Below are 142808 nucleotides of genomic sequence, written 5' to 3' on the forward strand. Positions count from 1 at the left end.
AGCTTTGCTTGACTGTATTCTCAAGCTTGCGGTCATCCCTGTTGCTTGTGCACCTTTTCCTACCCAAATTCTTCCTTCCAGTCAACTTTGCATTTAATATGCTTTGATACAGCACTCTGTAAACAGCCACACCTTTCAGTAATGACCTCTGTGACTTACCCTCTTTGTGGAGGCGTCAATGTTCGTCTTCTGGATCATTGCCAAGTCAGCAGTCTTCCCCATTATTGTGGTTTCAAAGAACAAGAGATACCCAGAATTTGTACTGTAGGGATGGTCATTTATTGAAACTCAAATGTAAATATTCTAATATTTTGAGATACTGATTTTTGACTTTCATGAGCTGTAAGCTCTAATCATCAAAATTAAAAGAAATAAACATTTGAAATATATCAGTCTGTGTGTAATGAATGAATATAACATACAAGTTTCACTTTTTGAATGGAATTAGTGAAATAAATAAACTTTTTGATGATATTCTAATTATATGACCAGCACCTGTATATATATCATGTAGTAAATTGTTAATATGTTGGCACGGTTATGGAAAACCTGGAAATATGAGGGAATTTATAATGTGTTAATTGTGCTTTCCATGCCTGAGAAATTAATTGAAAATAGTCAAACACGGAAACTTTAAAAGTGAAAAGTTAAATGTTTCTAGTTGTGCTCTGATTTAAATTATTTCATCAGCTAGGTACTGAGCTTGTTTTTCAATTAATATTCAAACTTGTTTACAGAATTACCTGAATGATTCATTAGTGAATTTATCTGATGTAAAATATCAGATATAAAATATGTATTTTTAAAAGTGTTAAAAAAAAATCCTTAACCAGTCATCAGAAATGACAAAAAAGCTTATGATCAAATACATTCACAACTCTGTTATTAAGAATGATATCTGGATTCTCTTAAATAAACTCACAACACTTGTTGTTAAACCTTTGACCTTAAGCATGCAAATTAAAACGTAATAAGGAATTTTATTATTCATTTTGTAATTAGTTAGGCTGGAGTCTGCTTCCTTTGAGAGCGTTCAACGACTTTTATTTTGGAAATCTGTTTCGGAAGTATATTTGTTCCAGTCACTGAGGATTATATGGGTCTTAGCAAAACTATTTTAAAATCAAATTGATCCAAAACAGTCTAATGCCCTCAACAATTTAGCACTGAAATGTAAACGCCTTAAGTTTTGTTTGTTAATCATAAGCAATTTCATGGAGAATGTCGAGCATTCAGATACTTTTATTTTAAAATACCACAAAGAGGAAGTACTTACTGTTTAGTGCAACTTTATTGGGAGTTGAACGTTTTGTTTATTTTCTTCTCGCTTTGGCCGTACAAACCGTCAAACACAGGTTGAGTTGATTTTGCTGCATTTCTCTTAACTGTGGTCACTATGGCCCGGTTTGAGCTTTTTCAGAGTCAAACCACTCTGGTCATGTCTTTACTGACGGACTCTGCTAAACACGAGATACGAAAGGCTTTTACATGCAGCTCCGATGAATCCAGTCTCTCCATCAAAACAAACGATGCTCAGATTCAGATGGTGAGAAAGTCTGTTAAGTGATTTTAACGTGGTTGGTTGTAATAAGTTAGTTACTGAAATTGTGAAAGAAACCTCCTTTTGTTTACAGCCTGGATAAGTTCTAGTATTATTCTTATAGTATTATTTTTTGTTCTTAATTAAAGCATCTCTTTTGTCAATGCAGCTTAATTCCATAATGGAGAGGTTTGCCAAAGAAGTGGTGCAGAAGATTTGCAGTCTCTTCAGATACTGTTCATCTGTTGCACCAGTTCCAGCTCAAATATGTTTGAATGAGCTGAGGAAGACTTCATCTCAGATGGGACGCGGTCTCAGTGGAGCAACTCATATCCATAACCAAGAGTTTCAGGGTACTTGACATAGATTCTCCACATGAGTTGCAAGCCTGAAGACTTATTTTTTTACTTTAGTATTTGTGGTGATTTTTGTTTTGTGTTCTTCTCTCACAGGAGATGCTATAAGTCTCCCTGTGAGTCCTCTGAAGGAGCCTGCAACAATGTCTCACCAGCAACCTTCAAACACTGAAGTAAGTTATAATACAATGCAGTTTTAAAGAAGAATATTTTCAAAGATATAACTTGGTGTTATAAATGTTTGTTGAAACCCTTACATGTGTTTCATATTATAGCCTGCACAGAAAAGTAATGCAAGCAGATGTCTTGTGGTGGAGAACAGAGCAGAAGAAACCATCCAGACAATATTCATCAGTGACGGTAAGAGTCTCAACTTTTAGTTTGAAATTTCCCACCCTCTTTACCTTTTACAGTCATTCAGTGGCTATGTGTACATGCACAATTTTTGGTTCACTGTCTCAAATAATATATATAAAATATAGAACATCTAAATCATTATGACTGGTGTTTGTTATATATTACCAAGACATGCATTACTACAGTGTGCACACACTGTATACTTGTCAGTGTTGTTATTGTTAACTAAAGCTGTTAAAATCATTTTTTGATAACTGAAATAAAGCTGAAATAAAACTAAATATAAATATTAGATGAATTGCTTAAAAAACATGAATGGTAACTAATAGAAATAAAATAAGTTCAAGTTGAAGCACTAAAATTACAAAAACTGAAATATAATAAATTAAAACTAAATAAAAATATAAAAAAGTAAAACTATTATTAAAAACAAAAGCACATAATAAAATTACAAAAAAGTCTAATGAAAGCTGAAAATATAAAAATAAAGGCCATTAATAATATATTAATAAATGTATATGAATTAATGCATATAAATAATATTACAATATTGCTGATATATTACATTTAAAAAAAAATTTAAACCATTTACCTGCTTTTTAATCATTTGAACAGATCTTTTAAATAAATTTAAAAAATCATTCAAATTTGGTTATATAAAAATGTATTGTACAACATTTTGTATATATGAGAAAGAGCTGTATTAATTTCTGAAAGCCAACCTGAAATCAAAATTGATTGACTTAATACACATTTTTGCTTAAATTATGTACTATTTTATCAGTGTCAGTTATTGAAAAATAAAACATTTCAGGCTAATTACTTACTCTCATTCCCCAGGTGAAAAAAAGGGCAGTAAAATACACTTTATTTAAGTGCACTTAGTCCTTAATGTACTTAAAGTGCTGTATTTTAGCGCACTGATTTTGTACTTAATATACTAAAAATTATTCTTTAGTACTTCTTAAGGTAATCTTAAGAACATCTAAGTATACTCAACTATGCTATTTTGGGACACCATGAATATGAAATAAATAAAATCTGTTTAATTTAAACTTAGGATAACTCTATAAAAGTGTACTCACATTGAACTAATTTTCAAAGCACACTTTTAAGAAATCCACTAATAAAAGTCCTCTGTATATTTTTTTTTATTTTTTCTATGCACTAAAAAACAATTTAAATCTCAGTGGTATTTAGTATAGTTTTGCAGTTGCGCTGAAGTAGAAATATACTTTTAATTAGTGTATAACTTTTTAAAATGTTTATTGAGCACAAAAAAATGAAAAGAATGTCATACAAATGTACTTTATAGTATTTTTTTAGTGCATTCAAGTATACTTTTTTCACCTGGGTCAGCAGCATGAGTTTTGCCAAACTGTGAATATATGAATAGACTGTGATTAATGTTGATTGACCCTGAAGATTTTTTTTTCCCCCTCCAACAGCTGATGACAGGGGCTGGTCTGTAGATCAGGAAGGAGTGTTACAGATGTCAACCAATCAACCTGAAGTTCCACCATCAAAAGAGTCTTTTGAATGTGAGCAGTGCGGAAAGGCCTTTCCAAAGATGTTTTCTCTCGTGCAGCACAAACGTGTGCATTCAATCGTGAGGCCGCACAGTTGTGAAAAGTGCGGAAAGAAATTCACACTGCTGAGAGCGCTAGAGACTCACCTTCGCAAACACTCGCAGAAGTTCGAGAAGAAGAAATTTCCCTGCGCTACTTGCGGAAAGAGCTTCAGAGATCTCGCAGCGCACAAACTGGTCCATGCGGAAGTCAAACCATTTACCTGTGAAATATGCGGACAAGGATTCACAATTAAAAGAAGTTTATACATGCACCAGAGGGTGCACACGGGCGAAAAACCATACAGATGCGACACCTGTGGAAAGTGTTTCTCCCTGATTGGCACATTGAACTACCACAAGAGAATTCATTCAAACGACAGGCCGATAAAATGCAGCCACTGCAATAAGAGCTTCAAATACCATAAACTTTTGAAACACCACCTCCGTGTGCACACAGGCGAGAGGCCGCATACATGCGACATCTGTGGGAAAAGCTTCGCGCTTTCCGGGACTCTAAAACGCCACATCCTCATTCACACCGGCGACAAGCCGTACGTCTGCGAGGTGTGCGGCAGAAGATTCAACCAGAGAAGCACTCTAAAAGGCCACATGCGAGTTCACGGAGAAAAGCGCTTTATGTGTGAAATGTGTGGGAAAACATTCCAGTATAATTACGTCCTGAGGAACCACATTCTTACACACAATCAGATTGGAAATGCAGGCGATAAAAGTAACGCTCAGCGCTGCGATGTGTGTGGGAAGTTCCTGAGCTCTGCCTACGCATTAAAAGCTCACTTACAACTGCATTCGGACAACAGCAAACCTCATATGTGCACGTTATGCGACAGAAGGTACAGCAGCGTACATTCCCTCCGGATGCACGAGCAGCTTCACACGGGAGAGAAACCTTTCAAGTGCGAGATCTGTGGTAAGGACTTTTCTCTGAGGGCTTCGTATAAAACCCATATGTTTCTGCATTCAGGAGAAAGACCTCACAAATGCGTGTTGTGTGGGAAACGATTCAAGCTGTCGAGCTCTCTGAAGATGCATATACGCACTCATACTGGTGAAAAACCGCACAAGTGTGAAACGTGTGGGAAAGCTTTTCATTTATCGGCCAATTTGAAAAGGCACAGGCTCGTGCACACCGGGGAAAAGCCGTTTACCTGTGACATTTGTTTGAAGAGTTTCACACAGCCCAACAATTTGAAGGCACACATGCACATTCACACTGGTAAAAAGCCATACACATGCACTAAGTGTTGGAAAAGTTTTGCCTATCAGAGAAATTACAAAGATCACAAATGCGCTCCACTTTGAGAGATTTCAGACTGCTGAACTTGTGTCTGCCTGTAGGTCCTTGGATTGTAAATAATTTTGTGAAAGTTACAAGAAATGCTTGACTGTATTAATTTATTTATAAAAAAATAAATAAAATGTTTTCCTTGTAGTTTTGCAAGGAAATAGTTGAACATTACATTTGAATTGTTTTTGTGTATGTGTTCTTTAAATGAAGGATATCAAACTAAAAGCCATTGTATAAATCAAATCAAATGTCTTATAATAAACATAATATCAATGGCTCCACTTAAGGATATCTGAGTCTACTTATTAATATTTTTCAGGTCCTAAAATATATATCCAACCAGAAATATTGATTTTAGATCTAAATAATTTGTGCAAAATGTCTTATATGTATGTGTATATATATATATATATATATATATACATACATACACACACACACACACACACACATTATTAATTAATGAATGAATATATTATAATTACACTATATATTTATATAATTATGTATACATCATTATATATATATATATATATATATATATATATATATATATATATATATGATGCAAGGACGAGAGTTCCAGACAAAGTCATTATAAATGATAACATTTACAGATAATAATCATAATGAAAAATTAAAGAAAAAGATTTTAAAAATTAGTACAAAATCCAATTGTAAAAGAGTAATCTAATCTAAAAATCTTCAGAAGTCAAAAGACAAAATCAAAGATATATCACCAGAAGGTTTATATATGATCGAGTTTTCCATTGTGTCATTACCTACGCTTTACCAAAAGCTTTCCATCGTCTAAATTAGCTTGAAGTCAGGACTGAGTCAAATTGGCATGACAATAAAAAAATGGAATAGATAAAATCACATAAAAATAACGATGGGGGTCGTGGTTTTACATCCTCTGAGCAGAAACAGCTTAGCAATATTAACGAAATTTCCGACGAAAACATCACTTAAGCATAACAAAATGTACCTTCTTGTATGTCAAATATAGAAGAACATATTACGTCAATGACATATGAACCTAAATGGAAATGATATAGAGAATAAATGAATAAAAAAAGAGTAGGCTGTAACATAAGACAGTATTATGAATACAATGAAGAGTAACAATAAAGAATCATAAAAAATAACTAACAATGAATATACCATATAAATAAATATGAAAAATAAGAAATAAGATAAATATAACAAACGTAATGTAGTAATAGCTGTGCCGCAAATAAACTCCAATCCAGTGAGGGGCAGCAGTGAGCACAAGTGCTTCACTACTCAATACAAGAGAGCATATAACGAACACTGGAATAGCTTTATTGAAAATGTTATGATTTCGGTCACCAAAATCAGAAACAGGAGAATAATGTCGTTGCTGGAGTCTGAGGTTGTCTCTGTTCTGGAGACACTCGTAATGACAACGGTCAATGAAATGGCGAAAGTCATGGACTCATCAGGCATACCTCCACAAACTACAGCAGACAAGTCTGTCACCCTGGACTTTACAGTAAGTGTACGAAAAGTGCACGAAATGACCGTTTTTCTTGCTTGCTGCGTTTGTTTTTAAGCTATAATTCATAACCTGCAGGACTTAATTAATATATGATTAAATGTTTTTTAGTAAATAACCTAATACAGTTATCTCTGGGGCTCAGAGTCACAGATAAAGTGATTTATTTAAGCGTAATATTTAGCATTTTGTAACCTTGTTGAAAATTTTAGCATTCCTTAAAATGGTGATACCCTAATAACTTCATTTAGAGTAAATCATTTCAGTATAGCTCAGACATTGGGTAACAATCCTGTTATCAGTTTTTGTTAGAAAAACTGATCATGTCAGGTCCTGTAGATAATCCTTACTGAATGACAGCTTAATGTAGGCTAATTTATAATTGATGTTCCTTTGTTCCTATATTTCAGACGCAGTTGAACTCTGTGCTAGAACGTAATGCAAAGCAAGCTGTGGAGAAAATATGCCAGCTTTTCTCTGCACTTCTGCACAAAGAAATGATTCCAAGTGCACGTGATGATATGAAAACAAGACTGAAGCAAGCTGAGAAACAGCACAAGACTGTACAAGGAGAGACTAATCTAACTGACAGTGGTCTTCAAAGAAGTCAGTCCACTGACCTCACTCTAGGTGAGAATCAATGCTTATACTTCATCCACACCACTGTGCTTCTCTTCAAGATTTATGATCTGCTGTGTCATTGCAGTCTCTGCGGAGAAAATCGCCATTGTTGTGAGCTGGGGACAGAAGGAGATCATAGACACTGACCATGTGAAAACAGTAAGTCATTCATACATAATAGAGTGCAACCGTTCGGTTCTGAAAGTAAAAATCTCTTTTTTGCCATGTCTAATTGATGAAGAACTTACCCAAATGCCCAAATTCTAAAGAGCAGTCAGAAAATCATTCTCACTACACTCTGAAATTATTGAAATATTCATTATAAATTAGTGCTGTCAAACGATTAATCGCATACAAAATAAAAGTTTTTGTTTTGCTTAATATATATGTGTTCTGTGTATATTTGCTATGCATATATAAATACACATACATACAGTATATATTTTGAAAATATTTACTTGTATTTACATGTCTATATTTATATTCATATAATTTACATTATAAATAAATATATTTAATATATAAACATAACATATTTTTCTGAAATATATACATGCATGTGTGTGTATTTATATATGCATGATAAATATACACAGCACACATACATATATTATGTAAACAAAAACTTTTATTTTGGATGCAGTTAATCACGATTAATTGTTTGACAGCACTAATATAAATATTTGAATATTTTGCAGTTATGTTCAAATAAATAGATTTATTCTTGTAATTTGTGACTATGAGGCAGTAGTTTTATATTGTAACACCATTTATCATTATTTGGTTACAATTTACAAAGATGCATCAATTACACTCAAAGTTTATAATGTCTAATTCATCTCAGAGATTGTTGGTTTGGTTCAAAGTCATAAACACTTTATTGAAAAAAAAAAAAAAATCCTTCAGGAGAAGATTTATCAAGAATTATCAGTTTCCACAAAAATATTAAGCACAACTGTTTTTTTGTTTTTTTACATTACCAAAGTACCAAATCAGCATATTAGAATTAATTCTGAAGGAACATGTGACACTAAGTAATGCCTAGTAGTGAAAATTCACCTTTGCCATTAAAGGAATAAATAATTTCATAATATATTCAAACAAAAAAAGTGTAATAATATTTCAAAATATTACAAAACATTTTATTAACCCCAAACATTTCAACTTCAGCATATACCGCAATAATACATTCCTAAATTGTTCTCTTTTTCTGTTTTGAAAAGTCCACTAAAACACAGAAGACGGCAATCATTAGGGCAGAAAAGTCAGCGGATTCTTCGGAAAACAGCAACCATCCTGAGTTTGTGGTGTTGCAGGACAGTGATGCTGAGGACACCAGCTGCTCGAGACTGCAAAATACTAAAAACTCCTCTGTGACTCAGGATGATGCAAAAGCATCTAGAAGTTTGAGTGTGTCAAAAAGCAGAGGTGTGCGGGTGAGCCGTCAGAAGAAAGGTAAAACACTCAGCTGTAAACAATGTAGAAGGAAATTTGACTCGGTTGTTCTGTTGAGAGCTCATCAGGTCGTTCATGTGGCGGCAGAGAAACCCTTTAGCTGCTCGCAGTGTGGTCGGCGTTTTGGAAGTAGAGGCAGTTTAGATGTACACTACCAGCTTCATACTGACAAGAGCCCTTATGTTTGCAATCAGTGCGGCAAGACCTTCACCGAACACAAACAGCTGAAGGGTCACCAGAGGATTCATAACGAAGACAAGACTTTTACATGTCAAGTTTGTGGGAAGTCTTTTCATCAAGCGTACTGTCTCAGGAAGCATCTGGTCGTGCATTCGGGAGAGAAGCTGCATAAATGTGACGTATGTGAGAAGAGCTTCAACTTTCGTAACAACCTACTTCGCCACAAGAGAATCCATACTGGCGAGAAGCCATTCACCTGCCAGACATGCGGGCGAAGTTTCAACCAGCTCGATTCGCTGAAGGCACACCATCTAACTCACACCGGCGAGAAACCACACAAATGCAAAATGTGCAATCAGGGCTTTGTCCAGAAGTTTCTGCTTCGGCTGCATGAGGGAAAGTACGCAGAACAAAATGGACACCACTGTTGTGTATGCGGGATAGTCTTGGGTTGCTTAAACACCCTAAAAATGCATCTGCCGATTCATGAGGGACAGTTGCCGGTCAATTGTACAGTGTGCAACGAGACCCTCAGCTCCATCAACACCTTGAAATCTCACCAGCACAAACACACTGCGACTAACAAACACAGCTGTTGTTTGTGTGGAAAGTCCTTTCAGAGTGTGGCCGGTGTGAAAACTCATGAAAGGGTTCATACGGGAGAAAAGCCCTTTATCTGTTCGGTGTGCGGGAAGACATTTCGGCAGCAGAACTGCCTTAAGGCTCACCAGACCTCACATAGCGGTGAAAAACCTTTTAGTTGTGACGCATGCGGGAAAAGTTTTTCCACCTTGGGAAATCTCCGTCGACATCAGCGCATACACACCGGAGAAAAGCCGTTCAAATGCGCCGAATGTGGGCGGGAATTTAACCAGTCGAATTCACTCAAAGCTCACATGCATATTCATACGGGAGAGAAGCAGTATGTGTGTGACAAGTGTGGGAAGAGTTTTGCTTATCTCAGAAATCTGAGGTGCCATAAATGTGTATAAATTTCAAGGGATCGTTCACCTGAAAAAGAAAATTCTGTCACTCTTGATATGGTAATGCAAACCCCTTTGGAGTGTACTGACTTTTATTGTACACTCTCAGAAATAAAGGTACAAAAGCTGTCACTGGGGCGGTACCTTTTCAAAAGGTACACTTTTGTACCTATTAGGTTCAAATATGTACACTTTAAGTACTAACATGTACCTTTAAGATACCAAAATGGACCCTTTAGGTCCAAACATGTACCTTTGAAAAGGTACCACCCCAGTGACAGCATTTGTACCTTTATTTCTGAGAGTGTATTGACAAAGACATTTCTAAAAAAATATCTTCTTTTGTGTTCCAACAAAAAGTGTGTAAATGAGTAAATGATGGCAGAATTCAAGTTACTAATTTAAGTTACACCGTTGAACTGTTCCAAATAGACCAGACAGGGTTACGTGTGTCTTAATTTCCATATGCTGATTTCTTTATTTAGATATAAATATTTCATTATAAAAAGATCCTTTAAAAAAGTCTGTTTAGTGTACAGTTGATCTTTAAATTTATGTTAAATAATCTGTAAATACTTTGACAAAAGTCAACATATTATCTAGTGATCTAGTCTTTTAATGTCTATTTAAATGGTTTGTCTTTTTTCTTTTGTTACCTTGTAGGGCTGTCTTTTTAAAATGGGAAATTAGTTGTTGTTTTTTTTACTGCACACAAAAAGCAAAATGAAAAAGAACTTTAATAAGATTGTGGATTGTGATCTTGTTTTGATCAAATCAGAACATCCAATTATCAACAAAATGTTTCTTCTTAGGGATTTTTTTCAGTTCACAAGCTATCCCTTTAAGATTGAGGACAATCTTAAAGGGATAGGTTACCCAAATATGAAAATTCTGTCTTCATTTGCTCACTCTCCTGATGTCCCAGATGTGTATGACTTATTTTTTTTTCTGTGGAACACAAACAGCTTTTTCGAAAAAATAATCCATCTCTGTCAGTCCATGTAATATAAGTGTATGTTGACATTTCAAATATCACACAAAATGAACATGACAGTAATCCATTAAAATAATGTCTTATAAGACAAAACCATAAGTTTGTGTGAGAAAAATACTATAAGCCATCACTTCCAGCCAATTGTCATATTCGCATTCATGAGTTCACCTAAAAGTTAGCATGTTGTGAACCTCTTGCGAGAAGTCACGGTCCTCTGCTTCCACATTGTTTCTCGTGTGAGCTTTCGTCATTTTGAGTGGAGTATCCCGAACTGTGAGCAACATGCATATAATGCTATATTTTGATTAAAGGGATAATGATAATATATATATATATATATATATATATATACACATATACATATACACACACACACACACACACAGACATGCATATATATTTATATATATATATATATATATAAGCCTACATTATTTGTCTAGGTTCTAGTTGGTTACATGGTCTGTAATAGTACTGTGTTGATTTGACCCCATTTGTTTTGAATTTACATACTTATATTAATCAAGGCAATACTGTATTACTAATACTGAGCTGGTCCCACAACAGTCAAAACAATATTTGTAGTGGATAGTAGACTTTGTCTACATTCATTTCCTAGACGTTTAATTATTCCACTCTATTTTATACTAATAAGCTGATGATACACAGGGCAACTTTGGTTAATATTGCCGTCAACGGGCAACCAGGTGAAATACAGGGCCCACGACCGTTCTAAAGTATCCAGATAGAAATTTGTTACCCATTCTCAGTGGGAAAGTGCCCAAGCAACATTGCTAAAATAAAAGTTGCCTGGCAAAATTGCTTAAAAATTTGCCCTGTGGATCATCAGCCTTAGTTTCCACATTAATGGAAATTCTTCAACTTTAGAGACAACAAAAACTAGTGAAATATCATTTAGATAGATGTTTCAAGGCATTTCCTCTTCTTCCACTATTCATCTTCCAGTAAAGCCAACCTATACATAAGTAGCATGATTACTTTTAAAAAGTAAATTTGAATGAATATTCTTTTTGTCATTTTCTAGTCATTATTGACAAGCTAGGCCAATAAAATGAAGAAGCACACAGAAAATGTGATTAAGCCTAGTTTTGCAGAAAATTAACCACAATTTGCGTCCGGACGTACATCCTTGTTTAGAGACATACATAAAATTCTTAGAAACACTCAGATGAGTGAATGTAAGTGACTCTTCTCTTGGTTCTGAAATGAGTAAGCGGAAATTACCTCTTGCAGCATCAGCATGTGGCCTTTTCAAAATGCATAATCCTGTCACACAAGTAAAGAGGCTGTAAGTTTTTGGCAAAGCAGTTTATTTTATGGAAAATATTAAATCTCAGATAAATCATATTTCATTGCTCCTCTGATGCCAACAGTTGCATGCATTTCAGAGGTCAAAAGCATAAATCATTTGCACACAAGAAGTGGTGGTTTCAACACTTTACCCACACAGATCTCAGAGTTTAGCACAGCACAGGTAGATAGATCTCAAAAGATAAGAAAACCCAGAGAGAAAGCAAGGAGAACCATTAATTTCTCTGTGTTAAAAGAGATACATGCAGAACTTGCACAATGCTGTGATAATGAATAGGGGAAACGAGCTGGATAGGAAAGATATTGACCAGAGGAGCACATGGGTGTAGGTTTTACTAAGTGAGTATTATTGTTAAACCACTGACTTAGATAGAGAATGAACACACAAGAGCAATCCCATGGATTCCCATTAAGATAGATACGCACTAGATTTGCTAAAGGCATCAGAGTCCCTTTGTCCATATAGCGCAGTTGATTAAATGTTATATCAAGTTCGCGTAACATCACTAAGCCTTCAAACTGTGTTGGATGAATGTGCTGGATCTGGTTTTTGTCCAAATGGAGCTCTTCCAATCTGGATAGAGCAGAAAACACTTTGGTGGGCAAATGTGTGAGCTGGTTGTTTTCCAGGTGGAGCCTTCTGAGATGTATCAAAGATGTGAAGATGTCATCTGGAAGTTTATCGAGAGCATTGAATCTCAGATCCAGCTCTTTCAATGCGGACAGATCTTTGAAGGCATCAGAAGAGATGGAACGCAATTTATTGTTGGACAAATCCAGGAACCTCAGGTTTGTAAGATCTGTGAAAAATCCAATAGGGATGGTTTCTATCTGGTTTTCATTGAGCCATAACTCCCGTAAATTACTAAGACTAGTCAGTAGATCTGCAAAGGGTCTTGTCAGGTTGTTGTTGCTGAGTTTCAGACACTGAAGTTTGACTAAGTGTTTAAAGGACAATTTTGGAATGTAACGGATATGATTTTTCTCCAGGTTAAGGTCCCTCAGATGATGTGTCCTTTTGAAGAGGTGCATGGGAATCTTCACAAGGTCATTGTAGGAAAGATCGAGATGCTTAAGCTTCCTCAGCTGCATAAATGTGTGTGAATGGAGCTCCGAAATGTGATTGTTGTTCAGTTGTAGATCATGCAAAGCTGAAAGTGGGTGAAAGAGGTCCGGTGGAATTACAATAATATTATTGCTGTCCAGCTGAAGCTCTATTACCCTACTTAAGTTATTGAACAAGCCGTTCGGAAGCAACATCAGATCGCTATGATACAAATTAAGGCTCTCAAGCTTTCCCAAGTCTTGAAACACATGTGACGGTAGCATCTGCAACTGGTTGAAACTTAGATCTAATGCGCCCAGCTGGGAAAGACCTCTGAGCGAACCGTCGGACATGGAAGCAAGACCATTATGACTCAAATCCAAATGCTTCAGCATGGGAATCTCAGAGAAAATGTCATCAGGAATTGAAGCTATGTTATTTTTTTGAAGATAGAGGCTAGTAAGGTTCAGAGTGTCCTGAAGGACACTGGTAGGTACGGCGACTAGTCCATTTCGACTAAGATCAAGGTGATTTAGCCCTATGGCACCCTTAAAACTCCCATTACCTACACTTTTTAGGTTGTTCATTGACAGATAAAGTTGATCTAGATGTGTGCAGTTCTCAAACACACCTACCTCGACCATCTCAATCATGTTATTTCTCAGTTGGAGGTCCTTAAGGGCAGAAGCTCCGTCCAGGACCCCGTAGGATAAACTTAATATCTTGTTCATATTCAGATTAAGGATCTGAAGCTTGGTCAGACCATAAAGGAACTTCTGAGGCAGTATTACAATGTAGTTGTCACTGAGATCCAACATTTTGAGGTTCAACAGCCCCTGAAACTGTCTTGGTGTTAATGTGCTCAGTCCATTTCCACTCAGAAATAGCTTTGTAAGATTGCTCATGTTCTGCCAGTTGGTATTGAGTGACAAGTTGAAGATATTCTTGGTGAGATCGAGAATCGACAATCCTTCCAAACCTTCATCTGGGAGAGCTTGAATCATATTATGTGTAGCATATAATTGCTTGGTACTCTGAGGCAGATGAGGGAGCTCCAGAAGTCTCTGGTCCGAACAAATTAGGATGTCATGATCTTCACATTTGCAGGGTTTCGGACAGGCGTCAACCACTGCGATGAGAGCCAAAACCATTGACAAAATCCACAACATTTTGATGTGATCCGCAGGAATCTAGAAACCTGGAAGTTAGATTGTGACACAATGTGAAACCGGGCATATGTGTATATTCAAATATTCTCACTTTCATTTTAAACAACTAACAAAGAGTGCGAGACAGAATGAAAGCAAGCTTTTTTAGCTTCTGGCTAAAGATCCATTCTCAGCAACCATCTTTGCTATTTTTTCATTAATATTAGAAATTATTAATCATGCAGCATATAAAAATCAAATAATGTGCCTATATGTTTATATACACACAATTTATGAATCAGCTACCTTGATATTTCATATCTCTTTGAAATGACTCTTAAAGTGTGTCGACAGGCTTACCTGCGCAAAGATCCAGCCTGCAAAACGGAGTGCTTGTAAAAGTCAAATGTCCTGAATCACAATAGAATAACAAAAAAAAAAAAAAAATGACCTGTCAGCAGAACATCTGAGCTTAATCTGTGATGTCACATGCGATGTGTTCTTGAAAAAAAAAAATCATCTTAACCACAACTGAAATCTCACCACAGCTTGGGTGAACTCAACAAACACGTTACATAACAAAACAATACAAACAGGTGAATGGAACCTGTGAATGACAATTACTGCTAAAGTTTTTAATGAAATACATACATAAATATATTGATATTGAAATAGCATACATATACAGTAAAAACAGTGGTGCTCTAGATTCTCAGCTCACTAACAAGCTTTTCCTCTAAAAATAAAGCATTCAGCATTCAGGGGTGGTGGAGTCCTGTTTACAAGCAGATGTAGTCCTTTTTTAGTCAGTTTCTCTGTTTTTTATACTTGCCTTAAATTATGTGAAAGCTCTTTATTCACAGTCTGACAAAATAGGGAAATAAATTAATCCACTGCCCTTTATTAACCAATAGATGGCGCAATTGAGATGAACGATGGCTTTTCTTTGCTCATTCAAAAGCAAATTACTGACATTGTCAGAAATGGACAGTCACCAGATATAGTGGGAAGTGGTTTTGCTAATGTACAGCATAGTCCAACAAGTCAGTTCAACTCAGCCGTCACGCAGTTGGTTGATGTTTATCAGTTATCCAGAAAATAGTAAGTTCTGGGCTGTTGAGGGATTGGTGGGGGTTTTGTTTGGAGATAGCCTATATGTCACTCCTGAAACTTTGCTGCATGTCCAGGGTACTGTAAGCAGCACTAAAATCAAAACTTTTATTCAAATTCTGAATGGATTATGTAGCCTAATGTGAGCAAATAGTGCTTCCATACAGTATATTCACTAAAAAACTGTCACTCTTCACTTTATCGCAGTCTCAAAATGTTCCGTTATCAGTAAAGCTCTTATTTACTTATTTGACTTACTTATTACTTATCATGTCTACACTTTGTTACAATGAGAGGATTCGCGAGTGTGCAAGAAAAGAATTATGACTAACTTCGTCAATGAAATGGCCAATCACAGATGTTCAAGAAGTCAACAGATAACTGTGGTTGGCTATCATTGCTCAATGCTACAAAAACAGGTTGTAAATAGAAACTTTTGATGCTTTGCACAGTGCAAACACAAATACGCACTGGACCCTTTACATGTGGCGTTAGAGTGTGAAATCAGTGTCAACTGCCTGAATCTGTTGCCTCTATTATGGTAATCCTGTCTGATTTTCAATTTCCAACCTATTTATGGTTCATTTTAAGCGAGCAATACTAATTTTCAGTCAATATTTGAATTAAGTCTTTCAGTTTCAGAATAATAGGTTACCAAAATAAATTACTCAGAGACTTGTTTTAATAAAAGTTTAACGCATCATCATTTGTAATGGTTTCACTTTATTAGTTATAAGTTTATTAGCTTTATTAATAACTCATAAGCAATAAAATGAAAGTAACAGCGAGTAAGTCTTCACCATCGGAGTGCGGCCCCGTCTGAAGCTCTCCCTTGGCTTTTTATAGCCTTGCACACAATTTGCATTAATTTCATAAAATCCTTCCTGCATTCTTCCTTGCTTTTTAACACACACACATAGACAGGACACATGACAGAGTGTCAAAAGTTCAACTGGAAGAAGTGCAGGGGTTCTAAATGCAACATGAATATCTTCATCTCTGTTTAAGCCTGCAAAAATATTTGTAACACCTTTAAAAGCATAGTCTAAGTATACATCGTCTTAGCCACACAAGCAACACCCACACTGCAAAGAAAAAGAAAAAAAGTTAAGCCAACTTAAAATTTTAAGGCAACCAGCTTCAGTTTCAGTTTGCTCAACTTATTTTTGTGGGAGATTCTCACATTTTTGTTGAATAAACTTAAAACGACAAGTTGAGAAAACTCAAAATCTGCTGAAGCTGGTTGCCTTAAAATTTTAATTTGGCTCAAATTTCTTTTTCTTTTTTTTTTACAGTGCATATACAGATAGGATAAAAATTTTACAGTTAGATAGAGATTCCATCTCACATATTTAATGTGAGATGCAGCCCCTTTCTTTACATCGTCGTACAAAGCAAACAAAGCATATAGCAATTAAACCACCAGCCTTCTACACTTATAGTTTTGGGAACAAAGTGTGTGATCAGAAAATACATTTGAAACCTTCTGTCATTTTAGAGATGGAGCTTTAAGTTTCAGTGATTCTATATCACTAGCTAAGGTTTGTAACTCAAGATTAAAATGATTGTATTCAACCATTTCTCTTGAGTTTCATTATTTTCTTATTCAGTGTTTCTTGTTTGCGCATCAATTTTATTATGGTTCTCACCTTAAAATTTATGTTCTTCTGATGTTCCAGGTCTCTTCTTGGTCCGGCGGCGCCGCTCCACTTTCTCTTGTTTTTTACTTTTCCGGCGCTCTTCCAACTGCAATCCTTTAATGATTCAATTGTCAAAATCAATATTTACATTATTTGGATCATGATCCCTGTTTCCAATAGAAAATAAATCAGGAAATTGTGTATTTATAGGCCTATCGATAGGCCTGTCGACATCGGTCAAACATTTAACCAACCATTTTTGTAAAGTGTAGTCAATATTAACCATTATTAATCATTTAAAATAGATGTTACTTAATATGATATAAAATTAGCAAAGCTATCTATCTATCTATCTATCTATCTATCTATCTATCTATCTATCTATCTATCTATCTATCTATCTGTCTACCTACCTGGTTAACAATATGATTAGTATACTGTATGTTAGGAAGTCCATCTGTTATTGAATTATGTTAAGCATCAGTTTGTGCAACACAACAATAGTCGTAATATGACTAAATCTTATATGATTAAATTTTGTGAGATTTACATTATTAAATGATGTCATGACCATTGCTTTAATCTATCACAGGCCAAATGTATTTTTTTTATCTTTGTTTTGTTTTTCCCTGTTTTGTCTGTGTGTGTTTTCCTGTTAATCATATCAGTATCAAACACAATCCTCATTATGTTTTTTTTTTTTTTTTTTGATTTAGTCTGAAATTTATTTAAGAGGGGTTCTCAAACATTTTAATGCAAAGCAAGGACCCCCACATTTGTGACGGATCCCCTTCACAAAGCTATATTTCATAAAGCCCTATTTTTAACCATAAATCAAATTGGTAACACTTTACAATAAGGTTCATTAGTTAACTGCATTAGTTAACATGAACTAATAATAAACTGCACTTATACAGCGTTTATTAATCTTTGTTAATGTTAATTTCAACATTTACTAATACATTATTAAAATCTTGTTAACATTAGTTAATGCACTGTGAACTGACATGAACTAACAATGAACATCTGTATTTTTATTAACTAACGTTAGCGAAGATTAGTAAATACAGTAACAAATGTATTGCTCATGGTTAGTTCATGTTAGTTAATACATTAACTAATGTTTAACTAATGAACCTTATTGTAAAGTGTTACCATCAAATTATTATATATTTATTTTATATTAAATAATTGCACATTTTTCTACTCATATTAAAGCAATTCTAATTTAGCAAATCTTGTATTTGTGTAACATTTTTCATTATAATTAAGGATTCCAAAGTATAGCTTTACAAAAATAGTAGCATACAACCACTGAGCCAAACATGACTGTAGAAATATTATAAACATAATATCTAAAATAAAATAATTTGTTTTATATTTTAATATTGGCATTATTCCAGTCTCTAGTGTCACATGATCCTTTAGAAAACATTCTAATATGCTGATTTGGTGTTCAAAAAAACATTTCGTGTAAAAGGTTGAAAAGTTTGTTTTTGTGATTTTTTTTTAAGATTGATGAACAGAATTTTAGAAAGAACACCGTTTATTTGAAATATAAATCCATTGTGACATTAAAATGTCACTTTTTAATCAATTTAATATGACCATGGTAAATAAAAGTATTAATTTCTTTCAAAACAAATCTTATGGCCCAAACATGTGAATGGCATTATATTACATTATCTGTGGTTAATGACATTTCTCTGTAGTAGCCTACTGTTTGTATGTCCACAAGTCTTAATTTAGCAATGCAGAATATATGTCATCGTTCATAGACAAAATATGGATATCATATGCAGATGCATTTCGAATCACGTTGCAAGGACCAGGTTGTACTAGCGTACAGTGACCAGCTGGAGGAGTGGTAGACATTTATTTTGGCATCCCTTTTAGTCTTGCGATGGGTCTCGCTACATGAATGAATGGAGAGTCGGTGTGTTTAGGACCATGGGGGAAGGGTGTGTGTGTGAGCGTCCGCCGCAGCCCTGCCCAGCCTATTCTTTCTCCTGACGTCCTTCCTTGATGCGAGTGTCACACGCTGCTGGGGATGAACATTTTACAGCCACTGTACAGTTTTTATGTTTGGGAACATTGACATACCCTGCCTCTTCGAAAAGGATATCGTTCACTGGTCTTTGTTGGGCCGGGAGTGCTCGAGATACGCTTAATAGTTTGGATTTCGTATCGTACCCGCTGTTGTTTATTTATTAATATAGTGTTTTCCTGGAAATGTACACAGATGACTCTTTGAAGGGGACACTGCGTCCGTGGGAGTGGTTTATTTTCTCTGGACAACCCAGTCTCATTGAAAAAATGAGTCTGTTTTCCTCTGTTTGATGCTGCGGTAGCTCGTTTTCTTCTTCTTCTTCTGTTCTGCTTTTGTTTTCTGTCTGTCTGTCTCGTGATTTACAGTCGTTGACGGCTGATTCGTAAGGATTCAACATACATTTCTGCAAACCAGACGCTGTATATGGACATGGTATGAGGACAGTTGAGCGAGACGTTTTCGTCTAGCTAAGGACAAAATGATCTATTGTTCCGGCTAGCCAAACTCCCACAGACATGAGCATCATATAGCCTTTTTTTTTTTTTTAATCTTTGTTCTCGTCCCACCAGTATTGCGCGAACCATCCAGCAAACGTAACCGAAAATGAGGATTGTTTAAGGGAAACGCTGTACTGGTGGTCGGAGAGGGCAGCGATAGCCTCGCGATACGGGCTCGGCTGCTGACTGTGTCTCTGTGCTGATTCAATTAGCGACTGTCCGCGGATCGCCGAAATAAACCCAGGGCTGCGGAAGGCTGAAGCTCCGGAGACGATGTCCTCACGCGCCGCGCTGCAGCCGGGGAACGACAGGAATGCAGACCACGTAAGTGAAAGCGTTCTTACGTCATTTAATTCCGCTTGACAAACAGTTGATTTCAACGTTTGTCGCGAAGTGAGACTCGCGAATCGGTTCTTTCGAAACGCTTCGTTTCAAAGGAATGGTTCAAAATAACAGATTCAGCGACTCATTTACGGCATCATTAAGACATTTTACATTTTCTATGTTTACAGTTTCTGTGTAACGTATTTCTGTTTATTAAGGTTTTTCTAATTATTTAATTATTTTGTATTAGTATGATAATTTCACTTGTTCTAGTTCAGTTTGTTGCAGCCACTATTCTGCTCATAAAAAAGCTTAATAGGCCTGTAATTTGTATTGAGGTAAACCAAATAGATTGGCTAAAAAAAAAAAAACTTTAGTAACAATGTTGTTGATAAAACTGCAGTCAGACATACTCAAACTATTTCCATTTGTAACATTGCTTTTATCAGCTATTAAAGTATCTATTGGCCATTGGTCAATTAATTGATTCAATCCAAATGCTCTCATCAGTTCAGTCGGTTCTCAGTTCACTATGAATCAGACATAGCTCAAAAACCGATTCAAAGAGTCAGTTGAACCGATTTTGCGATTATTTGAAAATAATCGAGTCTAAAGAAGGATTCGTTAATAGCTCAGTCAGAATCACTGACATGAGCCAGAAGTGGGGCTGGAGTTGTCAGTAGCGTTTGGGAATGTTATCAAAAATATATCTCTATTAATTCAAGAACTAAAAGGTTACATTGACTAGAACATGGATTTTAAAATGAACAGCATCCTGCCCCTCAAACACTGTCACAAATGACTATTGAGTGTATGTTTCTATGGCTGTCTTTGTTGTCGTTTAGCTCATGGAGTAAGAAACTCTTTTAAAGACTATCTATAGCATTTAATTTGTGGATGATTCGTTTTGCAGTCATTTGAGGTCTTTGATATGCATGTTGTGCAAAATGTTCTTGTAAACCTCTGACCTACGTGATGCGAAGTTAACCCACTTCTTTTCATGGTTTGTATAGTTTGAATTCAGCTTTTAAAGCCAAGCTATGCCTTGTATTCATAGAGAGGGTCATAAGCATCAATATTCATATTAATGGTTGATCAATATAGGCATTTAATGACTTTTTACCATTGACGTCCCCCAGTCTGAGATATTTGGTTACATCATTGTGTGTATGCCAAACTGCAGTTACACTTATTGCATTTTTGTAGTATTCAGTGGCATATTTATGCTTCTGTTTTGTTGTATCTTAATTAAAAACATAAAAGTTGACTTTGTTCATGATGTACACATGTGTAAGTAAACAGATGCCAGACAGCTTGTTGTAACATTTTTAACACAGTGTAAAGTATATCAAAACAATACAAAAACATGTTTGCTTCTCAAGGTTTCAAGGCTTGGCCTTATTTTTGCACGCACAGTAATATAATTGATATTGGGATTTCATTCACTTGCATTTTGCAATTCGTATGTCTGTGTATCTTATTAAAGGCATATTCATGTTTATGATTACCTCGAGATTTATTAATATTAAGTAGTAGCATTAAAGGAATCACTCAAAACTTTTCTCGTCATCTACTCACCCTCATAGAGTTCCAAATTCGTATGACTTTCTGTACTGATTGTTCTTTTCCATTCAAAACCAATGGATGTGGACTAGACTCTAGTCACTAGTCACTAGAGGGTTTAAACTTAAAATCTTACCAAAAAGAGCCATATAAGTAGTCAAAATTACTGTATTGTATTCTTCCTTATTCATGTTATTGCTTTATATGATGAACAGACTGAAATTAAGTAGATAGAAAGGCAAATAGTTTTGGAAGTGAGTAGGTGATGTCAGAATTTTCATTAGTTTTTTTTTGGTTCAGCTGTCCCTTTAAGACAGAAATTGCCAAACTTTTTACTACAAAGGGCCAAGAATGAAACTTGATTGAGGGCCGTGGGCCAAAAGTAAAAATCAAAGGTCATCAGGAGACAACTTTGATCCGCAGGCACTGTTTTGTCCTTTAAGACATGCAAGATATGAAGCTGGAAAATTTTAGAAAAGATTGTAGCAAGATTGTAGTTTTTATTAGACTGTTGCAAATATGGGTTTCACACATTATGTAATTAACAGTTCAAAAGTGCTGTCTCTGTTTCCACTTAAAACCGTCACATAACTTGTGGTCAAATCGTACTTACTGTTACCAAAGCTCTTTATTATGTAAGTGGAATGTCAGGTGTCAGTTTACTTGGTTTAAGTTTTGAATAGTTCATAAGGAGATGTAAAAGACATCTGCTTTCCACATTGTTACGTCATATGTCATAATTCGTTTGCTTGGAAGAAAGTTGATTGCTTGTATTTATTGCTACTGTAATCGGAAATCGGATTATGCGTTATGCAAAAACTATTGACCCACAAAGGGATTCCTAAACTCAGTGACTTAGTGGTGAACGTCATAGATTGAAAAATAAAGAAGAATACATAAAGAAAAAGGAGTGGTTGGTTGGCTATATGTGAATGAAAGATGATGAAAATCTGCATAGTTTGTGCTTAAGTTATCCAGCATGTATGCAAGCACAGACACAGCAATAAGGCATGTCACATAGAGGCACGGCGAGAGCTTCTAGAATAATGAGTGCTGATGAGAAGAGGGATGAGATAGAACACAAAGCAAACACAATAGAAAATGCATCTTACCAATCTGGGAGGTTATGTAAACTCTCTGTCTAGCCATGGAATAAGATTGGAGGATGATGTCAAAACAAAGAGTCTGCAAGTGAAGCCACAGATTCCATGAAGGCCAGAGAAGAAGCATCATGTTGTCTGAAGAGGACTGGGTCAACTGCAGAAAAAAGCCCAGGACATCCATGAAAATAAATTCATGTTCATTTACAAGGTTGAATTTGGTCTAAATGGCAGACATCTTGATAACCATCATATTGTAACAGCTTTACCGAGAAAAATGGTAAAGATGGAAAAAAAAAGGTTGGGATTACATCATCCTCTTTGACTTGACCTAGACTCTATAAACTTTTTAATTATGTATTGAAGCTTGCAACATTTACAGCAGAGCAGACATTTTGAATGATGTCTAAATCAGCTAAAAATCTCTGGTGTGGAATGATAAATAAATATATATGTGTTGGCTACTGTGGGCATTTAGCTTATGCTGAAGTGTCAAAACATTAAAAGAGGAAATTGATTGGCAAAGTAAGTCTGTAAGTGTCCACACATTTGACTTCCTCTTGTACTTCCTCATTGCTGATCTTTTACATGTTTTTACTTGCCATTTACAATATAAATAACATCTACCTGTGTTTAGAAATTTGACCCTCTACAGTGAGGTAATGAGGAAAAGGGATATATAGCATTATTCTTCTTTGCGTAAGAGCTAGTAATAAGAAGATCTGGCTGATTCAAATGAGCCAGTAAAGGAAATTGACATTGCACTTTTTTGCAATTTATAATGAAACACTAAAAACTAAAATCAATTGTTTAAAATGCTAAAAGTGAATTTGCATCACAGCTTTATAATGTACAATATGAATGTTTATTCATTTTGAAATTTCCTGAATATTACATTTAACAATGTTAATAAATTATTAGTGATTGTAAATCTTAACTTTAATAAATGTTAGATGATTGCAAAGGTCATCTAAATTTAAAAACAGTGATATGCGCGCCATTAAAAATCCACTATTGACTGATATCGATAAATTAAAAATCTCTAATGCCAGCCGATGACTAAGTAGTGATATATTGTGCATCCTTAGTAAAACATTTACCGTTACTCAGGAAAAATCCTGCTATTTCAGTAGGAATCTAAAAGAATCTGGAATTTAGTGTGAGAAAGAAAGATTTTTCCAGTTTGTCACATGAATCTGAGGCACGGATCAACAAAACTGCTTGATTAGAAGGTGACTTTGTGTGCAGTGCTTCATGTATCACTTAACTGTTCACAATAGACTTTTTTGCCTGCAAAATTTTGCTAATTCGACCTTTGCACCTTAAGATGTATAAGAAGTCTGCCGTTCTTGGCTGTGTGTAGCACCTACAGCTCGGCGTTTCCTTCTGAAGGACCCCAGCATTTGGAGAGAGTGGCAGGAGTTTTCAACAAGGTCGCATTGTTTTAGTCTGATCGTAACATTTTGATTGTTTTCTTAATTTAATGCAGAATTTGCAAAAAAGTTTCTATTGAAGATGTGGCAACACAAACTATTGCACCCAATAACAAACTGGCTGCTTGCATGTGAGCACCATGTCTTGTTTCACACGCATAGAAATCTCAAGGCACAAAAGCAACAAATAGCGTTTTTTAAAATGATTTCCTTCAAGAGAAACACAGTATCACCCTCAGTCTAAACGATAGTTGTGACTGGACATTACGCCTCCACTTTCAGCCAAAAGAAATTCACTAAGAGGATTGTTTTTTATTGTTCCTAAGTAAAGCAGGAAAGCTGATCCAATGTGGAGGTCAGATAGGCCTGGTGGCTTGTTTCTGAGGAACTAGTGAAACCTAGGCCTAGACGCTCATGTTCTGGATAAAAGAGGTTATTGTGTCTGTTGCATGTGAGGAAAGCAATCGAAGGGGTGTTTTTTACAAAGAGAAAACCTTTAGCATGCCTTCATAGCGGCACTAGTTTCTTGTGGTGATGTTGTTGCGGCAACATCAGTGATGTTAGCTGCTGTCTATGAGTCAGCGTAAATTCACACTTTTTTTTTTTTTTTGTCCAGCACAAGGAAATTATCTTTCGGTTTGGCTGGTCACTACAAGTAAACATGTTTATCTAGTCTAACCTTTAACTCTGAGCATGTTTTTTTAAATCAAAAGGGTGTGTTAGACCATGAGCAACTATCGCACAATCAGCATGTTTTTGTTCTTGTCATTGTGGAAGTATAGCACCACCCCCTGTTTCGTTGCCACACCGATTGTTGCTCTTGACAACTGATATTGATGTTGTCTCCTTGTGTATTTGGCTAATGTGTGTGCGCATGAGGGGGTTATGTTACTTGTTGGTGGGGAGGGGGGTTGCGGAGTACGGTTAGCAGATGGGCCTCAGCTGGGGCTTTTCTGTTTGGCCTTCTCATCTGATGCCAAGGTGAGACTTTTGCTCTGTAGTCATGAGGATTGCTGCCTGTCTGTGACTGCTGCGCCATTAGTTATTCAGATGGGTTCGTTCATGACAGAGACAGTTATTAAAGGGTAACAAGCAGCAGAGAGGTCATGGCATTTCAGTCATAAGGCATGAGCTAGTATTACAGCAGTGACTTAGAATTGGGAGGAGTCACAGAGGAAGATTACATGTTCATTTCTCACAGTCTCACAATAACTGTGTGAATTATTCATGTTTAAATGAATCTGTCAAGGTGGGGCTGTCATTCATTTGAAAATGTTATTGGATGAATTGCATGATATTAATAATTAATCACAGTTAATTACCAGTGCAGGGTATTATTGATATACATTTACAGATTGATTCAGTTAACTCACAATGTGAATTATACGTTAAAACTAGTCTGTCAAAGTAGGACTGTCATTCAGTTCAAATATAATTGAATTAATTGCTTGATATGCTAAATAATGAATCACATTTGTTTGCCATGACTGGGTATTGATACAGGTTTTTGGATTCATTTTGATTCTGATTCATAAGCTCTTAATTTGATTCTGATTCAATTGGATATAATTCAGATATATTGTCCATTTTTGCATGCTGTAAATCATGCAGGGTAATGATTCAAACTATTTGTTAAAAAAACTGGTTAATGAGAGTCATTCGTTTTGGGAACGGGGCTACACTGGTCACATTGTATGTTTGTTTTTGCATGCAGATTATTATTATTGTGGCTGAGAAGACATTAACCATGAAATAGACATTACACAAAGTAGCTTTAAGAGTCAATATATTGTTTGTTTTATTTCCTTTGAGTGATCATAAGCCTATAAAGAGTGACCAAACCAATAAATCCTTTTACACTGAACCTGTTTAAGAAGCCTGTAGCTTTGCTGCAAGCATTTACTCTGCAAGCCACACCAGAGAACCGTTACGAGGAGAATGCACAACATCTATTCAAGACAGGAAACCATGCAAGTTTGAGTTTTGGCAGGGCTCTTTACACCTGGCTCGGGCGTACACCTGTTTCCCACACTTTTATCTCACATCAGCACAGTATAGCATAGTGATATTGTGAACGACCCAAGCTCATTGTCGTGCATTCATTTCAAGGAAACGCTGTGGAAGAAATCAGCACAGAGGAAACTGGTGCAGCAGCAGTGCCAAATGCAAAGCTTCACAGAACAGGACAGGATAGGACAGGACATAGATCCCTGTAAATGGATTTGGGAGTAAGTCATAAGATGCAATAGCAGGATGTGTGGCTGGATGGACTGACCCTGACCCATCTCTACCCCCTTCACATGTGCTCCTATCCTACCCTGAGCAGGACACCACCCAGATAGGCGGTCGGTTGTCTCAGTCTGGGATGGGTCTCTAGAAATATGTTGTGTAGAACTATGTCTTGGGATCTTTATTAACTGCATATTCCTACCAATAAGTATGTTTAAATGTGCAGTCATAATTAAGCTTCACTCACAGTTAGCTACACTCTTAAAGATTCTTTTTTTGGCATCTGTGGTTCCATGAAGGGCCTTTAACGTCACAAAAAATTTCACAAAAGGTTCTTTATAGATTATTAAAATGCACTAAAAAAGGATTATTTTAGGAACTGTTCACTAAAAGGTTCTTAGGGGAACCCAGAATGCGTTGTTACACAATTGACAATGGACCTTTACAAATGTGACTGCAGAAGTCAGACTGGTATGATTTGAGCTTGTAATAATATATTTACATGACATAAAAAATATATATTGCTTTATTCAGACTGAAATTGAACTTTTAAAGTGCATGTACTAAATGGGAGGAAACTGAATATCTAAATGCATCATCTTTTATTGTTTTGTGGTCATTATGTCCTGGAGCTTTCTTCCGCCATCTAAACCATCTATTTCAGTGGCATATTGGCTTTGCTGAGAAACCCCCATACCCCTGCCCCCACCTTTCTCATATAAATTGCAAGGGCAATCAGATAGAGAGCAGCAGTGGAATAATCAATGTGTGTGGTTTGGACAGGGTGGGGCAGTGGGTGGTGGAGGAAGATGGGTGGGTGACAGGCGATGAGGTCTATGTCAGCAAATGGTCAAAACTGTTGGGAATATCGGGTGTGGGGATGTGGAGACATTAAAATGGGCTTATTGGTGTGAAGAAATATGCTCCCATCCTCTGTCATTTCAAATTTGTGAGTCAATATATGAATATAGAAAATGATATGCTGTGTATCTATATAGATATAGCATGTACGAGCAATGAATCAAAAGTTTTTATTGAAATGTTGTATTAAGATCCATTCTACATTTGCTTGACGATTATATGGGGTTCAGTTTTCACACAGAATGATACAGTTAGCATCCAACTAAGAATGCCACATGCGTCATGTCGCGCCAAGGTGTGAGTGGCGTTTAGTGTCGCAGTGCATTCCTGGATAGATTAGATTTAAGATCTTGGAACAGCCAGACATGAAACATGTCAGAAATGTATAGCAAAGCAGAGATTAGCTTTCCTTGGAGAAATCACAAAAACAGTCCTTCAAAATATCTTTTGTATTTTCCATAGAAAGTGAGTCATGCAGGTTGGGTGAGGGTGACTAAATATTGACAAAATATTCATTTTTGGGAGAGCTAAGCCTTTAATTACACAATATGAACCTGAATTGAATTTTGCAAGATTATGAATTCATGTGCTGAATATTCTACACTATGTCTGAATGTGTCAAATCATAAATATGTGTAAAATCTAAGAAAATAAATCTTGGTCATGTTTTGATTTAATTATGTATTAACGATGCATATTTTTGCTTCAACCCGCAGCATGCCTCGCTCTCAGCCAGTCGCTCAGAGAAGGGCTCGGGATGGTCGAGTCGCTCACTCGGAGCCCGTTGCCGGAATTCCATCGCCTCCTGCTCGGACGAACAGCCTCACATCGGCAACTATCGGCTGCTCAAGACCATCGGCAAAGGCAATTTCGCCAAAGTGAAGTTGGCACGCCATATATTGACCGGCAGGGAGGTAAGATGTACAAAGAGATGACTATATTATGTTAGAAACTTAAATAATTAAAGATTGACAAGGCTGTTCTAATTGCCAGTTAGGTAAACCTTCTCAATCAAGTTCTTAGTCACAGTATGGCTTTGCACAAAATTTCTACATATGCTCTTCCAGCTTTTTCACACTTTGACCGAAAGCAATTATGTCATCAACCTACTGAGGTGTGCACAGTTAGCATAATTTTCCATGTGATTGCTTCTTTTATATGCAATTTAGATGTCAAGTCAATGTGTCAGCTACATTTTGATGATTTTTTTAACTTTGTGCCTTTTCAGGTTGCAATAAAAATCATTGACAAAACCCAACTCAACCCTACAAGCCTACAGAAGGTAGGAACTAGGTCATAACCGCTTCACTGTTGTAAGCTTGTGATCCTTATTATGTCTTTGCGCGCTAATGTCTATCTGAACTCAATGCCCGAGACATAAGGTCATATTGAGGAGCTTGTTTTGGTCAAATAGTATTTGATTAGACACTGTTAAGCAGCGGTCAGTGAAAATTTGAACTTTGACCCAATGGTTTTGATTTGCCACCACTTTGCTTTTAGACGGACTGCGGTCTGATGCTGTTGTAATATATCTGGAGCTGTCTGAGCACTTTATCTGTGTGAAATCTGGAAAATAAAACAGTGAGCTGTTATTGTCCTTGGTTTAATTCTCAGCTAAATATATTAATTCCCTGGAAAATGGCAGGAAAGATTAGATAAGCAATTTGAATAAGAGAAAGCTGTTGAAAATGAGGAAACTATGTCGTTGTTGTTGTTATATTATAGGCACGTTTTCATACTTTGCACTTTTTGTTTTTAGCTTGTTTGGCTATGTGGAGATAATGTAATCCATAAATCTAAATACTACTCTATTTTTGTATATTTTTCCATGAAATGTAACTTTAAAAGACAATTTTTTAAGAATATATATATATATATATATATATATATATATATATATATATATATATATATATATTAGCTTAGCTAATGATAAGTTATAGCTGCCTCAGTTTGTGTTTTTAAAGTGCACTTACCAAGCTTAAATGTTGAAAAAATACTATAGAAAGAAAAAGTATTATGATTGGAAACACATGCTTATAACCTCATCTCATATTTGTTTTCATGTTTAGTGTTGTCTGAGGTATATCGCATGAATTGAATCTTATTCATCTTAAGTGCAAAGTAAAAAAAAAAAAAAATGCATTTATGAAGTGCTAAATATTCCTAGCTGATGACTGGGGAATATTGTCTTTCTGTGTGATAATCACACCTCTAATGTGAGAAGTATGGTGTGCTGCTTCATTCAGAGGTTTTGTGATTGCTAACACAGCATTTCAAAGTAAAAGATTATTATTAGCTCTAAATGTTCTTCCAGGATATCCAAGTGTAATGCATTATGAAGCTAAATAAGTATGTAACAGCAGGTTTTAGTTAGATGATGTAATGATACACTTGTAGAAAGATTTATATTTGTTGATAACAGTTTATCTCGTGTCTTGGTGTAAAGAGGTGTGGTCGAAACCAAATGCAAATGATGGGTCAGATGCTTTGTGGAGTGTAGTATATTGTGCTAGGTGAGGCCGAAGGTGCTTGTGGTCTCTGCAGGGGTGTATTAGACGCTGCAGTAGAAATGCAGGCCTCTCCTGTCAGTATTATTAAAACACACCAGGTGACCTTTCCCAGTACAATATTTTTGTACCTCTTTCTCCTTACTTTGTTTGTTCTCTCCCTCACTCACATGCAGATAGTATCATTCCCAACCTTTGCTCAGCCTAACTGTCGACTGCAGTTTTCATCTGGCCTACAAATTCCCATCATTAACAATGACAGATGTGAATGAAGTATCTCACGGTCACCAAGGTTGCTTTTATTTGATCGAAAATACAGTAATATTGTGAAATATTATTACAGTTTAAAATAACTTTTCTATTTTAATATATTTTAAAATGTAATTTATTCATGTGATGGCAAATCCTTCAGAAATTATTCTAATATGCTGATTTGCTGCTTAAGAAGAAGCATTACTTATTATTACCAATGCTGAAAACAGTTGTTTCTGTAAACCTTGAAACATATTTTTACAGGATTCTGTGATGGATAGAAGTTCAAAAGAAGAGCACTTATTTGCACAGCAAACATTATAAATGTCTGTACTGTCGCTTTTGATCAATTTAATGTGTCCTTGTTGAATAGAAGCATTAATTCATTTATAAAAAAGAGCAAAATCTTACTTTTGAACAGTAGTGTCTAATAAATAATTCATGATCTTAAGCCTTCATTGATTCATGACGTCACAAACTATAACACAAAGTGATGATCGACAAGTTCTAAGGAAGGAATCATATACTCAATAGGGACCAAATCAAAAAATTGGCCTCCTCCTAACTTGCAGTGTCGTGTTTACTAGAGACGATCGAGAAGTTTTGTTAGTCTGATGTGCCTTGTTTCTGGAGATCTGCCAGCAGCCTCTTTCTCTTCTTCTTCTCCGATCTCCTCTCTGTTTAATCCTGTTCAGAGATGGAGGGGGGCAGAGCACAATCAGCTGACCATGAACTTTCCCAGCAGCTGGATTTAGAAGGGTTGGGAAAGACATGGAATTTGCCTTTAACGACATGTGTGTGTGTGTGAGGGTCGGGGGCGTGATCATGGAGGTGCGGGGCCCCATCATAAGAGCACGGTGCTACTTTAATGAAAAAAAAACAAAAAACCTTCAGGCAGGGTGACAGAGTTGGACCGTGGGTGAAGAAGGGTAGAGGGGGTTGGGTGTCCCTCATTCAAGTCTCTTGCAGCCAGGAGCACCGTTCCAGACAGACGAACAATGGGGGCAACTGAACCCGGAGGGGTGGGGGACTCCAGGGGGGCCATAGCACAGGAACAGAGATCCTGAGAAAGCGAGCTAGTGTACAAGAGAAGTGAGGAGTGTCTAAAGCATGATATCAGAAACCGAAATCCCTGATTTAAAATGGTTTGGTTGGCAACTTTGATTGTGTGAATTTAAGAGCATTGAACAGTTTTAAAGTGGTAGAAATGTATTGATATATGACTATTATTATTACAATACCACTGCTGATATGACATTTCCATTTTAAAGGGATAGTTGACTCAAAAATGAAAATGCTGTTATCATTTACTCGCCCTCATGTCATCCCAAACCTGTATGACATTAATTTTGTGGAAATTAAAGATAATTTGAAAAATGTTTTGTCCATATTTTGAAATATGACATCTTCTTCTATGACAGAATTCTCATTTTTTGGGTGAACTACCCCTTTAGGGCAAGTTGGTTTACATGTTTCTGGATCATAAAAAAGATGGAAATATAGGTAACCTGAATGTTTTATAAGTTCAAAACCTTTTCAGTTTAGTTCAGATTATGCTTGTATAACTGTTAAAGCACTGATCAGAGCAATTTCTGGAAGAGCACTAACAGGCAGAGCTAGATAAACTCCAAAGAGAAAAGAAGCTGAAGTGAACTTGACATTTATGAGTCACACTGGAGATGCATCACTGCCTAACGCTTCAAGATTATTTCTGATCAACTCCAAATACTCATGGATTACTTATGTAAGCGCCATCAATTATGAGATTATCACTATTTCTGGCACTGTAGGGCATTGTGTGTTGAATGTATAGGAGACAGATTGTGTGGAGTAAGCCCAGGGGCATCATGCACCTGTTTTGTTTTTTGAGGGGACACCAGTGGCAGTCCTGACTCACTTGATGACGAAATGAAGGCAAAGCCAACTTTTAAGTAGTTATTCTCTTATAATATTGAGCAAATTAATCCGGGTTCAAATACCAGCCTTGGAATTTGGGGACAGGTTTGTGGATAGTAATTTTTTTTTTTTTTTTTTGAAAGAAAGAAAGAAAGAATATAATACTTTTATTCATCAAGGATGTATTAAATTGATCTAAAGTGACATTAAATATATTTATAATGTTACAAAATATTTCAAATAAATGCAGTTATTTTGAACCCTCCATTCATCAAAGAATCCTGCATTTTTTTTATTTAGTTGCCACAAAAATATTAAGCACAACCTTTTTCATTGTTGATAATAGAAAGAAATATTTATCTGAGTACCAAATCAGCATATATGAATTATTTCTGAAGGATCATGTGACACTGAAGACTGAACTAATGGCTGCTAAAAATTCAGCTTCGTCATCACAGGAAGAAATTATATTAATATTAAAATAGAGAACAGTCATTTTAAATTGTAATAATATTTCACAATATTACCACTTTTACTGTAAATGCAGTAAATGCAGCTTGCTTATTTTTTATTTACAATAATTGTGCAACTTTTCATAAAATACATATGTGTGTGTGTGTATTAATATGTAATACAAAAAATTCATATTATTTTCATTTATTTTCATATTCATTATATTAATTTAAAGTAACCTATTTTATACAAATCCATCTTGTCTAAAAAACTAAGGGAGCATCCCATAGGACATAAAAGACACAAAAGAGATCTCTTTATTATCAGATTCTCAGATGAGAATCCAACAATGTCATAAAAGATCCCAGTGTCTTCAACATCTTTCTTATCAAATTTCTTATCAAAAATGATCAAACGCCAAATGATCAGCCTGTTTTAATTTCCTTAATAAATTCAGACCAACAACCTGCATAAAAACCACAAATGAGATCCCCAATAAATCTCCAGAGCTTTAAAAGAGCACTGAGCAATAAAATGTTCCTCTGGGATGTGCTCCCTCACTTTGAGCGACCACAAGGCTTCTGGGTAAGCCAAAGGTTTTCTCTTCGGCACTTCCTGTCCTGATGTTCGGCCCCCCAGAGGCAGCTTTGACCTGAGCTGTTGCTGTGCCCTGATGAGACCATCTGCTTTGCTCTCTGTGGTGATCCAGCTCCCTTTCTCTCTCCGTCACTCACTGGGCTCCAGATCAATGCTAGGGAAATGGCGTGGGCATGGACTAATGCCTGCCAGCGACAGAAGTACTTTGAAATCCCACAGTGTCTCCTTTGGTAACAACACTCATATATATGAACAATTCACATTAAATGGTCAACTAACATGATGTTAGTTTGCACTGTTTCTCAGTACACTCACTGTTTTGTTTTCACATCTGAATAGTACGTTCTTTCAGGGCTCAGCTGGCTTTGCATGTGCATTGTGCACGTTAGACCTCTTTAGGTGCAAATGAGATGGAGTACAGAGAAAGACAGCGACTGCGGTCATATGAGGACGCCATTAGCTTCCTGACAATCATACTGAAAAACCTTCCCTTTGGGAACAGAACGAGCCAATGATGTAGACGCAGGGATTACCAGTATGACATAGAGCCACTGCTGGGAGATTATTATAACAATCGTCAGTCAGACTAACAGTCTTGCTGATTTTTAGTAGAATATGCAGGGATGCAGAACCGCTCTTACAATGTCTTCGGATAGATTTTGATATAATGTGGCAACCATGTAAGCTCCTTGTCGACGCCTCCCATAATGTGATATAGTTTGAAGAATTTGAATCGCCTCATTTGAATGAATGGAAGATTCAATTAACTGTAGTGTTGCGTCTTTCCATAATGTTAAAAGGATTTTTCACCCAAAAATTAGAGTTCTGTCATCTTGCATCCTTCCAAACCAAATTTGAACTTCTTTGATATAGTATTCTTTTGTTAATATTTTGAATTAGATTTTATTTTTCTGTTTTGACTTTAAGTTTATTGATAGTTTTAGTACTTTTGTTGTGTTTTGTCAATTTTATTATTATTTATGTATGTGTTCATATAGTCTTTTATCAATTTTTATTGATTTGTTTTAGTTTATTTAGTTATTTTAGTACTTCAATTTAAACTAAATGAAAATGAGAAATGTTCTTTTGGCAACTAGCTGAAATAAAATATGTTACGTTTTTTCTTATATTGTATTTCATTTCAGTTAACGTTTATTTTGATTCAAGTAACAAGTTTGTTGTGGTTGTTTACAAAAAATCATATTATTATTGCATATTATTGCTTTTTTGTTGAATATTATTGTTTTGATTGCTTCTGTTTTCCTCATTTGTAAGTCGCTTTGGATAAAAAGCATCTGCTAAATGACTAAATGTAAATGTAAATGCTAGTTTTAGTTAACAATAATAACCATGTTCAAAACCTGTAGGGTTGTAATAATTTAGTTTGGACCCCAACGTTCATCAAAATGTAAATGGTGACACAATTTTCATTTTTGGGTGAATTATCCCTTTAATTGTGGAATTATGTAACGTGATTAGAGGCAAAATATAATTCACATGTTAATATTCGTTGTCATAGCTATTATTTGATGTCAGAAGTGTTGCGTGGGTGTTTTTGTTCTCTTGTTCAGACATGCAAAAATGTCAAGCCTCTGATTTGCATATTTCACCCCCTCTCCATGGAGCAGTCGGAGACGGTGTGGAAAGAGGAAGGCCTGGACAGAACCAGACGCAGATGAAAAATGATTCCCAGTGGGATGTGGACGGCTGTGATATGCTGATGTCTGAATGATGAGTTTGATAAGGGGCGAACAGAGGTTATTAGACACTTTTAGTGATCCGGCGAAGGAAGAAATATGCCTAAAGCTGAAGGATTGCATCAGTGTAAAGTGTCACACCTAAGCTTAACACCAGATACGATGCGATGAACACTCTCTTCCGTGTAAATTTGGGTTTTTGTACGTGATAAGCAATGGTTATGTCAGTTGTTGGTTTCTATTTCTGAAGTATTATTGGTCCAAAATCCTGCTCCACATCTGATCTGCCTCTATTCTGCTACCAATGCATAGAATGATGATCCATTGTTTTTTTCTTTCTTGTTTTATAGTCATTTCGCTCGAAAATATGTCACAATACAGAAGTAGGCAGCTTCCATTTAATGCTGACTTTAAAACTCAATTATATTAATAAACGATATATATATATATATATATATATATATATATATATATATATATATATATATGTATAAATTAAATTATATATAAACTCAATTATACCTTTTTGTTTTTAATACCGATTTTATATATTGTGACGGGAGGAGCCAACGACAGACACAGTGGGTGTGGCGTCAGGCCTCGGAGAGGCTTTTATTAAACAAAAAAATGATAAAATAACGTGTCCAGGGGAAGAAGTGTCCAACAAAACGGGGAGGATCTGGTGTCCTCGTTGTGCTGCGGGGCTCGTGAAGGAGGGCAGTGTTCAGAAGGGGAAGGGTCCAGGGAAGGGGCGGAGTCCGGTGGCCGCACGCGCTCCCGCTCTGGTCCGGTTACGAGGGGCGGCGGCTTCTTCTGAGCGGCGGCTCTTCCTCTTCTTCCTCGGCCTTTGGCGGGACTTGAACGGCCCGGCATCCTGGCCCGACGGCCGTGTCTGGTGCGGCTTTCTCCCGGACCGCGGGTTCTGCAGCTCACATCTCCGGTGGCGCAACGTCCCTCTACGCACCCTTCCTGGACCCACGAGGACACCAGCGTGCATGCACGGGGGAAGAGACCGGTCTCTCGAGGAGAGGCGCGCTGGGCATTTAACAGCGGCTGTGATGAGGCTTCATTCAGTCCAGCTGTGCCTCATCACACGCCGCCAGCCCACGTTGATCCCACGCCCCTCCTCTCATCCACCCACTCCAGTCGGGAGCCTGGTGAAGGGCGGCGAATAAGGGACGGGGTGGTGATGATGATGAGGGGGAGGGCCACCGATCCGTCACAATATATATAGTTAGATTTAGTTAATTAAAATAAAAATGAAATGAATCGATTAAAATTTAATATAAAATGAACAACTTGTAGCTAAGTGAAATAAATACTAAATACTAAAGCTGAAATAAAAATAAAAATAAAGCTAAATAGAAATATAGAAAAAATACAAAAAGTGACAAAACACATAAAATTACTAAATAACTTTAATTGAATTTAAAATGAAAACTGAAAATATAAAAACAAAACAAATTCTAAATATTAATAAATACTATAATATATAAATAATACTAAAATAAAAACAACTCACAGTTGAGACTATTTCTCATCATGTTAACTTTGTATCTTGTAATAGCTACTTTAGAGATTAAAACACACTTTGTATATGAATTTTTACTTGAATTTTAGTTTTTTGCACTCACTGTAAACTCTCCCAGATCAGTTTGATCTGTAGTTCGATTTTAATGTCTAAGTATTTTTTCGTAAGCATAATAACTGAATGGCAAATGTACAGCTATGGTTTTCACACTTTGCATCTGTAAATGCTGCTAAATCGGGCCTCAGCACAAGGCCTGGATTAACCGGTGGGAGGCCTGCAGAGGGGGTCAAGGTGAGGAGGTCCTGCGCAAACATCGTTCTGGGCTCAACAAATGTTTGTGTCTAGCAACACCAACACAACCTCATTCACCTACAACACCATCCTGAGAGGAAAGAAAGAAACCATTCTAAGCATATTTTGTTGGCAAATTCTAAAAAAAAGTCAACAACATGAAAAATTGACATTAGAAACAGGAGAGAAGGGGAGAAACGAAGCAGTAATGCTACCTATAGCGAGTCGTGCAGGCAGAGGCAGGTTTTCCATCAGGTGCTGAGGGAGCAGCACAGTGTTGCCTGACTGAGGGGGTGAGATAAGTCCCTGCTTTAATACCAGGTCGCCATAGCAACGGTGACGTGAGGCCAAAGCCTGGGAAATTAACCAGGAAGTCTCGTCTTTGAGGAAAAGCAGGAGAGATGCATGAGGAAAGAGAGCGAGGGAGGGGCTGGATTATCTGATGGTTATCTTTAAGGCTCAGGTGAACAGCTGATGTGCAAATCAATTAGAGCCGCTCTCAAGGGGCCGTCATATATGTATGTGCCAGGTGACGTTTGATGTTGTCTCAGGATACCCCTGATGTCATGTGATCGTTCAGGTTGTATGACTGCTCATAAAAGCAAAAGAAATACACTTCCACATTTCAGATTGTAAAGATCAGGTCTTTGTCTTTTTTACAGAATAAAAAAAACAAACAAAAAAAAACAATATAAATGTACCTGTTAAATCTACAATATGGGATCAGTAAGATTTTTTTTTTTTTTTTTTAAAGAAACTACTACTTTTATTCAGTAAAAATGCATTAAATTGATCAAAACTGACAGTAAAGATTTTTGCATTGTTACAGAGGATTTCTATTTCAAATAAATTCTGTTCTTTTGAACTTTCTATTCATCAAATAATCTTGAAAAACTGTGTTTACAAAAAATATTAAGATGAATTATTACAATAACTGAATGAGCAGCAAAAATGTTCGTTATTTTACAATATTACTGTATTTTTGCTGTATTTTCAGTCAAATAAATGGAGGCTTGGTGAGCATAAGAGACTTCTTTCATAGCATAATATAGAAACCGATTCCAAACCTGTTTGTGTGGGTGTGTGTAAATGAAAATGAAAATAATTAATACATTAACTAAATAAACATTTAAATGGACCATATTTTAACTTCCTTTGCACATTCCCAGTCTTATTGTGCTCAATGTATCAATTGGACATGGTTATTTGACATTGATTGTTGATATTTTTACTATAATTTTTTTTTTTTTATCAGCTGGTACATGGGATATATTGAAGATTTAATACATTTGTGAAAACAGAAGCACACTGGAGTTGATTTGAGTCAAATTACCTGTGTGAACTAGTGATATAACAGCTCTGTCTAGTTTCAGCTCTTGGTCTCTGTAACAGAAGGGATGAGAAAGTGGATTCGATTTCCTTTCTGTGTACAGTGATTGTTTTGCTGGCTCAGAGACTTTCGCATTAGCGGGGTCATTATATAACCTGTCTGCCTTGATCAGTTCAATTCACATTTGTGAGCATCTGTGTTTGTGTGTGGCAGCCGTACATGCGTAAAACAAACAGATTAGTGACCTCAAACAGATGCCTTCTGTTGGTGTGTCCCACCAGAACCGTGTTAGCTACTACATTTTTCCGTTGAAGTGTTTGATGTGAAGTGCACTTGCAATTTATGTTGTCAATCCTTAAAAATGTGTTTTTAGAGCCGCATCTTCTAAAACTAGTCCTGCTTGCTTAAGACACCATGTCGAGATCTCTTATCTCTTTGACTTACTGAAAAGGTCTCATGTTTCTCAAAATACATGCGATGGCAATTCGATCATAATGTTATCTGCAACGTGTCTGATGTAAATAAGTGCAAACCTGCTCCTGTACCGGTTTTGTTAGAACAAATTATGCCCAAAGGAAGATGTATGTGCATTGAGAAGCGAAACAAAACTCCTCTGGGGGCCGTCAGCATGCAGACAGTATAAATCTTGTGAGAACTGCACTGGAATTCCTTCCTGCTCTTTAAAGCAGCCAAATATAAAGCCGTATGAGGTCATTCGTCTTCAAATGGCCTTGCAGGAGAGACAGAAACTCAAACGTTTTCGAAATGAAGTCAGCTAAAAAGGCCTTCCTCATTCTCATGCTCTACTAGCAATCAGGAAATTTAGTTAATCTTTAGCTAAATTATAAATAAATTAATTAATTTAATTAATTATAAATCTTTGCTTCAAAACCTACTGAGCTGCCTACTGCCTGTATAGACAGCTGCCTTCTAAGGGAGCATCTTGTACTTTACTGAGCTTTATGCATGGCATAGGCAACTAGTCAAACTGCATGACTCATAACTAACTCGATTCACAATTGATTTCAGTGAAGAATGTTAGCATGTTGCTAAGCTAACAACGTGATGCTGTATATGATCATAAAAATACATAGCACAATGTTTTTTCTTTCTGTTTTTAACCAATATCTTGTGTATTAAATAAAAGTTTGGTACTAACAGAGTGGTACTGTATCTAAAAAAAAAAAACGAAATAAACTTTGTATCTGTAAAACTAAATAAACATAAAACTATTAGTTAATTAAATGTATTAAACAAAAGTTTGACATTAGCATGTTGCTAAGCTAACAGCGTGATACTGTATCAGGATTATTATATTAAAACTAAAACAGTTTTTATGGCTTTACCTGAATTAAAATAAACATTATCTGAAATCAAATATAAAACCAAACATTTTCATTTTTTTTAATTTTTTTTATAAAGTTAGTTTAACTTTATAAAAAATACTAAAACTGAACACATACAGACATTTAAAACATACAAACATTAAAAACTCAAACAAACTCAACAAAAATACTAAAACTTAAAACTAAATTAAAATGTAAACAGAAAAAAAAATGTAAATTAAAAACAAATTAACATATTAACATATTATACATACTGGATAGAAAAATTATATATGATTTAATTTTATGTATTTTATGTATGATGGATTTTGTGAATATATATATATACATTTTATTATTATAATTATGTATTATTTTATATTATATATTTCAAGCTTAACTGTTTTAACCTGAACTTTTTGACATTATCATGCTGCTAAGCTAACAACATGATACTGTATTTAATTATAAAGATACCACAAATATTGGGTGAAAAAACATTTTAATTTGGCTGAATATATTGTGTATATTTGAATTCAACATTTCTCTCTTACATTAGTTTTTTTCACACACAACAAAAACACTGAAAAAAAATGATTCATTGAATTTACAAAAAAAAAAATAATTTTAAATTGTAATTTTAAGTGGTTGCAATCAATTCATTTTAGCTACATTTAAATAAACACATTTAGTTGACTAACTTTCAACATTTTTTTTTATTTAAATGTAGCTAAAATAAAATAAAAAATCACTTACCTTAAAAAAATGTAGCATCATTTTTTTCAATGCAGAGTATTCAGGAATTGTCTTCTCCACAGGATTCTGTCTTAAAATGTGGCCAAAACAAATTATACGACAGCATAATTAAGTTGCCTTTGTGTTGATGCCTTAAAATGCTGCCTTTCTAGGCAGCACACTAGGGTTTGGAACAGAGCCACTGCAGTCATAATCATTATGTTTATACTGTGTTCAAAAAGTAAACTTGGCCCTCATTCCCTATCAGTTTGTTAAGCTTTGTGTTGTGACGCTTTTTGTCAACCTATGATTTTGGCCCAGGGGTGGGAAAGTGAAGCTGCACAGGCTCCTGAAATGAAAACGAATGGTAAATGGAAACTAACTGATGGGACACATAGAGGGCAGTGAGTGAGGATAGGACAAATGAAAACATGGCCTCGCTCTCTCTCTCTTTCGTTCAGACGTTCTCCCAGGGTGACTGAGTGCGTTTGGGAAGAATTAGCTCAAACGGTGTTGTCAGCCGTCGACACATTCCACTTATTATGCGTTTTCACTCTCTCCTCTGTCCTTTACCTTTCCTTTCTATTTCTCCGACACGTACACGTTCAGTCTTCATGACTCTTTGTCTTTCAGTCACGCTCTCTCTTTTTCTTGGTCCGTCACTTCTCTCTTTGACTCTTTCTCTCCGCCCCTCTCCTTTTGTCAAACAAGGTCCTTGCAGCAATCAAGTTCTGCTTTCAAACAGCAGACGGTTGGTTCTCACACACCTTGTTTGTTGTTTCGTCGTGGCCATTAGGTTGAATTTCCTAAACTTAAAAAAAGAAATACTGTCATTATTTTCCCTCATACAAGCCCACACACAAGCCTACATTTTTGCCCATTTTTATTTTTGAAAATATATTTTAAAAATTTTAAATTATATTTTGCCCTTCATATATTTTAATCCAAGCAAATAAATTGATGTATGTTACATTTGAGAAAAGCTTTATTTGTTGTCTGTAACTCATGGGAACATGTAACACGTTTGAATAAATATCAGCAAGGAAAATACTTTAGAAAATTCCAAAGAAACAATTATTTAAATAATTATAAATCTAGTTTTGATCTCTAGTAGGCTGTTCCATCCACATTTGCATTTAGCCTAAATGTAGGCTACTCTATGATTGGAAATGTATTTTCATGTCCGCTGAAATACATTTTAAAATACATTTTGGTATATGAAGGTTATTTCAAAATGTATTGAGCTTCACTGTTTACACCTTCTTTTTTTTTAGCATATATTTAAAATATGTTTTGGCCAGAAATGTTATAAATTGGAAGAATTCTTTGTGTGTAACAGCGATTCAGCTTCGTACCACAAGACCATGATTCTCAGCGGCAGACATGCTGCAGCAGAGCTCTGATGTCCTAGACAACAGAAAGAAAGATTGGTCACAAGATGGGTCTTTTTTTGGCTTTATCCCTTTTCCGTTCAATTTAACTGCCGTTAGAAAGGACAGGCTGGTCTCCAAGCAGGCGGCACCATGGGTTGTGTCAGAGAGTGTGGGCTGTTTTGTATTTATCATGGGCTATTTATGGATTTGCACAAACTGATGAATCCCCATCCATCAGTTCTTGCTGGGTCATTGTGGCTTCTGATGTTTTATTGATGTAATCATTGAAACGTTTCTGACAGAGATGAGTTTATCAACCACTAAACACGACCGAATAGAGGATCTGAAAGTCTGAGACCACTAGTGAAAATGCTTTGATTAATTACATTTATTTTAAAATGATATTAAGATTGAATTATGTATGTGACCCTGGACCACAAAACCAGTCTTAAGTCGCTGGGGTATATTTGTAGCAATAGCCATTGTATGGGTCAAAATGATTGATTTTTCTTTTATGCCAAAAATCATTAGAACATTAAGTAAAGATAATGTTCCATGAAGATATTTTGTAAATTTCCTACTGCAAAACTTAACTTAATTTTTGATTAGTAATATGCATTGCTAAGAACTTCATTTGGACAAATTTAAAGGCGATTTTCTCAATATTTAGATTTTTTTGCACCCTCAGATTCCAGATTTTCAAATAGTTGTATCTCAGCCAAATATTATCATATTCTAACAAACCATACATCAAAGGAAAGCTTATTTATTCAGTTTATTCAGATAACCTACAAAACTGACCCTTATGACGGGTTTCGTGGTCTTGGGTCACATATACATAATTGTATTCATTATGTTTATTTTTAATTATATGTTATGAATTATAATGCTCTCTATATTTCAATGTTGAAGTTTTTAGTTAATTTGACTTTATTTTTCCTCAGCTCTTTCGAGAGGTACGGATAATGAAGGGTCTCAACCACCCAAACATAGGTGAGTATTTTAGTGAACGTTTACTACATTAAAATGTCAGAGTAGAGTCAAAATATTGACATTTGAGGCCTCTCAAAACACATCTCTGAAGTACATTCAGTTTATATCTGCATCTGTAGCAGTGTTATATTAGTATTATTTATATACTGTTACATACAGTTTATAAAAAAAATTTAAATTTGGCTTTTATTTTTATATTTTCCATTTTTATTAAGTTTTACCTTATTTTTATTTAAGTTTTAGTAATTTTAGTACTTCAACTTATTTTATTACAGTCAGTTGCCAACAGAAGATTTCTAAGTTTAGGTTTTTCATCTAATATTTATATTGTATTTTATGTCAGCTTTGTTTCAATAAATGTTGAACTTCATGTTGGATGGTTGAACTGTTGAAAAAAAAGTCAAATCTGGGTGCCATATTTGAATATATGTAAGTGCAAATGAGATTGGAGGTCTATGCTGAGGAGAACATTTTCAGTGAAAAATGTTTTTGAATTATTTTGGGTGAAGTTGAAGGAGTCAAAAACCAGCACATATTCTCTATTGTTCAGCTTAATTATGAATTTTTTGCACATGGTAAAATGATCTTCTCATTGTGAATTTTTTCTTATATATACAGTTCAGCTCTTTGAAGTGATTGAGACAGAGAAGACGCTTTACCTTGTGATGGAATACGCCAGTGGTGGTACGATTCCTCCCTGCTTCAACATACACACATGCATCCTACATGTACACACACTCTAATGCACTGTGTTAGAAAAATTAATTCAATGTAGCAAATTACATTATTGTTAAAAAATGAACTAATTATATTTTTGCTGTCTCTCATTAATACAATATGAATAGTCTAGCTTTGATAAGTTTCTACATGAATAATCACACACGTCTCCTGTCTTCATACGCGTTCACACATAAACATGCATGTGTGTGACTGTCGCATCAATCAGACTCTGCACTGAGCGCAGCTGCACGGGCTTCATCTTTTATCTCTCTTGTCGTCTTTCCCTTCCTTCCCTCTTCTATAGGTTTCATGTGCATTCACTGAAGCCAGGCCCACACAGCTCAGCAATTAGAGCGATTTGAGTCTAGTAAAGATGCTCATAGTCAAATCAGGCTTATTTTAACTTTAGCCTGTCCTATTCATGGAGCTTGGATCGGCTGCTCTCTTAATGAATCACACGTTTCCATTCCTAATCTATCCGATGAGGCTGATGCACGTGTGAGAATACGGACAAGCACGCGTACAGCGCTAGCTTATACTACACATTGGCAATCTGCCTTCTCTATTTCCTTCCCCTGTTTTACATCTCATTGGAAGCTTATTCATTATCCATCCCTTCCTCTAAAGACTCTCACTCTGTAATTAATTCATTTTGATTGACAAAATGATTCATTTTAATTTTACAAAAATATTTTTTCATTTTCTTTTTTTTATTATTTTAGACTGTATAATGTGAAATTTCTATATCAGCTTTCAATTTTAATGCAAGGAAAATTTGTGTAGCACTTTTCACAATGCACTTATTGTTTAAAAGCAGTGTACGATAGGTCAATATTCACCGTTAACCAAACGCTTTTCACCTGCCTCAACATCTCTCACTGTTTACACTCGGATTGATGCACATAAGCAAACAGACAGTGCTATTCTACACTTATTTACTACCTTACCTTATATTTTATTACTCTTTTATTTTTAATCTGTAAAATAGCGCGTTCCGTGGCACCTGAACAGGAACGTGCAGAGAGTTCCTCAGGGGCAGGGGCTCAAATGTAAAAAAAAAAAAATAAGGGGCAATGCGAAAAAATTAAAAAATATAGGTCAAAAGTTTGGATACATTACTATTTTATATTTTTGCAATAAGTCACTTATGGTCATCAAGCCTGCTTGATTTGATTTGATCAAAATTTTAATATACTTTAAAATACATTTTATGCAATGCTGATTTATTATCAATGTTGGAAACCAGTCATACTTTTTTCTTTGCTGTTCTTTTTAACTTTTTATTTATCAATGAACCCCCAAAAAGTATCACAGGTTCCAAAATAAATAAATAAAATTAAAATAAAAAGCACGAACTTTTCCAACATTGATAATAAATCAGCATATTACAATGATTTCTGAAGGACCATCCATTGAAGACTGGAGTAATGATGCTGAAAATTCAGCTTTGAATCGCAGAAATAAATTATATTTTAAAGTATATAAAAATAGAAAAACATTCTTTTAAATTGTAATATTTCACAATATTACACTTTTTTTCTGTATTTTTGATCAAATAAATGCAGGCTTGATGAGCATAAGACACTTTCATAATGCTGCATAATTATCAAAAATGGTAATATAATAAAGTGCTTTCACGTCACCATTTAGCCAGCCTACACTTCACATAAAATAACTATGATAGTTTCATCAAATAGTAAACGGTGTAGGATATCATAAATATAAGTGAATTGAATAGCCTACTGATTACCATTATTGCGACTTTTGTTTTGTGCAGTGCTTTTGTAGTCATTCAGCATCTATTTTCTCAGCGATGTAGGCTAATTTGATTTATAAAATGAGACAAACCGCAGATCCAGATCGCTCCACAAATCCCATGTCATTTTCTACTGATTTATGAATAAGAACGGAAAATGACTGCACCACTTCACATTATTGTCCAATGAAATTTTACGGGCATTGATGAATTATGTAGCCTAATATTCTATAATATATAGATTTTTAATTAAATCGACACACTAGATTTGATTATCTATGAAAAAAATATTTTTTGGTTTATTTTTTTCCTTCCGTCGACCCACTCACTGAAAGAACCATATATGGCTCGAGAGTTTCGGAACAGACTGTGGAATATCAGTCAGTCGAGCAAAACGTATGCAACACATAGCAACGCCTCAGATTGACAGATATGTAAAAATAAACAGGAATTTTCCGACTTTTGAGCGCTTAGTTACCGTTTTGTACACATTGTCATGTTAATTATAATTCAAATGCATTTTGTTTTATTGACCACAATATCATTGATATTTGTCTGAGAGGGGCACTTTTGAGTAATTTTGAAAATAGCCCCCAAAGCCCCTGCCCCTGAGGAAATCTCTGCACGTCCCTGTTCAGATGCCACGGAAGAAATATAAATATAAGATAAGGTAATAAATAAGTGTAGAATAGCACTGTCTGTTTGCTTATGTGCATCAATCCGAGTGTAAACAGTGAGAGATGTTGAGGCAGGTGAAAAGCGTTTGGTTAACGGTGAATATTGACCTATCGTGTGTCCTGTTGCCGAGCCCCGCCTTGATGTAATGATTGACAGGTAGGGGGCGTGCTCGGCTCGGAATGCATTTTCAAATCCACAATGACTTAAACTATATTCATCGCGGGGTATTTAATGAAAATGCAATTGAAACGTCATATATGTAAGTGTTAATGCATTTAAGAAAAATAAAAGACATTTAAATCACCATTTTGCTATCCTTTTGCTGCACCTTTGGCTCAGAATGCATTTTGAAACTCTCATTGAATTTTGCTACAATTATCACGCGGTATCACAATGAAAACGCAATCCCAAGTGTCCTACCCCTAAATATAAATGCATTTAGGAAAAACAGCATTTAAACATATCTAATCAATTTGGGTAATACATTTTCATTTTCATTTTGCAACTTATAAAGCTTTAAAATATGTTTTTAATTTGTATATTAAAACTAGTGTAGAAAATGGCAAATTTAAATGATATAATTGAATTTTCATTTTGCACTAAATGTTGCACATATGAATGGGAAAATGTCAATATAAATACAGAAATACATTGCCATTTTACATATTGCATATTGCATCAAATTGAATTTAGCTACACATATGCTTCCATACTTTCCAGGATTTCATAATGTTGGGTGATAATATAATGCACTACATTTTGTAGTGGTACAGCAAATCAAGCAGCTAAGATATTCTATATAGTATATATCTTGCCCTATGCAATATCAGTTATCGGCCAAAATAAATAATTATTGGTTTCATGTTGTTTCAAGATTTGTTTCAACAATTTTTAAATGAATTGTTTTTAAAATACAATATTATTATCATTTTAAAGTTTTATTCCAATTTTTTTTCTATGATAGGTGAAGTGTTTGACTACCTCGTATCCCACGGGAGAATGAAGGAGAAGGAGGCGCGTGCTAAATTCCGACAGGTAAGACATATATGCATAATCTATGCATCTTGAAACTTGTTCACCTTTGATAGTATGAAAATCTGAAAGGAGCAAAAACCAAGCTGTATTTCCCGTTTTTAATGTGTTGAAGATGATACCATTTTTTTATTAATTGCTATAAAATCTTTCCTGTTTCAGAGATGTCAATGTCAGTGTTTCCCTTTCAGATCGTGTCTGCGGTTCATTACTGTCATCAGAAGAATATTGTTCACAGGGACCTGAAGGTTATTGTTTTTTCTCATGACTTTTATGTTCTTTTATTGCCCCTGGAGCTTTCATAAAACAGTGAAGGCTTTACCATTACACACTTTGCTCCCTTTCAAAATAACCCCAAAGTGCAAAACTATTAAATTCCTGCTCATGGTCGTATACCCCATCTTATACCTCACTCAGGCGGAAAACCTCCTGCTTGATGCAGATTCCAACATCAAGATTGCTGACTTTGGCTTCAGTAATGAATTTACGCTGGGTAGTAAACTGGACACGTTCTGCGGCAGCCCCCCATACGCCGCCCCAGAGCTCTTTCAGGGGAAGAAGTATGATGGGCCAGAGGTGGACATCTGGAGTCTGGGGGTTATACTGTACACACTGGTCAGCGGATCACTGCCCTTTGATGGACAAAACCTCAAGGTAAATTACTCAACTCAGTATAAGCAACAAAAGAAAGAAAGGCCTTGTAAAAGAGTGCAGGGATGTATGAGTATGTCAAAAAGTCATCCAACAACCATATTTATATAGATACATGTTTTGGTTTTATATTTTTAGCAGTGGTAGGTTTGTTTGCAATGATATAAAAATTCTCCCTAATATAGATAAATGGCCGTCATTAACAGTCTGCACTGTTTTGTGTAAATAAATTAAAGGACAAAAATCTAAAATCAAACATTTTCAATGCTACAAGTGAATTTAATATTATAGCATTATAGTGCTCAGCATGAAAAATAGATTTTCACTTTGCAATTTTCACAAAACCAGTCTTGTAGCAATAGTCAACAATACATTGTATGGGTCAAAATGATCTTATTTTTCTTTTATGCTAAAAATCATTAGGATATTAAGTAAAGATCATGTTCCATGAAGATATTTTGTACATTTCTTACCGTAAATATATCAAAACTTTATTTTTGATTAATAATATGCATTGCTAAGGACTTCATTTGGACAACTTTAAAGGCGATTTTCTCAATATTTAGATTTTTTTTGCACCCTCAGATTCTAGATTTTCAAATAATTGTATCTCGACCAAATATTGTCCTATCCTAACAAACCATACATAAATGCAAATGGCTTTCAGATGATGTATAAATCTAAAAAATGTATACATTTCAAAATAATTGACCCTTATGACTGGTTTTGTGGTCCAGGGTCACATTTAATAGTGTTATTACATTTTTTTTACTTTTATAATTAAGTGATTATTAAATGATGGGGGAAAAAAACAAATAATGGAAATGCACACAGTTATATATAATATTGGCCAGTATAAATACAATATCAGCAAATACAATAAATACAAATCTGTAATGTCCTGTAATTATTCAATGTGTATATATTTCCATTGTTCGTGAGCACTATGATAGTTCTGGTCAATAAAATTATTTATTTATTTGTTGTATATCAGTCAGTTACTCTATTTAAGGGCTGTATGTATTGTATATATTTCAGTAAAAAAAAAACATATCTGATCAGTAGATACTATGATATTTTTCTCATTATCAAAAACTGCGAAATTCAACTATTGAAGATAATGGAAATTACATCTACATTAAATAAGTGCCACTGTGTGTTTATTGGTTTAAACATTCAACTTTAATTTTAAGGACATTTTGTTTACTTTTGTAACAAACTTGAATATGTTGTTGAGCCACAACTAATATTACATGTAAGATCTCTCTTGTCTCATTCTGAACAATCTGAGACAAAATTTGAGACATTTTCGAAGGCACCACAACACGTGCAGCAGTTGCTCTTATGAAATGCTTTGCTCTCTCAAGTAATGTAGGTCAAGTGAGCTGTGATTGTTTCTTTGTGCCGTGGGGGCGATTCGGTGGCTGACTGGTTCAGAATTAGATTAGGTGTTGAATAGAAGTCTGTGTTTTTCCCTCAGGAGCTGCGTGAGCGTGTGTTGAGGGGGAAATACCGTGTGCCATTCTACATGTCTACTGACTGTGAGGGCATCCTGCGCCGGTTCCTCGTGCTCAACCCCACCAAGCGCTGCACCCTGGAGGTGAGGAGGAGCAACTGCGACCCGCAATCCACCATCTCAATTGATAACACATCTTATTGAGTTTGCATGGATCTTGGGATCTTGCGGGCTTTTGCTCACTCAATCTGACTTACTGTTCTTCCCTTTCAGCAAATCATGAAAGATAAGTGGATCAATGTCGGGTACGAAAACGACGAGCTGAAGCCTCATGTAGAGCCTGTGGAGGATTATACTGACAGCAGCCGTATAGGTAAGAAATACTGCCACAACCTCCCCTTTTGGCCCTTTTGCATGACTTTTTAGAAAATAATATTCTTAATTGTTATTTTTTTTTTTTTTTTGGTTTTCCAGTATATAAACATACTCATAACAAGATGCATCTTGCACATTTATGCTTGTGATGTGAATACTTTTTTCTTACATATTTTTATAATATTTAAGTAATAAATCTACATAGTTTTTTACCCCATTGCCTAAATGTTATTTCCTTAGATATATGCTTAAAACAATTTGCAAATGAAGTAAGAAAAATAAACATAATTTTAAAAACCATTCAAAACTTATGGGGTCAGTACAATTTTTCAGTCTTTTTAAAAGTAGTCTCTTATGCTCACCAAATCTGCTTTCTTTTGATTAAAAATACAGTAAAACAGTAATATTGTGAAATATTATTACAGTTTAAAATAACTGTTTTATATTTTAATGCCTGTGATGGCAAAGCTGAATTTTCAGCAGCCATTACTACAGTCTTTAATGTCACATGATCCTTCAGAAATCATTCTAGGAAATCTTTTGTAACAATGTAAAAGCTTTTTGATCAATTTAATGCATCCTTGCTGAATAAAAGTATTAATTTCTTTCATAAAATTGGTACTGTGTAGTCTGTGAAGAAATCACAATTCTACTTCTCAAACAAAAATGTCTTGTTTTTAAAGGGGTCATATGACGTTGTTAAAAAGAACATTATTTTGTGTATTTGGTTTAATGCAACGTGTTTATGCAGTTTAAGGTTCAAAAGACACTATTTTCCATATACCGTACTTTATTGCTGCTCCTCTATACCCCGCCTTTCTAAAATGCGTTGATTTTTACAAAGCTCATCGTTCTGAAAAGCGAGGTTTGCTCTGATTGGTCAGCTAGCCAGTGCGTTGTGATTGTCCGAATACCTCAAGTGTATCGGTGGTGGCAACAATACTACAGCGAGAATAAAAGTTACGCCTTCTTTCTTTGCGTAAATATGTGGGCGGTGTTATGCAAATCATCCAACATGTTTAAATGAAGCGTTTTATTATATGACCCCTTTAAGATGTATAATTATTTTTCTTATATGTAACAAGACAGATTACTGGGGAAAAAAAAAAAAGTTTTTCTACATTGTAGTAACCAGAAGGTAGCTTTAAACGTCCTAGCAAGGCACTTCAAACCAGGTTGCTCAAGTTTGGTTAAAATTGTATGCTAAATGACTACTTGTTTATTTGCTTTAATTATTTTTGCTCTCTCTGTTCATACAGATGTGATGGTAGGAATGGGTTACACCCGTGATGAAATCAAAGATGCCCTGAGCACACAGAAGTACAATGAGATATTTGCCACGTATCTGCTGCTAGGCCGCAAGAATGAGGTGAGATTGGTATTGCTGCTGACCTGAGAACAGCCTGTGTGCTATCCTATAAGTTTGTAATATCTTATATGCTTCCCATATAGGATGGCATGGAGTCCCGGTCGACCAGCAGTCTGTCTCTTGTACGGGTGCGGCCCAGTCCCATCACGAATGGCACCAGCAAACACTCCTCCACCTCCTCCTCCAGCTCCACCTCTGCCTCCAGCCACACTAAACCCCAGCGCAGTGCCTCCACCTACCACCGCCAGAGGAGGCACAGCGACTTCTGTGAGTCCCTACACCCCTCATGGATCATTTCATTTTTATAAATAGCCTAGATCAGAGGTCTTCACAGGAGATCCATGGTAGTGCTGCTGGGGTCTGTCAATTATAGTTTGATTTTATTTATAGCCTTAAATTATGTATTTAAAAAGTATCACCTGAGTGTATTTTAGAATTGTTGTCTAAGAAAGTGTTATATAGCTTTTTGTAAAAAAAAATTCGAATCATATTAATATCAGTTGATATTAACAACAATAATAATTAGTAGTAGTATTTATTCAGAATGGAACATATTATTAGTTGTATAATTATTAATAGAATTAGTTCATAATTATTCATATTAGTAAGAATATTTATTATTAACATATTAATAACAACATCTTTATTATCGTTATTATGTTATTAGCATTGTTATTATTAACATTACTTATAATTGTCTTTAATTGATAATGTTTGTCAGGTGGGCCATCGGTGCCAGTAACCCATCCCAAGCGAAGCCCCACCAGTACAGGAGAGGGGGATCTAAAAGAGGAACGTCTGCCCTCGAGGAAGGCCAGCTGCAGTGTGGTGGGCAGTCGCAGCATCCCCCCGTCGAGCCCCATGGTCAGCACAGCCAACAACCCCAACAAAGCTGAGATCCCTGACCGCCGCAAAGACATCAATGCAACAACGGTAAGCAAGCACAGGAAATCATGTACATCCTGTTACGGGAAATATTAATTACAGTATTAATTGTTAAGGAGTTTATTAATGATTGTTCACAAATTCTTTCTTAGGGCTTTTACACTTCTTTTGAAGCCATATGATAGATTTATGCAAGGAACCGCCTGAAATTTAAGCTGTTAACTTTGCTTACAGCCGTGGCCACAGTTTACTTTCATTCTGTGGAAAAGGGAAGCTGGACTTTCTGCTATAAATAACTTCTTTTGTGTTCCACAGAAGGAAAAAAAACATGCAAGTTTCAAAAGATATAAGTAAATGATGATGGATTTTCATTTTTATATGCACTATTGCTTTAATAGAGTAGAAAACATAAATCATGCTGATGACAGTTCAAGTACCATCAATTAAAATGTTACATAACTTCCTGTTCACCAAATACATCAATAACAACAATTTTTCCCTTGGGATATAATGGCACATGTTCACATTCGTTATCGGCATTCTCTGATCATAAAGTGATGTTCCCCTTAGTTTGCAAACAGTTTGTCCCTAATAGAAAATGCATGAATTTCTGAGGACAGCTGTGCCAGAAAAGCTGGTTATATTAGGATGGTATGTCTGTGTTTAAATCCAATGTTTTTGGTTTTTAATACCTGCTTCCTGTTTCATGCTTTAGAACAACATCCCTGCCAGTGCCATGACCCGTAGAAACACTTATGTGTGTACGGACCGTACGAGCACCGACAGACACTCCTTACTACAGAATGGGAAAGAGAACAGGTAAAACGTGTCTCTGTGTTTTATATTTGTATATGTGCATCGAAGTTTCATAATTGATGTACATGCTGAAGCCGAAAGTAGTTTTCCTGTGTGCTTGTTTATTGAGATGGATTTGGTCTGTTATGCTTCAGCAGTGACAGATGGTGACTGCTTAGCTGTCCTTCTATCACCCTCCTCTCTCTTTTTCCCCCTCCTCGGGGAAGGCCCAAAGACTGGGTATCATGTGACTTAAAGAGAACGAGAGGTGGCACGTGGATTGTCTGGGTCACAAGGCTGCTTGACAGGTTGACCTAAAGAAGCCTCCCTCCCCCGAGCCCAGCTAGTACAGTACACGTGTCCACACACGTAGAATCACCATAACCAGAATGTGACGAATACAGTGTTTTTATTGCAAATAGTATTATCACAGTAATGATTTGAGAGAAAACTGAATTGATATTAACATTTTAAAATTAATATTAGTCACAAATTTGCATATTTGATTTTTGACTTTAATGTAGAATATTTCAATAGAATTTGTTCATTTTAAAATCCTCAAACATTAATTCTGAGATTTTAAATCCCAGACTAGTCTCAAATTTCTTGGACCCCATATACACACTGAATACACTCAGCCCAGCCAAGCTGTTTCAAACCCCTTCATCACATAAATTTTCCGCCCAGAACTGCTATTAATGACTGCAGTGTTTCCGACCAATGGAAGCTAATATGTGAAACTCTGTTATAGGAAATCCTGTGTGTGTGCGTGTGTGTGTATGTGTAAGGTCCATCAGCGCAGGGTTATGTAGAGCGTTAAGTGAAGTGGCCCGGGGCCAGTGTGCAGACTGAGGCAGCATGTGAGATCTGTTAGATTTATGCCAAAACTGAGTCAGACGGAGGGGACAGAGGCAGTCCGGTGCCAAGAGTGGCACGTCTGCGTTGTGAACCCTTCTGAACTGAGACATTAGTAGTGCTGGTTGCTATGGAAAGCATCCCTATTCCTATTGCTCATCAAAAGGAGAGTTGTGCTACTGCTTGTCTAAGGGATTCCAAAAGTGTTCAAGGGGTCCTTGGTAGGGATGATTCAGTCAACTCAGTATGCGATTCAAGTCCAATACTAATTTTGCAATACAATTTTCTCACAATTTAAAAAAAAAAAAAGAAATATAAGACAAATTATAAATGAAAAGGTGTTCTTTTATTATTGCCTGGACAAAATGCTGCACATTTATTTGTGAAAATGAATTTTGTCAAATATCAAAACTAAATTGAAATTTTAAAACAAAACCCAAATCAAATATATAAATGACACAAATAAAAGAAATCTCTTCATATAAACAGGCTTTGCCTGTGCTCTTTCCATTTAAAATTAGAGGCAACCACTGTATTTTAATCACGATCCAAATAAAGATGCTGCATACATGCAGCATGAGCAATTTTTAGTCTAAATTAGATTGTATAATTTCGAAATTTAAAACAAAAACAGAATGGTCTGACTTTAGTTTTGTAAAACTATACTACATAAAACATATCTGCACGAAACAACAACAGTAGACGGGCTGAATGAGATGCAAATTCACTCTCTGACAGCAGGTGGCGCTTGTGGAACAGCAGCTATACAGCGTTTCCTTGGTTGCTGCTGTAAACAAAGCAACGCTGCTCTTATGAACTCTACTTTAATATGCATTATATACAGAGGCAAGATGAAAAGAAAATACCATCTAAACTTTTCTAAAGACAGTCAGTTCCCTTAGAGATACACTCCTATAAACTCCTACCCCCAAATTGTATCGCAATTCGTTTAACATCTCAACCAATTTGAATTGTCACATATATGTATCAATTTTCAACCAGCTCTGGGTCCATCGTTACATCCCTAGTCCTTGGTAACAACACCCTGGTAACCACCCAAAGCTGCTAACCACCACTATGAACACCTTAGTAATCAGTAGCGTTGTGGGTCTGAGTTGTGGATCATCATTTTTCTTTGACTTTCTCTCCTGTTTCCCTGGTTCGGATTAGTTTAATAAACAGAAAATGAAGAGATTAACCTTCTCCATTCTCTGCGTATCTCTGTCTCCAGCATTCAGATGTGCAGTCGTGTGCAAGCTTTTTTCTGCTAAGGGTTCAGTTTTAATTTGCCTTAAGTGGCTGTTTCTGAGATGGGAATAAGAACACAAGAGAGCTCATGCCTCAGTGACTCAGCATCCTGCCTCACATTTACGCTCAACTAAACTCAACCAGAAGCTGCCTCTCTGAGCCTCGAGACCTGATATTGGTCTAATCGTGTGTTTACTGTGTTTCGTTTTGGACTTTGTTTTATGGATTAAGTTCTGCTACCAAAGTAACCTCCAGTTAGAGCCACGATAGTCTCGCATAGCCAGACCTTCAGACTGACGGCTGAAGGTCTGGAATCCATGGCAGCTTTTATTGGCCAAGGCCCGCCCATGAGGCCGTTTGACCAACATGTCAAACAACCAATCACAGTTCGTTTCGTTCAGCGTCACGTTTCGAGGCGTGGAAATGTCGCCACCGGTGTAAAACTCTCAGACATATTTTAAAGATTTTATGCTGCGAACTTTGAATATTTCACATACTTTTGAAAATCCAGCGTTTAGTTGATCTTGATAAGCGCTCGTCGTCACAGTTGTAAACACAACGGCTTTCTTCTTTCGTGGAGGGGTTTGACGTCACGGCATCTTTGTTTCCAGGTGGAACGTTAAAGAACAATCAACGTTAAACGTTAACAATAACGTTAAAGAACGTGGCACACACGTCTCCTGGAAATCCTGTATAATTCAACCAATACGATGAAGACTTCGAAACTCCTGAAGTGTTTCCAATTTTGTGTGCCATATGCATCAGACGTTCAGCCAGCGGACCATGGGCGTGATGTCTGAGGCTGACACTAGAGCCATGATGACTGTTAATAAGCAGGATTAATGACATACTGTATCACTGCACTGTCAGCTTTCTAGATTTTTGCATTTTCACATGCAAGCCTGAGGCTGAGACTAGAGCCACGATGACTGTTAATAAGCAGGATTAATGACATACTGTATCACTGCACTGTCAGCTTTCTATATTTTTGCACTTTCACATGGGTGGGTATCATTCATGTCCATAGCAAAAGTAATGGCGAACGAGTCACACCCAGTTTCAGTTCAAGGGGAATTTAATTTCCATCCATATTTTCTTGTCTCTTTCCTAAGCTCCTTGTCACATCGATTACCTCCAGCATCCCCGTCCACCCACAGTATCTCTGGGGCCGGGGCCTCCAGCTCTGCATCTTCCGAGCGTTCTCGGTTGACGAGGGGCTCCACTATCCGCAGCACGTTCCATGGGGGCCAGCTCCGGGACCACCGGCCTCCCACCCATGCACCCCCCACCTCACCCACCCTCTCCCATGAAGCCAGCCCTCTGCCTCACTCCCGTAGCCGTGCAACCACAAACCTGTTCACTAAGCTGACCTCAAAACTTACCCGCAGGTAAGAAGAGAGCGACGGTTTCATCTTGTAAACCAGAATAACTTTAAGAATATTATAGATCTAAAAAAATCAAGTTCCACATCATCAGTTCGTTCTTTCCAAATATTCCACCTATTAGAGTTAGCATTGTGCTGTCTTGAGGATGTTTAAGGCCTGTTCACGCTGGAGAACGATGACTATAAACATAACTATAATGATAAATGCAAAGGTCTGTCATGAAACTCTAGATGGTGCAGGTGCAGGTTCTAACTCAGTCTTATATAATCACATTGTGCAGCTGATTGGTTTCTTTTCACATCAGCAATCAATCAGCTTGCTGCACAACATTTAAATACTTGGCTAGTGCTTGGTGTAGCAGTTGCAGCGCGCTTCAGAAACCCTCCACCTTCCCCAGCTCCACCTGTATAGATCTACTATGGGGTAATTTCATGTATGTTATATATGGGGGTTATTTTATGTTTTTTAATGCATGTATTGGCAGTTGCAAGTCTCGGTACTTAATCTGCTGCAGCAGCAGCGTAGCAGATCTATTCTGCCAAGACCAAACACATTAACATTGCCATGCTCTCAGAGAGTTGTCATGACAGAACTGTATTAATGTCCATACCAATGGACGATAACTGTAAATACAATAACAATAACTATATTAGCATCCATCCCAAGAATCATAAATATAAAGATAACTATAAAAATAACTATATTAACATCCACACCAATGAACAATATATTAATGTCCACAGCAATGGACGGTGACTATAATGATAACTACACTAACGTCCGCATCCAAACAGACAATAACTTTAACGATCATAATATTAGTGTATACACCAACGGAAGATAACTATAATGAGAATTACATTAGCGTCCATACCAATAACGTTCACTGCAGGGGAAAAATTTGAATTTCATGTCATTACATTGTTTAGAGCACAAGAAAAAATGTAAGAAATGACATTTTTTAAAAATGATTTTAATGTTAAGACACCAGGAATCAGTCTTTAAAAAAAGAAAAAGTCATGAATAGACATGAAAAGGCTAAGACAACAGCATCCACACCAACAGAAGTATATTAACTAAATTAGCGTGTCCATACAAACAGACAATAACATTTTGTTTATCTTTAAGTCAGGTGGATTCTGATTGGCTGTGTGAAGTTTTATCGTTCGTCAGCTAGAAAAAACGTTCTGAAAGTGTTTCCAATGATACCATTCCTCTATGTCTCTATTCTCTCTGAATTAAAGCTTATAACTTTATAGTTATCATTATAGTTAACGTCTTTGACGTGACCGGCCCATTAACTGCATAATATCAAAATGACAGAGGCTCCACTGCTGGAGCCAATCAGTTTACAAAGTCATCTTTCATTTGGTTTGGTGCCCATTGTCCTGTGGAATCTGAGGAGGTAATGGAGTTAGATATGGGAGCTTTTGGAGTCCGTAATGTAATTGAGATGTTCAGTAGCGTGTAGGAATGCTGATGGGGCGCTTTGCTCTCTTCAGCATCCTCAGTGAAATTGTTTATGTGCCTCTCTGGGCTGAAAGCCAGAAAGAAGGACTTTTTTGCAGGGATACGCACCTAGAAGCTCTTTATTAGATTAGAGCAACACTTCCATCTCTTAAAAGAAACTTCCTGATTAGATTAACCTATCTAGAGTGACATTCAATGGATAAAGTCCTTTTTCCGCATAAGTTTGCATATGTACTCTCTGCATTAACTCTTCCTCAAGCCTCCTGTTATTAACCGACAGCTTCAGGCACCTGCTCCCCCTCGTGTCCCTCTATCTTTTGGTCTTGGCTATTGTTGGGTGCTCAGTGTTTCTATTTTGTTTATTTGTTTCTTTGCTTTTTTTCCTTGCTGCAATCTTATTTCTCTCTTGATCTTCCTGTTCCCCTCCTTCTTTCTGTCTACCAAACTGTCCCTCTCTTCACTGTCCTTTTTCCTTCCCTTCATCAACTCTTAGGGTCAATCTTGACCCCTCTAAGCGCCAGAGCTCAAACAAGTCAGTCTCGGGCTGCACTCTGCCACAGGGATCAAAAACAGTTAGTAAGTTTTCTTCCTGTTTGTGGCCTTTTTCCATCTCTCAAGTCTGTCAAAATACTCACAGTCTCACTGCTCTCTTTGGCACATGTGTTGGAGATGGGTGTCAGAGCGCCCCCTTGAGCTTGTACACATATTATTTAGTTGCATTTTAAAGGGATGATTTGCTCAAAAATGTACATTTTGAATAATCATCATACTCACCCTCATGTCATTTCAAACATGTATGATTTTCTTTCTTCTGGAATATGTGTGAGATGTCAAGCTCCAAAAAAAATGTCATATGACTTGTATACTATGTAGAGTGCAAAAGTGTGGTTTCAGAAGTTAAATTCCCATTCATTTTCACCATAGAGAAATTGCTTTGAAGCATAACTTCTAAACCTTTCAAGACAGACCTACTGTGAGATACAAGGTTGTTAATCGATATTATGCTTCTGCCGATGCCATCATTCTGCATTATTTAAATTATTTTTTAAATAATCAGGTTTATCAGCAGAATTCCTGATTTTAAAAAACTGCATTACCCATGATTCTGCAAAGAAATCTCCACTGAGAATCTCTGCAAATTGCACCAAAAGAACTCTTTAGCATCCACACACTCCCATGAAGTACTGCGAATGACTTCCTCAATCCTCAATCTTCCTAAGTACACATTCTTCTACCTTTGTCTTTTTGTGCACTTTTTAAAATATTTTTTTACTTTAAATAAATGTTTGTAACATTATGATTCTCCTCGTAGCTGGTTCATTTAAAGGGTTAGTTCACCCAAAAATGAAAATTCTGTCATTAATTACTCACCCTCATGTCGTTCCAAACCTGTAAGAGATTTGTTCATCTTCAGAACACAAATTAAGATATTTTTGATGAAATCCAAGAGCTTTCTGACCCTGCATAGACAGCAACGCAACTGAAACATTCAAGGCCACAGTTAATCATCTCTATATTCTGGTTTAAATAAGTAAGGCTGGGCAAAAAAATTGCAAGCCATCTTCTCTGTCAAAATCTCCAAACATGTTACGTAGGCTGTTTTATGTACAGCGTGAGTCTTCCTCTGCTTGTAAACAAGGCGCAGTGTATCCATGTCAGAACGCCAGCTGCTCCACACGCATGTGTCGTGGTGCTCTGACCTGAATGCATGTCAAAGACTGAAACAGAGAGAGAAGAAATTGATGAGTAAAGATCATTTTGTTTTCTTTGCACACAAAAAGTATTCTCGTAGCTCTATAAAATCACGGCTGAAACACTGATGTCACATGGACTATTTTAATGATGTCCTTACTACCTTTTTGGGTCTTGAACGTGTCAGTTGCATTGTTGTCTATGCAGGGTCAGAAAGCTCTCAGATTTCCTCAAACATTTGTGTGCCGAAGATGAATGAAGGTCTTACAGGTTTGAAACGACATGAGGGTGAGTAATTAATGACAGAATTTTCATTTTTGGGTGAACTATCCCTTTAATTCATGTTGTGTATTTTTTTATAATGAAGACTTTAAAAGTCCCTATGGGAAAAAGTAAATGGAAAAACATTTTCAGAATCAAGGACACTGGAAAAAGTGCACAGGAACAGCTACGCTCTATTTTAAGTCTTCTGAAATCATACAATTGCTTAAGGTGTTATTCGCTGAAAATATTTCTCTTTGCTGTGACTCTTAAATTGCGTTTATTTTGAGTATGGTATATCAAGACGTGTCATGCAAGGTCTTGCTACAACATACATGAATCAAATAAGATTTTAGAGTGACAGCGAAGAGGAAGACTTGCATACAAGTCATATTAACTGATTTTACAGGTCTTTATTTATCATTTCCACAATATGACAGTCCCAATTTACATATTATGCAAAATATTTTGCTTGTGATAAGACGAAAAGAATTATGTTTGAAACAACATGAGGGTGACAGAAAATGAATTTTTTTGGGGGGTAACAAACACTATTTTGATTATTGTTCATATATTTTGTGAAACTAAATCTTTGCGGATATTTTAATATTTGAAAAAGTCTTGTATTTTTATTTGCTCAAGGGGTCTTTTACACCAGCACCATCCATGTACTACATTTTTCATGCACTCATTTATGCATTATTCTCACTTTTTCAAAAAAAAAAAAAACTGTGTGCCTATATCAGGTTTCTAGTGATTACAGTGACTTAATACAATAAAAAAAAAAAATGCAGAAGCAGCCATTTAAATTTGCCATTTTCATCTGGACTGTTCTTTCACAAAAGCCTAATTTTGGACAAGGCCAGCAGAACAGGGGTTTCCTCTCTCCTCTTTAAACCCAGATTAGTTATGTAACATGTATTTCATCCTCTTGTGCCAAATCCCATTCACCGTTGGCCAAGCTCATTTGCCTCCCCTGCTTACCACGTAATTTTTCTGTCCAGATATGGATTATTTACACCCAACAGAGCCCTCCATTTTCACTGTAATGTTTGAGGAAGAAGCCCCTGTACTGTCCCTTTAAGAGGGAATCCACTGGCCACCTCATTTGCTTCATCATGTGAATGGAAAGTTTCACAAGCGCTCATAAAAGCAGCTTTGACCCATAGCGCCCTCATGTGGACATCAGTCAACTAGCACTTTCTTTGTTTAAAGCTATATTAATAACTACTAATATTGTTCTAACGTCTCGTGTAGAATAGATTAATAGACTTAAAAGCATATTACCAGACACACAAGAGCTTTTAAGGATACAATTGTGAATGTTTCTTTAATTTGTGTTACACAAACATAAAGCAATATGTGGTGACATCTGAAAAATGTAATTAATATATTTAATACATAGTCCTACCCTGTAAATCCATCACTGTCGTCATTTTCTTTTGTTGTCAGTGGTGATTATTGTGGATTGCTGAAGGTGACGTCAGTGTAACAGTGCAAGTCTGTGGTGTTAGATGTAAAATCTTGCGATTGGTTGTTTGTGGAGGGTGGGATGAAGAATAATTGTCAGTCTATTGGCTGGTTGATTCCTAACATGAACCTTTGTCTTCCTCTTGAGGGTCACAGACGAACCTGAGAGAGTCTGCAGATCTCCGGTCACAAGGTGAGTGTTTCCATATTCTTTTTAATGCACAAAAATGACTGAGGAAGTCAAATAAGCCATCCATCCTCCAATTCTGCACCATGTTCTTCATTGCAGAAAACAAACAAACAGCTCAAACAGAAGACAGACAGAAAATAGGTAGAGGAAAATGAACAATAGTAGTATGAAACGATCATCCAGATAGATGATATAATGTTATTTGCTCAGAAAAACAAACAAACAAACAAACAAAAAAACTTCCTCATACGAATTTAACTCTCTGTTACTTCTCCTTAGCTACAGATACAACTACAAAAAATCAGGCTAGAAAATACAGGTAATTTCTAGCATGTGATCCGTGCCGTGGCAGATCAGACTGATCAGAATGTGACTGCATTTTGTTAATTATATAGAACTGTGTACTGTGTGCATCAAAACTAGCTTAGATGTATGTAGATTTTGTTTAGATCCGTATTTGTCCTTCCCTTTACCTTTTCCATATGCACTGACAGTGGTTGGCTGTTGCATTTAGAAAGTCACATTTCAGTTGTTTAACATGGATGTTTGAATGACATTTTTAATTCTTAATCTCAAAATATTTTTGTTAAAAGTTGCTAAGTGTATGTACTTTGAATGCAGTTTACATTCAGTTGAGATTTACATTTAGGAATAATGTGTGTTGTGCATGACAGGCTGCACAGGAATCTGTTCTGAGTTTTGTTCATTTCAGCATAAACATACAGTAGTGCTCTACCCAATATTTTTGCTTGATTATTATTATATTTTATCCCTATATTTGTATGCGCCCATTAATTTAAGTATGAATGTTTTTATACACTACTGCTCAAAGGTTTGGGGTCAGTAAGATTTTTATTTTAAAAAAAAAAATGAAAGTAATAGCCTACTTTTATTCAGCAAGGATGCATAAATTGATTAGAAGTGACTGTAAAAACATTTCTAATGTCTTAAAATGAAATAAATGCTGTCCCTTGAATTTTATATTCAATATGAATTTATATTATATTCTTTGGTTTACTTAAGCAGCAAATCAGCATATTACTCAAAAAATCATGTGACACTGAAGCCTGAAGTAATGGCTGCTGAAAATTCAGCTTTACCATCACAGGAATAAATTACATTTTTAAATATATTTTAAAAAGAAAAACAATGTCAAAAACATTACAAATGCATATATAACAGACCCAAAACTTTTAAATGGCAGTGTATGTCTTGACATTTTTTTTAAATTAATGGCATTCACATTTTATTCAGGCCTTCCAAAATGTTCTCCAGGTTTTTCTGATAGTCACACTGAATTTAAATAATGCTCAGATTGCAACTGTTTTTGAAAATGGTTTTATTATCCTGAAGAACTCCAGTGTCTCCTGACAGGTAACAGGTTTTAGTGTTTATCTGAACATTTCCTCTCTTTTTGATTGTAGAAGGGTTTCAGACTTTTTTAGGATGTTTATTTCAAGCTATTTAGTTATGATTTTGTTGGTAACACTTTACCACAGGGTTCAGTTAACATTAGTTAACACATTACATATCATAAACTAACAATAAACAATATGTTTAAAGCAGTTATTAATCTAAATTGTTCTCATGCAGTTTTAGTTTAAAACAATTATTTCAATGTAACGTGAACTGACATGAATTATCAATTAACAATAGTGTATATTGAAAATTAACATTAATCTAGATTATTAAATGTAAAAGAAGAAAAGTTGGTTCTTGTTAGTTGATGTTGCCCAATGCTCTACCTAATGTAAACAAATAGAAATGTACTATAAAGTGTTACCTTTTAAAATAATATCACAGACTAGTAGTCCACACAGTTTAGTAGTCAGTCTTTATGAAGTTAAATTTTTTTTACTCTTACATATTTCTAATATATTTCTCTCTTGTCTCCCCGCCCCCATCCGCACTTTCATGTCACCACCCACCCCCCATTTCACCTCCTCTTCCCTCCACAGTCGCTATCTATCTGGGTATCAAAAAGCGACAGAGCCCCGGACCCCCCGATGCGGCTGGGATGTGAAGGTGCGGAGCCCGCGGGACCCGGCCGAGGTGGTTCTGGCTCTGCGGGAGGCGGCGCAGGGCTGCGGTTGCCAGGTCCACCAGGCCGGGCCCTTCCTCCTCTCCTGCACTCACGGAGCCGCCGGCTCCCGCGTTGCCTTTGAAGCAGAGGTGTGCCAGCTGCCCAACGGCCCCGCCGAGACAAGCGGTGTTCGATTTAAGCGCCTGTGGGGGGCACCGCTTGCCTTTCGGGACATCGCCACCAAAGTGTCCAAAGAACTCGAACTCTGAGGGCAAGAGGGGGTGGAGGGCAGGGACAAAAGCATGGGACAGAAAGATGGGATGAGTAGACGTAGCCCCGCCCACACCCCCGCCCCCTCTAAGCCTACAAAGACTGGCACACATACATTGAAAACTGGGCACCTGCTCACACAAAAGCCCTGCTGAAGGAACTCCCTTTACCAGGCCTGTTTTACCGCTGATTTGACCTGGTATCTTAGCCATGTTGTTTTATAACACCCATTTTTTGTCACGTGTTCACTCTATACATTGTCATTCCTTTTTAACTGCTGCTATTTAACTCATTTTTTGATTTCTAATCTTCCGCTGTGCCAGTGAGAAGAGTATGTTTAATTTTATCCTCGTTTAAATAACCATATTCACAAAAAACACGTGTGAAAGCCACACCATTTCGAACCGTAGACAACATGCGGAAGTGCTAAAAGTGATAGCGTTTTCTCCTCATTTTTTAATGATCTTGTTGGTTGTCAAACTTGCTAGTGATGCAGGTTGAGTAGGTGATGTCTGCTTTCCTGAGCCTCCTTGTTTTTAGATTTGTCATATTACATGGTCACACCGTAGCACTTTAGGGTTGAGTGAGCAACATCACCTGTTTAAAAGCAGTTCTCCCTTCAAATGGTGCAATTTATCCTGTTGAGCCAAGTCGAGACACAATGCTCTTTGCGTTGCTCTTGTATGTGTTACGCTGATGAGAAACCTCTGTTATCTTGCCGGAAGTGCACTCTGCTGAATGGCCACAAACAGACTGTTGACTTTGTTTATCTCTGATTTGACATTGTAAGTCCTCGTCAAGATTGGAATATGTCTGAGCTGTGCAATGTGAGAAAATGCAAGAATGATTAATACAGCATTTGTCTGAAATCCAGTGATTTGTCTGTCTGTTTATTTTGTTCAGATATTTGCTTAATGCAAGTTTTAAGGAAATATATTGGGAATATATAAGGAATACATAACAATAGAGATCTTATTATCTAGAGTAATTAATTATCTTTTTGGAAGCCAAATCATACTCATTTGGTAACTCTGAACCAGACATCCAGAGATACAGGTATGAATCTGTTTGGATTGGTGTATGTGTGCTTTTCAAATCAAACTTTACAATTTCCTCTTTGGTCTTTTTCAAGTAGTCATTCGAGTAATCATCTAAAAAAACATATTTGCCTTTGTACCAGCAATTTCTAATAATTTATTGCATTACAGGTTAAATATATATTGAGTAAGATTTGCAAATATACTAACTTGTTATAATTCAAACAAATGTGATCTGGCTTCATAATAACTGAAAGAAATGACAAACCATGCTTGAACTATTGTTGACAGTCATTGTGCTATTCTGCACAAATTACTCATATTTTAGTGTTCACAATGACTTTCGGGTCAGCTTAGCTGACTGTATTCATGAAAGTGTGCATAAAGTTCTAATTATGTTTTGATGTTCAGCTTTGAAAATTCTGAATGGATCCCCCACAATTATGTTATACATTACATATATATATGTGACCCTGGACCACAAAACCAGTCTTAAGTCGCTTTTTTGGCTATTTGTAGCAATAGCCAAAAATACATTGTATGTGTCAAAATGATAAATTTTTCTTTTATGCCAAAAATCATTAGGACATTAAGTAAAGATCATGTTCCATGAAGATATTTAGAGAATTTCCTACCGTAAATATAGCAAAACTTAATATGCATTGCTAAGAACTTCATTTAGACAATTTTAAAGGCGATTTTCTCAGTATTTAGATTTTTTTGCAAACTCAGATTCTAGATTTTCAAATAGTTTTATCTCGGCCAAATATTGTCCTATTCTACCAAGCCAAACATCAATGGAAAGCTTATTTATTATCAGCTTTCAGGTGATGTAGAAATCTCAATTTCGAAAAAAATTGACACTTATGACTGGTTTTGTGGTCCAGAGTATATATATATATATATATATATATATATATATATATACACTTTAAGTTCACAGCTGTATCTGGAAGTACAAATCAAGACTTGTCAAGAATGTAAAGACTTAAAACACAGGTTGATTGTTACATGGGGCCGTTTATTAACTTTGTACAACCAAAAAAAAGGTTTAGGTGAATACAACATAGCTAGGGGTTTTCTAGCTATGTGGAGGTTTGATCCCAGGATGTTACAGGAGGAACAGGAAGATAAGAAGAAAAAGTGCAGGAAAAAGAAGACAACAGGAAAGAAAGGAAAGAAAAAAAAAGTAGGAAAAAAGGGAGCAGGGTGGACTGTCTCTTGGAAAAGTCAAGATGGCATGACTGCTTGAAAGAACAAATAAAAAAGAAAACCACTTTTGCCATTTTACTTCTGGGCAGGGATCATGGCATCGATGGACTCGCCCTTCTCCAGTTTCTTTTCCATTTCAACCATGAGCTTCACACCATCAACCACCAGCTGCACCTGCTGCACCTCAGAGGAGCCCAGACGGTCAGCGTTGGAGATGTCAAACACACCACCGACAGAGGCAGTGTCCACGCCACCTGCATAATAGAAGCACAAAGAGTCTCTCAAAATGATGATCACCGTGTAAATCTCTGCCATTTTATAAGTTCAGCGATTTCAAGCCCACCTGTGCCACGCTTCTGAAGACGCAGTCTGGTAAGGATCTCCTCAAATTTGGCATGTGTGCTGAGTTTGGGCAGCTTGACGTGGACACCACCACGCAGGCCAGTACCCAAGTTAGAGGGGCAGGTCAGGACGAATCCAAGATGCTCGTTCCACATGAAACCGTGGTTGTGCTTCTTGAAGACGTCCTCAATCTGCAATATACAACAAGGAGTCAGGCCTTTGGTTGCTTATCTTAAGGATTAAAAGTACAGGATGATTAGGTAGTAAATAATGGGGTTTACCTTCTGCAGGCCAACGCAGAACCTCTTGAAGACCTCCTTCATGTTGCCGCCCTTCTGCATGGAGATGACACGCAGGTGATCCTCCTCGTTCACCCACACCAAGAAGGTCTTGTTGTCATTATGCCAGATGCCTCTTGCGTCAGGCCAATCGCGAGCCATGCCAGCAGCCAACAGCAGGGGGGACACAGGCTTGTCAAACAGGAAGTGGTCAGCAATGAGCTGCTCCTGTTCCTTATCAGTCATGTCCTTCAGAGGGTAGTACTTGCCCTTGAACTCGCCATCCAGGCTGTTCAGAGCTGTGAGAGGAACAATGTGAACATCAGTAAGACCAGGCATGTTGTTTTGTGGATGTCAGGACATAAAGTCAATGAGACTCACCCTCAATGGACAGCTTCTCCACAGCTCTACGCTCACCACGGCTGTTGGTGGGAGGCAGGGTGAATCCCTTGATGCTGCGGCCGGTACGCACACGGCTACTCAGAACGTAGTTGGGGTCAAGGTCATCACCACCCTGTGCACAGGTAAACATCAGCCACAGTAGAGTAAAGAACATCAGCCATGATCATGTAAAGAACTTTAGCGTACCTTCAGGTTCTCAAAGTTCAGATCAGTCTTGTGCTTGTCGGTGGGCTTGTAGCCACCGTGACGGTCAGAAATGATGGGGTCGAACAACTCCTTGAAGACTTCGTAGGACTCCTCATCACCAGCCACACAGCCGACGGTCATGATGAAGGGATGGCCTTGAATTGGGATCAAAATGTAGTGCTTTATATATCTTCGAGAACAACTAAAACATTGCTTGTGGTATCTCGAAAGATTGGCTGTTATGGGGGAATGTATTCTGCTTACCAGGGTTATCCACACCAGTCTGGATGCAGTCATCCAGGGTGAATCCACTGGGGGTTTCCTTGCTCCTCAGTTTGTTGTAGATGTCCTTAGTCAGAACCTTGGCCATGTGGTTGTTGTGCTGGGAGAGGTCAGGGTACTCCTCCTCCACAGCAAACTTCAACTTGTAAGCGTTGTTGCAGTTCTTAGTCATGATTGCACTTTTCCGGCGATCTGTCGAAAGACAAGTAGAAAGGTAAGTTGGCAAAGTACTTACAGTGTGCTTTGGAGACTCAAATTAGTCTGCAAATCTTGTCTGCAGAACTGTTGTCAGGGTGGACAACCAGGAACACTGTCCCAGGCCTACTAAGGTATGGCTTACTCATTGGACCCAAGAAATAAGGGAACCAGCGTCCCTCATCGCTGACATTGAAGCAGAGAATTTTGAGCGAATACCCATCTGCGTTTGGTCAAGGATAAGCAGCGCTAGTTTCCAGAATAAGATGCCAGCAGCTGCAGATAAGGTTAATGCATACTAAATTTTGTGTCCCAAGTAAGCTTCACTCTCCTAGTAACAAAATATGGTGCTATGTCTAACCAGCACCTCATATTTCTACATGGAGTGGAGGTTGAATAGCTTGCATGCTTATATGCATCAGACAGCAGGTTATATTTTTAGCATGGGTGTCAAACTTACTCCCATCACTCAAAGCAGATAGTACATTCACCTCTCTTATTTCTGCTGGGGGTGGAGCATGTACACTCGCCCCATAATTGGTATTACGCCCACATCAATTTAGCTTTTGCAAAATGTAATTAACAAAGTTTTAGAAAAATCAAAAGCTAAACTATTTGTCCACACATTCACAGCTTTTGCATGCAGTTGCATTCATACAAAAAGAATGCAATATCTGAAGTATTATAAATAGACTTAAGTAAAATACATCAGCTATAAATTCCCTCAGATGACATGACCTTGCACCGAATTACAGCAGGTGTCAAGCGCACACACAGATCATTCCTGCCATAGACCGCAAATCTACTCCAGACTGCCTACTTAATAGCTTTCCAATGCGTTATGACTCTTTGAAGCTTATCAGGCAAGGACAAGCTTTCTACAGGTCTGCCATGAGCAAAGCAACTTTAAAAACATGAAACTGAGCATTTCTAATACTCCAACAATCAAGAGAGTAATTCCAGAAGAATCCAGATATTGTGCATCAGGGATCTGGTCATTAACCCCAATGAGGTTTCATTAATTTTTATTAGGAAATATTTTGCTGCACATAAAGCTGCAATGTATTACGTCCTTTTTGCTGAAGTTTTTCATGTTTCATCAAGTACCCCTTATTCCCACCCTTGTAAAATCTCTGAACCGTAGCTGAGTTTACCTGTATGGGAGAAAAGGTAACAGTCCTTGGGATCAGATCCTGTTCACCAAGCCAATGTAGGGGTTGCCCAACTTTGCAAGATGTCAGACCTTGGTTTATATACCTCGATGTTTGCTGCCCATTGGTTGCTCGGCTCATGTATGCTTGAGCCTCATTGGACAGCTGCGGCCCTTGATAGGGGTTTCAGGTTCTAAAAGGAAAGAAGCTACATCACAACACCCGAGACGAGGAGACAGCTGTCCCCACCCCCTCACAGTGGCCCATTCTCTCTTGCTCAGTTATGAAATAACTCGAAGACACTGCAGAAGCACAAAAATGGTTTATTTCCTCATTTTAAGAACTATAATGCATTCAGTTATTACTTGTATAGTGCTATTGTGTTGAGGCCTAAAACTGTTTTTGTTACTTTCTCCTTTTTAGAGAAATTGTGAAAAAGGACTAAAATTTAAACCCACATAATATTCATTGTTGTGAATGTATGAGTTAAAATTGCCTTTATATGATATATGCAATTTTTATGATAAAACATATTGTTTACTTATGAAATAGCATAAATTAATGACTATTCTCACTAAGGCAGTATGTCTTGTAAGATATTCTTTGCGTAAGAGAAGGCATCATGTGTCCCTTGAGGTAAAGACAGTCCGTACTGTACCCAGTAGTATTCTCAGTGTCCAGTTAGTGATCTGTACTGCCTAAAACTATTGCATGCACTATACAAATTGCAACTGTGACATATTTTTGTTAATTATACCTAAGAGAATGTGTGTATATGACACGCTGCATAATCATCTGATTGGTTTTCAAAGGCAGTGTCTAACATCACACAATCCTGTGCGTATAGTTTGGTAGTTGGTTAAATGGAATAATCACAGAAGGTTTTTTATTTCACTTGAGTCATTCAGTTTAGTTCTCTCTAAAGATCACTTGAATTTGTTCTTATGTGTCATTTGACATGATGCAGTCAATCTGAAATCAGTAAAACTAATTCCTCATTGCAGAGAGACCAGAAAACAGCTGCCTTTGGACATATCCACGGCTTGACAGTCTTGGAACTATACCAAAAATGTGGACATCTATGATCAGGAATAATTATTTCTTGCCTATTTCATTCAACCCTACAATCCCAAGGAAACACACTGGAGTTTACTTTTGAATAAGTAAAACACAAGTGTGCATCCATTGGTTCATTTGTGGTTCCCTCCAAGGGAAAGCTTCAAGAGCACATGACTGAGCATGTGACAGGTGGGTGGAATATATTCAGGAACCCTGCTCAGAAGAAGAAAAAAAATCCCATAACATCAGTGAAGGAACAGGTTTGTGAAAGTGTGTGTACAGTACAAAAAGAAGGAAGAGGACAACTCAACCATCCCCCTTACTCTATATTAATACTCAGGGTCCAATTTCACAGTTACACCCTGTCTGTGCGTCCCAATGTGACAAACTTCGTTAACTATTATCCCTTTCTTGTGCCAGAAACTGCCAGATCCAATTTGTATCTAGACACTGATGTGATCTAAACTTCTATTTTTCTTACCTCAGGATTACTTGATATGAAAATAAGTACAAAGACAGATCAAAATGTCCTATTTTGCTGATGACCAAATGCAGTTTAAAAAACATTGAGTTTTGTCTGCTATATTGCAGGAGAGCCTTTGGATTTGGTGGAGAAGTCAAGGGCTAAAAGAGGAAAGGAAAAAACTCAAGCTCACAGTCTGTTCCAAAATTAGCAGCCATGCATCCAACACCATAGCATGCCTAGCAGTGAGAGAGGACAGTCACATAACAGAGTTACCAGCAGAGAGTGGGCATAACGGGGTGTGTGGGGGTCCCCATGAACAGAGAAAACCCCCTTATCTTATACCAGCACACACATATGTCTTTTAGGAAATAATAAGGGGTAGGGGGCCGCTGCAGAGTCTACATGCAGAGTATTACATCCACATGCAAGGTAATCTGATGTAGAGAACCTTCTAAACATTAGACCTAGGGTTGTCTACAGCTGTTTGGACAGAGGGTTTATAATGGCACCTTCTTTGGACCCCATGCGTAGGGCATGACCTCTGAAAGCTCTGTGTCAAAAATACAGCCACAGTCTTCAGTCTTCGAATTGGTTCTGAGAGCAATTATTCTTTTTTTTTTATCTCTGATTGTAAAAGATAATGTACCACTCAAATAATAAATGCCTTGCAAATTGTATAACTCAACAGTCAGCTGAGTACCTTGAGATATATTTAGCTGAATGTGTACAACGGTCTCCTGCTATCCGATAGCTGTTGTATTTCAGGATTGTACAATGCACATGCTTTCAAACAAATTTACATGTGACATAAGTACTCAGATTGTGTTTGGTCTCCACTTCAGGTTTTAAAAGTTAACAGTATAACCCAGCCAACTCACCATTCAAATTAGAAGTCAGCAAGTCAAGTTGCTGAGGCCCAGGTCAATGAAACAAGAGACGTAATTGAGCTACAGACAGCCAGTTTATTCCATTTGATCTTACATAAGAAGCAGAGGTGGGACGTGTCCTGCGACCCCATGACAAAAGTGTGGGACTGATGTTGTTGTGTGATATTTATATATTTAACTTCCTAAAAATAGGGTAAAAATTGGTGTCTGATTACTTTTTATTTTAGCGTACATAACATGAATCTAGCATAAAAAAATCTGCTCGTTTTAAACACATCTGTACCTTAAAATGGTCTGTCTTTTCTCAGAGAGCTTGGCTTTCTCGACTGTATCCAACAATTAAAATCATGCAACAATTTCTGATATAATTTATTGAAATATTAATTATATTATATTATTAATATAATGATATGTATTATCATTATTATATAAATTTAGGCTAAATATGTATCCCTGCTACCATTCCAGTTTTTTCCCTCTAGTTTAGTTTCTTATTGTATAAAAAACTGATCGTATTCAAAATCATTTATGCACATGAAATGCAAATATGATACCCCACATGTGGTGTGTTTTCTAGTTCAGCAGTATGTGTCTGTAAATCTTAGTGAAAATAAACATTGCTGTATAACCTGTCATTTAGTCACATGGTTTAGTGCTAATGTGCCAGATATGTTCTCCCTTTGCTTTTACTGTAGGTCATAGTTTTTTTTTTTTATAAAAAGCTTAAATTTACTTGAGATTCTGATATGCCTATATGCACATCTGCTGCAGTCTCTTCCGTTGAAATCAGAGTTGGTCAGCTGGCTTACTCTACAGGTACTATGTTTAGTGCTAGGTTGCAAAGTTGTCTCTCTCCCCATGCCATCTCGCCAGATTGAATTGCACTGACTCAGTTATGAGTCCCTCGTTTGTCCATCCCTCCCTCTGCCTGTCCATTGACCTCTGCCCTCAGAATTTATAGTGACCATAATCAAAATGCATTTATGCATTTATGCATGCATAATACCTCACATGTAGTGTGTTTGTCCAGTGCAGCAGTATGGGTCTGTACATCTCTGTGAAAAAAACATTGCTGGATAACTTGTAATTGACGCATATGGTTTAGCGCTAAGGTGCCATATATGTTCTCACTTTGCTTTTACTGTCAGTGGAAAGGTCATTAAGCATTTGATTCACATGCTGACACTGTACTGGCTCTGTTTTGTGTTACATATCCCACTTCTACACAGTCAGTCCATACGCTTTCTAACAGACACCCATCGACTCTACTCTGTACATGTGCTTTTACAGAACTCCTCCTTGAAAGCACAGCTATAACAGCTAGATTTAACAGCTGTGCTGTGAGCGTCACCTGGGGTGTTGGAGGGGCTTCACGCAGACATGTTCATTGCATTCTCTGTGCTTAGTACTGCTCTCCCATCACCTGTCTGCTTAGACTAAAGCCTCTCTGCCTTTGGCCATCAGTTATTTATGCTTTAACGAATGGTGCTTGTCTAAAACAAAAACATTGTGCCTCATTCTTAGGAAAAACACAATTGTTTCCCTCATGATTGACTATTGGCATCATTTTTTTTTTTTTTTTTTTAAATGTGCTATTAGTCACATTAATTGATATATTAAACTCTGTTAAGTGTTTATTTTTCATTGGAATATCAGCTAATTTGCACATCTGCATTTTTTTTAACACCCTGAATATATTATATATTGTTATATGTTATTAAAATGATATTTTATTAATATAGTATGCAATAATATGTTGTATATATTATAATATTATTTATTATTAATATTAATAATATTATATTTACAGAAATAATGTGAATATGTAAAATCATTCCATTTTGTATAAAGGCCGTTATTAGCTATTTTTTGCAGCCACAAAAATGTTTCGACAGAGAAATGTTATAAATTGTTATTTTTTCCCCAAGAATGTGTCGTTTATAAGACAAAGTGAAACTAAGTGATATTATCACAATTAGTGGAATTATCTATTCAAATTACATAATTGATTAATAACAGTACATCCTTACTGCTAATTTGCAAGTCTATAACCACACTGTAAAAAAAAAAAAGTTGAGCCAACTTAAAAATTTTAATGCAACCAGCTTCAGCAGATTTTTAATTTATACAACAAAAATTTGAGAATCTCCCACAAAAATAAGTTGAGAAAACTCAAAAATCTGCTGAAGCTGGTAAAAATAATTTTTTAAGTTCGCTCAACCTTTTTTTTTTTTTTTTACAGTGCATGTATTTATGATGGGTAAAACTGTAATTGTTCAATTATTTTCTTTGAGAGTTATAATTGGAAAGGCATTGCAACTAACAACTCGCTGAATTTGTTAGATATCTTGAATTTGCATCTTACTGACAGTTTCAGACAGGAGTGTCCTGATATACAAACAGAATTCAGTAGTGCCACATAAACTGTTAAGTGTGGTTGAGCAGAGACAACAGAGAGGGAGAGAGATCAAAAGGGGGTTTTAGTGGTTCTATTGACTTTGGCCTCATCACGTTTAGAGATATAGATTAGCTCTCTCACTGTTTGAGAACATTGCCCTGCACTGGCCCAGCCGAGCTGCCCTTATTGGGAGTAGATCTGCCCCTGGCACTTCTAGCAGCTGAACCATTAATCACTCCAGTCTCATATATCTGCCCACAGTTGCTCCATTGCTATCACGCTCCTTCCACTTTATATCCCTGCACTCATTTTTCTTCCTAAATCACAGACTGGTTTTACTCTTTCCATGCAGCAAAGTGTGCCAGAGTCACCATTATTCCTTTTTCAGTTGCACTCTGCAACACAACCCTCTCTTTCCTCACGCTCAGTTCTGCATGCTCTATGTTAAACCAAAGACGATTCCTAGATGCATCCTGATCTGCATGGTTCCTATCGTTAAGTTAAGCCTGTCTGATGGATCCGAAGCTAATGCTGCTTATTTTACACACCCAGACAACAACCCTCCCTCTCACCCCAACTCACCCTAAGCAGCTTTATTGAAAATATGCCAATGTGGCGTCACAGAGAGACTCCTCCCTATGCATGTCCAACATAGAGGCCATCTAGAATGATTTGTGACTGTCTGATATAACAGATTTACATTTACTTTGCATTTGCAGCAATTAATGTGTAATGTTTTTGTTGCAAAGCATTGATAAAAGCAGCAGCTTATCATCATTACATATGCAACTATAATGTCCTAAAATGCTGTCTAGGTAGGCAACTCTTATTTTTTATTGTATATTTTCACAATAATAGTGGGCTGCCTCATAATGCTGAAGCAGTCAAGTCGTTCTAATTAAACATTACTTGATATGTGAGGCTTTGGAATCATAACTGAAATATTTACATACACTGACTTATTAATTAATCACTATAGTATATTCACTGTAGTATATTCACTGTAAAAGTCTTTGAAATAAATTAACTGTAAATGAAATACATTTATGGTAATATATATATATATATATATATATATATATATATATATATATATATATATATTTAATTAATTACTTAATTAATAAGAAATCACAATAAAAATACTGTGCCAATGTTTCCACCAGGCTATTATGGGATGGTATATTGGTGTCTGTATTTTTTATTTATTATAACTGTTAATGATACAATGTCAATATAACAGTCTACTTGAACTAAAATCTGCTTTTCACCATAAAATGTACTCCTATCCATGATGATAATACTGGTGATGAAATAAAAAGGCACTCAAGGAGTTCATGGTAATTCCAAGAATTCCATAAAACATGGGCAGAAAACAGCACACATAACAGTAAAATAATCAACTAAATAACATAAAATGAAACATGCTAATGTAGGCTACATTATTGATAACAATATTAACTGTCCAATTAAAATATATTCGTGTCCTTTTCCTGTTTTTCAGCATAATCATATGGTAATTCTGAGTTTATAATTACAAAATATGAATTTGACAGTATTTTACTGTAAAATGACATGTAATGCTTTGTCAAACCGTTTACAGTCTTTTTTACGGAGCTGCATTATATGGATAGGCCTACTTTTCTAAATTTGAGCCAATAGAAATGTTTAAAAATAAACTACATTTTAATTGAATAGATGCAAAAGCCTCCAAGTGCCTCTGACATTTTCTTCTAAGAAATTTTGTCATTAATCACTTATCCCCATGTCGTTCCAAACCCCTAAAAGCTTCGTTCGTCTTCATAACACAATTTAAGATATTTTAGATGAAAACCGGGAGGCTTGTGACTGTAAAAAGTATGAAAGACATCATCAGAATACTCCATCTGCCATCAGTGGTTTAACCGTAACATTATGAAGCGACAAGAATACTATTTGTATGGAAATAAAACAAAAATAACGACTTTATTCAACAATTCGACACCGTAATGTCACCGTAGCGCCATTTTGGAGAGTATCGCTGCACGCAAAATGCGTACGCTCTTCCGTGTCAGCCGCGACATAGGGATGCGCTGTTTACGTTCAAATCAAAGCGTAAATCCACGTAGAAAACGTATCCTTGTGTCGCGGCTGACACGGAAGAGCGTACGCATTTTGCGTGCAGCGATACTCTCCAAAATGGCGCTACGGTGACATTACGGTGTCGAATTGTTGAATAAAGTCATTATTTTTGTTTCATTTCCATACAAATAGTATTCTTGTCGCTTTATAACGTTACGGTTGAACCACTGATGGCAGATGGAGTATTCTGATGATGTCTTTCATACTTTTCTGGACCTTGACAGTGAAATTTACTTGACAGTCAATGGGACAGTCACAAGCCTCCCGGTTTTCATCTAAAATATCTTAAATTGTGTTACGAAGACGAACAAAGCTTTTACGGGTTTGGAACGACATGAGGGGTAAGTGATTAATGACAAAATTTTCATTTTGGGGTGGAGTATCCCTTTAATGGCAATGAAAAGGACCTATTCATTGCCATTAAAGTGAAATTACTGAATTTTCAAAAAATTGAAAAAAAATCATTTTAGGAGAAAATTTCAAAGGGCACTTAGAGGATTTTGCATCTGAACTCTTTAATTACATGTCTGATTCATGTATAAGTACTCATGACAACCTCCAAAAATCATTAGTGTGCACGCCTCATGTATTTGTTGATGTGGTAATGCTCCATTAGGCGCAGTTCAGGGCTTTGGAAGATAGGTGGCCTGTGGTCGCTCGCAGCTCACGGCGCAGTCGCGGTAAATGAACTGACGGATCAGGTAAGCCCCGTCTGCGACGCAACAACAGGTGAATGAATGACCGCGACCGAGGCTCTGCTTGGCTGTTACATCCTTTAATCGCGACTACATCAAGGAAATAAAGATGTAATGTGGACTATTTTAGTCGGTATTGTCTGGCTGTAAGTTGGGACGCGTCGTGGCCACTTGTCCGAGTTACTGCAGGTAAATAAACATCAGCTGTTGACACTCACTGGCCAGCAGACTCTTTATATGACCTGGGAGAATAAACAGCTTTACAGTGCGGTTTAATAGACTATTACACTCTCCTTTGTTGTCACTGTTTGTTTTCCTGAATTAGCCTTCGTTACAACTGTTAATATGGTGAAAGTCAGCATGTTTAACAATTATCATCACTAAAATCACTTTTAAACAGGTCTACCCACCATAGAGTGTTATTGTTTATTTATTATAGGAGATATTCAATCAATTCGTTCATTTTAGGTTGGGCAGACACAATGTCTATTTTATTCAAACGGGTTTGTTTATTTTCGTGATATCTAATATTTTCCCTATATATAGCTCTTCATATATTTATCTCTTACATTTATCTGTAAATATATCTCTGTACTTAAAACAATTCTTTGTTTACACATCACGTGTCTGGAAATAGACGATTCAGCATCATGAGAGAATTAACACTTTACTATTCAATTGACAGATCAAATAGATGACATTTTTGTCATTATTTACTCGCCCTCCTGTCACCCCAAACTTCCAAATTTGTATGACCTTCTTTCCTCTATGAAGTTTGTGGATTTTAGGTGCCATTCTTTTCAATATACTGACAGTAAATAATGATTGACAGCTGTCAAGCTCCAAGCAGAATGTGACTCCTGCTGTTCTGTATTCCAAGTCTTCTAAAGTCATACAATCACTTTTGTAACAAACAGACTTAAGTTTAGGTTGTTATTCGGTGAAATTTTGAATTAAAAGACTTATATACCACACTACTCATATGAACACATTTATGACACTTTTATGGTGAATCCTTCAAGTGTTGAACTGTATTCATTAAGCAGTAATTTTATACAGATCAGAACTGAGAAGCTTTTTCAACAGCAACAGCCAAAATGGATAAATAAAATTTGACACAAGTAAAAAAAACAAAACATGGAAGTTAGCTGTTGGTCCACTCCACCCTTTTAATCATGCCAAACTGGTACCTAATGCATGTATCATTGTTTTTTTATTTTTCATATATCTGTGTTGATGACCTCATTGGTCTGGCGTAAACATAAGCTCAGTCCTTTACCTCCCCAGAGACCTCTCTGTTCCTACCTGTAAACTGATTCTTACCTAGCAACCCTTCTGCTTGTTTTCATGTGTTGGGGTGGCAGGCAAGCTTCACTTCACTTTTCTCTCTTAAGGCTAACAGGAGTCTATGCTCTTGTTATCTATCAATTGCCAGTTCATTTTTTTTTAAAACAGTGTATAATTGTTGTATTCTGTGTTGTATTCTCTGGTGCTTCCTAAAAAACATATATCCCATCTTTATTATGAAGATTTTTCTTTCTTTGCAGCCAAAGGAGATCTTGATTTTAGTGTGAATTAAGGTTAGTTTCTGATATTCTATACTGCGTGTGCTATCATTTTACCTGTGATCCTTTTCTGTTTGTTTAGTAGTTGTTTGTGTGGAGTTTGTCTACACATTTTCTAGACAGTTTTCTTCCTGGAATATCACCTATGATGTTTCTTGACAGTGTGTGTTTATTATGCCACCCACATTAACAACAATGACTGTGTAGGTTTATGTAGCCGAAGTCTAGCAGAAGTTGCTCTGCAAGTATAATTTGAATTCGGAGACTTTTTTTGTGCTGCACATAGCATTTTAAAAACTATAAAGTGTGGAGATAAAATGGAATTATAGAAATACACTATAAAACTTTAAACTTTTGTGACACAGAAGCAACATATATAATACACCCATACACCAAAAAAGATGTCAAGCACTCAAACCACTTTCTATTTAGTCAATCTGAACTATTTAGCCTACAGTAGCTGAACTTTGGGGTTTACGTTCTGATCTGTGTTTTAATTACCTTGAGATAATGGAATATTTTTGGAGAAAGTCACCAAGCTTGCATTTATTTGATCAAAAACAGTAATATTGTGAAATATCATTACAATTTAAAATGAGTGATTTGAATATAATTTAAAAAGTTGTTTATTTCTGTGATGGCAAAACTGAATTATCAGCAGCCAATAGTTTTCAGTGTCACAGGATCCTTCAGAAATCATTCTAAAATGTTGATTTGGTGCTAAAGAAACATTTCTTATTATCAATGTTAAAAACAGTTGTGCTGCTTTATATATTTATAGTGAAAGATGTGATGCATTGTTTCATGATACTGTATGAGAACAGCATTTATTTGAAATTTTATAACATTATAAATGTCTCTCACTTTTGATCAATTTATTGCATGCATGCTCAAAAAACCCTTTCGTCATGAACTACAGGTGCTGGTCACATAATTAGAATATCATCAAAAAGTTGATTTATTTCACTAATTCCATTCAAAAAGTGAAACTTGTATATTATATTCATTCATTACACACAGACTGATATATTTCAAATGTTTATTTCTTTTAATTTTGATGATTAGAGCTTACAGCTCATGAAAGTCAAAAATCAGTATCTCAAAATATTAGAATATTTACATTTGAGTTTGAATAAATGACCATCCCTACAGTATAAATTCTGGGTATCTCTTGTTCTTTGAAACCACAATAATGGAGAAGACTGCTGACTTGGCAATGATCCAGAAGACGAACATTGACACCCTCCACAAAGAGGGTAAGTCACAGAAGGTCATTACTGAAAGGTGTGGCTGTTTACAGAGTGCTGTATCAAAGCATATTAAATGCAAAGTTGACTGGAAGGAAGAATTTGGGTAGGAAAAGGTGCACAAGCAACAGGGATGACCGCAAGCTTGAGAATACAGTCAAGCAAAGCCGATTCAAACACTTGTGAGAGCTTCACAAGGAGAGAACTGAAGCTGGAGTCAGTGCATCAAGAGTCACCACGCTCAGACGCCTTCAGGAAAAGGGCTACCAAGCCACTTCTGAACCAGAGACAACGTCAGAAGCATCTTACCTGGGCTGTGGAGAAAAGAACTGGACTGTTGCTCAGTGGTCCAAAGTCCTCTTTTCAGATGAAAGTAAATTTTACATTTCATTTGGAAATCAAGGTCCCAGAGTCTGAAGGAAGAGTGGAGGCACAGAATCCATGTTGCTTGAAGTCCAGTGTGAAGTTTCCACAGTCAGTGATGATTTGGGCTGCCATGTCATCTGCTGGTGTTGGTCCACTGTGTTTTCTGAAGTCCACAGTCAACGCAGCCATCTACCAGGAAATTTTAGAGCACTTCATGCTTCCTTCTGTTGACAAGCTTTATGGAGATGCTGATTTCATTTTCCAGCAGGACTTGGCACCTGCCCACACTGCCAAAGGTACCAAAAGCTGGTTCAATGACCATAGTGTTACTGTGCTTGATTGGCCAGCAAACTCGCTGACCTGAACCCCATAGAGAATCTATGGGGTATTGTCAAGAGGAAGATGAGAGACACCAGACCCAACAATGCAGATGAGCTGAAGGCCACTATCAGAGCAACCTGGGCTTCCATAACACCTGAGCAGTGCCACAGACTGATCGACTCCATGCCACGCCGCATTGCTGCAGTAATTCAGGCAAAAGGAGCCCCAACTAAGTATTGAGTGCTGTACATGCTCATACTTTTCATTTTCATACTTTTCAGTTGGCCAAGATTTCTAAAAATCCTTTCTTTGTATTGGTCTTAAGTAATATTCTAATATTTTGAGATACTGATTTTTGACTTTCATGAGCTGTAAGCTCTAATCATCAAAATGAAAAGAAATAAACATTTGAAATATATCAGTCTGTGTGTAATGAATGAATATAATATACAAGTTTCACTTTTTGAATGGAACTAGTGAAATAAATCAACTTTTTGATGATCTTCTAATTATATGACCAGCACCTGTATATGTCAGTTTACCACTTTGAATAATCATTTGCATCATCAAAACAGATACTCAGTATAGTAACCCAGAAAACGTGTGAATGTTATAATGAACTCCTGCCTGCTATGTGAAAATTTCCCTAGAGTCGCGGTCACTAAATGCATGTTAATACCAAATGCATATTTTCCTCTCCAGGGTCCGAGTGTCAGACATGTTGTCAGGGGAGGAAATCTTATGCAGCACCCAGCAGGTGATCGCAGGGCTGGAGGCTCTGCGTGGAGAGAACCGCACGCTGCTGGACAGTCTGCAGGAAACACTCCAGAGCCAGACCTCCAGCGAGAGCGGCAGCCTGGAGCAGGAGAAGACCAACATCATTTTACAGTCTCTGGAGAGGATTGAACTGGGGCTAGGAGAGGCGCAAGTGAGCGGTGCAGTCAACTTCATTCACTTTCTGTCTCATTAAGAGCCTTTCCACTCACACAGCTGTCTGTTTCCCGCTCATCCAGGTGATGATGGCGCTGTCAGCACACCTGGGCTCTTTGGAGGCAGAGAAGCAGAAGTTGCGTGCTCAGGTGCGGAGGCTGTGCCAGGAAAACCAGTGGCTGAGAGACGAGCTGGCCAGGGCCCAGCAGCAGTTACAGGAGCGGGAACAGGAAGTGGTTACTTTAGAGGAGCAGAACAGACACCTGCAGTTCATGAGCAGCATCCGCAAGTACGACCACGAAGAGCCACCTATGGTAAGGGTTCATCTTGAAAACATTCATGTGGTTAATACATTTAGGTTTATAGGCTAAACGTTTATTCTAGACTAGCTTTGTGGATATGGGTTTTTGTTTGTTTGTTTGTTTTTAATAGGAAAATGGCAAGCAATTAAATGCACGCAAAAAATATTTGACAATTTCATATTGATTGGAAACAACATACTTGATTTTTTTTCTTTATTTTCTTTAATTTATTTTATCTCATATTTCATCTCAGGCATATTTTTTGCTGCGGTTATTTCTGATAAACAAATTTTTAAATACTTTTTTTTTTTTTTTTGCAGTGGGACAATCACAATTTGTGTAAGATCTATATAAATAATATTTATTTGTATAGTTATGCTTTAATTTAATTTTCTGTTTGGATTATCATGTAATTCATATTTTCATGATGGATTTTCATTTTATTTAATGTCTGTGCTTGGCACAAGGCTAAAACAATGCCATCCATACAAAATGGCATTTAATAAGAAGGAAAAATAAATGCATGGCATGACATAAAGTCAGTCTGACCTTTAATATAACAAGAAAAAAAAGCTGAGATCTGAAAAATCAACACTTGGAACATAAAAGTACCAAAAGGTTTTAAAAACACTTACCTTTTTGACTTGAAGGCCCCCCACTGACCCCAATATAAACAAAGATATTTCCTTATTTCTACTGTAATTATGACAAAGATGCTTGATTTCAAACTTTTTTTTTTTATTAAGAAAATCTAGGTGTACTGATATATTAAATAACCATGATTTATTAGATTAACCATGATTCATTTTGTGATTTCAAAAACTATGATTGGGCACCACTGGTCTAAAGGCTATTCAAAATATTAAATCGTAATCTCATGACATGTTCATGTTGTTTGTTTCTTATAGGAGGATAAAGATTATAATATTGTGAAATATCATTACAATTAAAAATGAGTGTTTTCTATTTGAATATAACTTAAATAGTAATTTATTTCTGTGATGGCAAAGCTGAATTTCAGTGTCACAAGATCCTTCAGAAATTTTCAGTCTGATTTTTCAGTCTGACCTTCATATAACAAGAAAAAATGGTTGAGATCTGAAAAATCAACACATAAAAAGGACACAAAAGTACAAAATGTAAAAAAAAACACCCACCTTTTTGACTTGAAAGCCCTGCACTGACCCCAATATAAACAAAGATATTTCTGTATTTCTACTGTAATTATGACAAAGATGATTGCTTTCAAACTGTATGTTCTTCAATAAAAACAAATAAGAAAAAAGAAACATGATTGCATTTACATTTTAATTTAGTTCAGAATAATAATTTTAATATATTAATAATACTTTACTAATTTAAATAAGTCATCCTGCCCTCTTGGAAGTGTTCTGTAGCCCCCTTGTGGGCCCCAAACTGATGACTGGGTGCCACTGGTCTAAAGGCTATTCAAAATATTAAATCATAAACTCGTGACATGTTCATGCTGTTTGTTTCTTCCAGGAGGATAAAGATTCTACTTCAGGGAAGGAGTCCCTTGATGACCTCTTTCCTTCTGAAGAAGAGGAGCAATCACACAGTATGACACTCCTCACAGACCACAGCGGTTCCTTTACACATTTGTTTACTGAGTTTTTTCCATGTCAGCTGTTAGAGCAAGCAAGGGTTTGGTTGACTCAAGGTTTACTACAGTGTTAAGTTTCAACCACAGTTAGGATTTACTATAACACAACTAGAATTTGAACTTCTTAAAGATCATTTTTTCATATGTTTTTATTGAGAGAAGAGTAGAGGTCAGGAAATTGAGAAATGTCACAAGATCACTGATGATCACTGAGCTCAATCTATCGGAGCATGTGCACATGTGTCTCAGCTCTTCTCTTGTATTTGCAGTGTCTCAGCCACACAGTAGTGCCGCCGCTGCTGCCCAGCAGGGAGGATATGAGATCCCTGCCCGCCTCCGAACTCTCCACAACCTGGTGATCCAGTACGCCTCTCAGGGCCGCTATGAGGTAGCTGTGCCGCTCTGCAAGCAAGCTCTGGAAGACCTGGAGAAATCCTCAGGCCACAGCCATCCGGATGTTGCTACCATGCTCAATATCCTGGCTTTAGTGTACAGGTCACTTCAATAGATCATCACACATTCATTTAACATTAAGTGTAAATATAATTATTAATCTGTATTACATTCTAATCTTATTAAATAACATTAATATTATGCTTTACAGGGATCAAAACAAATACAAGGAAGCGGCCAATCTCCTGAATGATGCATTGGCTATTCGTGAGAAGACACTAGGCTTGGACCATCCAGCAGTATGTACTGATTGAAGATGGAACGTGTTACTGTTATAGTTTGCTTGGCACTTTTTTTTTCGTATTTCACTGAAAGGTCAATAGTTACATATGCAGTCTATATACATTAGGTCCCTTTCCATGACTTTATGTTTGTGTTTGTAGGTGGCAGCTACTCTGAATAATCTGGCTGTGTTGTATGGAAAAAGAGGGAAGTATAAAGAGGCAGAGCCACTGTGTAAAAGAGCTCTGGAGATCAGAGAAAAGGTACTGACACAAAAGAGTGAATGGTTTTCCCACAGCTGTCAGATCAGATCAACTTACCTGTACAAGTTTTGGGTCCTGGGTCAGTAAGATTTCCTTTTGAAAGAAAATCATTTCATTTAGCAAGGATGCATTAAATTGATCAGAAGTGACATGATGCCTTTACATTAAATATGTAAAAAAAGAAAGACAAAAAAGTCAATTTCAAATAAATGCTGTTCTTCAAACGTTCTATTCATCGTAGAATCCTGAGAAATGATCCTGGTTTGCACAAAAATATTAAGTAGCACAACTGTTTTCAACATTGAGTAGCAAATTATCATATTATAATGATTTTATCCTTATCCAGTAAATCAAGAACAACTGGAAAAGTCATGGAGCCTTTAAATATTGTTGTGGCCTTGGAGTTAAAAAGGTTGAGAACCACTGGTCTAGATGAAATATCTTGCCTATCTTTGTCTATTGACAGGTGCTTGGGACAGATCACCCTGATGTAGCCAAGCAGCTGAATAACTTGGCCCTCCTATGCCAGAACCAGGGCAAATACCAGGAGGTGGAGCAGTACTATGAACGTGCGCTGCACATTTACCAGAGCCAGCTGGGTCCAGACGATGCTAACGTGGCCAAGACCAAGAACAACCTGGTCAGGATAGGAAATGAGTATCTTGTCAAATGCTAGTGTTTTAATAATGGTAGCAGTAGTGTATTATGCATGTTATATAATATACCATTCATTTGCCCTTCAGGCCTCCTGTTACCTCAAGCAGGGGAAATACAGGCAAGCTGAGGCTCTTTATAAAGAGATTCTGACTCGTGCTCATGAGAAGGAGTTTGGCTCAGTGGAGGGTAAAATCAATTTTACTTCTGCCTTCAGAGGAATTTTTATACACCATAGTTTGACCTACTAAGCATATTTGTCCAATAGTAAATTCATATTTCACATGTGTATATATAGGGGACGGCCGGCCGGTTTGGATACATACAGAGGAGGGAAGCTCAAGACAGGTATGTTTTCAATCCAAATATGCATGTTCTATTAGGAGAAATAGCCTTTTAATGTACTTGTGTGTGTGTGTGTGTGTGTGTGTACTGTAGGATGGTCTGGGAAGTCTGAAGCGCAGTGGATCGTTTACCAAGCTTCGGGAATCCATAAGACGAAGCAGCGAGAAACTTGTTCGGAAACTGAAAGGAGTTGGAACACAGGAAACAGCCCCTCGAGCTGCTGGGTAATGATATTCTACTTACTGTTCAGCTCTCGTCACTTTACGTAGAAGAGAGCAGTATTTTTAACTACTCATTTATTTTTAAACAGGATGAAGAGAGCCAATTCTCTAAATGTGCTTAATGTGGGTCTCAAAGAAAGTCAAGAGGCTGCTATGGTAAGCGTTGAGCCTTTGCTTTCAAATTTGCTCAAGTATCTTATATTCACCAAGGCTGCATTTATTTGATCATTTATAGTAAAATTATCCGTATTATATTATATTATATTGTGAGATAATATGATTTAAAATGTTTTCTATTTGAACATATTTTAAAATGTAATCTATTCATGTGATTGCAAAGCTTAATTTTCAGCATCATTACTCCAGTCTTCAGTGTCACATGATCCTTCAGATATCATTCTGATATGCTGATTTGGTGCTTAATAAACATTTCTTATCATTATCATTGTTGAAAACAGTTGTGCTGCTATATATTTCTTGTGGAAACTGTGATACATTTTTTTCAGGATTCTTTGATCAAAAGTGACAAAGACATTTGTAATTTTACAAAAGATTACTATATCAAATAAATGCTGTTCCTTTGAACTTTATATGAATCAATTTCATGTATAATTGCTGAATAAAAGTATTTTCTTTGGAAAAAAAAAAAAAAAACTTTTGAAGGGTGCTGCATAATTACAGTAATCAGGAATTAGTTATCGGATTATGAAAGTCTATTTTGTGTTTTCAGAAGCCCAATAGGCTGACAGATGCACGGGGTCTGAGTTCCAGCACGCAGAGTTTAGCACGCCGTGCATCTCTGAGCGGTGACAGCTAACTTTCAGACACGCCATATGACATCAGGACTGATGCAGAGATATCAGCCTCACATCTGACTGGTCTGTAATGACTGCAAAGGTCATATGTGACAATAATATGAGGAACAGTATGTGACGATGAATGCACACACTTCAAAGCAGTCTGTCAAAGTGCTTCTGGAAAAGGAGAGCACACTTTGGCTTTACAAAAATATTTTTTACACTGTAAAAAATCTGTTCAGTCTATTCATTTTTTAAAAGCCTGTTGCAATATAAAATGTCACAGAAATGTATCATTTATTGCATTTCAAAGATAGGACCATTACCACAGCCTTAGGCAGGGTGCAGTTTTTTTAATAAAAGTGTGGTCACATTTTTTTGCTCAGCAGAATTTTGCAGGCAAAATCCAGTCATTTCAATAGGAATCCATGCACTCAAAAAAATTCCCCACTTAGGTTTCACTCATGTTCAGGTTAGTCTCGCAATTTTGCCACATTGACCAACAGAAAGCTTTTGTTGTGAAAGTCTCTATTTTGTAAGCCTAATTCATTGCTGCATTATAGACAATGGACATTTTTTTGCCTGCTTAATTTCTCCAAAATTTTACTAATGTGACTGCACTTTACCACTGTTTACTTAGAAAATTGTAGCAATATGTGACATACATTCCATGTCCTCACACTACCATGCAATAGAATTATAGTATTGGAATTGAACAATTTGCACTTAAGGGATAGTTCACTCAAATTCTGTCATTAATTACTCACCCCCGTAAGACCTTCGTTCATCTTCAGAACACAAATTAAGATATTTTTGATGAACACTGCATAGACAGCAATGCAACTGAAACGTTCCCAGGCCCAGAAAGTTAGTTGTTAAAATGGTACATGTGACATCAGGGGTCTCATTTATAAAGCTTGCGTACGCTCAGATTTGATCTTATAGTGTGCGTACGCTTAAATCCACGTTAAGAACTGTCTTTGGCGTGGAAAAGTGCTTAGCGTCATGTCAGGGTCTGAGCAGATGTACTGCAGGTTTTTGGAAATGTAAGCTGTTCTTGCAGCTCGCTGTTCTAAGTTAAAGAATTTGGAAGATGACTGGTGATCTTTTACATGTTAATGACATTAATTAGGAGTCGTTTACAAGGCAGAGAACTGAAACCATTCAGTTATGTGCAAGTTCAAGATCATTTGCGATTCATACATTTCACATCTGACAGAGACGCATACGTGTGTTTTCTGTACGTACGTTCATTTTATGCATCACACGTACGCATATTTGAGAAATGATCGTAAGATCAATTTTAGTATGGTTTCGCACAACATTTTATAAATGAGGCCCCAGTTGCTCAAAGTACTTTGAGAATACTTTTTGTGTGCAGAACGACATTAGGGTGAGTAATTAATGACAGAATTTTCATTTTTGGGTGAACTATCCCTTTAATTCTTCTTATCGCTTCTAAATGCTCTTAACTCAAAAATTCCTAATGAATGGTCATCCATGATGTTACATTCCAAGATGAATGTAAGACATACTATTGTACATACTAATTTGTATGTTTCTATGAGTTAATATCAACCAGTTGTGGTACATACTTGTGCCTATAATATAAGGGACTTTTGATTTTTCAATTTCAAGCACATGTACTTTATATTTATGCATGCTGTGCTTTTGCTTTAGTTTAAGCACTTCTCAACACAATAAGAAGGATTTTACATGTGCAGAATTTCAGGGTACAAGGCTAATATACAGTATATAACTTGAATCTTGCTAGTGGATGTAGTTACTGAGAGGTTAGGCATCAAAGGAGCTGCTACATAATCTAAACAGTTGTACATTCTATATTGTTGAATCATGTTACATATTCCGTGGGCTTAGGGAGTATATTTATATACTGAATGTTGCTGATGAACCAAATAAAATTGTTCTACCTCTGTTAAAATCAACATGTGTGAATAGTGTTTTCAGATAATTAGGTGGTTGACAGCTGATACGGCCCAATCAATAGCTGGTATGCAACTCCTGGTGACCTCCAGTAGTTTAAATTAGTGTGCTTGTGTGCCCACTGCAGCTGGTTTTGAGAGTATGTTTCTCTTCAAACAGTAAAGAATGACACTGGCTAAATAACAGCATTTATTAATGCTTCTTGTTGTAGAAAACACCATATTAAAGAATCATAAAAAAAAAAAAGAATACATATATACACATCTCTTTGTTCCTTTTGAGACCTCAGGCTTGTTGAGCGATCTGAGCAATTTTCTGAAGCATGTCCTCAGACTGCAGTTGTTCCAGGGTCAGCAGGGACAGACCCAACTGATCCTCCTGCCACACAAACATGACACAAAGGCTCTTAATACAACATAAATAAGAACATGTACCTCACAATCTCATCCCTGCAAACTTATCATTGTGCTTTTGCTTTTTGTGTTTATATATGATTTCAACTGGTTTCAATTTATGTAGACTTTAACTCAACTTATTGATTGAGGTTTAGAATCATTGAACAGGCTGAGGAAGGTTATTGTGGTTACCCGTCTGAAGGGCTGGGCCATCTGTCGTAGAAAGTGCTTGCCTAACTGCACAGTCTCATCAATGGTCAGATTTAGGCTTCCATCTGTAAGGTGTTCCTGGATCCAGCGGGGCAGCTTTCCTCGCTTATCTGCTCGTGCGTAACGCTGAGGGAAACGCAAGAATTAAACAACTTAGACAAAAAAAAAAAAACATGCTACCTTCTCATCAGTTTACTTACCTTATCGGCAAAGATCATCAGGCCGTAGTCTGTTTTGCCTCGGATGGCTCTGCCCACACACTGAGCCGCATGGCGCATTGCATCAAACGTCAGAAAGTCATTTTCCCGGATTTGAAACTGATCTCTGAGGTATTCCAACCGTGCCTGATTCAATCAAACAGGTCAGGGTATTTTGATTCATTACAGAATGTATTGGAAATCTTGTAAATTGGAAATGTATTCGAGATCTGGGAGAAAAAGCTCTACAAACCTTGAGGATTCGACTCTGGGTGTAAACGTATGGTACTCCAAACATGATAACGGCACGGCCAAAATGATGAACTGGGGGTTGAAAAGAAAAACTGATGAACAAATGATTACACTTAATTGTTTTAAAGAATTTGCTAATTATAACAAGTTTTCTGCAGGTTTTATGAAAGTAATTTTAAGACCAAGTCAAGAAAATTTTAGGAATTAATGGAAGTCAAAATCAGAAAGATAAACTTCCTCTTCATTTTGTACCTCAAGTAAAATTATCTTTATTTAAGAATGTTTATATATTTGTACTGGGAAAAAAGGACAAAAATACTGAGGAAGATATTACATTTTTTTCTAGATGCAACATTTAATGCCATGACTTTATGAATGTAAGACTTTCTGCTCCAATTTAAAACCTTTCTAAGGCCTTAATTTATGGCAGGGTGAATTAAGACTTAAGACCAGCAGAAGACCTGTATAAAGAAAGCTCAAAATTGAAAGAAGTAGTATCCACCAAAGTCAATCCCCTCTGACACTTTCCCTCTTGCCACTGAGAGCAGAATTGCTCCTCTGCCGTTCTCACAGGCCTGAAAGTAAAAGACAACAAAAGTGATTACTTTAACACAGGGAACCTAAAATAAATTCAACATTACACAACACGATTACAGAAAATTGGATTAGGGAGCATTAAAACCCCAATGTTTATTGACCTCTTGATACTTCTCCAGGGCCATGCTGGTCTCAGCTGCATCCTGGGTTTCTATGAAAATGAGCTTGTTTCTTTGGATGTTTTCAAGGATGCCCTACAAATCCAGCAAGAGAATGAGTTATGATTATCATAACGGCACTTTCAATGATTGGAGAAGGAATCAAGTTGTCTCTTCATACCTGTTCATACCACGAGGCCACAATGTTCTCCATGTACATGTAACTCGTGAAGAATGCAACGATCCCATCGGGAACGATGGCAGACATCTCCAGCAGCAGGTTTCCATAATTCCGGATCACAGCTGTGGGATGTATTTTAAATAAAGAGGTTATCTTTTAACTGCACTGGCAAAATAAAATGAATAATACAAAAAAAAAAAAAACAACTCACCAAAATCTTCTCTGGTCTCAAACTTGGAGGTCATCGCTACTTGATCATTCCCTCTGCCAACAATCTGAAAGTTGGAAAAATATAATAGTTTAAAATGGATAAAAATACACACACACACACACACACACACACACACACATACATAATATATATATATATATATATACATACATACATACATATATACATACATACAGTGGGGCAAAAAAGTATTTAGTCAGCCACCAATTGTGCAAGTTCTCCCACTTAAAAAGATGAGACAGGCCTGTAATTTTCATCATAGGTATACCTCAACTATGAGAGACAAAATGAGAGAAAAAAAATCCAGAAAATCACATTGTAGGATTTTTAAAGAATTTATTTGCAAATTATGGTGGAAAATAAGTATTTGGTCAATAACAAAATTTCATCTCAATACTTTGTTATATACCCTTTGTTGGCAAAGACAGAGGTCAAACGTTTTCTGTAAGTCTTCACAAGGTTTTCACACACTGTTGCTGGTATTTTGGCCCATTCCTCCATGCAGATCTCCTCTAGAGCAGTAATGTTTTGGGGCTGTTGCTGGGCAACACGGACTTTCAACTCCCTCCAAAGATTTTCGATGGGGTTGAGATCTGGAGACTGGCGAGGCCACTCCGGGACCTTGAAATGCTTCTTACGAAGCCACCCTTCGCTGTTCGGGCGGTGTGTTTGGGATCATTGTCATGCTGAAAGACCCAGCCACGCTTTCATCTTCAATGCCCTTGCTGATGGAAGGAGGTTTTCACCAAAATCTCACGATACATGGCCCCATTCATTTTTTCGCTTACATGGATCAGTCGTCCTGGTCCCTTTGCAGAAAAACAGCCCCAAAGCATGATGTTTCCACCCCATGCTTCACAGTAGGTATGGTGTTCTTTGGATGCAACTCAGCATTCTTTCTCCTCCAAACACGACAAGTTGAGTTTTTACCAAAAGTTCTATTTTGGTTTCATCTGACCATATGACATTCTCCCAATCCTCTTCTGGATCATCCAAATGCTCTCTAGCAAACTTCAGACGGGCCGGACATGTACTGGCTTAAGCAGGGGACACGCCTGGCACTGCAGGATTTGAGGCCTTTGTTACTTTGGTCCCAGCTCTCTGCAGGTCATTCACTAGGTCCCCGTGTGGTTCTGGGATTTTGCTCACAGTTCTTGTGATCATTTTGACCTCACGGGTGAGATCTTGCGTGGAGCCCCAGATCGAGGGAGATTATCAGTGGTCTTGTATGTCTTCCATTTTCTAATAATTGCTCCCACAGTTGATTTCTTCACACCAAGCTGCTTACCTATTGCAGATTCAGTCTTCCCAGCCTGGTGCAGGTCTACAATTTTGTTTCTGGTGTCCTTTGACAGCTCTTGGTCTTGGCCATGGTGGAGTTTGGAGTTGGACTGTTTGAGGTTGTGGACAGGTGTCTTTTATACTGATAACGAGTTCAAACAGATGCCATTAATACAGGTAACGAGTGGAGGACAGAGGAGCCTCTTAAAGAAGAAGTTACAGGTCTGTGAGAGCCAGAAATCTTGCTTGTTTGTAGGTGACCAAATACTTATTTTACCGAGGAATTTACCAATTAATTCTTTAAAAATCCTACAATGTGATTTTCTGGATTTTTTTTTCTCATTTTGTCTCTCATAGTTGAGGTATACCTATGATGAAAATCACAGGCCTCTCTCATCTTTTTAAGTGGGAGAACTTGCACAATTGGTGGCTGACTAAATACTTTTTTGCCCCATTGTACATACATACATATATATATATATATATATATATACACACACACACACATATACATATAACATACACAGTCGTGGCCAAAAATATCGGCACCCTTGGTAAATATGATCAAAGGAGGCTGTGAAAATTAATCTGCATTGTTAATCCTTTTGATCTTTTATTTCAAAAATTCACAAAAATCTAACCTTTCATCAGATAATAAGAATTTAAAATGGGGGGAAATATCATTATGAAATAAATGTTTTTCTCTAATACACATTGTCCACAATTAACGAAACCCTTTTATTCAATACATTTTGAAACCTCCATTTGCCAGTTTAACAGCTCTAAATTTTCTCCTATAACGCCTGATGAGGTTAGAGAACACCTGACAAGAGATCAGAGACCATTCCTTCATCCAGAATCACTCCAGACCCTTTAGATTCACAGCTCCATGTTGGTGCTTCTTCTCTTCAGTTCACCCACTCATTTTCTATAGGGTTCAGGTCAGAGGACTGGAATGGCCAGCAGAAGCTTGGTTTTGTGCTCAGTGACCCATTTTTGTGTTGTTTTTGAGGTTTGTGTTTGGATTATTGTACGGTTGGAAGATCCAAACATGGCCCATTATAAGATTTCTAACAGAGTCATGATGCCATGCATCTAAACAAGATGTCCAGGACCTCCAGCAGAAATATAGGCCCACGACATCAAAAATTCAGCAGTATATTTCATTGTACACATGGGGTACTTTTTATCCCTGTGTTCACCAAACCCATCTTGAGTGTTTGCTGCTAAAAAGCTAATTTTTTTAGTTTCATCTGACCATAGAAGCCAGTCCCATTTGGAAGTTCCAGTCGTGTCTGATAACTGAATATGCTGGAGTTTGTTTTTGGATGAGCGAGGAGAATTTTTCTTGAAACCCTGCCAAACAACTTGTGGTGATGTAGGGGCTGTTTGACAACTTGTTTTTAAGGTTTTCTGACCCGAGACTCAACCATTTTCTGCAATTCTCCAGCTGTGGTCCTTGGAGAGTCTTTAGCCACTCAAACGCTCCTTCTCACCGTGCATTAGGACGATATAGACACACGTCCTCTTCCAGGCAGATTCGTAACATTTTATGTTGACTGGAAATTCTTAATTATTGGCCTGATGGTGGAAATGGGAATTTTTACTGCTCCAGCTCTATTCTTAAAGCCACTTCACTAATTTGTGAAGCTCAATTATCTTTTGCTGCACACCAGAAATATATTCTTTGGTTTTTCTCATTGTGATGGATGATTAAGGGAATTTGGGCTTTGTTTTCCCTCCTATTTATATTTCTGTGAAACAGGAAGCCATGGCTGGATAATTTCATGTTCATAATCACCCTGGAGTGCTCAAAATTGTGAATATGAATGGGAATATACTTATATTTTACTAATAAGAATTTCTAGGGGTACCAATAATTGTGTATTAGAGAAAAACATTTATTTCATAATGATATTTCCCCCCATTTTAAATTCTTATTATCCAATGAAAGGTTAGATTTGTGTGATTTTATTAAATAAAAGATCAAAAGGATTAATAATGCAGATTAATTTTCACAGCCTTCTTTGATCGTATTTACCTAGGGTGCCAATATTTTTGGCCATGACTGTGTATATATATATATATATATATATATTATTCTTATTCTAGATTCTTAAAACTTCTAGAATCACATAATAAAACAGTTACTAAATTTAATATATAAATACTCAGTTTCTCTTAAGCAGCTTTGTCAGCAGAAATATCAAACATATGGGGGGCTCCCAATATTGTGTAGGGCAACAGGGGGCCTTCTGTGTCAAAAAGACTGAAAACCACTGATTTAATGTGTTTTTAAAAGATGCCAGCCCAGTATATCTTAATTCGAAATTCTATTAAATATGCAAATACTTGCATAATTGCTTTCTTCAAATGGTAAACTACACACAGTTGGGTGGCATTACAAGTCACAACTCACAAGAGGGCACAGGCAGGTTCGTGCCAGTGTCATGGTGAAGGATGCCATAGTGACTGGGTGGAAATCAAGGATGCGTGGATAGATGTCCAGCGGAGAGAGAGTCTATTTAGAGAGAGAATCAAAAATGATCTAAATCAAACAAGTGTGACGTTTCTAAAACAAATAACTGCAGAAGATTTCGTAAATAGCATTTGTGTTTTACAGTAACAGCAGAAGTATAGGCTACAGATGTATAAAAGGTTCCCTGTTTTAAACCAATTGGCAAGCTAAAGCAAACCCATTTTAAATGCGGCCTGCAAGCTTTAAGGTGAAAGTTAGGTGTCTCACACAGATGGCATGAGTGTTACAGTGGGATTACAATGAAGAGATTAGTGAGCAGTGTGTGTAATCTAATATTCATGGAAAGATGGGGCATATGGATTGAGGAGCACAGCTTACCCCTGATGTGATAATGACTGATTGAAAGCGCCCAAACACCGGCTTTATGGCGATAGAGGGGTCCATGCAACTGCATAGAAAGAATTCAAAGTTAGTGACAAAGCTAATAAACTGAATTAAAAAGACATTTAATAGAAAATGCGTGAAAAATTGTATGAGAGCAGAATTAATGCACCTGAAGTGAAGGACAGGATTTGCTATTGTTGGCGTTTTATCTTCAAAGGGCTCAATGATGATGGTGAAGCCTAAAAGAGAGCGATTACACATAAGAAAACATTATTAAATTGAGGGGAGTTTGAGATATTAGCAGTGCAAAGGTGTGGTCACATCATGAGTGAAATTTCAGACTAATTTCACAGGCCAAAAAAAAACTTTAACTTTAACCCATTGCAAAATCTGCATAGGGAAACTGTTTGCTCATATGCAAAATTCCTAATCATATGGATTTCCTTTGGAATTGCTGGATTTCTCCTACGCAAATTCACAGAATGAAATTATGTGTGACCACAGCTTTATGATGGGAGGAGTCCAGGACAAGGCTTTGTTACCTTTGCTGTAGGTGCTGACAAGTGTGGCAAAGTGTGAGATCAAGGTAATGGCTGAGAAGTCAGCAATGTCTGCGATCTCCAGTGTCCTCAGCAGTGAGCGCAGCCGCTCTGCACAAAATCTGGAAGTGGATTAAATACACAATTTAAAATGGGGTGAATATATTGCTTTATTAATAATGACCATCAGTACTTCCAGTATGGGACAGCAGAAGAAACAGACTGATTCTTCTTTTACTCACCTCAGGGGTTTGCGATCAATGCAGACCTTCTCAAAGATGTCTTTGAGGAACTGAGGGGCACTCTCTTGAACCACGTGATGGATTCGCAAACGTGCCTTCAGGTACTCCAGGAAGCGCTTCATAAAGCCCACAAAGTGCTCTGCAGTGCGGATGCTGCCAGGTACAGCCTCTGTAGTGAGTGTCACATTTGCCAAATATATTTAGATACTTAAGCCACACTTAATGAACCAGTACCAAACAAGTGGTATTTAAAGAAATGTACAAAGCAAAATTCTCACAAAAAAAGTATGTTAGGTTTCATATTATAGAACAGACATTGTATGTGTATTGATTAAATCAACACTAAAAATATCTGGACATTTCTGGATGTCAAACAGGGAGGATGACTTCATATATCAGCTAAAAATGACCTTGGGACCGGTTGGTTGAAAGCCATCACCAAAATGCTCAGTTAAAAGTTAGTTTTGTGAAATATGACATTTGTTTGCAGATGTCACTTGGTTTGATATCTTTTATCTAGTGCAAAGTCAGACATTTTTGTGTGACTCAAATATTTTAGGGGTTGTTGTAGATAATAAAACTGACCTTGGAGGATTTCATCTGGCAGAACTGGGTTGGACAGATAGATGTCAGTTTCTCTGGCAACATTTGCTTCTTTAAGACCTTCAACTAATCTCCTGTATTCTTCTCTGAGTTTGGCAGCATCGGTTTCCTTAATTCTTTGAAAGATCACAAACAGATGGCAGGAAATTAAAGGCATTACTCATGTAGTAATAAATGAAATACTAATGAATTCACTCTTTCAGTATTTTGTCACACTTGCTAATGGTGTTTTGCAGGGTTTCCACATTAGTCTGACAGCGATCCAGAGTCCTCCTGGTAATGTTGACGCTCATGGAATCAATACACACATTATCTAGAAGGAACAATATCAGCTTAAATAACCAAGATCTGTCCACATGATATGGGTGATCATGAAAAGTACTGCAAATTTCTACTCACCGATGTTGTGAGCCTCGTCGAACACAACTACAGATTTCTTTGCGAGCTCTTTCGAGACCAGGTCTGCAATTTTTGGATCAAGTAAGTAATGGTAGCTGTACACTACAATGTTTGCGTGAAGAATCTAAAAGAAGAAACGTATGAAAGCAACAACAATCAATTGTGTGCAATCATCAATCAAATTGCAGCAATCCTCCACCATATTAAATCTAGCAAGTACTCACTGCGTAACGTGCCAGGAAGTACGGACACCAGCCTTTTCTACGCCCAAAGTCCTTCAGATCATCCAAGTTATATATACCAGGAGGAATGGGCACCTGTCTGCCTACTGCATTAAATTCCTGTGTACAGGAAATTATTATTTTAACATTTTATTTTAAATAGATTTTTATTTAAATTAAATGTTTTTAATTTTTAATATTGTGATCAAAGACTATGCAATGCAAATTAAAATTTGACAAAATATATAACAATAAATGTTTATTATTTTAAAACATAAATATTTGAAAAATTTAACATTTTCTTCTAATGAACATGATTATTTCATATTCCAGAATACAATAAAATACACACGGGAATTCAGGCCTTACACAAATTTTAACCAGGATTAGAAAAAAGGCCAAATCCTACAGCAAATGCTTGAGAAATGCTTCACACCTCATAGAACTGGCAGAGAGGTTGACTTGGGTTACTGTGATGCTGCGCGCGGATATATGATGCTGTCAGACTGTGACACTTTCCATCTACTTCTTTTCCAAAACGCAGAGAGCTCACCTGTAATCACACATTCAATTCCACTAAATGAATTCACCGGCACAAAAATTTACTGAAACCACATGCAAATCTGCTCATTTAGGAGCTTCTACCTCAGGATGAATGCACAGGTTTTTCCGTGAAGAAAGTGCCAGTGCAAGGAAGTCATTTTTCACTCCTGTTTGCTTTGCATAGTAATCCATTAGTTTCCTTAGCTCCTCCACAACCTGACGGGAGAACAGAGAGGTTACAGAAAATAAATAGATGAAATGCATATTTGAAAAGAAATGTAAAAATAAGTATGCAATGGGTTATAAAAATGTATATAATGTTGAATACCTTCTCTATTTCAGGCACTGTGCGAGAACAGTAGACAAGCTTGGTGACTTCTAAAGGGTAAGCCTGCAAGTTGTCAAAATATAAATCAAATTATTTCCAGTTATCAGTCTCTCATTATAGTGAAGTTTCAAGTTATATAACACAGTCATTCAGAAATCCCTCACCTTCTGGTAAGCAACAATGAGGGAAAGAAGAGAAATAGTTTTTCCTGTTCCTGAAGGCATCTCGAGAACTCCATGACCCTTTGCAAGATAATAAAAGTGGGGGAACAGATAGATAGATGTCTCTCAGTTAATATAAGACTACAAAAGCAGCATGCATGATTGATTGACTGATTGATTTAACATTATTATCCACCAATGTGGAATTTTTCCTTCGGCTTCTCATTAATAATAACACACACATACACAAGTTATACACGCATAATTAAGACACCAACAACAACTATTCAACATTAAAAAAAAAAAAAAAAGCATAAGTAGGCTACTAATTATCACGAGTTTAAGTTTAAAGTTGCAGTTTAAACCCGTTTTAGATTAATTAAGTGTTGCACATAACATTGCATGGTACATTTGGCACGGCGTGAAATGTCATGTTAACTATCCATAATGTTAACATATTACATATAATACGACGATATTGGCTTAATAAAAGGATTATAACACACCTTTGCGTCCAGCGTCCTCTTCAGCTCAAGCATGTACGAGTATTGTTCAGGATAAATGTAGTCATACGGAAAGTAGACTAATAACCCCTCGATATTCAGCCTAAATGGATGAAAGAGACATTAGAGCAGAAAACCTCTGTTTAATAAAAAGCGGTTTGGAGAATAGCCAGTCTGCACATTGGCAATGCTACTAGTCGATGTATTGAAATCTGACAATTTCACTCACTTCATGTTGGCTTGATAGCAATTTGCAGCACTGGGGTGTTTCTGGTGGTCAGTTTTCTATAATTTCACACATTTATATAGCAGTAATTGTAACTGTCATGTGTATTTTACACAACAGACTTCTATCGAGTTACACAGGCGTTTTTAGTATCACGAAAAGCTGTCGCAGCTAAAACGCGTAAGGTATTTTGCTTCTGTGATTGGTTGTTCGCTTGGAAACCCTCCCCAGTCTGTTATCTTATTGGATGATACGTATGTCAATTAAAATTTTCAGCGGAAGTACATTTAGCACCTTCGGGATTAGACCTAAATAATCGAAAAGAAGTCCGGACTAAACTTTCACTAAAACATTTCTGCCATTCTGCCCGACTGGTTGTGCTTTTCTACCATCAGTTATTTTAAAGCAATAATAAATAAATGTTAATAATAATAATACGTTTAATTTTAGGAAATACTTTTTAAAAATTAATACATGTACGTGTTTTTTATTAAATACTTATTTTTTAAATCCTAGAGTATATAATAAACATTCCATTTTAAATAATACAAGAAAGAAAGAAAGAAAGAAAGAAAGAAAGAAAGAAAATATTTTATTATTAAAACAGCAGAGGCATATATTTTTATAATATTTTATTTACATGATCATTTTATTTCATATATTACAATGCAATAAAATACTGTAATATAACACCCCATCAAAGATAAACCTTTACAAAGTGATTTCCTTTGTACTCATAGGCAGGGAAAATAATTATCTTAGATCACTTAATAGCATAATAGGTATACTCCAGTGGAAATAAATTCCATTTTGATTCATTACTTGGTCATATTCACCTACATTGACTAAAAATGATACTTTTTGAACTTTATGCAAAATGTTTGACATTTTCCAGGAAAATTTACTACATAGCCAAAATGTATTCTTTTCCTGCAAAGCATAGCTTCATAAGCAATAGAAAATATAAAAATGAACAAATTGTTAGTGCTTAAATATTTTACATCTCCAGTTGACCAAACCCAGCAAAACACTGCTCTTGTTATGTTATCCATTAACACTGTTGTGCTATGACTGGATCACCCTATGGAAATTGATAGATTGATGGATTGTATTTTTCAGAGTTAAAGCTGTAAAGACGATTGCCTATTTGTTATTACTACGTGTGGATAAAAATGTGCCATAACTCTGCAGCATCTGTGGCACAGCCAGCTATTGCTCATCCATCCCAATTCCTTCACTGTCCTCTGAAACAGGCATAATAAGATGGCATGGGTGAGCTGACGCCAATATTACAGTATCTAAAAGAGTCCCTTTATATCTCATATCTCTCTTCCACACTCTTATAACGGTCCATGATCCTTAGAACATCCTCCAAAATGGATGGTCCCAGGTCCAGGTCCAAACCCATTAGAGACTCAGAGCGTGACATGCTGGGTGAGATAGCTGGAGATTCACAGTGTTCGCTCCGCAGGTCCTCATTACTGAGCCCTGCATCAGAGTCCAGACTCAAGCCTCGTTTTGGGTCCAGCGGAGCGCAGCCTTCCGACATGGAGTCATCCGAGGAAGCCTCGGATAAGGAGCCCGTGGAAGGCACCAGGTGCGGCAGGACTGCGATGGAGGCGGAGAGAGTGAGGTCACGACAGGGATCCCTGCACTTCCCAATCCCTTCCTCACACACAGACATGGAGCGCTGCTGCATTGGACTGTGATGGTGATTCTGCTGCTTATGAACAAGGGACGGCTGCTCGTCTAAATGCAGACGTGGGGGTTTAGGAGGAGGTTGCACAGGCGCGATGAACACCGGCATGGAGATGGTGGTTTTGAGGAGAGAATTGTGATGAGAATTATGACTGCGATGGTAAGTGTGGCTCTTGCTGTTTATATCGAAGATCTCATCCATTCTTCTGTCAATGCTGTGAGAACGAGATCCGGGCATTTGATTGAGGGCTGGAAGCATATCGAGTTTGCCATGCAAGAATCCCACATCGCCAAACATGTCCCCTTCTCCCTCAGGCCCGACGTGGGCACTGTGACGTACATCACCCAGCGGCGGGCTTATCATGTCTCCTGAAAGAACGTCCCGTATTTTCTGCTTCTTGCCTCGCTTTGGTGTGGATGTCTTTAAGTACATGGGTGTCTTGGCTGGCATTCTGTTTCCCAGTATTTTGTGTCAAACGTGTGATGATGTTTGTCGCAGAAATGAAGAGGAACCTAGTCCTCAGTCTGATATTAACTCTTTCATACGTTTGGGTTGGTTTGTCTCCTTTATTTCACTTCTAAATTTCCCGCCGGCAGCTGGAAGCAACGTCCTTTATGTCTGAAACTCTTCAGAAGCTCCTGGAATGTTTCATCACAACTGCAGATCTGAGGAACAAACAAAGAGAAGAAAGATTTACAACCTGTGAAACTCAAGAGTGGGGTTGTAGAAAAAAAAAACACACACACACACACAGAGAAAAGCACATATATTTACTGTGCAATTTCAACAACAATGAAAGCAACTCTGTTTTTCTTCTCCCCAGAGCAGAGATTAAGATTTTTTTTTTCTCTCTCTAGTCTTTGCAGCTGCTTACCTATAAATTACAAACCCTCAGAAATTTCAGTCTTTCCACAACATGTTGCAGGAATTTGTTGGATTTTCAAAAGATATAATAGCAAGGATGTTATTTGGGTGCATGCCTTTATGAGAATATTATGAAACTGCCCCAGAACATTATTGGCAGTAGAGAACGAGCTTACAAATCCCCACTTCTGTTCTCCTCTGAACTCCAGCCATTAAATTACATCCACACTGACGTATGTTATTGTATTCAACATTTTAATGTAGTGTGAAGATTGCACAACATTTGGAAACCTTCCCTTCACTGAACAAAACAGAATAACATGCAGCAAAGATGCATTATTTACATCAAGTGTCCCTGAAATGTTTAAACATTTATCACTTTTGAATAATGAGATCTTATTTTCTCAGTATTACAACACAGCACAACTGTGAAACCTTACTTTTTATACATCAGAATAATGATAGATAGATAGATCAATTTAACCCTTTTTAAAATGTCATGTACATTTAAAAAGAAAATATACACACACATACAACCATGATTTGCTAAGAAAACAAGGGAGAGGGCAGCATGGATCATCAAAGTGGTTATTTTTACTTCACCCAGATGTAAGTTAATTATGCTGTCACTGTCACAGCATGCATTAAAACGAGCACATTTCTGTTATTGTTTCTCTATGAGAGCCATATGTTTTTACCATTTTGACTGTTCACAGCTTGTTGCTGAGATTTATTGGCCTGTGACGCAATTGTAAAAACATGTTGTTAAAAAATATATATCGAATGTTTAAAAGCTGTGTTCTGTAAATGGAGAAAAAAAGTGACTTACATGTCTTATATGACATCTGTCCTCATGACCTTCAGAAAATCACTTGGACTTGTTACACTAACACACTCCTATTATGTAATGGTTAAACACAGTTAGTCCTTGAGATCAGCCAATTCCCGGATTTCCCTAGTAAACCACATGGTGTCATTGCTTTAACATAACTGAGACTTTAGTCTACACCCACCATGGTGTTTAGAAAGTGAGAGGCTTGGTTATTTATTATTGCTTTTTAATGTGTTTATTTGAAATTGTATAGTTTTTTGTGTAACCAAATGAGAGAACAATATGGATGACTAAAACCTTGATTAAGTATAATAATTAAGGGCTTTCACAGTCACCAAAACCCTGATTTGTGCAATGAAAAAGACAGTTTTATATATATATATATACATACTGAAATTTCCTTAAGGACACTGTAAACAATGTTCTTATCATTATGTAATAATATTTTTGTTACATCCATCTAACTTACAATAATGTCTGTTATTTCTATTAGATTTTAAGAGTTCTGAGTTCAGTTTATTAAAAGTTGTAAAAAAAAAAAAAAAATGTAATGAATGCTATATACTGAAACATTCAAGCAGCAAAGTTTTCCATTTTATTTTTTCTATCGTACAAATGACAATAATTTGATTGAACAAGTAGCCTAATCACTACATGGCTCATCACGACACAATAAATCTCAGCACTGGCGAGTTTAGTAAATTGAGATTTAAATTCTAATATTCAAAACTAGAGGTGAAAGTATCTGTACTTGCCTTTGATATCTGCGTTGAAATCAGTCGTTTGTTCTGGTAGGTTATTCCGAGGTGTTAGTGGATAAGCTGTTCTCGGTAGGGTAGCTATAAACCTCTTATGCGCGCTGAAGCTGAGGGCGACGAGCTGCAGAAGGGCAGGGACGATGCTCGTGAATGAGGAAATCTTTGGCAGGAGGAGGGCAGGAGGACGCCTAAAGTGAGTGTGTGCGCGCGCACTCACACACTCACTCACACACACACACACACACACACACACACACTGTACGACGTCTATCCGTTTTAAGTGTTAAAGTGCGCACTTATAATAGACAGATGCTTCCTCCCTCAGTTATTTCTTTGTAATTAAAGGGACAGTTCATCCAAAAAAAAGTGTATTTAAAAAAAAAAACACTTTCAATCATGTACTCATCAATCATGTACTTGGCTTTTTGTCATCTGTTTAACACACACACAGGCACACACACAAAAACATTATTTAAAATATAATGTCAACTCTTTTTCATGAATGAAATTAGCCTGTGGTGACCAAGTTTTAGTCAACAACTTCAGTTTCAGTCTGTTCCTTACAGAAAAGACTTTGAATACAGCGTACATGCAGTACACCATTTTTATGATATTTTATAGTGTTTTGTTGTCCGTTTTGAAGCTTGACAGCCCAGTTCCAATCCATATCCATTATATGACAGAAAGCAGCTCAAACATTCAGATAAATTTCTCCTTTGGTGTTGTATGGAAAAAACAAAGTTGGATAGATTGGAATGACATGACAATGACTAAATGATGACAGCATTTTAATTTAATGGTGAACTGTTCCTCTACCTTCAGGCCACTCAGCATAGCAAGTGCTTAACAATGTCTTTTCCCATGCTGATGCTGCATTGACTCATGGGATAGACAAGCCCTACCCTGTTGTAGGTCTGTCTCAACAATAGTCTAAAAACAAAGCAAATCATGTTGCATGAGCACAGAAACAATGTTGTAATATCCCTTTACTGGTAACAAAATACCACTAATCATTTTCAATAATAAGTAGTCTAACAACTAATACAAGACATATACATATTGTAACCATTAAATGTTTGTCAAAGACGTATTACTGTAAGTTAAAATGTTTTGCAAAAAATACTTTGTGGCTATAATTGGTTTTATGTATTTTTAATTTAAATGTATTATTTAATGTGGCTGATAATAGTTTTGAAAGATTAAAAAAAAAGGTGTATCATAATTGTGTATCATCTTTCCAAAGAAGCAGATGAATGAATGTGATGTGATGAGTCTCTGTGACGGACAGCCAGATCATCAGTACACTTGAAGATAAAAATGCAGACATGAGCACCTAAAGATGTTGAAAACAGCAAAGAGAACCTACTTTTATTAAATTAATTTTCTCCAAATTAGAAACATTTGTTTGACATAGTCACTATAGGACTATGAGCCAAGTTGATCTCAGACTACAAATATGCATACAAGGCCCTTTCCAACCATCCTTTAAAACAGGTCTCTGTTTTATGGCTCTGTGGGTTTAAGCTCTAGTTAATGTTAAAATCAACGACTACCTCTGGAATTATTATCAGACTTCCAACATTCACAGACCTGACATTTATAACTTTAACACACACTCAACACACCGCAGTCTAACCCATTTTTTAGGTTCAGTATTCAGTGTTTTGGATTAAGCCTTTTGAGCTTTTCCTGTAAATTTCAACATGATTTCACTTGATGCATCATAGTAATGACCCAGCTGACTGAATACTATTCCATAATGTCTAATTTTCTGTGTGAAAAAGATGTTTAGACTATGATTCAGTGACCTAGAAATTCCCCTTACTCTGCTGACAGACAAAACTATAATGGCATAAAACTTCTGTGACATTTTGTGCAACTGGGGAGTCTTCAATAAGGTCACATACATTTGTTATAACACCCAATTCACAGATTACTGCAGAAACCATGTGAGGATTAAAGACTGTCCTCCTCCACATATCATTTCTTGGAAGATCTAATGTCTGCTCTGGTTGAATTAATAAGTGGTTTAGCACTGGAGGGTTCAGTTGCTGGTCAGCTCTGACGCAAAGGGCCAGAATGACCCCTCGGGTCAACCAGCACCCCCTTCTGAGAAGCCCTCTCAAGTCGTCAATCCATCAAAGATGTTACTGTGTATATTGTATGAATGGGCAGTAAATGGGGAATGCTGAACCAGAGTCCAATTTTGCAGGACAATTGACAAGCTAAGTGACCTTCCTAGCGGGAATTCTGGGAATTCTGGGATATGACATGTGGTTTGCATTAGTGCTCTGGAGTGTTTTCACAGTGTTCAGAGCACAGGCCTGTCAGAAGGCATTCTGGGAGGATGACACACTAAGCTGAGATGGAAAAAGAGCTGTAATTCCACCATGAAATCACACTGGACTCAGACAATTGTGACTTTTACTGATGTGTGGCATATTTAGGACATTCTTATTGGACTTTTTAGCCCTCATCTTTCTATAGAATAAATAACCTATAACACTGTTGTATAGATCGAGCTTAAAGTCTATTTATCACCGTACAGACAGATTAAAGTGACTGGAGTTCAAAAGTTGGAAGGATGTTGTTAAAGCCTGCATGCCATAAACATAAATGGACAGCATTTTTAACAGTTTTACACACTACGTTTCCATTCATGGTCTATTTAGTCTGCTCCTCACAAGGACACACTGCTGCCAGTGTGTGCAGTGATTACTACATAAGATAAGAAAACAATACAAATGACTGAAATAGAACAAAGAGTGACGAATAAAATGTTTATATATTTATCTTTAGCCCAGTCTGAAATAGCTTACTTAAATTTCATTGACATGTCACAAAATCGGTGTGATTTACTACAGCAATTTAATGAGGGCAGACTTGGGAAAAGGCACAGCTCAGCAGGAAAAGAAATAAACAGACCGTATGACCCATTTAGTGCAGATAGTTCCCAGAGGGCCGAGGGGCTGCTGTGGGAACTCTGTATACTATGTTTGAATTGACTGCAGTAATTATCATTAAGCAGCTTTTTCACACACGTAACGCACGCATGTTGAGTTGAAATTAAAAGTTGCTTAGGTATACATAAATGTATGATTTTATGCTAGAGAGTGCAACTATATGAAAATACATAAATAAATAAATAATTATAACAAAATTATTGGCATAAGATGCTGGCCATTTTTAAAAAGCAGTGCAATTTTAGCAATTTTATTATGACTATTTGCAAACATTTTGCCCACCCATTCAAAGTGTGGTGTTTTTGAATTTCAAACTTTAAAGCAAAGGACTCTGAATATTCCAGGCTATTTTTGTCACAAACCAGATAAATATTTTACATAACAATCTATTTTAATATGTTATTTCCCCTTTATCCACAGCAGTGGAATAGGAAGAAAGTGTTTTGAGTGAAAAGGAAGGCTCCACTCGTTGACTCAATGAATTTCCCTGTCTGTTTTTTCCAAAGGAAGCCAGTTTTGTTTTTGAGGTCTCTTAAGCAGACATCTCATTCCCGTTCCAGTGCCTGGCTCAGATCTGTCTTCCCAAGAAAAATGAGTACTGGGTGGAATTCCTCAAAGAGGGCAGGAAATAGGGTGGAGGGACCAAAGAGAAGGTTGTAGTTGTGTCCACATGGGAATCACAAACATGATGGCTGTAGAAATTTGGCATGACGTTTAGCACGACTTAATCTCCTAAACAGTTCTAGATTGAGAGCAAGGCTTCCAGTTAAAGTAAAACTAAAAATAGGCCAACAGTAAAATCTTTTTATTGGTAGTAGTCTCCGACCTTTTGTTTTCCACATAAAAAATAATTGTATAAGCTGTAAATTAAATGTCACTTTATTTTATTTAATTCCATATAAAGTACACAAAAATACATTTTTATATAAAAAATTAAAACTGCAGTTATAAAAGTTTTAGGTTAATATCATGTTTACTCGAGCCTCAAAATTTTGTTGAAAAGGTTTAGTGACAAAATATATGCCAATGCATCATTCTTATGAAGTTTCAACTATTCTATTTTCAATTAGTGTTGACGGTAGATATCCATGACAGGCAGCTGTAGTTTTGTTCTGAGAAAAGCTTTGCATACAGTTTAAAACAAAGAATCTGGGCTAAAATAAGCTACTTTATAAGAACATTACGCAAATTTAGCCTCTGTTTAATCAAGGTCAGTTTCCCCTGCCAAAGAAAATCACCCCAGCCACTCCAGTTATAAAAACAGCAGGGTGTGGTGGTACCCTGTATAGAAACGTGTTTACAACAGACTAAATGTAAAACAAAGTCAAATAAGACCTTTTCCTGTGGTTTCTCATTTTAGGGAGGTTGTACTGTGATAAATGGACACAGTTTTAACTTAACTGAGATTTCTGCTCAGTTGACATTGGGGATGAGTCAACTGCCAAAAACGTAACCTACATTTGCACTTAAAGGGGTAGTTCACCCAAAAGTATCGTCATTATGCCTTTCCGAAACCTGTATGACTTAATTCTGTGGAAATGCAAAGAAGATAATTTGAGAAATGCTTTTTTTTTTTCTTCTCTATATTCAATGGAGGTCAAAGGTCACCAAAACTTTGGTTAACAACATTGTTCTTTTTTGTTCTTCAGATGAAATGAATTCAGGTTTGAAACACCAATGACACAATCTCCATCCTTCTTGCCATACCTTTTTAAAAGCATACCAACAGTAAAGAGTAAGGAATGTCGTAGACCTGGAATCTAGAGGAAATGACTCATATCATGATCGCACAGATGGACGAAAGAACCATGATACAACCAACACCACTGATTCACTCAATGTTTGAGGTCCTGCTCGTTTTCAATCTGGTATTGCCTTTATTAAATACTTCACAACATCACCTACAATGAATGGTTACAAAATGATACCTTTTGTCAAATATGGACACTTTTCAATTTACAAAGCCGTCATTTTGCAGAGGCAACCCAAAAACAAACAAAAAAACCCAAGATACTTCAGAGCAGTCATTGAGACATACCACCTGTTCCAAGGAAAGCGTGACAGAGCTGTGAGAAAACAAAAAAATTACATGATATATATTCCATCAACATTAGCTGTTGCACAATTCAAGTTAATTTACAAACCAGATGGGAAGAATATGTACTATACACATGTATATATATTTATATTTATATATATATATACACATTCATAAAACTGTTCAATCTGACAGCCACGTTACAAAGAAAAAAAAAAAAAAAGGAGCAGACCGCTTAAGTATAAAAAATAAATTAAAATGATTTCACATGTGACACAAACACATACAACGGTAGGTCTCATCTGTGGAGTGGCATCAACAGACTAAATGAATTTGAAGCAATAGGAATATACGGGGCATCCATACAGACATGAAAAATGAGCTAACTAGTCTAAGCAGAGAGGAAACGGAGCTAAAACTTCTTAAAAAGATCTAAATCACTGGTGGGAAGCAAATGAAAAGTACCGGAGAACAACGTGAACTAGTTCAGCTCCACCGCAGCAGGCAAAGGGAGTGGCAGTAAATAAAGTCTCCCTGAAGCCAGGTGGAACGAAAAAGTCAGCCGGCAAACTCGAGCAGGATGATATGGTGAGGATAATGGGTCATAATCCAATGAACCCATTTAATATAGGCTGATGAAAGTGTTTATCTTTCGTAACGCCAAAATTAATGTAATTCAGTGTTTCTTGATGTACACACCCATAGAGGTCCTTAAAATGAACATTTTATTTAAACATTTCTCATTTGGTTTTAAAATAGACATTTACTTTTTATCTTTCTCTCACTAGTACAGATATAGTCCCTCCCAATCCCAACCGTCCAATAGAAATCTATATGTGAATACTGTGGTGTGTAACCTGCCAAGAGTGAATATCTTTATATATCGGGTATCTGTGAAGCCGCACACCTAAAAGTCCTAAAGCGGCTCAGTAGAGTTCACTGGCAAAACGGTGACGCTGTGGGGTCAAAGCCTTTGAAAACGTCTTTTAGAGAGGCATTGTCCTGTTCAGCTACGTCAGGCTGTGCTGGGCTATTGCCGCCAAACGGGCTGCCAGTGCCGCTCGGTTTGTTGACCTGCTTTACCATGGTGAACAGTGTGGATACAGGAAGATTGTGGACTCCTGCAGGCTGCTCTGCAGAACCAGCAGGGCCTTGACCAGTTGCGGATGGACCACCTGTGGCAGGGGCCCCTGCAACAGTCCCTGCATTGGGCGAAGGTGAAGGTTTGGGTCGAGGGCGGTTGTAGCTGTTGTAACGATCCGTAGTCTGCTCCGTCGAGCTCTTCTCTGGTTCTGGTTGGTCCAGTGCAGACTTGCGCACAAACAGGGGCTCTTTAGACTTGGGTTTAGTTGAAGCCGCTGTACTTTCGCTTGACTTGGGCTCAGGGGGAGGACTAGTGTTTCTAGAGGCCCCTGAACCCTCGGCTTTGTCTGAGCCCTGAGTCCGAGGATCGTATAGACTGATACCGCTCAGCACGCTACTGCTGCTGCTGCTGCTACCTACGCCACCAGCTCCCACACTTCGAACTGACCCTCCTGCTGATAGCAGCCGAGGGTCGTAGGGTGCGATGGTGGGGCTGGAGGAAGGTGGAGATAAGGAGGCAGCTGGGGGAGACCCTTGAGGAGCAGATGCCTCCAAAGTGGACTTCAGGGCAGATTTTTGGGGCTGGAGTCGAGGGTCGGCAGGGGCTTTTCGTGCCATGCGAGGGTCAACAGGCTTCTCGGCAGAGACGGACGGAGGTGATGAGATTCCTGTAGAAGCGCCTTGAGAAGGACTGGATGAAGAGGCGTTGACAGTTTTGAGGATGCGGGAGAGCAGTTCAAAGTCTGGTAGGGAAGAGGAGGACTGATTCGACTGCTCAGCAGGAGGAGCAGTAGGAGGGAGAGAAACAGATTGGTGCTGGGGCTGTGTGCGGGACAAACGAGGATCTATGGCCGTAACTGGAGGGATGCCAGGGGGCAGTGGGAGCAAGTCTTGTTTAGGAATGGGAATAGGGATGAGGTCTTCAGGACTCCACAGCACTGCCTTAGAAAATGAAGGCTTGTTCAGTACTACATCCTTTTTGATGTGGCTGAACTGCTGTAGTTGGGAGCGGGGATCACGCAAAGCCATGCCCATTAAAGGGTCAAGGGGGATGGGCACGGGCTTGTCCCTCAGCATCCTCTCACCTTCCTCTTCTTCATTACTGGCTGGGGCGGTCAACGGCGGGGGTTTGTACACAAGTGGGGGCTCGGGTTTAGGAGCATGGGCGGCTGCATGCCGGGCAAGACGGGGGTCTGAAGGGGTAGGAGATAGAGAGGATGAAGCACTGGCTTCGGGTGCCTGAGAGGAGTCGGTGTTGCGGGATAGTCGTGGGTCTCGTGCTAGCCGGGGGTCTGCTGGCCGGCTGGGTGCCTGTGCCGGCTGAGATTTTTGTAGACGGGGGTCACTGGGAGCTCCGTCCGGCTTGGCAGGGCCTTGGGTCTGTGTTTGTTGCCGCAAGGTTTTAAGAATGGAAGTGACACTGCCACCACCATCCTCATCTTCACTGGAATACCAGTTTGCTGAATCTCCTGTAAGTAAATGGAAGTGCATAGATTCAGAGATCAATGGGACTTTCTTTTAACTGGCAGTCTCATCTGAAAACATCACAGTTTCACTCAGTGCAAGAAAGCACCACCTAGTGGAGGGACAAGATTTTTTTGTGGCAAGATTGCACAACCCCAGGCCAGAGGATGTTTACAGTATTATGAGGTCCTGGGCAGGGTCAAGCTTTGAGCAGAGCCCTTGAGATGTTTCCTTCCCAGAAATAGCCTTGGCAACATATACATTTGAAGTTAGCGCTTAGAAAACCTCAGCTATCTGTATGACAAAAATGTAAATCTAAAAATCAAGCTTCCTTGTAAAGTACTTTGGTAAAGAGTAAACATTCTTGTATAAAAGCAATGGGAGTTGATACTGCAAAAAATATATGTCATATGATATTGTATTAAATGCTGCAAGCAAAGGCAATGTTTTTCATTAGTACCTTCATTCTCCCTCTCAGTTCCTCCTCCTTCAGCCAACCTCCTGGCTCTCTCCTCATCCTCCTGTTGTTTCTGCTGGAGTCTCATAAACAGCACACGCTGCGCTGGGGGCAGGAAATCTGGCACTGTTATCCCAGGCTGATTAGATGGGCCTACATTAGCTACACCCTCTATGCTTCCAGAGTTCTGGTTCCCAGGTGACTGATCATTGAAGTTTCCACCACCCACACCTTGAAAGTTGTCACCTGTACAGGGAGGTGAAGAATGGGGCTGAATACTAATATCTTGTTTCAGAAGTAGAACAGAGTAGGACAATAAAGCAGCTCACATCAGCTCAAACAATACAGCATGGTGCAAGCAACAAGGACACGAGTCCGACTCTCAGGCAATGCATGTACTGATAAAAGTTAATTTGGATAAAAGAACTGAAGTTAAAATACAAAATGAACTCACCATCTCTTCCACTTCCATCTATCGACATGGCTTGCTGTTGCTGGTAGAAGTTATCATAAAAGTTGTTACCAGGTGCTCCACCACCTGGAGGCATCATGCCCGGGTTTGGTGGTCCTTCTCCCGGGCCAAAGTTCTGCATCATTGGCAGTCCTGTGCCCATTGATGGAGGGCCTTGATTCATGTTAGGTGGGCCCATCGGAGGCATATCATGAGGACCACCCGGACCCATGTGTCCTGGTGGTGGGACCCCAGGAAAGCGAGGTGGAGGTGCACCTGGGGGACCTGCAGGAGGTCCCTGAGGTCCTGCAGCACCTGCAGCAGCATTGCCAGGACCTGGTCCTCTGTAAAGAGTGCATCTGTGTCAGTATATTCTGTATTCATCTAGTAAGTAAACCAAGATCACTTGACAGAAAGATAAAGATAGCTAACCTGACACCAAGTTTTTGTGCAAGCTGTCCTGTGGGCTTGACCACAATCTCAAACAAGGATGGAATCTTCTTTCCAGCATTTCCTCCACAAGCAGGTGGTGGACCCATAGGTGGCGGAGGACCGCCGTTGGGGTTTGGTGGCCCTTGGAAGGTGCTTCCATCTGGGCAGGGAGGAGGAGGGCCTATGCATGGCCCAACTCCAGGACCAGGAACAGGGCCAACACCAGGGCCTGGAGCTGTTGGACCACTTGGAGGAATATTACCATGTGGGGCACCAGGTATTCCGAAGTCTGCGGGTGCAGAGGAATCCCCCGGAGTAGGTCTTGGTGGAGTTGGGAGAAGACCAACACCAGGGGGTGGTTTTGGAAGAGGGTTAATGCCTTGCTTTTTAAGTTCCTCAACCTCTTTCTCATCTTCTGCACCAGCTTCTGCATCCTCTGCCAGCATCTTCAATGAAAAAAAGAGGAGCAGTGTTACTCTAGGTGCACAGACACAACAATAAGAGAACAACATCTGAATTTAAAATATCTGTGAAGATCACCTTATCCAGCAGCTCCTGAGTATCTTCTGTTAGGGCCTCATGGGAGAACATACACTCCTCACCATTCACACAGTTCCCTGTGGTATGGAATAGCTTGCAAGGGAAATCACGTGCAGTGGAGTCAAGGAGATATTTCGAGTGCATGAATGTACCATTACAATGTCCTTATTTAGATAAGTACTAATGTTCTCATTAGTTCTCATACAAGCAAGCAAAATGACCAAAGGATATCATGCATGTAGGGACAGTTTTCTGCTCGCGCACAGAAGCCAGTGATGTAGAACTTGCAGAGTTCTTTCTTCTTAGGCAGCTCAATGTCATGACTGAAGTTACAGTGGTCACCCTGATGATACATTGACAGCATTTAATACACAAATAACTCATGTTGTCCGCAAAGTCGTATGTGATTTTGCATTATCTTATTAGTCAAACATGACCAATTTAAACATACAAAACTTTATTTTAATGCTCTCAAAGACAGTGACTTCTAGATTGTGTTACAATCAATTCTATATGTAACATCCGCCAAAGTTAGCTTACCCATGTACAGCGCCCCTCAATATAGTATTTACAGATGGCTTTCCCCTTCTTGTCTGGCCCGTGTTTCTCCTGATCATTCCTCCTGGGGCCTCCAGATCCATCCTAAAGCAGTCAGAGAAGAAATAATTCAGTTGCTAATTTATGTTTTGCTGATTAATTATGAACCAAGTGGGCAATCTGAAGAACTGTCTTACCCCCATGTCCATATCTCCGCTGTTATCTTCATCGGGACCTTGGTCTCCTCCACGGCCCCTCCCTCGATTTCTCCCTCTACCCCGGTTCATTCCTCGACCTCCTTTGCCTCTCCCACGACCTCGCCCACCTTTTCCACCTGAAGAAAACAAAAATAAGGTTAGAAATTACAAACACTCAAAAAAATAATACTTTACCTTCAATGCTTATCTGAGATTTAGGTGTGTTCTTACATCTTTTATTCAAGCAGAACTCACCCCGCCCTCTGTCCTTTGATTTCCTGTATTGATTTAGCTCTTTTGAGTAGTCATCATAGTCATCGTCTCCCATGTTGTCAAAGTCATCATCTACATACTATTCAAAAAACAACAACAACATGTCTTAAGGTTAAGTCAAAGACAAAATGCCTGATTTAATTTGTACAACTTGCCAAGTAGTAATGACAGATAGGATAATCCCAGGTATGTGATAGAATCCTGGATGAATCCTGTCTTTTTCAGTCACGTATGATTTTTAGAAAATAACTACTCGCAAAATGCAATTTTATCTATTTTGTAGTAGATCTATATCCCCTATAGAATTTTCTATGGTGTTTTCTTAGGATTTTGGTCATTTCCTTTTCTAGATTTGGAAATCACAAAATTCCCTGATAATAACCTGATAAAGTTAATAACTTGTGAATCATGACCCACCTCCATCTCATCGTACATGCCATCACCATCGTCATTCTCTCCTCCCATTTTGCCCCGTCCTCTCCCTCTGCCTCCTCCTCTCCCACCACGTCCCCTCATTGCTCCTCTGCCTCGACCTCTGTGGTTTTTCATGCGGTTTTTGCCACCTGTGTGACAGTAATAAAGGTCACCAGATGTAATCACACAAATGCTGACACGCTGGTGTGAGTTCACACACTTCTTTGAGTCAGATGAAGTATGCAGACAGTGAACATGTGACAAACTCCAAACATCTAGCCTACCTGAATATTATTAGAAATGAAGTATGCCACTTTTGTTAATATGCATCAAAACATTCAGCCATGACCATGAAATTAACATTCACCTCTGCCACGTGGACCACCGCCAACCTCTTTGGCCTTGCGGTATTGGTTCAGTTCCTTGGTGAAATCATCATAGTCATCATCACCCATTTCCTCATCCTCTTCACCTTCATATGTTTCCTCCTCGTAGTCATCATAGCCTCCATACCCCTGCTTGTCCATCTTCATATAGCCACCTTTCTTTGGCATGGGACCTCCATGACCAGAGGGAGCAGGAGGGTAACCTCCTTGAGACTAAAAATAGTGACCAAAATACAGGCTGGGATTAAAACCTAATCTGGGGTGTTTCCCAGAAGCAACTATGGTCTCAAGTTCCATCGTTACCAATAGAGTTCAATGGAACTAACAACCATAGTTAGCTAACGATGCTTTTGGGAAACACGCCCCTGATTGACTGACCTAAACAAAAATAATGTATTACTTACAGTGGGAGGATACTGAGGGCTGTATTCCCTGTATTTCCTCTTTTCACTGGGACTGTAATCTGATTCATCACTGAAGTCCGAGTGGTCATCGCTGGAGGATGCGTGACGCTGCATTACAAAAAAATATATTTGAGAAGATGATATACACTGCCATTCAAAGGTTTGTGGATCAGTAGGATTTTTTCAAAAGAAATTAATACTTTTATTCAGCTAGGACACATTAAATTGATCAAATGTGACATTTATAGTGTTACAAAATATTTCAATTTTAAATAAACGCTATTCTTTTGAACATTTTTATAAATAAAAAAATCCTGATGAAAAAATTAATCTCAGTTTCCACAAACATTAATCAGCAACTGTTTTCCACATTAATAATAAGAAATGTTTCTTGAGCAGCAAATCATATCACAATGATTTCTAAAGGATCATGTGACACTGAAAATGGAGGAATTGTTGCTTAAATTCAGCTTTGCCATCACAGAAATAAATTACATTTTAAAATATATTAAAATAGAAAGTGTTATTATAGTAAAATTACACAATATTAACTGTTTTTACTGCAGGGTTTCTGCTGGATTTTTAAGCTCAAATTTAAGACTTTTTAAGACCTGCACAAATAATATTAATACCATATGAGCGGGGTAGGACAATGTCTATAGTACCATATTAAACTGCAAAATGACTGTAAAAAGCATAATTTACAATTCAGATACAAGTTTTCACAAAAACAAAAAGTTTTATAAAATGATAAACTTTACATTTCAGCCTTTAAACCATAATTTAAGAAAATGGATAAGTCAAAAGTATTAATTATATTGATTTAAACAATTATCATCAATAAATTATTATACAGATTAAATAACATGAATTAGGGGTGTGCAATATTGACAAAAAATTATATCGTGATATTTTCCAGGATTTATCGAAAATGATAATTAGACGATATTTTGATGAGTGTGTTATTGTGCTGGTATCTTAAAGATTACCTTGGACAGCTGACTCCTGAATTTTTTTGATATTCTTCATATTCTGTGTGGTCAGTTCACAGCAGTGATAGAAATTAATCTTTTCCATTAAGTTTTATGGGCATTTATACCTTTAAGCCATTTTTTATAAAAGTGTGCATCATCTTTTGAGTCAAACTGAACCGAATCATTTAAACAGTTGATTCATTCAAGAACGAAACCCTGTCGTGTTGCTCAGAGACGCAAAACTGTGCTGTGGCTGTGTTTGTGATCATTCTAAATGCATTTTAATAGAATCGTGCAGTGAAAGAAGGCACTTGTACGCGCACTAGTTTAACCTATGTTAACTGATTCATTCTCTGCCAGCAGGTGTCACGTTTGGCAGAAATATAACGATTTTCCCAGTAAAGGCAGTACACAAAGCAGCGCAGCACCGGACTTTAAACTTACAGCGCTCATGTTTATTTAATGAAATCATAGCCTTTTGAAGTTTAATTGTCACATTCAGCCATATCGCAATTCTGGTCTTTCCATTTCCAAAATCTTGAAATCATAATTAAGACTTTCTTGTACAATTTAAAACTTTTTAAGGTCTTAAATTTGATACAACTAAATTTAAGACTTTTTAAGACCCCACGGAAACCCTGTACTATATTTTGATTAAATAAAAGCAGCCCTGGTGAGCATAAGAGACTTTTAAAAAACATATTAACAAAAAGACGTACTTTATGCTTAGATTTACGCTTTTTCTTGGCCCTCCTTTTTTCTTTTTCACGCTCTCTCTCCCTCTTTCTCTTTCTCCTCCGCCGATGTGACTTTTCATCATCTGATTCACTGGCATGGCGCTCCTTGCTTCGGCGAGGTTTATCCTGGGGATCAGCTCCCTCACCACTGGGCATCTCTGCCTCTCCACCGTCATCCTCCAGCTCCCCTTCTTCCAGTTCCCCATCTTCTTGCCTGTTTGACAAAATACAAAAAGGATGTCACAACTCAGAACAGGATTACACAGGAAATTCCGTATTAATTTATTTTGACTCACTGCCTTTGGAGAACTCTTACTTGCTTCTAGTCTATGATAACTGGTTAATTTCTAAAAGGATACTGTTGTCATATACTGTGCAGAACAGAACATTCAATCTATTAACTGCTTTTTAAGTGGGCCTTCATTCTTAATTCTGACAAGACAATTTCCACTGGTTGGGCTATTAACAATTCACTTGTCATTACATTGTAGATAACTAAGGAAAATTGAGATGTCTTAACTGATCTTCAAACTATAGACAGTGAGGGTAGAGATGAAGGGCAAGAGAGATCTCTTTATAAACAGGGCTGCCAATCTACAGACGCAATACTTTAATTTAGTTGCTTCAGTCGTCATACTAAGGGTGTCAAATGTTCACTGCTCATTTGTGCCCTACTGAGAACAACTCAAAGCCACTCTGTTTATAGGAGATCTAAAATGTATATAAGTATATACAGAATAAACACATTACATTCAGGCAGGACAGCCCTTTAAAACTCCTATCCAGCGATAAGGAGTTGCCACATAAGACAAAGCAGCACTGACAAAACATTATCACCTAACCCCTCAACTTTGGCCTATAAAAACAACAGGTCTGTGCAATGCAGCTTCTGACAAGAGCACATGTGCAACCAGATGAACTGCAATGCAAAGCCGTGGGTGAGATATAATTTAAAAAAGAAAGAGAAATTATTACCACAGAAGGTAAATCAGCTGACACATTCGCATAATTCTTATAATGTATCCCAGTCTCTTTAACTAGTACAAAAAAAGCAATCATCAAGTGATGACAATTTAATACACCCAGACATGTTACAAACAGTCTAAAGTCTGCACGAGGGTCTTAATCAACTAATTTCTATGAACTTTACTGGAAGACAAAACTCATTTTACTTAAATCTTCACCTTATGTGGATATTTTAAGATGATTCCAAAGCTTTTTACAATTACAATAAATATACAAACTTCTGTTTCAACTGACTTTGTGAATCAGATCTTTCATTTAATGAAGCTAAACTCTTGTCATCTGCTTCTCTGAACAGTTAGTTAAGTCCTAAACGTACTACAGAGGGAATCTATTCATGAATTATAACTGCATCAACTACAAATCCCTTCGTCTCTATTTGCCAAAAAGACTCTACTACAAGAATTGTGAATAAAAATCTACAAGCTTTAGCAGTTATCTAAGAGAAGGTGAAGAGACCTAAAGGTTTTTAACAACCACAACTTCACTTGCATGCATAGTCTTTCACTCCTGCAAGTTATGGTACATACTGAAGTGTAAAAAAATATGGTTAGACACGGACCAGACAATACATTATAAGGGCCACACTTGTGTTATTTACTAATATTATTAATGCACCTTGGGAAAACTGACAACTGCATATAAAGACATATAAAGTGTTGGCAGTCAGACAGTTTAACAACTACCTCTAATTTAAAAAAAAGTTAACAAATTTACTGTAAGTATCCAAGTAATAAGGCACATTTCATGCAAAGACAAAATGTTGGCCTTTAAATTTCTGTTAACAAACTGAAAATACTTACTGTGAAATACTAATTTATGCATAAATGACTTTCAAGGGAGGTGAGAGGTTGCATTTTTGGGCATTTGCAGACAATGGTGGTATGATTAAGCACCTTTGTGTTTTGCTTCATGTTTTGGAAAGACCTTGAATGCTTTTGAGACATTGGAGAAAGCACTGGTTCATGAGGGATGTATGTGCACCCAAAACTAACTAGATCACCACAAAATTAGAATATGAAAAAACAGGGGAACCTATTGTGGAACATGTAACAAATTATTAACAAGCTATATTATTTTTGTTACTGTCAACAAATGAATTGACGCGGATGACTTGAGGAACAGTATTAAATAAGCCAAAACGGCTTTAAAATAAGGGAACAAATAATTTCCATTATTGGTTCGCATCATTAAAATGTCGTACAGTTAATACAATTTCTCAAGTTAAATGATCGAGACGTTAAAAATTGGATTTCCTAAATAGCTTTACGAAAAATGTATATTTTTAAAAAATAAACTCCAAGAACTTACTATTTGGAAATATAGCAGTGACATTATAGAGTTTACGTTAAAGTCATTAACTTTAAAATACAAACGCAAAACTCAAACATGCAAAACCCTAAAGAAATAAGCATATATAACTTGTTTAAGTTAATTTAGTAAGGTCCCCAATAATTCTATGTGCGTAGCTCGTGACACTTACCATACATGCTAAGTGCTAAACTGTTACAAATTAACATCGCCTAGTGTAAATAATGCTATTCCGTAAAGATAAACTGATTATTCGACGACTAATTAAGTAAAATAAAAGAATGATTAATCAAGCGGACAAGTTTTAAACCATGCTAGTCCGTCGCTTCTCATTAGCTTCCGTTAGCCGTGTTATTGTTGTATTTCAATTGTAAGCCGTCTGCTAACTGTTAGCGCTGCTAGCTTTAGCGTTGTCCAGGCCTCGCGATGGTTAAACATACAAATTCCTTAATGCGCTGCCGGGGATGTATTTTACCAGTTATCCGCCACATTACATACAGTGCGTTTTAAGTCGAATTTTAATTTTGTGTTAATACCCAAAAACGTGTTTTTCTTTTGTCCGTCTGTTCTGTATCTGTGATGAAAACACTGAATTACTGGACCAATGTTTTGGCGTAGTGGTGGCCCCTTGGTCTTCGATCGCTTAAAAAGCTTCGAAAAGTGGCTGAAAACGTAAATTTGATCATATTCTGAATGTTTTCCTGATTCGCTTATGACCTTCCAGATTGCGCTGTGTAACGTTTCAAGATGGCGTTTCGTTACCTCTGTACGTTCCCAGAAAAGGCGACTTTAATCCCTTTGAAAGAAAAAAAGCAAATGCCCGTGCTTTTTGTTTTTGGAAAAAAAAGCAAAGGACAAATCAATAGTTGGATAGAAATATGATGATATTACTCGACCTTTCGTCAGTGAGAAGACTGTTGTGTTCGTGGTTGGCTGTTGGGGAGTTTGGATGGACAGTCATGCTTTCCACAGCCATTTCCTCTAACGTACTACATTCAGTGCAAAAAATCAACTGTCTTATGCGTTACTTGACTTTGATCTACTTGTTGATTGGCTTTAGGAAGAGATTCAGTTCATAGTAGTCAATTCCCAACTAACAGTTTAAAAGAGAAACAGGTTGAAAACGTTCCTGAGGTTCTCCGTCCTACAGTTGCGATGTGAAATGAAACTCATTCACTTAAAATGGCGACGCTTCTTCTCCGAGGAGAAGGGGCGGGCTTATGCGACGTGACGTCCTCTGTCACGGAAATGACCGATCGGGTCACGAAGAACAAATACGTTTTTTTTTGTTTTTTTTTAATCGAAGGCCCTTGTATAATACATTTTATTAATTATCCACAATTCATATTGTGATTCCAGAAGTTTCAATATCTGTATGATCTTCAATTAAAAAAAATAAAAATAAATCAGTCTCCTGATTAATTTTTTTTTTTTTAGCAAAGTTAGATTGTTTTAACATATTAATAATATTATTAATGTAAATTATAAAAAAATAATCATTTAAACAATTTTAAGACCCCTTTGGAAGTTTGCTCAGGCCCCCTGGCTGAGAAGTTGGACGTAAACAGCAGCAACACTGCAATTCTGCTTTAGTAATTATTTAGTTATTCTCTTCCTGAAATAGTTTTGTATAGACAATTTAATATTGTATTTAGTGAGCATGCACCAAGTAAACAATAATTTAATGATGTAAACTGTGGTGTACATTTCAATAAACATATTTGTGTCATATTTTACCTCCCTGTAAGACTATTAATAGGCTATTTTGCAGATTACACTGCTAAATTATGTTTTAAATGAAAGTAAAGTCAAGTATTATGATCTTATGATACTGAATAGGTTCGTTGGCAATGTTTAAAAATAAAGAAGATTCTTTGAATTTTTATTTATGTTCAGTTTATTAATTATACTATAACAGAATGACAAAGGACAGCATTTCCAATTATGGTACCTAAACATAATTGGCTTATAACGGAGGAAACCACGCTCTTTTCTAGTTTTTAGTTATAATGTAGTTAGCTGTTAGAAACAAGGGTGAGCAATATCTTTGGCTATACACAGTACACCATCATTCAATTACACAAATATACATTATTATTATTATTATTCAAAAATATCATATAGACTACGAGTTGATGAAATAGAAAGAGTATCCGGACTGGAATGTGTTTATTGTTGCTCTGAATCTGGCGCTTTCTCACCACTCATACGTCATCATTGCGCGCCTGAACGAGGATCACTGAGCGGCACTTCTTTCCTATTGAATGGGAAGTAGAAAAAAAACACAGCGTAGAATAGTCAAACTAACCTCTCAGCTAATTCGTTACAGGATATTATTAAAAACGGAAATATTTCGAGATGATTGATACCATCGAAAAAGAAGACAATATTATCAGCGAGGAGGAGGCTGCACAATATGATCGACAGATTCGCCTTTGGGGTCTCGATGCTCAAAAGAGGTTTGTTGATAACCGTTTCGTACACAAAGAACAACTGTACTCGTATTAATTCAAGGATTTTTTTGGCTCATTGTTTAAGAATAATGCATAAACATTTTACGTATGTTTTCAAATGTATTATTTGATGCATGCATGCTTTTTGTCTGAAATAAAAATGGTGTAAAAGAGCCACTCCACGAATAAATTTTTGGACTAGATGTGCATAAATAGTAAGAAATATAATGTAACACAATTTAACGACATGCATATGCATTTGACATTTTCAGACTTAGGGGATCACGGGTACTTCTTGTTGGTCTCCGGGGTCTTGGTGCAGAAGTAGCAAAGAACCTTATTTTGGCTGGGGTCAAAGGACTGACTCTCCTGGACCATGAGCAGGTATTATATATATATATATAAAGACTGACTTAAAGTAGTTCACCTCAATCTTTCTTCATTTGTTAATGTCCTTCATGTTCTTCCAAACCTGACTTTTTTCTGTGGAAAGTCAAAGGAGGTGTAAGGTTGACCGTTGAGTCAGCCTGCATTTTAATTGGATGGTAAAGCAATTAAATTGAATGGTGACAGAGGCTGTCAGACCCTAGGCCTAGACATTTAACATGTGTTCCACTGAAGACCATTACAGGTTTGGAATGACACAAGGTTGTATAGATTTTTGGGTGAGTTATTCCTTTAAATTTACCACTCATAACAGCACCTTAACAGGTACATAACTAAGTGTTATTTGGCTTCAGGTGACAGAGGAGTCCAGACGTGCTCAGTTCCTGATCCCTGTGGATGCAGATGGTCAGAACCAGGCCCAGGCCTCTCTGGAGAGAGCTCAGTTACTCAACCCAATGGTGGAAGTGAAGGCAGACACCGATGCGGTGGAGAGCAAGCCGGATGACTTTTTCTTCCAGTTTGATGCGGTGAGCCCTGGAACAAGCAGTTTTATGGGGTAATCTGTAGATTTGCAACAACTAAATCATACACAAGACCAACAGGCAATCTTATGTTGTGAGCTACTATCTGATTGTTCATCAACTAAAAAAGGACACAAGAATATTTTAGGGACACATGAGTATTGTAAATACAGTAGATGAGAATCTTTATTTCCAAAACGGCATGAGCCAAATTTGTTGTGCCACTTTATAGCGTATATTACAAATCCAATGTAAAATCTTATTGTACAGAAATCCCATAAGAAATTTAATATCTCTGTGGAAAGTCTGATGGACAGGAACTGTCAGTTTGACATCAGGTGTGATAGAGGTTCATCTGTGTATCAGTGATTGACATCAGGTGTGATAGAGGTTCATCTGTGTATCAGTGATAGATAATTTATCTTTTTGTCCTTCATGTCCACTAGATGTCTCTATACACAATTGATCATTTTCATTTAATGTGGTTAGAACTTCTTTTTTGCCATGTTTTTCCCTCAACCTCAGTGTGAACCCATCTACGAACAGCCAGCCTCAGATCTAGACACAGACTTTTATCTGAGACTTAGTTTGGTCTTTTCCAAGCATATGATATATTCCAGGCCATATTTTCTTTAAATCAGGACTCTGTTGTTGGCTGTGGAAGATGCAGGCAGTATACATACCCTGTTCAAAGCGCAGACAGGCAGTCTTTCATCTTTTCTCTGTCTGGGAGCTGTCTGAACCCTCCCTCTGGGAGTGCTAGTGAGAGTTCAGGAGGAGGGGGAAGAGATGGTGGGACACAGAAAGACGAGGGGGGTTTAACATCATCTATTCTCTTTTATCTGTTTCTCTTGATATTTCTTTGAGAAGTGCACAGGAAACATTGTGAGTGAATGTCTTTGTCTTCTCTTGTGTATGTGTGGTGCTATTTTCAGGCGATTTCTTAATAAACGATGCAAGTTTAGTTAGGAGGAAGCCAACAATACACTGAATTAATTCATTGTCTGGATGAACTGTACATGCATGAAAGGATCATTGGAGACAACAAGTACTAGGATGTTTTGTGCAACAAGTACAGGGATTTGCTTGTGCAGGTGTTGAGGTAAAATATATATTTTTGGAAGCCCATTTCTGCCACAAAAGAAAAAAAATCATGTTTTGGTAAATCATATTATGACATAATTGAAAATTATGACATAAGGTCATAAAAATAATAAGTCATAATAATGAGATAAAAAGCTGAAATTGCAGCAAATCATTTTTAATCAATTGTAACTTTTTGTTCTAAATGTGACTTTTACAATTTTTTACGTTTTATCTCTTTTTACTTTTGATGACTTTGTATGCCAATTTCAACTGATTCAAAAAATATGACTTCTGTCATCATTTTTACTTGTTATAATTTACCAAGCATGATATTTTTTTCTTATGTTGCAGAAATGGGCTTTGATACTTCAGTGTGAGATGATTGTTTAAATCCTGATAAAAAAAGAAGAATATAGCATAATTTAGTCGCTCTTATGTCTTTCCAAACCTGTATGATTTTATTTTAAAGATAGAAAAGTTGAATAATGTACAGATCATTCTTTGCCATAATCACACTTAATGGTCACAAGAGCTCTCAAGCTTTAAAAATAAATCTAACGTGCCATAAAACATTTCAGTCCTCACACAAAGCTATCATATTTATTCAGAAGACCTGGAATATAGTCATACTGACCACTTTTATGATACTTTTATAGTGTAATTTTACATATTATCTCTCATTATTTAGAAAATAGTGGCCTTTCTTCCAAAATTCTCTCTTTGTGGTCCAAGGCTTAATTTGAATATTTATGTAGAGTCAGCTGTTTTGGCAGTCCATTCTACCAAAAGAAAACAACCATGGAGCTCCAGGACAAGGTCAAGCAGGAAGCCCTCATGTAGGGAGCGGGTGGAGGGCTGTTCACAGTAGCCTGACTGGGGTGTACATTTTGAAGGACTGAAGATAGAGGAGGACTAAAGCCAAGAGCTTAAATTGAATTAAAGATTTGCCAGCACAGAAGTCATGCAATGCCAAGTGGCAGCTATTTAGAGGAGGCATATGGTAGCTGCTGGTAGCTCTGATTAATATTCCTTTGTGGCATGATTTGTTTCTTCTTTGCATCCTCTAGGGGTCACTGCTTGATAAAGATGCGTTCTTTTGAGTCGTCTGGCTGCCTGGAGGCACGTAATGCTGACAGGAAGAATGTGTCAAAAGACAATGTCTCGCCACATGTTTCATAATGTTTCTCCATGCACCCTGGTCCCAGATGAACTTGAACAGTAGTGAAGGTGTTGCTCCTCAGGGCATTACTTCATTGCAACAGTATTTCTGAGAAGTGTTGTTGATATTCTGGCGTGGATTGCATAACCTTTGAACATCCTTTTTGAACAAAAAGGCCTGCTTAGATAATCAGTTCAGTTCAGGTGTACTTTAAGTTATGATGTTACAGATGGTGTTCTGATGAGGACAGTAAACAACCAGAATCAATGGTAAACAAACACAAGTCAGCAGATAAAGTGATGAACTGTCTGTCCTTGAAGATCCACCCAGTTAACGCATCATGGCACATGCCATCAGTATGTCATATGGGTATTAATACGCCACCCCATTCTTATCTCAAACCCAAAATTGGGGTGTGAGAGGTTTGGGACCTTGGATAAGAGTGCCAATGTCATTGCCAGACCTTTGTTCTTCCAAGTTTCTGGTTGTACTCATAAGATCAAGTTCACTGGTTTGAAAACAAGCAGATATTAAAGCATATTGTTTTGTTCAGGTTTGTCTGACCAGGTGCTCTAAAGACCTCATGGTGCGAGTGGACCAGCTCTGTGCCTCCAGGAACATCAAGGTCTTCTGTGGAGATGTGTCTGGTTATCATGGATACATGTTCTCCGACCTTGGCAAGGAGCATCACTATGTAGAGTAAGTCAGGAAATGTGGATGAAAAGGTGGTTGTGTTTGATTTTCATGTGGAAAAAACTGACGGTCCCATTCAAACTTGCCAGAGAAAAGCCCAAAGTGGTGAAAGGGTCTAATGAGGCCAATGATGGTCCTGAGGCAAAGAAGCCGAAGGTTGACCCCAATGAGACTACAATGGTGAAAAAGGTGAGTGTGTTGGCGGATTTGGTGTCTGTTAACTATATTTTTTTCAATTTTCAGTCAAATCTATATGACCCTTTAAAGTTAATTCGACCTCCATCTCTCTTTATTTAGACCGTCAGCTTCTGCTCTCTCAAAGAAGCCCTAGAGGTTGACTGGACTAACGAGAAGGCCAAAAGCAATCTGAAGCGTACTCCTGCAGACTACTTCCTTCTGCAAGGTACACCTTCAGAATATTTTTTACGTTTAATTAATCCAGTAACTCATGGATGGCTATTTCCTTCCTAAATTGTACAGTACTGCATGATCTTCAGGTAAGGTACATACAGCGGGTAAAATAAGTATTGAACTTGTCACCAGTTTTCCCAGTAAATATATTTCTAAAGGTGCTGTTGACATGAAATTTTCACCAGATGTCGGTCAAAACCAAAGTAATCCATACGTACAAATAAGTTCAGAAATGAAGTTACGTGTAATAAAATGGAATGACACCTTGGAAAAAGTATTGAACTACGGAAATGTATTTAATACTTTGTACAAAAGGCTTTGTTAGTAATGACAGCTTCGAGACACCTCCTGCATGGAGAAACTAGTCGCATGAATTGCTCAGGTGTGATTTTGGCCCATTCTTCCGCACAGTCTTCTATGAACTCTGATCTTTAGTTCTTATTTTCTATTGGATTCAATATTCAATATTCAATTATTTTCGTTTTCTGAAACCAATTGAGAGTTTCCTTGGCTGTGTTTGGGATCATTGTCTTGCTGAAATGTCCACCTTTGTTTCATCTTCATCATCCTGGTACTGTAGGTGTTGGGACTGAACCAGCTCATACTAATTTTCACTGACTAGGGGCAGGATTGCTTTCTAATTACTGATAGATTTCAGCCGGTGTCTTGGCTTTCCATGCCTTTTTGCACCTCCCTTTCTTCATGTGTTCAATACTTTTTCTCTGTCATTCCATTTTATTACACATAACTTAATTTCTGAACTTAGCTGTTTTGTTTTATTTGTATGTATGGATTATTTGAGTTGTTGCCAACATCTGGTGAAAATTTCAAGTCAACGGCACCTTTAGAAATATATTTACTGAGAAAAATGGTGAAGTGTCTAATACTTATTTTACCCGCTGTACTGTATTCTAGATGTTTCTCTTGCTGGCCAAGGCTGCATTTATAGGATCAGAAATACAGTACATTTGTAAAAATATTATTGTAATGTAACATTACTTTTAACATTACATTAACTTTTTTTGATTAATAAAAAGTTCTAAATAACAGCATTTATTTGAAATATGTAAACTATAAATGCCCTTATGCTCATTTATGATTATTTTAATGTGCTATTACTCAGTAAAAGTATTTAAACTTACTGACAGATCATGTGAAGCGCAAACATCCATTTAGTTAACACAGATAATCAACAAAAATAGCAATAATATTATTATATATACTATACCAGGCGTAAACAGGGGCTTAAGTGGTTAGTTTTGTTAGTTTGTTTAGGCAATTGAAGACAGTACAGGTTCCTCCTGCAGTCTGTCGTACACCATTATCAGGGGGAGGGCCTGTTGATCTGTGTAATTATAGTCAACGTTTCTCTTACTAGTCCTCACCTGGTGTCCTCACTGAGACTGGCTCATTTTCCATCACAGGCTGTCCATGACCAGTCATGTGCAGTGGCTCTCAAAAACAAAACATGCCACCTCCGCACCTCTCTATCATTATAACAGACTCTGACTGCACCTCCGCCCCTCCCTCAACATCTAGTATTACATTTATGGAAAAAATAACACTTCCTATTTGTGCACTGAAGCAAGACTTTAAATACATTGCTGTGCTCAAAACTACCACACATCAGTTCAAACAGCTTTTGAGGAAGAGCCGTTTCCTCTGTTTTAGCTCACTGATTTATTTGAGGTTTTATAACCCCAGTGGTGCGACTATTACATCTATGATTTTTTTTCCAAACCCTCAGATGTTGTTTTCACAATCTGGAGAAAATTCTATCAAGAAATTCAGCTATGAAAGTTGAAATTGTGCCATATAGAGTGAGATAACATGAATGAGTGGGTGTGTGTTTCTTTGATGTAAGTGTATGTGCTACGCTGCCAGGTGGAAATGCAGTGGGCTGGGGTTCATTGTGTTGTAGTTGGTGGGCAGTCAAAAAGGGGAAGTGATACTTTGGAAAATAGCCTAAAGGGGCTTGATGCCTTTTCACGTGCTACACAAATCTTTAAACACATCTCTCTTCCACTAACGTCCTGTTTAAACGTGGAAAACCCACTCTTTCCCCACTCAGTCTCTCTTACTTCCTCCGACAGTGCTTCTGAAGTTTCGTACAGATAAAGGTCGTGATCCTCAGCCAGACAGCTTTGCTGAAGACTCTCAGCTGCTCTTGCAAATCCGTGATGATGTTCTTGAGACCATGGGCCTGAGCTCAGAGCTGCTCCCCAACACCTTTGTCAGGTACTTACAGACGCAAAAACTGTGTTCTCTTCATTCTATCCAACATGTTTCTTTCTTATCAACCAAGGATGTGAAAAGCTAGTGGGTGGGTTGTATGAACGACTAGTTGAACATGATAATAAGTCTGGTTTCAGGTTCACCAGACCCCGACTGGGTGTCTCTCAAGTAGACGGAGTGCAACAGAACGGAACTGAATGCAGGCGTTTTTAAAGATGGATTATTTTTAACTACTTATGTTTTCTTGTATATCAAAATAGCTACAGATTCTAGCGTAGAGATCAAAACAAGTTAAAAAAAAAAAAAAAAGTGAGACACGATGTACCATCCAAACACACCCGCCTAAATGGGGAATTTCTGAGAGAGTTTTATCATGCCCATTGTACCTAATAACTGAATCACAGCATGCTAATTAAAACACCACAACTAAAATACGAAAGAAAATATCTAGATTAACTCAACAAATTGGGTTTTTTGAATGACTAGTCAGCCCATCATTAATACCAGTATTCTCTTGCTTTAGCCAATGTATACTTGGGTTTCTACGCATACACTAGGGTTTACATTCATTGTGCGACATACATTTTGTCATCAGCTTAGTATGCTCAGGTTGCAAATGTGCACAGATTTTTTGCACAGTCGAAAAATAAATTAATTAGATGGAACAACAAACTAGCGAAAACACCCAAATTGGCAAGCCGTTCTGAGAGGGGTTAAAAGAAACACACAACTGTAATTTAAATAAGGACAGATATTTTAATTGGCTATAACTATATTTTAATTGGCTAGAAAATACTGCAGATACGGGACAAAAATGTAAATTTCTAGTGCACATTTCTTGACCACCTGTGTTCGCACACACACTATCAAATAAGGTATACTTTGAAACACTAATTGTGCTTTGAAGTCTTCCTGGGAAGTTTGTATTTGTTGGGAAGTTTTGATTATAACATTAGGTGCGTTCCGTTCATTTTGATCAGAGCTATGATAAAAAATGCACATCAGGTATGTTTTTGCTTTTTTATTTTATGAAGGTGCTGTAAATTGAACCGTTATATATATTCTAGTTAAATCTATAATTCAACAATACTATCATATTTTATATATGCGATTTTAGTAGTTTTATTGGAAATGAAAATAATTTCATTCATTTAAAAAAATTTGCCATCAGTCAATACAGCTGCTTACATATTGCCATGTTTTCTCACCGACACAGCCCCAACTTGGAAACTCTGGGCTTGAAGAAAGAAAGTTGTCCACTTTTTCAGTTTTCCAACTTTGTGGTGGCATTCATGTCCATTCAACTCATAAATACAATCTTTCCAACATGATCTGAGTGCTCCATAAGTGTAAAAACTGAAGTATACTTTGGGCTTTTCTCTCCAACTTAACTACAACTCCTGGCTTGTGTTTGGTCCTCACAGTTACTGTTTCTCTGAGATGGCTCCAGTGTGCGCTGTTGTCGGAGGAGTTCTTGGACAAGAGATAGTCAAGGTGAGATCTTTGATTTGATCCATTTACATGTCTGAAGTCTTCATTGTAGTTTCGGTTTCTTTAACTTTTTCGTCCTACTTATACATGGAATGTGAAATTTCCCCTTCCATACAACCGTTCAGTCTGGTTCTCCACACAACCATGAAACCCTCCATTTTCACTAGCTGCGAAAGTGACTTTTCTGATGAGGCGCAGTGAGAAGCGTATGGCAGCTGCCCTCTCCATCAGAATCTGGGCTAAGTCCAAAAGTTTTATCTGTTGACGTTGTATAAATGCCAGAAATGACGAGGTAATATTCCGGTCACTGATGAAATCCAGCGGAGAGCGCCTGAAATCTTCTCATATGATTCCATAAACCGAATGAGATTAAATAACCTTAAGCGTAGTGATGTAATCAGTCAGTCTTGAGTGGATAATTACACCTGGATTATGGACAGAAAGAGGATCTGCTGTAGTGTAGGCCATGTCAAAACACAAATTCGCTCCAGTTACAACACAACACAACAGAATACAGTAAATGGTAAACGTCAATATCTCTCTTAGAGGGTGATGTCATAGCCCAGACCGGGATGCGGTGGGGTCTTTGTGAGGGTGAGGATCAGGGCTGTGTGCGGTGATGGAGTGAACGCCGTGGTCTCAGAGGCGGTGGCTGGGCAGGCCTTGAACCCACATGGCGGTGGAGTGAGGCCAGGCTGTCTCGCCATCTCCCTGCATGATGAAACAGGCTGCAATTCGCATATGGCTCTCTGTTCCTCGCTGCCCCTCGCCCATCAGTCTCCGTCGCCACAACAGAGAACGCGTTCGATCAAAGCCGTTAATTACAGAATTCAAGGTCTGTTTGCATGTGTTCGGCAGGCGCTGTCTCAGAGAGATGCTCCGCACAGGAACTTTTTCTTCTTCGACGGCCTGAAGGGCAGCGGGGTGGTCGACTACTTCGGATCCAAATAAGTGGCCCCTGGAGAACACGGAGAGATGTGTGGCGATGCATGTGTGCTCTCGAAACACCATGGAGTTCTTCTTCTGCCAGTGGCCGCAGGCATCAAAATCTGTCTTTTGGACGGTACCTTTGCGTAGCAGTATGCCACACATCAACCGATGCCAAGAGCAACGAGAACATTTTGTCCACACACTCTTAAATATTCATGTACACACGTTTTTCACCAAGGTTATGCGATTTCTACATTTTGTATTAAAATAATAAAAGCCCAATAGAAAATACATTTGTTTTTGGATTGTTGAGCATCATCGATTTCAATCATTTCCTCTAATCTGTTGCCAAAGGTCTCTTGTGTGACGCTAAATTGCAAAAATGAAGGCAAACAGCTTTAAAGGGAATTTAAAATGTCTGATGCTCCCTTGAGCCATTTATTTCTGAAAATTAAACCACACAAATCATCCCATTCCTGCACTGAAATGAGGCCGGGTGGATTTTCTGATGCTTGTTATCGTTCTGACATTGTAGTGAAAGCCTGAGGCGCATCTTGACGTATCTTGTCAGGTCTGGTTTTTTTGGTGACGTACGTAACGGGAAGTGCTTTTATTATCTCAGCCCAGGTATGTCATTTACTGGACTGGTACTGCAGGGTTTATGACCCCGAGGCAAGTAGGAACTCATGTTTTGATTTTGATGTTTTCGTAGAAGGAAATTATCCTGCCCATCCAGTTAGAGCCGAAGAGGAATGCTAAAGAATGTAATGGAACATCTGAAACAACTGATAGTGCAAACATGTTGAACCCACAGCCTCGTGTACAGTATTAGAACAAATAGTACCGTATGTGTCACGTTTGTTTGCCTTTCAGTTGAAGTGTATTATGATGTTTGAATATGTTGCGACTCTGCTGCAGACATGCAAAATCAGGACTTCGGAACTTAAATGGGTAATAAACGTGTGCCTGAAATGACAACACAGCATCAGTGAGTCAGATGAGAAGACTGGTCAGACTGGTTGAGCAGGTGCTCAAGTGGGAGTGGCAGCAAGTCGTCATGTAACTGTTTTCATTTTTTTTTATTTCGTTGACAGTGGAAACATGGGTAACTAAGTACTACTAATAGGCCAAACTTTTTAAAGATTCTTGTCATTGCAGATTTAAGCATCAGCATGGAAAAGATTTTTAACTGTACTGTGCTAATTATAACAAAACAGCGATGGTAAAGTTCACTGAAAGGCAAAACTCCCACAACAGACAGGATGTCTCTTTCAAAGTGAAGTCTGGGTATTAAGTTAATCTTGATTGAAATTCAGGAGCCACAAATGAGACATTTTATTAAAGTTGGCATGAAATGGAAATTCAGAAATTCATCCTATTTTCTAAAAAAAAAAAAAATTATTTGTGAACAATTCATCTAGGCATATTGCATTTTTTACCTCTTTTTTTTACCTTTAAGTTAAAAAAAAAATAAAATAAAAATAAATTTGTTTAAACCAATGTTTCAGTGAAATGACTTCACTCTGATGCCACATGCTGCAATTCTCCAAACATTTAGTCTGTTTAAACCCTGTCCCTTTCTTCACACTCGAATCAGGATCTGCCACCATCCAATCAACAACGATAAATAGAACCTGAAGTAGAATTCCTACTCTACTTTTTTTTTTTTTTTAGATAATCCGTTTCACTTGGATGTACAAATTGACTAAAAAAAGTCATAATGTAAGGCTCAAGCGTGTTAAACTGAAACCGATATCCTGGTTTCCTGAAATTGTCAGCAGCTGATTTTAATATGTGGTGTATTGTTTATATTGTTGTACTGTGATTATTGGTGCTTGAATCTATTTGGTCTATCTTTAGCAGTAGGTATAATTAAATTGCATCGCTTTAGGCAGTGTGATGACTCACAAAATGTCTTTTCACAAGACAAAGAACTATAATTATGAACACTTAAAATTTAAATTAGAATACATTTCATTGGTTGTTTTAAACCAAACTAAACAGTGTTTTCTTTTCAATGTCATTGAGAGTATACAAGTATTCATTTTCAATGTTAGTCAAGTAGAAATTCACCAAGATAACGAAGTATAGTAATGAAGTCCAATTACTTAAGTACTTCACATCGCTGCCAATGCAGCCTGAGCTGTAAAGAGGCCCTGACTGATTAGCATCCACTAGCTGAGGAGAGAGCAGGATTAATTACGGACGCTGTGTTAATCTACTCATTTTAATTAAGCAACCTTCCTCTTATCGCGAAGGAACCCCCAAGGCGAGATGTTCTTACTCCAGAACAGATGTGTTGCTCCCAGCTATAAATGCATAAACATGTGACGGGAGAAAGAACAGCCCTCACATGATCAGCAGCTCTTTTAGGAACACCCTGGTGAAGTCTGAATGGTCCTGCATGGGAAATGTTCTGGGTGCATGCAAATCAGAGCATCACAATCTACCAAATCTTGTTCTGATAAGACTCCTGGTGTTCTCAACATGAGTACAGTCAAACAGTCACAACACTATATCAGATGAAATATGCATAAGAGAAGGCTTGTTGTTTGTGTAATGCAGCCTTCTTCAGGCTGAAGATCCTTTGATGGAATATAGTCTTATCATATATATCATCATATTTGTGAATAAAATAATGCACGTTTTGATATGATGGCTACATTGCGTAACCATTAAAATAGTTGTTGCTGATGATGAAGAGTCGTAGACTTCTAAATTATGTTTTGATTTTATTAATGTTTAGTAAATGTTTTATTTTAACGTGGAAGGGAAATTGAAATTTTTTGCTGACTTTTAGCTTTGTTTGACTTCGTTTGAATTAATATTGTATGAAAACTTGTTTCTGCGTCAGAATAGAAAGTAAATAAAAAATAAAAAGGCAAATGTGACTTTAAAAAAGTCTGAATGGTGAGATATAAACTCTGAATTGTGAAAAAAAAAGAAAAGAAAAAAAAAGTTGTGAGATAAAAAGTTGCGATTACCCTTTTTATCCCATGGAGGAAACAAGCTTCTAAAATTGTTTTTGTTTGCCCCATGTTGAAGACCCCTAATCTAATATATTATTGATGGGATCACATGGGCTTTAACAACAAGAAATGAAAATTGTGTATTTATCTTTAAAGTGTGAGGACAATCATACAGTAAACCATCCAAAACACTGTTGTAATTGTCATATTTATTGAAAATGGTAAGGAAAAAAACAATACAAAATTCATATAGAAATTTTACATAGAAAATTTCAAATGGCAAAAGTACAAAGCTAGAAAATGAGCGATATGAGTTTAGTGTAAATCTGACAGTACAAATAAGGCCTTTCTGCACCGGAGAACACGTGTATCAATAAGAAGTCACAAGGTGGCCACAGGAAAGAGACCACACAACTGTTTTACAGGAAGTCATGAGACAGGCAGCCACAGGAAAGACATCTCTGCTCCACAATATGCCATGAAAACTCTGTACTGACATTACAAAGCCAACGCAAGCAGAAATGTTGAGTGGTTTAAGGAGTTTTCCCACCGACTTGCCACAGTTTTTCAAATGTGGTTTCTAAAGGAAGTGCTTGAAACCCCTAACATGTATCTGTAAAAATCCCAGATAGACCTGGATCTGACACGTCAATTCATAGAGAACACGTCTGTTCAAGTATCATGGAATTTTGGCTCAGTTTAATCCTTTATGTAGACAAATAAATTACAGCAGAAAAAAATATGAATGGATTTATTTGACAACTTTCAGGGGAACCTCGATAAATAAGTTACAGAGATATTTGGTCCATAAAACACAACACTAATGAATATCTCCATGCTTATTTAATCCACTTGCTCATCGCAGTACATTTTTGTCAATAAGGAATCATCAAAATAACCAAAAGTACAAATGATGGACATACAAAATAAATTAGCTTGTGCTTCTCAAATATTTACTTGAGAATTCTATGCGCAAGGTACATTTTTATGGGGATTTTTTTACAGGACTCCACTTTATTTCATTTAAATCTAAATAAATTGCAAATGGGCAGAAATCCACTGGATTTTAAAGCAACTGCTTTCCAGTGTTGGTCCAAAAAATATTCGAAGAACAAAACAAAACAGAAACCGAAAAAAGGAACTTAATGTTAAGTACTTTAAGGTCATTTCATCAAGATATACAAACCACATCAGAAACAAAACTCCCATTTTATTCTATCCTGTCCTTTTTTTCTCAAAAAAATATGTACACATGTAATTCATACAAATATTAACACTGCTCTCCAGCCATTTCAGTAACTAGTGGTCTGGCTTTCCCACAAGGCTTCCAGCCTCACTCCTGTACCTCCATTGGAGGTGACCAGTCTTTGAATTAAGTGGCAAATTTGTGTCCCGAAGTATAGATTCAGGTAGGGGGCAAACAGGTTCGGTTGACCCGCACACCATCCAGTGATTGTCCCTGATGGCTTTAGTACACAAAGGGCTGAAAAACAGCGTTAGCAAGGCACGATCCAACTGTGCTCCATTAGTATAGTGCGTGAGCATTCCATTATCTCGATTATCACCCATTTTCCATTAATGGTGTGCGGGTGCGTGGCCTGCGCCACTGGTGACTGATAGTGCAGCGCAGTTATTGCTCCTGTAAGGCAGCTGAGAGGAGAACCCACGACACACAAAGCACTTCTGGGCCCGAGGCGCTACGCAGATCTAATCAATTTGTTTGCTTGAGAGCAACCCAGCTTAATGTAACTCCCCAGCATTGCAGTTAAAGATGTAAAAGAGTATTAGGCAAATGCGCCGAGTGCCACACACACCTACTGACGTCTATACTGGGACACACACTTCAGTCACTAATGCTACATGAGAATCCATGGGAAAAAAAAAAAAAACACAGATAAAGAAACAAACTTGACATCTGATCCTGCAGTAAAGTCCCAGAGTATTTAAGTGGTCGGCAGGAGAGCGCCTGCACTCTTCCTGTGACGTAACCCGTCTGTTTATCTGAGGCCGTGCTGGTAAAGGGCATTGATGGTGTCGGCGACGAATGCGAAGAGCCCGTGGTACAGGCCTCTCCAGTTCTGCCAGCGTGGGACGGCATTCTGAAACAAAGATGCAAGAAGAATGAGCTCATCGTCATCATGTGTTTTATGTAATGCAAAAAGTGAAAGGGAACATAAGAGGCATAATAAAACTTGTTTTTGTGCATTGCATCTAAGTGCTCAGGGACTGTAAAACCGAACAGCTGACCTACTTAAGTTTCAGATTTGGCTCTAATCATCTGCCTACCTATTGTGAAAAAGATGTAGGATACTTTATAAAGAGTGAACTGAATGTAATGCTTTCATAAGTAATCATAATTAAATAAAACTTTAGTACATCTTTAGTAAATCTTGCTATGTTCATAATTGTTTCTATAGTTGTTTAAATATGTTTAAAGTGTACTGCTTAATGTACTGGCAAACATTTATGCTTTTTATAGTTTATACAATTTAAAATGTACTTTAAAGTAAAACTCACAAAATGCACTTTTTAAGTGTATTTAAGCGTTAAGAAACAGTCATATACTCTTTCATTAATATATCTGCAAATACAGTTTTTAAAAAATATTCTTGAGATTTAAAATAGGCTACACTACAGGTGCACACTGAAGACTACTAAGTGCGCTTCATTTTCACAAGTGTATGAAGCAAAGTTGATTTAGTTCTGTGCCTCAGTTCAGGAAACCGAATTTCGAAACTTTGACTTTGTGTAATTAACTTTTTCCACCTCTTCTATCTGTAATCAGCTATGAGGTAATAGCTTAAACTTTTTTGACCATTAGCAACGCTCGCATAAAGCTGTGACAAGGTGTGTTTGAGTGGGAGTGTGTGTCAAGGTTTATGTTAGCATAGATGTGTACGTGTGTGTGCACAGACACAGGGTGGGGTGAGGCAGTCCCAGACAGACAATGTCTGCAAAGTGGAGTCAGGAGAGGCGGCACATTACTCGTCAACAGCTGCTATGAGTCATCCGCTAAAAATAACTCCTCAGAGGGGGGGATCAAGTAAAAGAGAGGGAAAATAAGAGAGTGACAGTGAAAGAATGAGCAACACACAGAGAAAGGTGCAAGATGGATAACATAGACAATGTTGAAAAGGTCAGGGTTACCACACCTTTCACGTTTATTTAGCATGTTTGTTTAAAAGATTAAATATTTAAATAAATATTATCAAATTCAATTAAAACAAATTAAAATCATTTGTCAATTAAGTAAACATTACTTGGAAATTTTTTTTTGAAGTAATCACACAAGTAAACAGTACTTAAGAAAAAAGAATACATTTAGAACAGTGTGGTTTTCTCGTCAATGTTTTTGTTTAAATAATTTTAATAACATAACAGATAAAGGCAGGCCTATTAGGCTTCATTTACACTGCACAGATCCAACATTTTGAAGCATATACAATTTTTTTTTTTTAAATTTGTTTTTGTTTACATCTACCTCAGACAAATCAAAAGCTTAAGATAAGTAATATTACAAAATATTTAAAAAAGAATATACTACATAAAATATTATTATATTATTGAATAAATTATTTTAGTAACAAATTATATTTACGATAGAAACATATATATATATATATATATATATATATATATAGACATATGTATAGACTAGTGCTGTCAAGCGATTAATCGCATCCAAAATAAATTGTTGTTTACATAATATATGTATGTGTGCTGTGTATATTTATTATGTATATATAAATACACAAACATGCATGTATATATTTAAGAAAAATAGGTTATTTTATATATTAATTATATTTATTTATAATATAAATTATATGACTAAATATAAGCGTAAATATTTTCAAAATGTATACTGTATGTGTGTGTATTCATACAGGTGCTGGTCATATAATTAGAATATCATCAAAAGTTGATTTATTTCACTAATTCCATTCAAAAGTGAAACTTGTATATTATATTCATTCATTACACACAGACTGATATATTTCAAAAGTTTATTTCTTTTAATTTTGATGATTATAACTGACAACTAAGGAAAATCCCAAATTCAGTATCTCAGAAAATTAGAATATTGTGAAAAGGTTCAATACTGAAGACACTTGGTGCCACACTCTAATCAGCTAATTAACTCAAAACACCTGCAAAGGCCTTTAAATGGTCTCTCAGTCTAGTTCTGTAGGCTACACAATCATGGGGAAGACTGCTGACTTGACAGTTGTCCAAAAGACGACCATTGACACGTTGCACAAGGAGGGCAAGACACAAAAGGTCATTGCAAAAGAGGCTGGCTGTTCACAGAGCTCTGTGTCCAAGCACATTAGTGGAGAGGCGAAGGGAAGGAAAAGATGTGGTAGAAAAAAGTGTACAAGCAATAGGGATAACCGCACCCTGGAGAGGATTGTGAAACAAAACCCATTCAAAAATGTGGGGGAGATTCACAAAGAGTGGACTGCAGCTGGAGTCAGTGCTTCAAGAACCACTACGCACAGACGTATGCAAGACATGGGTTTCAGCTGTCGCATTCCTTGTGTCAAGCCACTCTTGAACAACAGACAGCGTCAGAAGGGTCTCGCCTGGGCTAAAGACAAAAAGGACTGGACTGCTGCTGAGTGGTCCAAAGTTGTTCTCTGATGAAAGTAAATTTTGCATTTCCTTTGGAAATCAGGGTCCCAGAGTCTGGAGGAAGAGAGGAGAGGCACACAATCCATGTTGCTTGAAGTCCAGTGTAAAGTTTCCACAGTCAGTGATGGTTTGGGGTGCCATGTCATCTGCTGGTGTTGGTCCACTGTGTTTTCTGAGGTCCAAGGTCAATGCAGCCGTATACCAGGAAGTTTTAGAGCACTTCATGCTTCCTGCTGCTGACCAACTTTATGGAGATGCAGATTTCATTTTCCAACAGGACTTGGCACCTGCACACAGTGCCAAAGCAACCAGTATCTGGTTTAAGGACCATGGTATCCCTGTTCTTAATTGGCCAGCAAACTCGCCTGACCTTAACCCCATAGAAAATCTATGGGGTATTGTAAAGAGGAAGATGCGATATGCCAGACCCAACAATGCAGAAGAGCTGAAGGCCACTATCAGAGCAACCTGGGCTCTCATAACACCTGAACAGTGCCACAGACTGATCGACTCCGTGCCACGCCGCATTGCTGCAGTAATTCAGGCAAAAGGAGCCCCAACTAAGTATTGAGTGCTGTACATGCTCATACTTTTCAGTTGGCCAAGATTTCTAAAAATCCTTTCTTTGTATTGGTCTTAAGTAATATTCTAATTTTCTGAGATACTGAATTTGGGATTTTCCTTAGTTGTCAGTTATAATCATAAAAATTAAAAGAAATAAACATTTGAAATATATCAGTCTGTGTGTAATGAATGAATATAATATACAAGTTTCACTTTTTGAATGGAATTAGTGAAATAAATCAACTTTTTGATGATATTCTAATTATATGACCAGCACCTGTATATGCATGATAAATATACACAGAACACACATATTATGCAAACAAAAACTTTTATTTTGGATGCGATTAATCGCGATTAATCGTTTGACAGCACTAGTATAGACATATGTATATGTATATATATATATATATATATATGTATAGTATCTATCTATCTATATATATAGACAACTGAGATGTAAGATTATATTATAAAATATATTATTATGAAATTCAATTCCATGCTTAATATATAGAAAATATTATAATAGAAAATATTTTATAATAAATATTAGGTGCTTTTATAATAATATAGCTTACAAAAAGTGATATTTACTATAAAAACAAATAAAAAATTAAATTGTTTTTAAACATTTAATTAATTTCCATGATAAATATACCATATAAAATAATTCATTAACAAATTCTATTGCCGATAAAAACTTCCATGACTTTAAGATTTATTAATTTTGTTGAGGATCCCTGGAAGGTGAAATAGACAAAGATGAAGAACATGGAACACAAGACTGTTTAAGAGAAAGTGTCTGGACGACTGAAGGCTACAACTACAGGGGAACCAAAGAGGACAAGGAACAGAGAGAAGTGATTGAGTTCAAGATGGTGGGAGGAGGATCTGTGGTTTGCCAGTCTCACATGTTGACAGTAAAAGAGAATGGTATATGTGAGCATGCATGCTGCACACTCACACTGAGCTTTTGTTGCCCTGCTAGGGAAGTCCCTGTCATGTCATTCTTCTGCTGGCTTCAGTAAACAAAGCCATCATCCAGTAAAAACACACTGCTATCAGAGTTCAGAGAGGCCACACGACAGGTCACAGGCTTTCTGCACGTGACCACGCCGGCAACTGCCTCAACGAGACATACAGGGTTTTATTACATTGCGTGTGTCGGTGCAGGTGTGTAAGCATGTGCGGGAAACTGGGACGAATGTGTAAAAGCAATTAAATCCATATAAAAAATAGGTAAATAAAAGAGCGGAGCGCTGCACGCTGAGGCAAAGCGGTGACGTCATGTGTGTTTGTCTGAGGAGACGAGGGGGAGGTGGGTTTGCTTGGGGGGGGAGGGGAGATTAGCCTCTGTTTACTCCTGTTCGCTTCACCGACTAGCTCCTCACGCGATACAACATGGATCCAGAGCGCGAGAGAGAGAGGGAGGGAGGGTTATTAAGTTCAGCCACAACTGGAAACTCGACTCCAGTCACAACACTCACTGCAGGCTCGTGAATATCATATTGATCCATTTACTAGAAGACCCAATGGAGGCCAAATTTGTGAACGCCCTGCCTACAGTCCCTCATATTAACAAAGAGACACTGCCCATTTACTTTATCGCACTTAATGGCACTTTGGCACAAGCTGTGGCATATTTAAACTGTTGCAACTAGACAAACATGATCCTTACCCTCTGAAGAAAAACAGTGTTCATCTCGTCTCCAATGGTTCTCAGCTGTATGGCCACCCTCTCTACCGCCTGCTCCTCCAGCCTGGGATCGTCCTCAGCCATAGAGCTGCTGGACCTCGAGTCTTCGGAGGAGCTGTGGCTGTCTGGGAGCAGATCGGGCAAGGGAAGCAGCCTTTCTCTAGAGCTGGAGAGTTCCTGTTCTGTACCTAAATAAAAACAAGAAGAGTACAATATTATATTGATTGTACAAAATTCCCTTGAATAGATGAGAGTACACATATTAATCATTATTCTTTTATATTTCACAAATATCATTAAGTTTTTGGGGAGTCACACATGAGACTTGTTGACCTTGACACGATCATGAGGGTCTGAAGGGGTCCTCTCTATAGGATACCACTTCCTGTTTTATGTTTTTTTGTTTTTATGTGCACATTTCCGTGTGTTGGCGGCACAACATGAATTTGACTTAGCAGACAAAACTTTTATAAAAATGAGTATTAAAAATTATATTTTAAACTGCTTCACTACTTTTTTTTTCAAAGATATAACAAAAGTGTGCCAAAATACTTAATATTATTTTCTTTTTCTTTTTGAGATTTTTTCTTCATATCACCCTAACAATTTTGGCTTAATTACTTTAAAAAAACATTGTTTTTAACTAGGAAATTAAAAACATGTTCATCATAGAGGAGGTCAATTCATGTCATTTTAAGTACACATTTCAATTTAATGTTTTTTTTTTCTTCGAATAAATAAATAATTTAGACAAAAAAAAAAACAGGATCATATCATTGACCCATTTATTTATTCATGTTCATCAGCACTTGTGGCTGTTCAAGGATACTGTTTGTTCTTAAAGGACTAGTTGAGAGTCCATTGATTCATTGAGAGTCGTCATTTGTTGACATACTATCTGGTAGTTCTGTCAAACTAGTGTCAAGGTTCATTTCGGGTAACTACTTTGAGTAAAAATGCCACTGGCGCAATATTAATAGTACTCCCATGACAAAACAGTGATATATGGGACTGTTGCACAGGTTCAGTTGAGGCCACTAGTATTTAACATCCATTTAACAGGGAGACATGCAAAAGAGTGGGTAATCTAACCAAATACATATTCAGCAGAGGTTACAATAGCGGTGAGATTTCATACACAATGGTGAGCCAAATTCTCTATTTGTACTTTAGTACGCATGTGATGTCATACGTTGAGCCACAGTGTTTGTTTTGTTTTGTTAGGTCAGTTCTATAAGCTCTGAATAACATTCACATTCTATTCTTTACAGTAACGGTAGCACCAATGCCATCTGATTAACTGTATGACCGCTCATTAACTTTTATTGATTGAATGCAAACTTCAAGTCCTTATTGTTTATGTGACAGAAGGACAACAACAATACTATATATCATCTCTGAATGAGTACTGCTATTGTAACATGGGACAATGCACTGACATTTGTTACTTGTAGCTCCTTGAGACATAAAGTGTGGACTTTCTAACTTTATTATGTGACATCTGGCATCCAACTGACCCAATTCAACACCCATGAACAGCAAATAGCTAACGTACTTTCAAATGCCAGTGCCCACCTGTCATACTTGCGCCTTTAAAGTAAACCTTCATTGTTAGTTCCTTGTGAAAAACAAGTACACTGTAGCATACTTATAGGATGAAATCATATACTTTAAAAGAATATAGTTAAGTGTGAACTGAATGTAATGGTTTCCTACACTAAATGGAATGTTTTTTTTTTACAATTAAATGAAAATGTATTATAGTTTAAATTTATATTAAATGCAATTAGTTAAATTTAAGTGTTTTTTATTTCTTAAGTATGACTATAGAACATTTTATGTTATTTCACAATTACAGTTGTCTGATATGTACACTGCTAAATGCACTGACAAGCATTTAAGCTGAGCTAAAATATACTTTATTGTCATTTCTATTAAAATACACATTTGTAGTGATGATGCAATTTACGTATTAAAACATGATGATTTAAAATGTGCTTTAAAGTTAAACATTTCTTTTTGACATTACAAAGAGCACTTTTTAAAAGTGTACTTAAACACAAGTGTGCTCTCTCTAAAGGTGCGCTTGTAGTTTATTAATATGATATTATGTGCAAGTACAGTTTTTTAAAAATGCACTTTTAAGATTTGAAGTACACTACATGTGCACATTCAGTCAGGCATCTTACATCTCAGTTGTGGCCATCTTTTCTGCCCTTCAAAGTGAAGAGAGTTTGCATTCATTTTCTAATCTGCACAATAGGGATGCATAAATATAAAAATTCTGGCTAATACTAATAAGATTATAGTTGTATCTATGACCAATAACCAATAAATGACTGGTATTTTGACTAAATCAGTTAAAAAGATTAAAAATCAATTGTTTTAAATGCAACCTGAATTTAGGTGTTGCAACATTATAATGTTCATTTTGAGATGTAATAAATATTACATTCAAAAGTGTCATTAAATTAGTGTTTTAAAAGATTAACCATAAGTGAGAATATAATTTTCTTGCTTTCCGCACAAGTGCGCACAGAGAAAATGCCTCTATGTAGAGGATTAGTGGTGCAGCCGTAAGAATCTGCTGATCCTCGGTGCAGGTGACTTGAGAGAGCGGGAGTGCTGGGATCTGGCTTGTTGCCAGGGTAACTGCAAGCCGGTGCAGCCTGAGCTGAAATCCAGCCATTGGTGGACAGGAATGAGGGGTGGGCTGGGATAGGGTGGACAGTTGGAGGACAGGGAGGGACCAGGGCCAGACTATCAGCTAGTGAGGAAAGCCTTTAAGGAGGAGTGTCAGCAGAAGTGTCAGATAAGGTTAACTGATCGCTAAAGTGAGGTTAAAAACATGAGGAAAAGAGAGCGTGAGGATTGAGAGACACCGCGACATTCAGATGATACGCGATTCTCTGTGACAGGCCGCCATTGTGGACTGCGCAGCACTTGACAGGAAGCCAACAGCAAAGAACATGTCTAAACATGTCTCAGCAAGAGCTCTCTGACTAGGGAGGGGAGGAGGGCACTTCCTGGTGCATTTTAACCCTTGGAGTCAAAGCCAGTGATTTTGTCTTCTGAATCTCATTTAAATACATTATGCTAATTAGATTTCCACCAATGCACATCACATAAACACAAATCTCTATGTTGCAACACCTTACCTGTATTATCCCTGAGTGGATTGTCCTGCTGCGGGACGCTGTCCGAGCTGAAGGCATCTTGAGTGGGGACTTGGGTTAGTGGTGGCAAGACAGTGCTGGTTTGTGTAGCGATGGTTCGGTGCCGGTGGCAGGGCCAGGCGTCCTGACGCAGCACCTCCATCCTGCAGCTGTTTGGTGCTCCGGGGTTGCGATCACCCGCCCTTCTTTCCATCTCTGGACGGGCCATACCAGATACTGCCTTGAAATGAGAAAAGCAAAAAAAATAAATAAATAATAGTTACAGAAAACATACATCAGTCGTTTTTGCATGCCATCTGTTTGGGTTTAAAATGCAGCTGGACACAAATGACATCATATGTTATTGCATGCAAATTAAATTAAAAGTGGACAGCAGTCAAAATGATTTTATTCTATAGCCCAAAATAAAGATGAAAATACATTTGCACTCATTTAGACTTAATGGAATAAATAATAATAATAATAATAATAATAAAAATTATAAAATACATTTCAATATCAGACCCAAATAATGATGAAAATAAATTGACAATCATTTAGACGTAATGGAATAATAATAATATTAAAATTATATAATATAAAATAAATCAAAACATCGACCCCACGTAATTATGAAAATACATTTACAATTATTTAGACCTAATCGAATAAGCTACATAATAAGAAGAATAAGAACACGAATAATGTACTTACATTTCGGAAAGACAAAATAAAAAATCTAATCAAAACATCCTAGCAATGCATTTTGTGTTATCTGACCCAGCAACCTATATTTTGAGCGTCCACAAGATGGCAGAAACTACAGCCTCGTGTTCACGGATGTGTTTGTAAACAAATCCGTGCACGCGATGTCACGCACCGCTTCTCCCGCGCTTTAACTCGATCTTACACGCTACAGTGAGTCGCTCTAACACTCAATGCATTTTAAAAGCTTCATTCCACTGGAATGCATATTACATTTTCCTAATTACGACACTGACTATGATTTTATCGATTTTTCTCAATTGGCAGCAAGGGCTGGTGTGGAAATTTTGAAGCGTCGGAAAAGTGGCACCTACAAACGCACAGCCGGTGACTTGTTGAGTGATGCAAGGTTAAAGATTTGAAGAGGTGGAAGATTTTGGAAACTGACAGTTCTTTGACATACGGCATAGTTTACATGCTTGTTTTATTATTATCTTTAAATAACCAGTTGTCATACTACAACGTTACGTGTTGAAGGTTAAAATCGGTTCTTCCGAGATAAGCTGGAAGTTGCATTTTGCAGCACAGTAGCTGGTTTTTAGCTGGTCTAAGACGGTCTAAGCTGTTTGTTTGTTGGCTGACCAGCGACCAGGCTCCAAAACCCAGCTTGACTGACCACCTGGCTGCTGGTCGAGCAGCTTGCACCTGAACAACTGAGCAGCCAGGAACCGACTGTAGGCTACTCCAAAACACAGCTACCATCTTCAACTGGAGGAAAACATCAAACCCCCCTTTTTCACACTAACTGTAAAGTGGTAACATGTTGTTGACTAAACGACATGTTTCTACTTGATCTAACCCTAAAATGACTATTATTCGTGTAACCTAATGCAGTCTGGCTGATTCTGTCATTTTAAATAAGATTTTTGCTCAATAATAAACAGTAATGTGCCGCATCTACTGTCTTCAATAGAAGTAATCTTACATCGATGCCTGCAAACAACAAAGAGATGCATGTTCAAGAATAAAAACATTTATGCTTACCTTCAAAATGTGTTGTAAGTC

General features: G+C 37.2%; 11 protein-coding genes across 19 annotated transcripts in view; 5 read left to right on the forward strand and 6 right to left on the reverse strand.

Annotated features, from left to right (window-relative positions):
* The first annotated feature begins 1063 nt into the window (after positions 1-1063).
* LOC131520441 (zinc finger protein ZFP2-like) lies at positions 1064-5374 on the forward strand. Its single transcript, XM_058744681.1, has 5 exons — positions 1064-1546; positions 1710-1893; positions 1993-2069; positions 2172-2256; positions 3702-5374. The coding sequence occupies exons 1-5, from the start codon at positions 1397-1399 to the stop codon at positions 5141-5143; spliced, it is 1938 nt and encodes a 645-aa protein (XP_058600664.1). The 5' UTR covers positions 1064-1396; the 3' UTR covers positions 5144-5374.
* A 1021-nt stretch (positions 5375-6395) lies between these two features.
* On the forward strand, positions 6396-11134 carry si:dkey-182i3.10 (gastrula zinc finger protein XlCGF57.1). The gene is made up of 4 exons (XM_058799069.1): positions 6396-6645; positions 7059-7278; positions 7355-7428; positions 8493-11134. The coding sequence occupies exons 1-4, from the start codon at positions 6469-6471 to the stop codon at positions 9894-9896; spliced, it is 1875 nt and encodes a 624-aa protein (XP_058655052.1). The 5' UTR covers positions 6396-6468; the 3' UTR covers positions 9897-11134.
* A 283-nt stretch (positions 11135-11417) lies between these two features.
* On the reverse strand, positions 11418-14818 carry si:dkey-182i3.11 (leucine-rich repeat-containing protein 15). The gene is made up of 2 exons (XM_058799068.1): positions 14767-14818; positions 11418-14456 (listed from the first exon to the last, which is right to left on the reverse strand). Exon 2 carries the CDS (start codon positions 14425-14427, stop codon positions 12388-12390), a length of 2040 nt encoding a protein of 679 aa, XP_058655051.1. The 5' UTR covers positions 14428-14456; positions 14767-14818; the 3' UTR covers positions 11418-12387.
* Positions 14819-18813: 3995 nt separating this feature from the next.
* mark4b (MAP/microtubule affinity-regulating kinase 4b) lies at positions 18814-63650 on the forward strand. Of its 3 annotated transcripts, none has more exons than XM_058799067.1 (18): positions 18814-20027; positions 27930-28127; positions 28442-28495; positions 42148-42196; positions 42815-42880; positions 46315-46385; positions 46574-46630; positions 46800-47036; positions 48514-48633; positions 48763-48862; positions 50124-50233; positions 50317-50500; positions 50955-51166; positions 51834-51937; positions 55129-55404; positions 57365-57447; positions 60443-60487; positions 62443-62646. In XM_058799067.1, the coding sequence occupies exons 1-18, from the start codon at positions 19977-19979 to the stop codon at positions 62505-62507; spliced, it is 2082 nt and encodes a 693-aa protein (XP_058655050.1). In that variant the 5' UTR covers positions 18814-19976; the 3' UTR covers positions 62508-62646. The 3 variants fall into 3 exon arrangements, with proteins under 3 accessions (XP_058655050.1, XP_058655048.1, XP_058655049.1); XM_058799065.1 differs by having other exon boundaries at positions 18817-20027; positions 60451-60487; positions 62443-63650; XM_058799066.1 differs by lacking the exon at positions 57365-57447 and having other exon boundaries at positions 18818-20027; positions 62443-63650.
* A 1164-nt stretch (positions 63651-64814) lies between these two features.
* Positions 64815-68025, reverse strand: ckmb (creatine kinase, muscle b). The gene is made up of 7 exons (XM_058799070.1): positions 67866-68025; positions 66499-66708; positions 66235-66389; positions 66028-66160; positions 65650-65945; positions 65370-65559; positions 64815-65280 (listed from the first exon to the last, which is right to left on the reverse strand). The coding sequence occupies exons 2-7, from the start codon at positions 66686-66688 to the stop codon at positions 65102-65104; spliced, it is 1143 nt and encodes a 380-aa protein (XP_058655053.1). The 5' UTR covers positions 66689-66708; positions 67866-68025; the 3' UTR covers positions 64815-65101.
* A 7033-nt stretch (positions 68026-75058) lies between these two features.
* klc3 (kinesin light chain 3) lies at positions 75059-86912 on the forward strand. 3 transcript variants are annotated; one of them, XM_058745082.1, is made up of 15 exons: positions 75059-75134; positions 75410-75677; positions 77036-77068; positions 79690-79915; positions 80001-80231; positions 81723-81798; positions 82113-82338; positions 82448-82535; positions 82680-82781; positions 83248-83421; positions 83525-83624; positions 83734-83783; positions 83874-84004; positions 84091-84157; positions 84732-86912. In XM_058745082.1, the coding sequence occupies exons 4-15, from the start codon at positions 79706-79708 to the stop codon at positions 84816-84818; spliced, it is 1542 nt and encodes a 513-aa protein (XP_058601065.1). In that variant the 5' UTR covers positions 75059-75134; positions 75410-75677; positions 77036-77068; positions 79690-79705; the 3' UTR covers positions 84819-86912. The 3 variants fall into 3 exon arrangements, with proteins under 3 accessions (XP_058601065.1, XP_058601066.1, XP_058601067.1); XM_058745083.1 differs by lacking the exon at positions 77036-77068 and having other exon boundaries at positions 75066-75134; positions 84732-86911; XM_058745084.1 differs by lacking the exons at positions 75059-75134; positions 77036-77068 and having other exon boundaries at positions 75479-75494.
* A 6-nt stretch (positions 86913-86918) lies between these two features.
* On the reverse strand, positions 86919-96991 carry ercc2 (excision repair cross-complementation group 2). The gene is made up of 23 exons (XM_058745081.1): positions 96817-96991; positions 96591-96690; positions 96088-96165; positions 95924-95986; positions 95698-95811; positions 95489-95605; positions 95056-95172; positions 94832-94955; positions 94649-94745; positions 94415-94548; positions 93830-93998; positions 93591-93709; positions 93218-93287; positions 93043-93112; positions 92605-92706; positions 88884-88947; positions 88673-88794; positions 88495-88587; positions 88299-88371; positions 87798-87868; positions 87548-87691; positions 87330-87473; positions 86919-87120 (listed from the first exon to the last, which is right to left on the reverse strand). Exons 1-23 carry the CDS (start codon positions 96819-96821, stop codon positions 87028-87030), a joined length of 2283 nt encoding a protein of 760 aa, XP_058601064.1. The 5' UTR covers positions 96822-96991; the 3' UTR covers positions 86919-87027.
* A 441-nt stretch (positions 96992-97432) lies between these two features.
* Positions 97433-99173, reverse strand: zgc:154093 (uncharacterized protein LOC777623 homolog). The gene has a single exon (XM_058744873.1). The coding sequence runs from the start codon at positions 98960-98962 to the stop codon at positions 98126-98128; it is 837 nt and encodes a 278-aa protein (XP_058600856.1). The 5' UTR covers positions 98963-99173; the 3' UTR covers positions 97433-98125.
* Positions 99174-105761: 6588 nt separating this feature from the next.
* On the reverse strand, positions 105762-117856 carry zc3h4 (zinc finger CCCH-type containing 4). Of its 3 annotated transcripts, none has more exons than XM_058745016.1 (14): positions 117547-117856; positions 114299-114530; positions 112606-112713; positions 112183-112414; positions 111819-111964; positions 111384-111480; positions 111129-111265; positions 110935-111036; positions 110626-110737; positions 110395-110504; positions 109855-110300; positions 109426-109766; positions 108975-109217; positions 105762-108519 (listed from the first exon to the last, which is right to left on the reverse strand). In XM_058745016.1, the coding sequence occupies exons 1-14, from the start codon at positions 117624-117626 to the stop codon at positions 106904-106906; spliced, it is 4002 nt and encodes a 1333-aa protein (XP_058600999.1). In that variant the 5' UTR covers positions 117627-117856; the 3' UTR covers positions 105762-106903. The 3 variants fall into 3 exon arrangements, with proteins under 3 accessions (XP_058600999.1, XP_058600998.1, XP_058601000.1); XM_058745015.1 differs by having other exon boundaries at positions 111360-111480; XM_058745017.1 differs by lacking the exon at positions 117547-117856 and adding an exon at positions 116143-117498 and having other exon boundaries at positions 111360-111480.
* Positions 117857-118836: 980 nt separating this feature from the next.
* Positions 118837-128307, forward strand: sae1 (SUMO1 activating enzyme subunit 1). 2 transcript variants are annotated; one of them, XM_058799002.1, is made up of 9 exons: positions 118840-119109; positions 119376-119487; positions 119844-120017; positions 122810-122955; positions 123039-123138; positions 123247-123352; positions 125454-125598; positions 127020-127089; positions 127945-128181. In XM_058799002.1, exons 1-9 carry the CDS (start codon positions 119009-119011, stop codon positions 128035-128037), a joined length of 1047 nt encoding a protein of 348 aa, XP_058654985.1. In that variant the 5' UTR covers positions 118840-119008; the 3' UTR covers positions 128038-128181. The 2 variants fall into 2 exon arrangements, with proteins under 2 accessions (XP_058654986.1, XP_058654985.1); XM_058799003.1 differs by lacking the exons at positions 125454-125598; positions 127020-127089 and having other exon boundaries at positions 118837-119109; positions 127945-128307.
* Positions 128308-131181: 2874 nt separating this feature from the next.
* The window catches only part of bbc3 (BCL2 binding component 3), an 11975-nt gene continuing 348 nt past the window's right edge, over positions 131182-142808 (reverse strand). The window contains exons 1-4 of one of the 2 annotated variants that reach the window (XM_058745534.1): positions 142788-142808; positions 141042-141279; positions 137866-138071; positions 131182-133084 (exon numbers count right to left, since the gene is read on the reverse strand). The exon at positions 142788-142808 is cut by the window's right edge and continues 338 nt beyond it. In XM_058745534.1, coding sequence (XP_058601517.1) covers positions 132983-133084; positions 137866-138071; positions 141042-141267 — 534 coding nt within the window. In that variant the 5' untranslated portion in view covers positions 141268-141279; positions 142788-142808 and the 3' untranslated portion in view covers positions 131182-132982. The other variant, XM_058745536.1, reaches the window with a different exon arrangement.

Source organism: Onychostoma macrolepis, chromosome 15 (genome assembly GCF_012432095.1).
Source record: "Onychostoma macrolepis isolate SWU-2019 chromosome 15, ASM1243209v1, whole genome shotgun sequence".
NCBI classification, from domain to species: domain Eukaryota; kingdom Metazoa; phylum Chordata; class Actinopteri; order Cypriniformes; family Cyprinidae; genus Onychostoma; species Onychostoma macrolepis.

Excerpts from the sequence above, each read along its gene's own strand:
- LOC131520441 (XM_058744681.1), top strand. The coding sequence starts at position 1,397 with ATGGCCCGGTTTGAGCTTTTTCAGAGTCAAACCACTCTGGTCATGTCT. Across the intron at positions 1,547-1,709 it reads ACGATGCTCAGATTCAGATG|CTTAATTCCATAATGGAGAG; the intron begins GTGAGAAAGTCT and ends TTGTCAATGCAG. Across the intron at positions 2,070-2,171 it reads AGCAACCTTCAAACACTGAA|CCTGCACAGAAAAGTAATGC; the intron begins GTAAGTTATAAT and ends TTCATATTATAG.
- si:dkey-182i3.10 (XM_058799069.1), top strand. The coding sequence starts at position 6,469 with ATGATTTCGGTCACCAAAATCAGAAACAGGAGAATAATGTCGTTGCTG. Across the intron at positions 6,646-7,058 it reads CTGTCACCCTGGACTTTACA|ACGCAGTTGAACTCTGTGCT; the intron begins GTAAGTGTACGA and ends CCTATATTTCAG. Across the intron at positions 7,429-8,492 it reads ACACTGACCATGTGAAAACA|TCCACTAAAACACAGAAGAC; the intron begins GTAAGTCATTCA and ends TGTTTTGAAAAG.
- si:dkey-182i3.11 (XM_058799068.1), bottom strand. The coding sequence starts at position 14,427 with ATGTTGTGGATTTTGTCAATGGTTTTGGCTCTCATCGCAGTGGTTGAC.
- mark4b (XM_058799065.1), top strand. The coding sequence starts at position 19,977 with ATGTCCTCACGCGCCGCGCTGCAGCCGGGGAACGACAGGAATGCAGAC. Across the intron at positions 28,128-28,441 it reads ATATATTGACCGGCAGGGAG|GTTGCAATAAAAATCATTGA; the intron begins GTAAGATGTACA and ends GTGCCTTTTCAG. Across the intron at positions 42,881-46,314 it reads GATGGAATACGCCAGTGGTG|GTGAAGTGTTTGACTACCTC; the intron begins GTACGATTCCTC and ends TTTCTATGATAG.
- ckmb (XM_058799070.1), bottom strand. The coding sequence starts at position 66,688 with ATGACTAAGAACTGCAACAACGCTTACAAGTTGAAGTTTGCTGTGGAG. Across the intron at positions 66,390-66,498 it reads GACTGGTGTGGATAACCCTG|GCCATCCCTTCATCATGACC; the intron begins GTAAGCAGAATA and ends TCCCAATTCAAG. Across the intron at positions 65,281-65,369 it reads TCTTCAGAAGCGTGGCACAG|GTGGCGTGGACACTGCCTCT; the intron begins GTGGGCTTGAAA and ends TCTATTATGCAG.
- klc3 (XM_058745082.1), top strand. The coding sequence starts at position 79,706 with ATGTTGTCAGGGGAGGAAATCTTATGCAGCACCCAGCAGGTGATCGCA. Across the intron at positions 83,422-83,524 it reads CCAAGACCAAGAACAACCTG|GCCTCCTGTTACCTCAAGCA; the intron begins GTCAGGATAGGA and ends TTTGCCCTTCAG. Across the intron at positions 84,005-84,090 it reads ACAGCCCCTCGAGCTGCTGG|GATGAAGAGAGCCAATTCTC; the intron begins GTAATGATATTC and ends ATTTTTAAACAG.
- ercc2 (XM_058745081.1), bottom strand. Across the intron at positions 93,288-93,590 it reads TGTCAGCACCTACAGCAAAG|GCTTCACCATCATCATTGAG; the intron begins GTAACAAAGCCT and ends GCTCTCTTTTAG. Across the intron at positions 88,372-88,494 it reads CCCTGGAGAAGTATCAAGAG|GCCTGTGAGAACGGCAGAGG; the intron begins GTCAATAAACAT and ends TTTTACTTTCAG.
- zgc:154093 (XM_058744873.1), bottom strand. The coding sequence starts at position 98,962 with ATGCCAGCCAAGACACCCATGTACTTAAAGACATCCACACCAAAGCGA.
- zc3h4 (XM_058745015.1), bottom strand. The coding sequence starts at position 117,626 with ATGGCTGTGGAAAGCATGACTGTCCATCCAAACTCCCCAACAGCCAAC. Across the intron at positions 109,767-109,854 it reads GCACAAAAACTTGGTGTCAG|AGGACCAGGTCCTGGCAATG; the intron begins GTTAGCTATCTT and ends CACTCTTTACAG. Across the intron at positions 108,520-108,974 it reads AACTGAGAGGGAGAATGAAG|GAGATTCAGCAAACTGGTAT; the intron begins GTACTAATGAAA and ends ATTTACTTACAG.
- sae1 (XM_058799002.1), top strand. The coding sequence starts at position 119,009 with ATGATTGATACCATCGAAAAAGAAGACAATATTATCAGCGAGGAGGAG. Across the intron at positions 122,956-123,038 it reads AAGGAGCATCACTATGTAGA|AGAAAAGCCCAAAGTGGTGA; the intron begins GTAAGTCAGGAA and ends CAAACTTGCCAG. Across the intron at positions 127,090-127,944 it reads TTGGACAAGAGATAGTCAAG|GCGCTGTCTCAGAGAGATGC; the intron begins GTGAGATCTTTG and ends TGTGTTCGGCAG.